The sequence below is a fragment of the Oncorhynchus kisutch genome, linkage group LG30, assembly GCF_002021735.2.
Source record: "Oncorhynchus kisutch isolate 150728-3 linkage group LG30, Okis_V2, whole genome shotgun sequence".
NCBI lineage: Eukaryota > Metazoa > Chordata > Actinopteri > Salmoniformes > Salmonidae > Oncorhynchus > Oncorhynchus kisutch.
The window spans coordinates 946,052-1,058,993 of NC_034203.2; the positions used below are offsets into that span (position 1 = coordinate 946,052).

Genomic DNA, 112,942 nt, shown 5'->3' on the forward strand with positions numbered 1-112,942 from the left:
AAAAAGCATTCTGCTAGCTTACGACAACTACAAATAAATTGATATCTAGTCCAGTGATGTCAAAATGGACATGTAAGCTACCGTGGTAGCTAGTTCAAAATTGGCTAACGGTTAACAAGATGGTACTACACCGGCTCTGACGCTCATCGGCTGTGGCAGGGCTTGCAAACCATTAGACCACAAAGGGAAGCATAGCTGAGAGCTGCCCAGTGACAACAAGCCTACCAGATGAGCTAAACTACTTCTATGCTCGCTTCGAGGCAAATAACACAATCATGCATGAGAGCACTAGCTGTTCCGAAAGACTGATCACGCTGTCCGCAGCTAATGTGAGTAACAGGTCAACATTCACTAAAGCCGCGGGGCCAGACGGATTACCAGGACGTGTACTGTGAGCATACGCTGACCAACTGGCAGGTGTCTTCACTGACATTTTCAAACTCCCTGTCAGAGTTTGTCATACCAACATGTTTCAAGCAGACCACCGTAGTGCCTATGTCCAAGAACACTAAGGTAACCTGCCTAAATGACTACTGACCTGTAGCACTCACGTCTGTAGATGTAGCAGTGTGATGTTGTTCCCCTAGATTATGCACCAAGTTGCACACAAGGACCAATTCAAATAGGCCAGGTCAACAGAGGATGTTAATAATTTGATAATAATGCAGTGTTATTTAAATTTAATTACAGCTGCATAGCTAATGTTATTTTTTTGGTGTACAGACACTTTTTCATATTGTACATGTGATTGTAAAAGTTTATTTTGGTTTGGTCCATCGCAGGTTCTGTATTTCCGTACCCCCTTATTGTTCTCTTTTTGCCTGACCTTTGGCCAGCAAGGTATGTTGTCCTTGGCTCTGCAATTGTTCAATATAAAACTGGTAATGTTACACACAAGGTGCTGGTATACAACCATTTTTGTATTAATGTGGGCAATATAAAGATTTATGTTAAGTTTCCCCGAGCTTGCTTACTAGGGTACCTATTGTGAGTACTTGGGACAGTGTTTGAGTGAGTTTCCATGTGCTTGTGCCTGAGAGCTGTGACTGCGCCAAGGGCTAAAATATTGTGTGTTCTCTTCGTGTGCAGGGCAAATAAAAAAAAATGCAATCAGCAGACCTCCAGTTGTGGCAGTGTCCTAATTAAAAGTGCAGAACGAACCACCCTCATAGACATGACGTGCTTTGAAAGGCTGGTCATGGCTCACATCACCATTATCCCAGAAACCCTAGACCCACTCCAATTAGCGTACTAACAGATCCACAGATGATGCAACCTCTTGCACTCCACACTGCCCTTTCTCACCTGGACAAAAGGAACACCTATGTGAGAATGCTATTCATTGACTACAGCTCAGCGTTCAACACCATAGTGCCCTCAAAGCTCATCAATAAACTAAGGACCCTGGGACTAAACACCTCCCTCTGCAACTGGATCCTGGACTTCCTGACGGGCCACTCCCAGGTGGTAAGGGTAGGCAACAACACATCCGCCACGGTGATCCTCAACACTGGCCCCTTGGGTGAATTCTCAGTCTCCTCCTGTACTACCTGTTCACTTATGTCTGCACGGCCAGGCACGACTCCAACATTAAGTTTGCCGATGACACAACAGTGGTAGTAGGCCTGATCACCGACAACGATGAGACAGGTTATAGGGAGGTCGTTAAGAGATCTGGTCGTGTGGTGCCAGGGCAACTACCTCTCCCTCAGCGTGATCAAGACAAAGGAGACGATTGTGGGCCTCAGGAAAAGGAGGACCGAACACACCCCCATTCTCATCGACGGGGCTGCAGTGGTGCAGGTTGAGAGCTTCAAAGTTCCTTGGTGTCCAACAAACTAATATGGTCCAAGCACACCAAGACTTCAGCCACCCTAGTCATAGACTGTTCTCTCTGCTACTGCATGGCAAGTTGTACCGGAGCACCAAGTCTACGTCCAAGAGGCTTCTAAACGGCTTCTACCCCCAAGCCATAAGACTCCGGAAGATCTAATCAAATGGCTACCCAGACTATTTGCATTGATTCTGTTGGAAAGGGGAGAAATTGTGTTTTACAATGATATTGACATTACAGTTGATCTGGAAGTATTAAGTTTTTGGGGAGCTAAAATAAGAGCAATTGTACGGACCAAGGCGATGTACGAGTTTACGTTACTTGTTGCTTTTATCTGTATTTTTTAACTTCATTGTTGGTTAGGGGATCGTAAGGTCTACACCTGGTGTATTCAGCGCATGCGACTAATACAATTTGATTTGAATTTAGGTTGCTGTTCCTTAGCAACGATAGCAAATGGTGTCAGTTGTAAAGTTACGTTTTTGTTTATGTAGTTGGCAAACTAGCTAGCTAATACATTTCTCTACGGAGATTAATAATATGCATAGGCTAATGGCTAACTAGAGTGGCAATAGCAGTGTTGGGGAAGCTACTGTAGGAAAAAAGTTTACCAAGCTTCTGTACCAATTCACACGGGAAGAAGTTAAGCTACACGTAATAAAATTAACATTATAATGTTACTTTGAAAAGGTAGTTTGTGAAAAATGATTTTTAAATCTGAACTGTCATAGACGGTTCACTTAGCTAGCATACGACAAAGTTTGGGTAGGGACGTCAAACATTCAACCTGCTGCACATGGATGCAGTCTAAAGCCCCTAGTTAAATTGTGTTTAGGAGCATTTAAAACTTAATTTACTATAATCTATTACTATAATCCAAAATTAAGATATTGAATTATTCTTCCATATCTAATGCATATTATGCTACTTTCCATGTGTGGACACTGACAGTATACTAATTACATTAAAAAAGTTATTTTTTACCTCAGTCTGGTGATGTTAGTATAGTATTTAAAAAAAAAACAGTACTACACCCTAAACGTTTGCCCCCAGTTCTATTGAGTTCAGCGTGAAATCGAAGTGATAAAAAAAAAGTGTTGCGTTACACTTACTGCGTTGGCAACCCCCTTCAATCAAAATGCAACTATTTTAAATGTTGCTAGCTGTCTTGTACAAATTGGCCTCTAACCAGTGATGTACCCATTATTACCAGATTCTGTGTGGTTTTTGAGCTGGGTTAGTTTTAACAGGACGTGCAACCTCATCGCCCCCCTTTCGCACAATTAATTTCAAGGTGATAATCAATGAGTGACTGACAAAAGTGTTGCGTTTCTGTTTTGGTGACACGCGATGCAACATTCCAAAATGTACACCATATAAACAAAAGTATGTGGACATCCCTTCAAATTAGTGGATTGAGCTATTTCAACCACACCCTTTTCTGACAGGTGTATAAAATAAAGCACACACCCATGCAATCTCCAGAGACAAACAATGGCAGTAGAATGGCCATACTGAAGAGCTCAGTGACTTTCAACGTGGCACCATCATAGGATGCCATCTTTCCAACAAGTCAGTTCGTCAGATTTCTGCCCTGCTAGAGCTGCCTCGGTCTACTGTAATTGCTGTTATTTTGAAGTCGAAACGTATAGGAGCAACAATGCTTCATGAAATGGGTTTCCATGGCCGGGCAGCCGCACACAAGCCTACGATCACTATGCGTAATGCCAAGCGTCGGCTGGAGTGGTGTAAAACTCGCCGCCATTGGACTCTGGAGCAGTAGAAACGCGTTCTCTGGATTGATGAATCATCTTTCACCATCTGGCAATCTCAGACAGACAAATCTGGGTTTGGTGAATGCCAGGAGAACGCTACCTGCCCCAATGCATAGTGCCAACTGTAAGGTTTGGTGGAGGAGGAATAATGGTCTGGGGATTTTTTTCCATAGTTCAGGCTAGGCCCCTTAGTTCCAGTGAATTGAGATCTTCACACTACAATTTCTTAAAATTTATTTCACCTTTATTTAACCAGGTAGGCCAGTTGAGAACAAGTTTACAACTGCGACCTGGCCAAGATAAAGCAGAGCAGTGCGACAAAAACAACACAGAGTTACACATGGGATAAACAAACGTACAGTCAATAACACAATAGAAAAATCTGTATACACTGTGCGCAAAGGAGGTAAGGCAATAAATAGGTCAATCGTAAGGTCAAAAGTAATTACAATTTAACAATTTACACTGGAGTGATTTATGTGCAGATGAGGATGTGCAAGTAGAAATACTGGTGTGCAAAAGAGCAGAAAAACTCAAACAAATATGGGGATGAGGTAGGTAGGTAGTTGGTTGGATGGGCTATTTACAGATGGGCTGTGTACAGTTGCAGCGATCGGTAAGCTGCTCTGACAGCTGATGCCTAAAGTTAGTGAGGGAGATATAAGTCACCAACTTCAGTGATTTTTGCAATTCGTTCCAGTCATTGGCAGCAGAGAACTGGAAGGAAAGGCGGCCAAATTAGGATTTGGCTTTGGGGATGACCAGTAAAATATACCTGCTGGAGCTCGTGGTATGGGTGGGTGTTGCTATGGTGACCAGTGAGCTGAGATAAGGGGGAGCTTTACCTAGCAAAGACTTATAGAGGACCTGGAGCCAGTGGGTTTGGTGACGAATATGTAGTGAGGACCAGCCAACGAGAGCATACATCATTGATATAAACAGAGAAAAGAGTCGGCCTGAGAATTGAACCCTGTGGCACCCACATAGAGACTGCCAGAGGTCTGGACAACAGGCCCTCCGATTTGACACACTGAACTCTGAGAAGTAGTTAGTGAACCAGGCGAGGCAGTCATTAGAGAAAACAAGGCTGTTGTGTCTGCCGATAAGAATACGGTGACTGACAGAGTTGAAAGCCTTGGCTAGGTCGATGAAGACAGCTGCACAGTACTGTCTTTTATCGATGGCGGTTATTATATCGTTTAGGACCATGAGCGTGGCTGAGGTGCACCCGTGACCAGCTTGGAAACAAGATTGCATAGCGGAGAAGGGACGGTGGGATTCTACATTTTGTTCACTTGGCTTTGGAAGACTTTAGAAAGGCAGGGCAGGATGGATATAGGTATGTAACAGTTTGGGTCTAGAGTGTCCCCCCTTTTGAAGAGCATATCCCAATTTAGGTCACCAAGCAGTACGAACTCTGACAATAGATGGGGGGCAATCAATTCACATATGGTGTCCAGGGCACCGCTGAGGGGGGTCTATAACAAGCGGCAACAGTGTGGGACTTATTTCTGGAGAGATGGATCTTTAAAAGTAGAAGCTCGAACTTTAAGGGCATAGACCTGAATAGTATGAAGGAACTCTGCAGGCTATCTCTACAGTAGATTGCAATTCTGCCCCCTTTAGCAGTTCTGTCCTAACGGAAAATGTAATTGGGGAGGAAATTTCAGAATTTTTGGTGGCCTTCCTAAGCCAGGATTCAGACACAGCTAGGACATTAGGGTTGGCGGAGTGTGTTAAAGCACTGAATAAAGCAAACTTAGGGGGAAGGCTTCTGATGTTAACATGCATGAACCCAAGGCTTTTACGGTTGCAGAAGTCAACAAATGAAAGTGCCTGGGGACACACAGGGCCTGGACAATGGCATAGCCTATGACATAGCCTAAAAGTAGGGAGGGGAGTTCCTCTTGCTGTTCTGTATGTAAGCATCATGGTCGGAAGATGGCGCCGACAGACATGGTAGCTCTGCTTCTAGCTCCTAAACAACTTTGGTGTATTTTGTTTTTTTTGTGTTATTTCTTGTTATTAGTCCCGAATGTTTTTTGTGTTATTACATACAGCCGGAAAGACGCCGCCAGTGGAGAAAAGGTTTTCACAGTTGACTTCTATTCTGACTCAGGAGGCGTGCAAACCATCCACCGCATCCAAGTATATTACTCGCTAATGTTCAGTCTCTGGACAATATCGTAGACGAGCTCAGGGCGAGAATCTCCCTCCAGTGAGACATCAGGGACTGTAACATACTGTTTCACGGAATCATGGTTCTCTCCGGATATACTGTCTCTGTCCATACAGCCAGTTAGGTTCTCAGTACATCACACAGACAAATAAAGAACTCTCCGGGAAGAAGAAAGGTGGTGGTGTATGTTTCATGATCAACTACTAATAGTGTAATTGTGATAACGTACAGAAACTCAAGTCCTTTTGTTCACCCGACCTAGAATTCCTCACAATCAAATGCCGACCATATTACCTCCCAAGAGAATTCTCTTCGGTTATAGTTACAGCCATGTATATTCCCCCTCAAGCCTACACCTACGGCCCTCAAGGAACTACACTGGACTTTATGCAAACTGGAAACCACCTATCCTGAGGCCACATTTATTGTAGATGGGAATTTTAACAAAGCAAATTTGAGGGAAACTAAAAGTTTGCTAAAAGGCACCTAAAGACTCTCAGACGACTAGAAGATTCTCTGGTCTGATGGAACCAAGATTGAACTCTTTGTCCTGAATGCCAAGCGTCACGTCTGGACGAAACCTGGCACCATCCCTACAGTGAAGCATGATGGTGGTAGAATCATGCTGTTGGGATGTGTTTCAGCGGCGGTGACTGGGAGACTAGTCAGGATTGAGGCAAAGATGAACGGAGTACAGAAAGATCCTTGATGAAAACCTGCTCCAGAGCTCTCAAACTGGGGTCGAAGGTTTACCTTCCAACAGAACAACGACCCTAAGCACACAGCCTAGACAACGCAAGAGTGGCTTCGGGGCAAGTCTCTGAATGTCCTTGAGTAGCCCAGCCAGAGCCCGGACTTAAACCTGATCGAACATCTCTGGAGAGACCTGAAAATAGTTGTGCAGAGCTTGAGAGGATATGCAGAGAAGAATGGGAGAAAAGCAGGCGTGCCAAGCTTATAGCGTCATACCCAAGAAGACTCGAGGCTGTAGTCGCTGCCATAGGTGCTTCAACAAAGTACAGAATAAAGGGTCTGAATACTTTTGAAATTAGCAAAAAATTCTAACAACCTGTTTTTGCTTTGTTATTATGGGCTATTGTGTGTATATTAATGAGGGGGGAAACGATTTAATCAATTTTAGAGTAATGCTGTAACCTAACAAATTGTTGAAAAAGTCAAGGGTTCTGAATAATTTCCGAAGGCATTGTAGATCTAGGAGGATGAGAAAGGGAGTGATTCAGCTTTGGCAGTGCGGAGAGCCTCCGTGATAGGGAGAAACTCCACAAATACAGGTGTGCCAAGCTGTAATCGCTGTCAAAGGAGCTTCAACAAAGTACTAAGTAAAGGGTCTGAATACTCATATAAATGTTATATTTCAGTTTGGGATTTTTAACATATTAGCAAAATTTCTAAAAACATGTTTTTGCTTTGTCATTATGGCGTACTGTGTTTAGATTGTTGAGGGGAAAAAAACATTAGAATACATTTTAGAATAAGGCTGTAACCAAACAAAATGTGGAATAAGTCAAGGGGATATTTTCTGAAGGCACTGTAGTTAAACTGGGATATGACTAAAGAGTTAATCAAAGTGATTTTTTTCTTCAAATAGACAGGTAGTTTCCTTTCCATGGTAGCAAGATCTTATCTATTTTTGCTAACTTTCTATAAAAATGTATTTCTTTCAGGATTGTGCAAGGTTGGTAGAATCTTATAAAAAAGTATTCACAGCTGTAATGGCTGTCAACGGTGCTTCCACCAAGTATTAACTCTGTGGTGTGAAGACATACTCAATCAATACAACCTCTATTTGTATTTCTTAGTAATTTGGAAAATGTTTTTTCACTTAAAAAATGTGGAGTAAGTTGTGTAGATCTATAGGATAAATGTAACCCTTTACAGATTTTAGAGTTAACCCTTTACACTGATACGGGTTGTAAATGGCAGATTAGTACACTGATACGTGCTTAAATTGGAACGAAGTGACTGTACAGTAACATGAAATATATGACGCCAGAGCTCATGGTCTTCACTTCACAGCTCTATATGGGAGGGGAAAAAAAGCTCTATATGGGAGACCCATAGGGCGGCGCACAATTGGCTCATCATCGTCCGGGTTTAGCCCAACCTCACATTCAATTCGCGCATTTCCCAAACATAACAAATACAAATATATATTAACACACCACACATACTGTGCCTTCTGTTTACTGAGTTTTTATCTTCACCATGTTGAATTAGTGCTTGTGTGTTCCAATTAGTTATATTTGAAGATGTATAGAAAAGCAATATTTTTGTATAACCATGGAGTAGTCTTTGTGTATTTGAACAAAATGGTTATCAATATGTAGTTTATCGATGACGAGAGCTACTCGTTTCCCTTTTAATCTATTTTCTTTGAAAATTGGATACAGAACTTTACGCCGTTCTGCAATTTCCTTCGGGAACTGATCATTCATGCCAATCTTGGTCCCAGCATGTATTTTACCCAGGTTTTTAACCATTATTTTATGGAAGCAAACTTGGCAACGATTGGCTGTTCATACCTCTGCCCTCTCTTTCAGAAGCGGTGTACGCGTTCGAGTTGGATTTTGTTGATAGCTTCGCGTGGGACCTGCAGCGCTGTAAGGAGGAACTCTCTAACTCCAGATTCGGGAACTTCTCCTTCCTTCTCTTGGATACTGTTAGCAATTGGATATGTAGACGGACGAGTCGGTCAAGGATCGATTCAGACAAGGTGGTAAATTGTATGACAAGCTACAGTTTATTCAGAGTGAAGATATCTAGAACAGCGTAATTACGGCTCTCCCGCTGGTTCGTACGGAAGCGCAGACGAAGAAGAGGCCGTTACAATCAGTACACCACTATTATATAGAAAAGAAAGTAGGTTGATTCTGGAAGATCGGATCTTTGGATTGGTTCAGCTGGGGTGTAGTCTGTAGTCTTCCGCCATTGGCTCAGTAGTCTGTCCGTCATCGTAGAATCCTCTTCGGGCATTCAACGTTCAGAGACAACGGAGATCATGTGTGTGTGCGCTGGTTTTGGCCATTAGTGTAATGCGGGAGCTATCCTGTAGGGGACCCCACAGGCTCAACTCTGAGTTGTAGCCCCCCCTTAACAATAGTTTGGTCACCTACATAAGAATTAGCATTTCTCTACAAACCCTCTCTTCACGTCTCACCAGAGACGTGATACAACCTAACTGGATCCAGACACAAAGAGAAACTTCTCCCAAGGGGACTATGAAATAAGGCACGGTATTAAACAGAAATAGATATGTATTACATCATGTTCTCCATTCAATCCCACTATGTACTAAGTTGGCTACCAGCCACCTAGGAACTTACAACCCTCATTTAACAGAGCGGAGAACAACAGCTCAAAATAAAAGTAAATGCTTGTCTACATAAGCCAACTTTTTTCCCGCAGGAAAAAGTTGTGATTCCCTCTCTTCACATCTCCAAAGAGATGTGACTTAAACTAGGCAAGTCAGGCGGAATGATCCACTTGCATAACACATACATACATCCCCATAAGGCAACAGCAGATATAATGTAAATCTAATAGGCACTCTCCTCCTCATCCTCGAATTCAAGTAGGTCTTTATCCAGCAGAGGAAACATCTGGGAAGGGGAGGAAGGGTCAATGGCTTTAGAGATAACCCTAGTGGCAAGGGAACGGATGCATGGAATGCAACAGCATCCACAGAGAACTAAAATGGCAGCGAACACCGAAATGGATACCAAAATGGAGGACACCAGGGTTTTATATTTACCAAACGCACTCATCCAGGAGTCCCACATCGAGGTATCCATCCCAGAATGAGATTTCATTTTACCATTGAGCGTCCTCAAACCTTCTAGGGCCATGGTCAAGCTACCATCGGAGGCTGCGTTATTAGGGATGAAAGTGCAACACCTTTCTCCGCCAGTAGCATATCTACTGCAATGCGATTCTGGAATGTCATAAGAGAAGTTGCAGCCAGGCTCTCATGCTCCATACCGTTATCACGCACCTGGCTCCTGTTATCTAACAACAACAACAAAAAACGCTTGTTCTCGCAACCCCACGCTCTGAATGTGCCCTCCCTTCTGTATTTTTCCAGCATGAGAAAGTCCCCTGGTCCTGACACTTTTAACAATGTTTCAAGTCAGCTATGTTGCATAACACTTGCATACATCAACACAAGCCAACAGCAGATAATATTCAATCATATATATGGTAATGGCTATAATGTAAAACACAGGAACCAATAATCCCTCTTTTTCACACCCCCCAGGGTGTGAACAAAAATTTAGCAATGAATCATATAACAGTCACAGAGTTTAAAATACCTTCATGTCAAAAGAGAACAGCTCATTCAAAAACAGAACAAAAAAATGGTGTGAAATTTAAGTCCCCCTTTTGACACCCACAAGGGTGTCACTTAGCAAAAACAGGATAACACTTTATTGTTTATTGACATGTAAGATACCGGATAAAACTTTGGTCATGGAAAACAGAGTAAAACAAAGCAAAGCATTATTATAAACCATCTGGTCCTCTCAGCTACTCCTATCCTGCACCAGTTGGGCTTCATGCCACCCAGGGACTCAAAACCTTCACAACAGGGAGAACAAACATACTGGAAAGAAAACCCATCATAAAGATGTATAACAAGGAACTGTGGTGGTGTAAGATTTATTCTACTACCTCGCCCACAGCATACCATGGGTCATCCTCAGTCAGTCTCATCCTCCCCTGAAAGCATGCTTCAGTATCAGCATCTCCAACTGGAGCATCACGCAAAGGCATCATCATGCCTGAAGCCTTCACCACATCTGTAACAGACTTCTTGAAACACGGTATGATGCAAGCAGCACACCACATCAATAACAAAAATAAGGGTCAGAAATCCAGTAACCACCATTCTAGTGTACTTACCAAAATCAGGCTCCCACTCAAGAGAACAGGCCAGACTCCTCCACCCCCGCCATGGTCCTCATCTCAGCAGATAGTGCATCAAGCCCACTAAGGGCCTTAGATATACTACTATCTGGACTGGTGTTATTAGGAATATACGTGCAACATTGTTCACCGAACATCTTGCATACGCCCCCCTGACTGGCAAGAAGCATATCCAAAGCAAGTCTATTCTGTCTGGCAACCCTAGATGTGGCCTCAAACTGTTCAGACATACCAGTGAGTGCATCACGGGGGTAATTAACAAAACGCTGTTGATCATAGTAGATGTAATGAATCCATGCAGTCTGTCTTGCATCCACTATGGCTGGACCTATAATCCCTGCCCAAGGCCTGAAGCTCATGAGGAACCCCCACCGGCACTCCCAACAGGTTAGTGTGTATGTCAACTACATCCTCTGTCCATGGAGCACTACTTCTATGTCTCCCATGGGATGGAATGTTTTCCGGTCCCCTGGATACAGAACCCAACAACTGTTCAGCAGTAACATCAACAATGGTCAGTGGAATTATCAAACTGGTCAGAGCACACGTACCTTGCCAGTCTCCTCTAAGAATGAGTCTCAGCACTCTTTTGGGTCCACAGATCCACCACACATCAGCCAGACCACTAGTTTGGTTTAGGCCTGTAACTGGCCAAGTGGAATTAATGGTTATGTTACTACTGCAATCAGCTTCAGGCAATCTCCCATAATCAATGCCATTACCTGTACCCGTGATGCAACTGTAATTGCCCCCATATGCCTCAACACCCCAAGGGGCCCGATGAGGAGGTACTGTAGGAAACACAAGGCTCAAAGAGGAACAGAGAGTTGAATTGGCCTCAACCAGGTAAAAACCTCTCAGAATACACAACCACCCCTCTCCTTCTCCTATAGCAAATGGGTGTGTAGCCAGAACAGGTCTATCATGACCAATGTTTCATGTAACTCATGTAGTCCTTTCTTTTCAGGGGTCTTAACTGTACCTCATAAGAAAGCCACAAATTGTCCCTACCAATAACACCAGTCTCAGTGCCTAATTGATCAATAGCTGAATAGTCTAACATTAATTACCTGAATGGGATTTTTAACACAGTGGTGGCAGGTTCGGTCCAGGGGTGGTAGAGGAGTGTGTCTGGCCCTGGTTCATCTGGGACCTCTGGTTTTGGCAGCACCTTAATAGAAAACACACCCATCGTGTCTGTCCCGGTCCTTTGTAGTCCGAGGGTGTAAGTGCCTGCATCAGAGAGCTTAATAGTTTTGATGGTTAGCAAGATTTCATCACCTTTACAAAGTTCAACAGTGCTCCCAGGTTTTCCCATATCATGAAAAACCTATCCACCTTTGTGGGATCCCCTATGCTATAAGGATACCCTCTCTTCCAATCCCAGAACTGTCCCAAGTCGGTTATCCTGTAATCCCCATACGGACACCCTCCCAATTTAATATAATTTCATTTATAATTTTCGTCCACTTGTTCTGTAGACATACAGTCAGCATTCCACGGGTCAGAACCTGGAATCCGCTGGTACATCACCATCTATTTCCATCGATTTCTCCAGAGTCCTGGAAATAAGGCCTCATACACAGGGAGTTAGACAACAGCCCCATAAAACTAAAAGTCACACAGGTGAATGTAGCCCATAATACAGTGATCATAATATTTTCCCCATTTTCTAAACATACTATCAAACCCAATTAATCAGAGAAGTATCCACCCCAGTGTTTTCTGTCAACCCGTGAGCCAGGGTGGTCAAACCAGCTGAGGCTTCAGGTACTGATTCATCCGGAGCTGTGTTATTTGGGATGTCACCCACGATAAGACAGCTCAGACAAACAGCTTCCATGTGAAGCCCCACCCTTTCCCCGAGAACACATCACTTAGCAAGAGCCAGACACATCTTCACTTCTATGAACAAAAACAGGGGTGACAGGACAGGGAGGATTTTCTTCATTCGAGAGATGGCCCCCGGAATTCTGTTAATTCCAGTTCTCCTCTCGAACACTGTTTATTGTTCGATAGTGTCAGTGTGTCTTACCCTCCCGCCGTGCGATATGAATCCGGGTAGCTCTTTCAGCTAGCTGTCACCAGGAGACCTTGGTATGGTCCCCCCAACAAGCCTCTGGGACTGGATTGAGTGACTTCACCTGCAGTTCACCTATAATGCATAAAATGCTGGACATACAGGCTTGGTTAACAAACAGTTTCTCATGTTTTATCTGATTCTATCTTTAACTTCTATGCCCATTTGTTAACTATATATTTTTTTAAATATTAGTTTCTTATCCAATAGGCATCCTACCATCCTACCCTAGACCACAATTTACCTATCCCCCTTTTGATACCTGGCTCTGCCCAGGTAACAACCTTACCTACTCTAAATAATGACTTATGTAAGATTAGTATATTATCCTTCTGTTCTGACATTATCATGTAGGAGCGCCCCTTTAATTTTCCACATGTCCAATTCTCCCTTTTGTCTCCACTCAGTGACTGTTATCTACACACTCCGTTATCTTTGCTCGTCCTGGCTCCCTTCTAAAACTTCTCCTCTCTGCTCTCCAACCGTCAAGGTCTCTGCAGTGCGGGGGAGGGCTCATCTGTCTGCCTTTTCCCATGTTTCCACATTTTAACTAAATGTCTCACTGTTTGGCTTTATCTAAACTCATGGATTTTTAGAAAAACATGTCTATGGTGGCAATTTCTAAAGTCTTTATATAGGTTAAGTAAACTCCACTATAATTAAGTTACCTTAAAAAAAAAAAATTCAAAAATTTTTTTATTCTATTTTTTAATTTTTTTAAACAGTATTACCCATGACCACAAATGTATTATTCAAATGGCACCCCCTTGTGGCTGATCAGACCACCCGAGAGAGCCATGAAATCCGGTCACGGGTTACACCATCCCCCCACATTCGTGTTCCATACCATATTAGACATATTAAAGAACCCTTTATCCTTAAAATAAAATAAAAATTACTTGTGTAATCAAAACTCATAAAATAAAAAACTCATAAAGGTTCCATATGTGAGCGTGCCTCTTTAAAATATCATGTCTCTGGGAACATGGAAATCCCCTTAACCCAAACATTTACTACAAAAACAAAACCTAATAATTATGATAATCCCCTCAAACTCAAATAATTTGTCTCGATGTTTCATGTCTTATTCGTGTTTCTCCAAATTTTCTCCCAAAAATACTTCTTAAATACCCAGCCATTAGACAGACACACACAACTGTGATAAATGTGCACTGTCCCTTTAACATAAAAACCTCAGCCTGCAATCCACTCTGCGGGCCTTTCATAGTTCTCCATAATGAAAACAGATTCTAATGTTAGTATACCTTGACCTCCTGTTTAATTTCAATGATGTTATCTGAACAATCAAACCAAAATCAATACCCGGGAAGTACTTGTGTAAATGAATTAAAATAACTAAATAATTTGGTTAGAACACCACTCCCGTCTTACATCGACCACACCCTTCGCCCCGTACCTAGTGTACAGCTTATCTATTACTCAGTGGCTCAATTAATGTTTAACGTAAGTATGTTCAGATGTTGATTATGTAATTCTACAACATTAGTATAGTTCAAACCTCATAATATAAATCCGCAAAAATAATTTTGCGTTAATAGAGTTTAACACTCTTTCCAACAGTCATGCACCCCCCTCAATATTCTATGATATAACTCTCATCAGCAAGCCTGCGACTTTTTCAACATTCTCACCGGTTCCGGCTCCAACTGAAACACCTCATGTACCACACTCGCTTTGTCCCCGACCTCATTCATATCGATATTAGTCCCCGACTGAATATCAAGCGTGTTTCATGCACAGGATTTGATTCTTACAAATCTTCATTTACGCCAGTAAGCAGACCAGTGGGAGACGCAATGGCCCCGCCTTCTGTTCATTCTCTGTTTGGTCCCTTGGTTCTTAAATACATGGCTTTTATTTCTTTCAACTTCCTTGTCTCTGGCCTCCTGCTACGTCCCTCTCAACTCACATTCCATTGTTTTCAGCTGGGCCCCTGTTGGCGGCCACCCCCCTAGATAACCTGCTTGTGTCCATCTTAACTTCAATCCCTCCCAAACTTTCTTTATAGGCGTCCATCGTTCCTTTCCCCCTGATCTATATTCAATTTTTTGTTCTAGGAACTCATTAAACCTCAGCTTTGGAGTATTGGGAGTCGCCATTGTGAATTTGCTTTAAACGTAATTTAATTTAATTCAATCGGAATTTAATCGTAGTTTTAATCGAAATTCTCTCCTTCTATCTGAATATAGTTAGCATATACTTCGCCCGACGTTGATTAGTACCCACGATGTATTCGAAGAGACACTATTGCTCGTGCTCTGCCTTATCTCAGAGCTTCTCCTTCGTATATTCAGGTTGAGAAAAACCGCATGGGTTTGTATAGCATTATGGAGCGCACAACCAAGGGATCTATTCGACTATTTAGTCTCAATATTTAAATATTATATTCAGATATTATTTCAATTATACATCAGTCATTTCATTCCTGATTATACATTTATACATGTACCTATTAACATAGGTACATAGGTACAATATAGAAGTTTCGGATTTATCCAATATCCCTTATTATAATTCTCTCTCTCTCCCTCTATCTAACCACCAACAATCTTAATGGAAACAATTACAACCACATTGCATTTTAACATAACATAACATAAACAGTTACAAATAGACAAAACAAGACAAAACAGCACGTTATATCTCTGACCCCTGAAAGCCGATCCTTATCAGTGAATTTCTATCAGACTGAGCCGTACCGGACCACAGGATAAAATTACAATTTATCCCCCTCGGCGCCAGATTTGAAAAATAGTAATTAGCTATCCCCTACTGATCTCTATTCCTGATCCCTATCGAGCTGACCCCTATCAGAATTATTACACATGTCCGACCCCTATCGGTGAATCTCTATCAGACTGAGCCGTACCGGGTCACGGGATAAAATGACAATTTATCCCCTCGGTGCCAGATTTGAAGAATAGTAATTAGCTATCCCCTACTGATCTCTATTCCCGACCCCTATCGGAACTATCACACATGTCCGACCCCTATCGGTGAATCTCTATCAGACTGAGCCGTACCGGGTCACGGGATAAAATTACAATTTATCCCCTCGGTGCCAGATTTGAAGAATAGTAATTAGCTATCCCCTACTGATCTCTATTCCCGACCCCTATCGGAACTATCACACATGTCCGACCCCTATCGGTGAATCTCTATCAGACTGAGCCGTACCGGGTCACAGGATAAAATTACAATTTATCCCCTCGGTGCCAGATTTGAAGAATAGTAATTAGCTATCCCCTACTGATCTCTATTCCCGACCCCTATCGGAACTATCACACATGTCCGACCCCTATCGGTGAATCTCTATCAGACTGAGCCGTACCGGGTCACGGGATAAAATTACAATTTATCCCCTCGGTGCCAGATTTGAAGAATAGTAATTAGCTATCCCCTACTGATCTCTATTCCCGACCCCTATCGGAACTATCAAAGACAAAACAGTGATCACTCATCATTGAAAGCTAGCAGACTGTGCTGACCGGACTGATATCTCATCAATGATTTAAATCACACCGGCCGTCGCCGGTTCGTTACTACATATGTTCACATACACTGTTATTTCGACTCGTCAGCAAATTATAAATTTACACAAGAATTCATACTTACTCGGAAAAACTGATAAAAATTTGGACAGACTATTCGACAATATGCAAAGTTTGATTTAACAGGCTTTTGCTTACCTTGTTTTTTTTATGGTGCACCTTGAAATCAGTTTTCCGAGTTGAGCAGAATTGTTGCCCTCCCCCGAAAGTCTTCACCCGTCTTTCTTATTTATTTAATGAATCGTCCTTTCCCTAACTCGCCTTCTCCACACCCAAATCAACTCACTTCGACTGGATCGTTAGTAAACCATCCTCTGCTACCATTTCTGTTAGCAATTGGATATGTAGACGGACGAGTCGGTCAAGGATCGATTCAGACAAGGTGGTAAATTGTATGACAAGCTACAGTTTATTCAGAGTGAAGATATCTAGAACAGCGTAATTACGGCTCTCCCGCTGGTTCGTACGGAAGCGCAGACGAAGAAGAGGCCGTTACAATCAGTACACCACTATTATATAGAAAAGAAAGTAGGTTGATTCTGGAAGATCGGATCTTTGGATTGGTTCAGCTGGGGTGTAGTCTGTAGTCTTCCGCCATTGGCTCAGTAGTCTGTCCGTCATCGTAGAATCCTCTTCGGGCATTCAACGTTCAGAGACAACGGAGATCATGTGTGTGTGCGCTGGTTTTGGCCATTAGTGTAATGCGGGAGCTATCCTGTAGGGGACCCCACAGGCTCAACTCTGAGTTGTAGCCCCCCCTTAACAATAGTTTGGTCACCTACATAAGAATTAGCATTTCTCTACAATACCTGTAAGTACCAGCTACCCTCTCATGGATCTAGTCTGAATGTCAGGGAAGTCTTCTCTAAGAACGTTGTTCTCCTTTTTAAATTCATTCACTTCGGTTTCATCTTATTGACTGTCCCTTTTAGCTTGTGTTTCCTTCTCCAATGTCGCAGCTTTTTCATCTCGAGGCTTGCCTTCAACTCTTTTATATCCTTACTGACTAATTCAAGTATACCACAATTTGTCATTTATTGATTTTATCAGATTGGTTTGACCTTTACCATTCCCGGTGGTGAAAATATTAAATTGTCTGTGTCTGTAGAAGAGTCATGTTTTCATTTCCCCTGTCTTACTCTCCGTCATGTTTGGGTGTTACTTGTTTTCGCAATATTTGTCGATAAATGTCTCTAGTCTTAAAATGTGTTTTGTGTTATTATTCAGATTGAAGGTTATCACCCACCAGATTGTGTAGTGCTATTATTTAGTCTAACAGATTGTGTAGTGCTATTATTTAGTCTAACTTGCCGATATTGAATATTATGTTTTTATCTTGAGGTGCTCTACATAACTTCGTTCAGTCCGCCATTACCAGTCTCTGTAACGGTCTGAGTGTAGTGGGTGAGGAGTCAGGCGCAGAGAGTTCAGGGGAGTGCTATTTTAATGCACTGAGAAACGCTGAACATAAGCCAACCCTCACAAAAACACAGGGCGTACTGAACAAACAAATGCCCCAAACAGGGGGACTTAAACTGTCCAGGGAAAACCCACAAAATGGGAAAACACAAAACCCATAGACGTGCACACAAGTACACCAAAACAGACGATCACAATAATTAATCCCGCACAAGGAACCCTGCGGGCCGGCTGACTAATAAAGCCTTACTACCTAACTCAAAACAAGTGCACACAATCAACACATAAGGAGGGGGAGGAAATAATCAGTAGCAGCTAGTAGGCCGGCGACGACGACCGCCGAGCGCCACCCGAATGGGAAGGGGAGTCGTGACAGTACCCCCACCCCTTGACGCGTGGCTCCCGCAGCGCGCCGACACCGGCCTCGAGGTCGACCCGGAGGACGAGGCGCAGGGCGATCCGGATGGAGGCGATGGAAATCCCTCAACATTGACGGATCCAAAATGTCCCTGGTGGGTACCCAGCACCTCTCCTCCGGACCGTACCCCTCCCAGTCCACGAGGTATTGCAGGCCCCTCACCCGGCGTCTCAAGTCCAGAATGGCCCGTATCGTATACGCCGGGGACCCCTCGATGTCCAGAGGGATAGGAGGCACCTCAAGCACCTCACCGTCCTGTAGGGGACCAGCTACCACCGGCCTGAGGAGAGACACATGAAACGAGGGGTTAATACGATAATAGGAAGGGAGTTGTAATCGATAACACACCTCGTTTATTCTCCTCAGGACTTTGAACGGCCCTACACACTGCGGCCCAAGCTTCCGGCAGGGCACGCGGAGGGGCAGGTTTCGGGTCGAGAGCCAGACCCTGTCCCCTGGTACAAACACGGGGGCCTCTCTGCGGTGGCGGTCAGCACTCCTTTTCTGCCGTCCACTAGCCTGTTGAAGGGATTCCTGCACGGCCCTCCAGGTTTCTTTGGAGCGCTGCACCCATTCCTCCACCGCAGGAGCCTCGGTCTGGCTCGGATGCCACGGTGCCAGGACCGGCTGGTACCCCAACACACACTGAAAGGGGGACACATTAGTAGAGGAGTGGCGTAATGAGTTCTGGGCCATTTCCGCCCAGGGGATGTATCTCGCCCACTCCCCTGGCCGGTCCTGGCAGTACGACCGCAGAAACCTACCCACCTCCTGGTTTACTCTCTCCACCTGCCCATTACTTTCGGGGTGATAACCGGAGGTCAGGCTGACCGAGACCCCCAGATGTTCCATGAACGCCCTCCATACTCTGGACGTGAACTGGGGACCCCGATCAGAAACGATGTCCTCCGGCACCCCGTAGTGCCGGAAGACGTGGGTGAATAATGCCTCCGCAGTCTGTAGGGCTGTTGGGATACCGGGCAACGGGAGGAGACAGCAGGACTTAGAGAACCGATCCACAATCACCAGAACCGTGGTGTTGCCCTGAGACGGGGGAAGGTCGATCAGGAAATCTACGGATAGATGTGACCATGGCCGTTGTGGAACGGGGAGGGGTTGTAAATTCCCTCTAGGAAGGTGCCTAGGAGCCTTACTCTGGGCGCATACCGAACAGGAGGAGACATAAACCTTAACGTCCCTAGCCAAGGTAGGCCACCAATACCTCCCCCGAAGGCTCCCTACTGTCCTCCTCACCCCAGGGTGACCCGAGGAGGGCAGGACGTGAGCCCACCGAATCAGTTGGTACCGAACAACAGGCGGCACGTACCTCCGCCCCGCCGGACACTGAGGAGGCGCTGGTTCAGCCCATAACGCCCGCTCGATGTCCGAGTCCACCTCCCATACCACCGGTGCCATCAGCTTTGAGGCCGGAAGGATGGGAGTAGGTTCGGTGGACCTATCCTCCGTGTCGTAAAAACGGGACAGTGCGTCTGCCTTCACGTTCTGGGAGCCCGGTCTATATGATAAAGTGAACCGGAATCGAGTGAAAAACATGGCCCACCTTGCCTGCCGCGGGTTCAGTCTCCTAGCTGCCCGAATATACTCCAGATTTTGGTAGTCGGTCCAGATGAGAAAGGGGTGCTTAGCCCCCTCAAGCCAGTGTCTCCACACCTTCAGAGCCCTGACCACCGCTAACAACTCCCGGTCCCCCACATCATAGTTACGCTCCGCTGGGCTGAGCTTACTCGAGAAGAAAGCGCAGAGGCGGAGTTTTGGTGGCGTACCCGAGCGCTGTGATAGCACGGCACCCACCCCAGCCTCGGACGCGTCCACCTCCACTATGAATGCTAGAGAGGGGTCCGGATGCGCCAACATGGGTGCATCCGTGAACAGCGCCTTCAACCTGTTGAAAGCTCTGTCCGCCTCTGCTGACCATCGCAACCGCACCGGGCCCCCCTTTAGCAGTGAGGTAATTGGAGCCGCTACCTGGCCAAAACCCTGGATAAACCTCCGGTAGTAGTTGGCAAAACCCAAAAATCGCTGCACCTCTTTTACCGTGGTTGGAGTTGGCCAATTACGCACGGCCTTACTGCGGTCACCCTCCATCTCCACCCCCGAGGTGGAAATGCGATAACCCAGAAAGGAGACGGCTCGTTTGGAGAACACACACTTCTCAGCCTTGATGTATAGGTCATGCTCCAGCAGTCTACCAAGCACCTTGCGTACCAGAGACACATGCGCGGCGTGAGTGGCTGAGTAGATCAGAATGTCATCGATATAAATAACCACTCCCTGCCCGTGCAGGTCCCTGAGAATATCGTCTACAAAGGATTGAAAAATGGCTGGAGCATTTTTTAACCCATACGGCATGACGCAGTACTCATAGTGGCCCGATGTGGTACTAAATGCGGTTTTCCACTCGTCTCCCCTCCGAATACGCACCAGGCTATACGAGCTCCTGAGATCCAATTTTGTGAAGAACTGCGCTCCCTGAAAGGATTCCACTGCCGTAGCAATGAGAGGTAGTGGGTAGCTGAACCCCACTGTGATGGCATTTAGACCTCTATAATCAATACACGGACGCAATCCTCCCTCCTTTTTCTTCACAAAAAAGAAACTCGAGGAGACGGGTGAAATGGAGGACCGAATGTACCCCTGTCCCAGAGACTCCTTGATATATGTCTCCATTGCCAACGTCTCCTCTTGGGACAATGGGTACATGTGACTCTTGGGAAGCGCAGCGTTTACCTGGAGATCTATCGCACAATCCCTTCCCGGTCGATGTGGTGGTAATTTAGTCGCCTTCTTTTTACTAAAAGCGATTGCCAAATCGGCATACTCGGGGGGAATGCACACCGTGGGACCCTGGTCTGGACTCTCCACCGAGGTGGCACCGACGGAAACTCCCAGACACCTTCCAGAACACTCCTCTGACCACGCCTGGAGAACCCCGTCTCCACAGAATTTTAGGATTGTGCCGGGCCAGCCAGGGAATCCCTAACACCACTGGAAACGCAGGCGAATCAATAATATAGAGACTGATACGCTCCCTATGATTCCCCTGCGTTACCATGTCCAGTGGGATCGTGGTCTCCCTGACCACCCCTGACCCTAATGGCCGGCTATCTAGGGAGTGCACGGGAAAGGGAGAATCTATCGGCACAAGCGGAACACCTAATTTAATAGCAAGTCCTCGATCCATAAAGTTCCCAGCTGCGCCTGAATCGACTAGCGCCCTATGCTGGGAAGAGGGGGGAAAATTAAGAAAAAAAATCAAGACAAACATGTGACCAACAGGGGGTTCTGGGTGAGTTTGGTGCTGACTCACCTGGGGTGATCGAGAAATGTTCCGCCTGCCATCTCGACTCCCAGACGGACCCCCCCAGCACCGATCGGCCGTGTGTCCTCTCCGACCACAGTTGGTGCAGAGGGAGCCTCCTCCTCCGGTATCCCTCGGCAAAGCCCCTCCCAACTCCATCGGAACAGGAGTGGAGGTGCTGGGTGGTGGAACACACAGGACCCTCTCCGAACGCCCGCGGGCAGCCAGCAGATTGTCCAGTCGGATGGACATGTCAATTAGCTCATCCAAGGAAAGAGCGGTGTCCCGACACGCTAGCTCCCTGCGGATGTCCTCCCGGAGACTACACCTGTAGTGGTCGATAAGGGCCCTGTCGTTCCACCCGGATCCTGCTGCCAAGGTACGGAACTCCAACGCGTAATCCTGGGCGCTCCTTTTCTCCTACCGTAGATGGAATAGTCGTTCTCCCGCCGCTCGGCCATCTGGAGGATGGTCAAACACGGCACGGAAGCGGCGAGAAAACTCGGGGTAGTGCTCCTTAGCTGAGTCTGGGCCATTCCAAACTGCATTTGCCCACTCCAAAGCACGACCCGTGAGGCAGGAGATGAGGACATTCACCCTCTCCGCTCCCGAGGGAGTAGGTCTGACAGTGGCCAGGTACAGTTCTAGCTGGAGTAAGAACCCCTGGCACCCTGCTGCCGCTCCATCATAGACCCTCGGGAGCGTAAGACGGAGGGTGCTGGAGTCTGGAGATGGGGAGTCCTGAGGAGGGGGCCGAAGGTGGAGAGAGGAGACCGCTTCTCTCCCATCGGTCCATTCTCTGCATCACCAGATCCATCGCCGTTCCGATCCGATGGAGAACGGTGGTGTGATGTAGAACCCTCTCTTCCATCGATGGGAGGGGAGTGGCTGTTGCTCCTGCTGACTCCATTCCAGTGGTGCGGGATTCTGTAACGGTCTGAGTGTAGTGGGTGAGGAGTCAGGCGCAGGAAGCAGAGAGTTCAGGGGAGTGCTATTTTAATGCACTGAGAAACGCTGAACATAAGCCAACCCTCACAAAAACACAGGGCATACTGAACAAACAAATGCCCCAAACAGGGGGACTTAAACTGTCCAGGGAAAACCCACAAAATGGGAAAACACAAAACCCATAGACGTGCACACAAGTACACCAAAACAGACGATCACAATAATTAATCCCGCACAAGGAACCCTGCGGGCCGGCTGACTAATAAAGCCTTACTACCTAACTCAAAACAGGTGCACACAATCAACACATAAGGAGGGGGAGGAAATAATCAGTAGCAGCTAGTAGGCCGGCGACGACGACCGCCGAGCGCCACCCGAACGGGAAGGGGAGTGTCCTTCGGTCGGAGTCGTGACAGTCTCAGTCAGGCACAATCATGTCCAACATTTTTTGGCAACCTTGATAAAACGAGTAAAAAAGACTAAAATAAATAATACAAATACTGAGGAATATTGTATGCATTTTTTTAAATAGGACAATTATATAATTTTATTCTAATACAATTGCTCCTAAATTATTGGTACACTCTACCCAGTACCAGTACATGTTTGCTGAAAACCTGGTTGCCTCTGCCAGGAAGCTGAAACTGCAGTTTATAGTGATCGTCCGTCACTCCACCTGCAAGAGACATCGAGAAACCCTGCCCACCAAGTGCATACATACCCGATATACCAGGGATCATCAACTAAATTCCGATTTTTTTATTGAGAGAATGAACACAGGGTCGGAACATCATTCTGAATCATTTGTAGACTGCAAATTGACCGCAAGTACCCCAAACAAATATAATATTTGACTAAAGCATAATAATTTCAAACCTTAAAATTTCATACGATCATAACCTCTCTATTATGCGTGGGAATATCTTGGAACAGATGTTCAAAATCAAAATCACTTGGAGCTGATTTACTGGTGTTTTTAGTCTTTTATGTCCAACATTATTCTGTTTTGGGGCTCAAGGACGTTGGGGGGAGGGGTACAAATAAAATATTAAATCACAGGCCGCCAGTTGGGGACACCTGACATGTATATTACTACTATTTGTATGCAGTTACGATTATCACAATGTGTAAGCATTAAATAAGCCCCTAAATCAACAAGACAATCCTCTTTATTTTACACCAAACTGAAGAGTGTAACGTTGACTTTGAAAAGGTTAAAGACTTGACTTCCAGGATCCGGTTAAAGTAAAAGTTTTAATACAGAGCTTTGGGGTAGACATGGTCATGTGAGAATGCAAAGGCTAATGCAATGGGCGGCAGGGTAGCCTAGTCCTTTTACGGCTGCTGTCCCTGTACAGGGACCAAATCAGCGGAAATTTCAGAGCGCCAACTAATAGTACTCGATACAACTCAAACTTTCATTAAAACACACATGCAGGGTACTCAATTAAAGCTACACTCGTTGTGAATCTATCCATCATGTCAGATTTGTAAAATGCTTATCGGTGAAAGCATGAGAAGCTATTATCTGATAGCATGCAACCCCCGAAATACCCAAAGGGGACGTAAACAGAAATAATTAGCGTAGCCGGCGCTACACAAAACACAGAAATAAAATATAAAACATTCATTACCTTTGACGAGCTTCTTTGTTGGCACTCCTATATGTCCCATAAACATCACAATTGGGTATTTTGTTCGATTAAATCCGTCCATGTATACCCAAAATTTCCATTTATGAAGCCCGTCTGATCCAGGAAAAAGCACCTTTTCAAAACGCAACAGCGGTTTTTTTAATTAAAAAAGTTGCCTATAAACTTTGACAAAACACTTCAAACTACCTTTGTAAACTAACTTTAGGTATTAATAAACGTTAATAATCGATCAAATTGATCACGGGGCGATCTGTATTCGATAGCAACAAGTCTTGAAATCATCGTCCATATTCTCCCTTTCATAACTTCCTTCGGTGGACCCCAAGACAGGAAGTGCCTATTCCTCATCCCACCAAGGATAAACTACAACTGAATTGCCAGTACTGGCGACATCGTGTGGAAGCTGTAGGCATTGTAAACGGGGCTCTATCTATTTTCCCTTGCCATAGACAATACAGAGACTGGCGGATGGATATTTTTTTTGTGTTTTTGGTGAACAGTTTTCCTTGGGATTTTGCCTCCTGAACACGTTCTGTTATAGCCACAGACATGATTTAACCAGTTTTAGAGACTTCAGAGTGTTTTCTATCCACACATACTAATCATATGCATTTACTATATTCCTTGCATGAGTAGCAGGACGTTGAAATTTTGTGCGATTTTTAACAAAAATCTGCGGAAATTCGCAGCCTCCCTAACAGGTTGAGCGTTGGACTAGTAACTGGAAGTTTGCAAGTTCACACCCCCGAGCTGACAAGGTACAAATCTGTCGTTCTGCCCCTGAACAACCCACTGTTCCTAGGCCGTCATTGAAAATAAGAATTTGTTCTTAACTGACTTGCCTAGTTAAATAAAGGTAAAAAAAAATTTTTTATGCTCTTCATTATAATATCATGATTATTCAGTGTCTTCCTGTCATAAAACACGAGTTTATTGTCAGTGTCTAGATTCTGGTAACTGTTGTGTCCATGACGTTAATTGACAGGGAGCTGATACACTGAATAATGAAGACAGCGAGACTTTGGCTACTTTATGTGGGCCATGATATTCTGTACAGAACGATGGTCTTCTGTCTGTCATAAGTGTCGTTTTTGATCTGATAAACAGGGGTGATGGAAAAACACTAGAAAAATTATTGTACTTCAGTACAGAAAGTTCTACCTTTTTAGATACAGTATGTGTAAGCATTTTAAGCAGGTTAGGCTATTCCTGTTATGATTATAAGCAGAGGTATGTAAGGATATGGCATCTGGCCTGGGTTCTCCTCCGTCTTTAAGTTCCCTGCTGTGCTGTGAATTAGTGCATTAGAATGGAGCTCTAACGAGAGCACAGGCTGAGACATGCAGGGAATACACATAACAGAGACACAAGACAATGTTGTGTTTGTCTTTTGCAGCCTATAATAATTATGACCAGATAGGTTTATGGTCCTAAAATGTTTGTCTCTGTATTTCCTACTTTATTTACAGTCATAAATATTCATTTATAATGCAAATTATATTTTTATTTAATGTTGCTATTCATTTTTATTTAGTTAGTACTCATCCCAACTTGGCAACTCCAAGCATGATTTAAGATCAAAATAAATGTGAAATGCAGTATACAGTATACCAGTTCAGCAACCTGCTGTATCCGTTTATGAGTTGATTAGAGACTGAGTGAAGTTTGATCTTGAAAATGGCACCGATCTGTGTTGTTTATTTTTGCCTCTGTTGTCTCCTGTGATAATAATTGTGGAGATTATGTTGTTCGTCCTTACGAAACAGCAGAGAGGAACATTTGAATTAATTGTCCAGTTGAATTAATTTCATAATTTGGTTTTACTTTAGTTTTCTCTCTTTTTGTTGTTTGTGTGTGAAAAGCAAGAACATTTACCTCAGAGTATAGGTGATTGGTTGACCTGGCTTGACAAAATAGTTTGAGTTGTTGATTGTTAATGGAGTTGTTGATGATGTTATGAACAAGTGGTTTCCCTTTCAGATTGATGCATCATGGATACACACTCTGCATAAATTGACAGACAGCCTCTCAGTTAATTTCAATCTATTCAGGGGATGGGGGAAGTAGAGTTAAAATATTTTGTTTAATCCAATTCATTTAGTTAAGATTGTCACTTCTATTTAATGGCTGAAGTGAGTTAGAGTATCACGGCCAGCCAGATGAGCAGCCCTGAACACGGCTTCTTGTTAGATCTACAGTGCCTTGCGAAAGTATTCGGCCCCCTTGAACTTTGCGACCTTTTGCCACATTTCAGGCTTCAAACATAAAGATATAAAACTGTATTTTTTTGTGAAGAATCAACAACAAGTGGGACACAATCATGAAGTGGAACGACATTTATTGGATATTTCAAACTTTTTAACAAATCAAAAACGGAAAAATTGGGCGTGCAAAATGATTCAGCCCCCTTAAGTTAATACTTTGTAGCGCCACCTTTTGCTGCGATTACAGCTGTAAGTCGCTTGGGGTATGTCTCTATCAGTTTTGCACATCGAGAGACTGAATTTTTTTCCCATTCCTCCTTGCAAAACAGCTCGAGCTCAGTGAGGTTGGATGGAGAGCAGTTTTCAGTTCTTTCCACAGATTCTCGATTGGATTCAGGTCTGGACTTTGACTTGGCCATTCTAACACCTGGATATGTTTATTTTTGAACCATTCCATTGTAGATTTTGCTTTATGTTTTGGATCATTGTCTTGTTGGAAGACTAATCTCCGTCCCAGTCTCAGGTCTTTTGCAGACTCCATCAGGTTTTCTTCCAGAATGGTCCTGTATTTGGCTCCATCCATCTTCCCATCAATTTTAACCATCTTCCCTGTCCCTGCTGAAGAAAAGCAGGCCCAAACCATGATGCTGCCACCACCATGTTTGACAGTGGGGATGGTGTGTTCAGGGTGATGAGCTGTGTTGCTTTTACGCCAAACATAAGGTTTTTGCATTGTTGCCAAAAAGTTCAATTTTGGTTTCATCTAACCAGAGCACCTTCTTCCACATGTTTGGTGTGTCTCCCAGGTGGCTTGTGGCAAACTTTAAACAACACTTTTTATGGATATCTTTAAGAAATGGCTTTCTTCTTGCCACTCTTCCATAAAGGCCAGATTTGTGCAATATACGACTGATTGTTGTCCTATGGACAGAGTCTCCCACCTCAGCTGTAGAGCTCTGCAGTTCATCCAGAGTGATCATGGGCCTCTTGGCTGCATCTCTGATCAGTCTTCTCCTTGTATGAGCTGAAAGTTTAGAGGGACGGCCAGGTCTTGGTAGATTTGCAGTGGTCTGATACTCCTTCCATTTCAATATTATCGCTTGCACAGTGCTCCTTGGGATGTTTAAAGCTTGGGAAATCTTCTTGTATCCAAATCCGGCTTTAAACTTCTTCACAACAGTATCTCGGACCTGCCTGGTGTGTTCCTTGTTCTTCATGATGCTCTCTGCGCTTTTAACGGACCTCTGAGACTATCACAGTGCAGGTGCATTTATACGGAGACTTGATTATACACAGGTGGATTGTATTTATCATCATTAGTCATTTAGGTCAACATTGGATCATTCAGAGATCCTCACTGAACTTCTGGAGAGAGTTTGCTGCACTGAAAGTAAAGGGGCTGAATAATTTTGCACGCCCAATTTTTCAGTTTTTGATTTGTTAAAAAAGTTTGAAATATCCAATAAATGTCGTTCCACTTCATGATTGTGTCCCACTTGTTGTTGATTCTTCACAAAAAAATACAGTTTTATATCTTTATGTTTGAAGCCTGAAATGTGGCAAAAGGTCGCAAAGTTCAAGGGGGCCGAATACTTTCGCAAGGCACTGTAATTCATCTGGTTCAGTCTGTTTTAGTCCCAGGCATCAGCTCATTCTGAACAGCTGGGAGATATAGATCTCAGTTTAATCATGATTTATCTGTTACCGTAGTTACCGCCACACACATCACTTTAATAGTGTTTAATGTTGTATGACAGATTTGAGTGCAAAGGAAGAACATAATGAATATTAAGGAGATGTTCCGAAAATGAATGAGGAGGTAGATTGACTGGAAAACCCAAGTCCCTTGATTAGCTGGTTCATCCTCACATTGTCAAATTGTCACCATGGGAATTAAAGAACGATACAACCTTAAAAGGATCCGCCTTCACAAAGAACGAAGTACAGTGGGAGGGGTTATGTTTCTTTGGTGGCACTGTTGTGCTGCAATGTCTTATTGCATTCATATAAATACAGTGTATGTGTCGTGTCATTCTCATCTGAAAGGAGTGTAAGTTGTGATTGTTTTTGACAGACCATTTAGCAATGTCCTATGCTATGAGGAGTCTGGTGGAGGATGATAACAGATACCTCAAGTCCTTCCGGTTGTTCCTGGAATGCTCCTCTGAACATCAGTGCATGCAGGACTTCATCCACGTCATCCTGCCTGACATATTAGCCAGGTAACAAGGATGTAGCTAAGACTCTGGGGTGTTTTATGATAGTAGCTACCTGTCCCGATAGCACAATATCCTGCCTTTGTCTTCCCCAGCATTGGAGAGGGAAAAGCCAATCTTAATGTGATGGGAGTCGGAAGTGGAGCAGGTGAGAAAGATACAAGCTGTTACAAGGGATTAAAGTACTATAGATAAACAATTCAAATATTTGTTTAACGACATTTATTTACCTAAGAGCATACCAAGTAAAGTAATTTACCTGTTTTATTCTAGGCAGATTACTTCCACCAAATTCTGCATATCATAACTGAAGACAATCTATTTTTTGGTTCGCACAATGTCTGTTACTTATTATTAACATTATTTATAAGATAACATGACTTTATGTCCTGCGGTTCTAACTCTTTCTGTTTGAATCTAGAAGAAAAGCCTTCCTTTAGGGGCCTCAAACTCAACTCTGGACCTCGAAGCCAGTTCCACTGAATTATTTCATTGTTCCCCTCTAATCAGGGATTGATTTAGACCTGGGACACCACATGTGTGCAATTAATGATCAGATACAACCAGCAGGCTCTGGACCTCATAGGGTAAGAGTTGAGTGCCCCTGCTTTAGGGTCTGGTTCCAGCTCTTCATAGGTTGTCTGTGTGTTTCTGATGTTCCCACATTAACAGGTGAGGTTGACCTGGAGATGTTCTCAGAGCTGCGCCTGAAGCATCTTGCCGTAACCGTGGACAATCAGGTGGTGGAGCCCAGCGCGCAGCAGTTACACCTTTATAAGGGTATGGTTAGAGTTAGACAGTAGTACAATACAACTATAAGGGTAAAGTAGACTGTAATGCAAGGGTTTACCAGTACCACAATTTAAAGGGTTTAACGTTATTACAATTACGGGACTGCAGACTCCAATGGAAAGGTTTAAGACAACTATAAGTGTATATTTTTGACACGAGAATTAGGTTCTCAATGTTTATACCCCAATTGAATGACTGTGCAACCAGGATTTGTAAGATACTGGTTGGAATGAAAACAGACGGAGGCCCAGTCCACAATAGTCAATGTTTATTCGCGGGAACGTTCTGGCGTGCACTGTACAAAGACCTTCATTTTATAGTGACATACATACTTCCACACAAAACATTAGTTATCATACGCCCACACTGTCCTGCTACCCAGCCGACATAGGGAGAGACCCTGGGAAGTCCTCAGTGCCGAGACCCTGGGAAGTTCTCAGTGCCCCAGCCAAGGTCGGCCCCGAATCTTGCTCAGACAGTCCGTTATCAAGATACTAGATATATTGTCACCAAAACATTAATTCTAACTACGAACTACACTCTCAAATATAATTCTACTGACTAAATAACACACAGCATTAAAATAGTCTAATGATTTTAATCAATTTCATACAATCATATGGTTTCAGAGGGTACTATTCTAATCATATAATTATATTAACAATTTTCAATTTCTGTATGATTGTCTAATACATTCAATGGAATATCCAAACAACTTAATTTTACAGTCACTTTTTATGTTGATTGACTTCATGAGTGTTGTAGAAAAGGCCCATGGAGTTGGTGGAATAATCCTAATTCATTGCCATTTACTCAGCTGGGCCAGGGGCGCTGTAACTGCTTTCTTCCGTCGAAAGAGAGTCGGACCAAAATGCAGCGTGGTTAGTTCGATACATCTTTAATGAAGACAAAACACGACAATACAAAAACAACAAACGGAACGTGAAAACCTATACAGCCTATCTGGTGACAACTAACACAAAGACAGGAACAATCACCCACAAACCCACAGTGAAACCCAGGCTACCTAAATATGGTTCCCAATCAGAGACAACGAGAATCACCTGAATCTGATTGAGAACCGCCTCAGGCAGCCATAGACTATGCCAGACAACCCTACTCAACCACAATCCCAATACCTACTAAAACCCCAATACAAAAACACACCACAAAATAAACCCATGTCACACCCTGGCCTGACCAAATAAAGAAAGAAAACACAAAATACTAAGACCAAGGCGTGACAGGCGCTTTAATTAGGTCAGGTGGAAATGTCCACCAGATCTCAACTCCATAAAAGGAGGAAATTGCCATCGCCTGATCTCGCTGCTTTCTCTTCCTTAACTCCATCTGATCCAGAAGTTCTGTGCGTCCATGAATCCACGTAAGTCGACCGACTTTTACCTTTCATCTGAATTATCTGTGGCGATCGGGAGAGTGGGCCATTCAGTTACTGTTAATAGTTATTACCGCGGAGCGCGGCTTGGAGCGCAGCTTCAAACATATTGTGTAATGTGAATTGTCAATGATCACGGCCCTACGGATCCTCATAGGCCAATTATGCAATCGATATGGTTCATGTGTATTGAAATGAATTACATGTACACATGAAGACAATTGAAAGAGTGAAATGAGAAACGTCATTGTTTGCTAACTGATTGACTTTGATCATGGGGATTATAGATTGTATAACCATTCCCTGTTTGTATTCTTTCATGATTTATGATATATAGTTACGAGCCTAAATGACTCACGGATGATTACTATTGACTTCTTAATGAACTGGACTGTTGAATTCCCTAAATGATGTTAATAATGAATGATATGATTTGATCTTTGATTATGAATTTGATTGGATACATGTTATTTGTTTCCTTTGTGATGCAGCACAGACTACTCAGTAAATATACCACTTTATGGGAAGAATTGACTCCACTGGAAGGAAGAAGGGAGGAGGAGAGAGCAGCTGAGGGAAAGGTCTTGGAACAAAGGAAATATCCAGGAGCTAAGCCTAAAGCAACAAAGGCTTCATCCTCAACCACCAGCAGCACCAGAAGAACCAGGCAAGCACCTGGTTATCTTAAGGATTATGTGGTCGAGTTTCCGACATCAAAGGGCAAGCCCACCAGAGCACAAAGTGTTGATGGATCAACTATACGTTTCAGCCATCAACCATCCCCTCTGAGCCAAGGACCGGAAACTGCTTTGGAGCAGGAAAGTGGTCTACATGAAGAACCTATGGAGGAGGTAACTCCCACCGCACAGGTCGACCAGCTTCCAGAGGCAGGCTCCGCTCACCCCTTAACTAATGGGAAATCGTCGAAGCACTAGACGGCGTGGGAGTTCGACCAGTGGATACCCCTTTGGAAGTGGCCATCGCAGCCGCCATTCACTAGCCCTCAGCGATTCACAGACCGCTGTCCTACAAGAGAGGATGAAACTATTAGCTTTGGAAGAAATTGAGCGTCAGATTGAGGAGGAACGACAGGCTGATGAACGATGTCACCAATTGGATGTGCAGGCCCGTAGAGCTCTACAGGAACGGAAATTCATTGCCAAGGACCTGGCACAGCAGCGACGGCACCGTCAAGCCAGAAGGGAATTGGAGGAGGCACGGATGGTCTCATCCTTCCTGGAGAGGAACGAACAGGGAGTTGACCTGCCCACCCCGTCACATGGACCTGAACTGTCTGCCTTTCTTTACTAATCTGCACCTCTAGTACAGCATGGCACACAGTCCCCGGAGGCTCCGGGGTCAACAGCCAACACGGAGCACGGGAGACAGGCCGCTCCGCCAACACCCTCTATGCCAGTGACACAAGTTAGCATTCCTCCATCTGGACAAAGCATCACTCCTTCACCTTTACGCCAATTACCAACCAAGGTAAATCGTTCCTTTCGTCCAGGGCCAGTCCAGTACTCAAACAACAGGTCGGAGGGCTCTCGCCCAATTCCGGCTGCCACAAATGGTGGGTCTGGGACAGTAGGGGACCGTCCCAATGAGGCCACAGTGGGCTCATCAGAAGTCCCGGGTTTATCCTTCACGCAACCAGAAGAGGGAGCCAACATTATGAAACTTCTAGTAGCCTCAGCCTATGGAATTCCCAGACCCAAACTGCCATACTTTGAAAATGGAAAGGAGAGTGAATTTGTCCTTTTGGAAATGGCATTGGAGAGTCTACTGGGTATTCGCAGTCATCTGTCAGAACGCTACAAATACCAAGTACTAATGGATCATTTGCGGTTTCCCAGTGCATACAGGCTGGCCCAATCATTTATGCACTCCGCAACACCATACACTGCTGCTCTCCAGGTCCTGAAGGCGAGATATGGTGAGCCACGTTAGCTAGTCCAGAATGAACTAAACAACATCCTGAACACGTCTCCAATTAAAATGGGAGACCATGCTGCCTTCCAAGAATTGTCCCTGGCTGTCCAATCCCTGACCTGGACAGGCTTCTTAGCAAACTTCCAGTGTACCTCAGAGACAGTTTCATTGAACATTGTTTGAATAAGGGCATCCTGAAAGAGGGCTCGACAAGCACCTATGCTCTGAGACCTGGCCGCATGGTTGGAGGTGAAGGCAAAGGCGAAGAGCATCGCTCACCAGGCCACAATCTCAGCCATAGCCACCGGGGGAAGGAAGGAGTTTGAATGCCAGGAGGGACAGAAAAGGCCAAATCCCACTACCATGTACTTAAATAGTGAGGCCGGGGAGGAACCCGGGAAGAAGACCCCTCTCAAGAGCAAGAACATCAAATTCCAGCCTTACTGCCCATATTGCAATAGTAAGGGGCACTTCCTTGGCTCATGCCCCAGAGTAAAAAAGCTCACTCAAACTCAATTGAAGGCCTGGATCACTTCAGGCGAGCGATGCTACAAGTGTGCCCGTAGCCATAAGGCGGAGACCTGCACATTGAGGAAACCCTGCAACCGCTGTAAAGAAATCCATCTCACCGTGTTGCATGATCTAATTCCCCAAGCACAGAAGGAGCAGAGTATGCTCATGGTAGGAGCTGCAAAGGAGCTGTACCTCGACCAGCAGAACCAGTCTCCAAGGGTCATGTTGAAGGTGGTCAAGGTCACTCTGCAAAGTAAAGGGAGAAGCATTGATACATTCGCCGTTCTAGATGATGGGTCAGAAAGAACAATCATTCTCACGGCGGCCGCCCGCCAGCTTAACCTGGAAGGGACCCCCGAGACCCTTAATCTCAGAACGGTGCGACATGATGTTATCCAAATGAAAGGCTCTGCTGTAACCTTTAGCATTTCACCTTGAGGAAACAGGGACGTGGCCTATAACATCACCAATGCCTTCACGGCAGATGGCTTGAATCTCGCAGAGCACTCCTGCCCTGTAAGTGTTCTACAGAAACAATATCCTCATCTACGGGGATTGCCTCTTCCTAACCTGGCCAGAGTAGCGCCACTTATCCTGATTGGGTCAGACCACCCACATCTCGTCACCCCGACTGAGCCTATACGAGCTGGACCAGAAGGAGGGCCCATTGCTGTCCATACATCCTTGGGTTGGGCTGTGCAAGGTCCATCCCATCTACTTCTCTCCACCCAAGCTGTACAGTCACAGCAAGTCCTCTTCACCAGAAGCAATCCAGATGCAGCCACTGACCTCCTTCGGAATGTTGAGATGCTCTGGAAGATGGACACCTTCTCCAACCGGAAGCTACAGGAGGTCTCTCGCTCGAAACATGACTCCTATGCATTAGACCTGCTGGAGAAGAGCACCACCACCACTGAAATGGATGGCGTTCGCAGGTATGCAACCCCACTGCTACGGGTGCCCAACCATCCTCCTCTGGCAACCACGATACGGGCTGTACTCCCACTACTGCGTGGAACGGAGCGACGCCTGGTGAAGAATCCTGAGCTTGCAGAATTTCATAAGAGAGATTCATAACTTTGTGAAGGCAGGCTACGTCACTGAAGTGACAGCTCATGAAGAGGGAAACGCACTCCTTGAATCCTGGTATCTCCCTCACCATGTTATCCAGCAACATGGTGGGAAGTATAGACTTGTCTTCAACTGTTCATTCCAAGCTGCTGGTCAAAGCCTGAATGACTGTCTACTCCCCGGACCAACCTTAGGTCCTTCCTTGCTCGGTGTCCTTCTCCGGTTCCGGCAGCACTCTACAGCCATCAGTGGAGATCATCAGATTCGTTTACTGCCTTCCGACACCACACTGCTCCGGGTTCATATGGCGAGATATGGAACGAGATGCAGAGCCCACAATCTATGAATGGCAGGTACTCCCATTTGTCACCACCTGCAGTCCTTGCTGTGCCATATACGCTCTGCAGAAACACGCACGGGAGCATCCAGACAGTGACCCAGAAGTATTGGATTCAGTGGAAAATGCCTTCTATGTGGATAACTGCTTACAGAGCATCCCATTACACGGCTGAAGCGAAAGCACTCCTTGATAAAGTACGGAATCTCCTGTCCAAAGGGGGATTTGAGGTCCGACAGTGGGCTAGTAACAGAGCGGAGGTTATCCAGCACCTCCCGCCACAAGCTAGGTCCAGTAGCAGTGAACTATGGCTAACGCAGTCTGGTGCTAACCCAGAAGAGCCCACTCTAGGACTGAGGTGGAGCTGCATACCGGATACCCTGGGGTATAAGCACCGCTCATCCCCGAGTACCGAAACCCCCACTGTGCGCACCATCTATCGGACCCTGGCCAGTCAATACGATCCCCTTGGGTATATCCTGCCATACACAACACGGGCCAAAGTCTTAGTCCAGGACCTGTGGCAGACCAAGAGGGACTGGGATGAACCAATCCACCCGGCTGACCTAGTGGAACAATGGATCTGTTGGGAAACGGAGTTAACGGAGCTCTCTGATGTCCAAATGCCAAGATGTTATTTACCATCCTGTGCTGACCAACCGGGATCATGCCTGGAACTGCATGTGTTCTGTGACGCTTCAGAGCGATTTACCCCCTGCTCGCTTGCGCCTCCTTAAACCACCCTTCTGGTCAACAGGAATAGATTGCTTTGGCCCCTTGATGATCAAGTTAGGTCGTCGTATGGAAAAGCGCTGGGGCATTCTATTCAAGTGTTTGACAACCAGATGTGTCCACCTAGACCTACTGGAGAGTTTGGATACGGAAGCCTTCCTCATGGCCCTACGGCGGTTTATCTCCCGACAGGGGAAACCCTATGAGATCCTGGCTGACAGAGGTACGAACTTCAAGGCAGGAGAAGCCGGGTTGGAGGAAGCCTTCCAAGCCATGGAACCCAGCCTCCAGGATCAGCTGATGGACCAACAAATCTCATTCAAATTGAACCCCCCAGGCACTCCTCATTTTGGAGGAACATGGGAGCGAGAGATCAAATCTGTAAAGACAGCCTTACGAGTCGTACTAGGGGACCAAACTGTCACTGAAACTGTCTTGAGGACCGTCCTGATAGAGGTGGAAGGGATTCGGAACTCCAAACCCTTGGGATATCTCTCTGCAGACATTGCTGACCCCGATCCGGTTACACCGAATATGCTCTTGATGGGACGCTGAGATGCGTCACTTCCTCAAGCAATGTATGCTGATACCAACCTCGTAGGCAGACGCCGGTGGCGACATAGCCAAATCTTAGCTGACCATTTTTGGGCCCGATTCATTCGGGATTACCTACCAAGTCTACAGCACAGAGGGAAATGGCGGAGAGAAATGGCCAGCCTGGAAACTGGCCAAGTAGTAATGATGGTGGACCCTCAGCTGCCTCGAGCCTCCTGGCCGGTGGGCCGTATAACTAAGACCATGCCTGGGACCGATGGTCGTGTTAGATCCGTGGAGATCCAGGTGAAGAACCGGACATATATCCGGCCAGTTGCCCGACTAATTCCTCTCCCTGAGATGACAGAGGACGGGGAGCAATGAGCCTTTTGAGTGTGGAATTTAAAAAATTTCCGGGGTGGCTATAGAAAAGGCACATGGAGTTGGTGGAATAATCCTTTAATTCATTGCCATTTACTCAGCTGGGCCAGGGGCGCTTTAATTAGGTCAGGTGGAAATGTCCAACAGATCTCAACTCCATAAAAGGAGGAAATTGCCATCGCCTGATCTCGCTGCTTTCTCTTCCTTAACTCCATCTGATCCAGAAGTTCTGTGCGTCCATGAATCCACGTAAGTCGACCGACTTTTACCTTTCATCTGAATTATCTGTGGCGATCGGGAGAGTGGGCCATTCAGTTACTGTTAATAGTTATTACCGCGGAGCGCGGCTTGGAGCGCAGCTTCAAACATATTGTGTAATGTGAATTGTCAATGATCACGGCCCTACGGATCCTCATAGGCCAATTATGCAATCGATATGGTTCATGTGTATTGAAATGAATTATATGTACACATGAAGACAATTGAAAGAGTGAAATGAGAAACGTTATTGTTTGCTAACTGATTGACTTTGATCATGGGGATTATAGATTGTATAACCATTCCCTGTTTGTATTCTTTCATGATTTATGATAAATAGTTACGAGCCTAAATGACTCACGGATGATTACTATTGACTTCTTATTGAACTAGACTCTTGAATTCCCTAAATTATGTTAATAATGAATGATATGATTTGATCTTTGATTATGAATTTGATTGGATACATGTTATTTGTTTCCTTTGTGATGCAGCAAAGACTACTCTAAATGTAAATATACCACTTTATGGTTAAAGGAATTCCTGCCTCAGTCTCATCCATTCCTCTGTCACCTGACACGTGACCACCTGTTCACCTTCACTGTCAGTCATCCTTCCTGTCCAGCTACCCACACAGATTCCACAATCTTTCAAGTGTACAAAACATTTCCATGAGATAGACTGACCAGGTGAATGATCCCTTCACTTGTTAAATCCACTTCAATCAGTGTAGATGAATGGGAGGAGGCAGATTAAAGAAGGATTTTCACACCTTGAGACAATTTTTTTTCCAAATCAAATTGTATTTGTCACAATGCTTGTGCTTCTCGTTCCGACAATGCAGTAATAACCGAGTAATCTAACCTAACAATTCAACAACTACTACCTTATACACACAAGTGTAAGGGGATAAAGAATATGGACATAAAGATATATGAATGAGTGATGGTACAGAACGGCATAGGCAAGATGCAGTAGATGGTATCGAGTACAGTATATACATATGAGATGAGTATGTAAACAAAGTGGCATAGTTAAAGTGGCCAGTGATACATGTATTACATAAAGATGCAGTAGATGATATAGAGTACAGTATATACGTATACATATGAGATGAATAATGTAGGGTATGTAAACATTATATTAAGTAGCATTGTTTATGTGGCTAGTGATATATTTTACATCATTTCCCATCAATTCCCATTATTAAAGTGGCTGGAGTTGAGTCAGTGTGTTGGCAGCAGCCACTCAATGTTAGTGGTGGCTGTTTAACAGTCTGATGGCCTTGAGATATAAGCTGTTTTTCAGTCTCTCGGTCCCTGCTTTGATGCACCTGTACTGACCTCACCTTCTGGATGATAGTGGGGTGAACAGGCAGTGGCTCGGGTGGTTTTTGTCCTTGATGATCTTTATGGCCTTCCTGTGACATCGGGTGGTGTAGGTGTCCTGGAGGGCAGGTAGTTTGCCCCCGGTGATGCGTTGTGCAGACATCACTACCCTCTTTAGAGCCTTACAGTTGTGGGCGGAGCAGTTGCCGTACCAGGCGGTGATACAGCCCGACAGGATGCTCTCGATTGTGCATCTGTAGAAGTTTGTGAGTGCTTTTGGCGACAAGCCAAATTTCTTTAGCCTCCTGAGGTTGAAGAGGCGCTACTGCGCCTTCTTCACAACGCTGTCTGTGTGGGTGGACCAATTCAGTTTGTCCGTGATGTGTACGCCGAGGAACTTAACTTACTACCCTCTCCACTACTGTCCCGTCGATGTGGATAGGGGGGTGCTCCCTCTGCTATTTCCTGAAGTTCACAATCATATTGGATTGTGGACCAGATTGGTCGGACCAGCGTGGAATCAGATTGGTCTGACCAGCGTTGAACAGACCTTTTTGTTTTAGTCTCTGTCTGTAGGCTGGAAGCAACAAAATGGAGTCGTGGTCAGCTTTTCCGAAAGGAGGGCGGGGGTGGGCCTTATATGCGTCGCGGAAGTTAGAATAACAATGATCCAGGGTTTTACCAGTCCTGGTTGCGCAATCGATATGCTGATAGAATTTAGGGAGTCTTGTTTTCAGATTAGCCCTGTTAAAATCCCCAGCTACAATGAATGCAGCCTCGATATGTGGTTTCCAGTTTACATAGAGTCAAATAAAGTTTGTTCAGGGCCATCGATGTGTCTGCTTGGGGGGGAATATATATACAGCTGTGATTATAATTGAAGAGAATTCTCTTGGTAGATAATGCGGTCAACGTTTGATTGTGAGGAATTCTAAGTCAGGTGAACAGAAGGACTTGAATTCCTGTATGTTGTTATGATCACACCACGTCTCGTTAATCATAAGGCATACCCCCCCGCCCCTCTTCTTACCAGAAAGATGCTTGTTCCTGTCGGCGCGATGCGTGAAGAAACCAGCTGGCTGCACCGACTCCGATAGTCTCTCGAGTGAGCCATGTTTCCGTGAAGCAAAGAACATTACAGTCTCTGATGTCTCTCTTGAATGCTACCCTTGCTCGGATTTCATCCACCTTGTTGTCAAGAGACTGGACATCGGCGAGTAGTATGCTAGGGAGTGGTGCGCGATGTGCCCGTCTCCAGAGCCTGACCAGAAGACCGCTTCGTTTGGCCTCTTTTATGGCGTTGTTGTTTTGGGTCGCCGGCTGGGATCCGATCCATTGTCCTGGGTGGAAGGCAGAACACAGGGTCCACTTCGGGAAAGTCATATTCCTGGTCGTAATGATGGTGAGTTGACGTTGCTCTTATATTCAGTAGTTCCTCCCGACTGTATGTAATGAAACCCAAGATTACTTGGGGTACCAATGTAAGAAATAACACGTAAAAAAAAATATACTGCATAGTTTCCTAGGAACGCGAAGCAAGGCGGCCATCTCTGTCGGCGCCGGAAACTCCCAATTGAGACATGGATTGTGTATGTGTGCCATTCAGAGGATGAATGGGCCAGACAAAATATTGAAGTGCCATGGTAGTAGGTGCCAGGCGCACCGGTTTGTGTGAAGAACTGCAACACTGCTGAGTTTGAGTTTTTGACGCTCAACAGTTCCCATGTGTATCAAGAATGGTCCACCTCCCAAAGGATATCCAGCCAACCTGACACAACTCTGGGAAGCATTTCAATTATTATTATTTTTAAACCTTTTATTTAATTAGGCAAGTCGGTTAAGAAAAAAAATCTTATTTGCAATGAAAGCCTAGGAACTGCCTTGTTCAGGGGCAGAACGACAGATTTTTACCATTTGTCATTTGATCTTGCAACCTTTCGGTTACTAGTCCAACACTCTAAGGTAACTCAGCTAAATGACTACCGCCCCGTAGCACTCACTTACGTCATCATGAAGTGCTTTGAGAGACTAGTCAAGGACCATATCACCTCCACCCTACCTGACACCCTAGACCCACTCCAATTTGCTTACCGCCGCAATAGATCCACCTACGACGCAATCACACTGCACACTGCCCTAACCCATCTGGACAAGAGGAATACCTATGTAAGAATGCTGTTCATCAACTACAGCTCAGCATTTAACACAATAGTACCCTCCAAACTTGTCATTAAGCTCGACCCCGCCCTGTGCAACTGGTTCCTGGACTTCCTGTATCTCCGCCCCCAGGTGGTGAGGGTAGGTAACAACATCTCCACCCCACTGATCCTCAACACTGGGGCCCCACAAGGGTGCGTTCTCATCCCTCTCCTCTACTCCCTGTTCACCCATGACTGCGTGGTCATGCACGTCTCCAACTCAAGCATCAAGTTTGCAGACGACACTACAGTGGTAGGCTTGATTACCAACAACGATGAGACGGCCTACAGGGAGGAGGTGAGGCTCCTCTGAGTGTGGTGTCAGGAAAATAACCTCACACTCAATGTCAACAAAACTAAGGAGATGATTGTGGACTTCAGGAAACAGCAGAGGGAACACCCCCCTATCCACATTGATGGAACAGTAGTGGAGAGGGTAGTAAGTTAAGTTCCTCGGCGTACACATCACAGACAAACTGAATTGGTCCACCCACACAGACAGCATCGTGAAGAAGGCGCAGCAGCGCCTCTTCAACCTCGGGAGGCTGAAAAAATTTGGCTTGTCACCAAAAACACTCACAAACCTTTACAGATGCACAATCAAGAGCATCCTGTCGGGCTGTATCACCGCCTGGTACGGCAACTGCTCCGCCCACAAACGTAAGGCTCCCCAGAGGGTAGTGAGGTCTGCACAACACATCACCGGGGGCAAACTACCTGCCCTCCAGGACACCTACACCACCTGATGTCACAGGAAGGCCAAAAAGATCATCAAGGACAACAACCACCCGAGCCACTGCCTGTTCACCCCGCTATCATCCAGAAGGCGAGGTCAGTACAGGTGCATCAAAGCCAGGACCGAGAGACTGAAAAACAGCTTCTCTCTCTCTCAAGGCCATCGGACTGTTAAACAGCCATCACTAACATTGAGTGGCTGCTGCCAACATACTGACTCAACTCTAGCCACTTTAATAATGTAAAAATTGATGTAATAAATGTATCACTAGCCACCTTAAACAATGCCACTTTATATAATGTTTACATACCTTACATTACTCATCTCATATGTATATACTGTACTCAATTCCATCTACTGCATCTTGCCTATGCCGTTCTGTACCATCACTCATCTATATATTTTTATTTACATATTCTTATTAATTATTCTTATTATTTTTTCTTTATCCATTATTTTTCCAGGTAAGTTGACTGAGAACACATTCACAGAATAGTTACAAGGGAGGAATGAGCCAATTGTAAACTGGGGATTATTAGGAGACTGTGATGGTTTGAGGGCCAGATTGGGAATTTAGCCAAGACACCGGGGTTTACACCCCTACTCTTGCGATAAGTGCCATGGGATCTTTAATGACCTCAGAGAGTCAGGACACCTGTTTAACGTCCCATCCAAAAGACAGCACCCTACACAGGGCAGTGTCACTGCCCTGGGGCATTGGGATATTGTTTTTAGACCAGAGGGAAGAGTGCCTCCTACTGGCCCTCCAACACCACTTCCAGCAGCATCTGGTTTCCCATCCAGGAACTGACCAGGACCAACCCTGCTAAGCTTCAGAAGCCAGCAATGGTATGCAGGGTGGTATGCTGCTGGTATGCTACTTGTGTGTGTATAAGGTAGTTGTTGTGAAATTGTTAGGTTAGATTACTTGTTAGATATTACTGCATGGTCGAAACTATAAGCACAAGCATTTCACTATACTCGCATTAACATCTGCTAACCATGTGTATGCGACAAATAAAATTTGATTTGATTTTATAACCACTAGGCTACCTGTCGCCCCGCATTGGAGTCAACATGGGCCAGCATCCTTGTGGCCCATGTTGACAAATTTATGCTGTTCTGAGGGCAAAAGCTGCAATTCAATATTACGAAGGTGTTCTTAATGTTTTGTGAATATCTTTATCTTGTGTAGTTTTGGTGTCCCAGAAACCAAATCTAGATTACATTAAATTCACCTGGAATAAGATGACTGCCACTGAGTTTGAGAAGGACTGGCGAGAGAAGAACTATACCAAGAAGATGGACTTCATACACATGATACAGGTTAGAACTAACCACATGGATTTGTGTAGTAGTGGATGCCTGGTGTGTGTGCTGCAGTACAGTGCATTGGGAAAGTATTCAGACCCCTTGACTTTTTTCTAATTTTGTTACGTTACAGCCTTATTCTAAAATGAATGAAATTATTTCCCCCCCCCTCATCAATATACACACTATACACCATAATGACAAAGCAAAAACTGTTTTTTTAGAAAACCGGAAATAACCATTTACATAAGTATTCAGACCATTTACTCAGTACTTTGTTGAAGCACCTTTGGCAGCGACTGCAGCCTTGAGTTTTCTTGGCTATGACGCTACAAGCTTGGCACAGCTGTATTTGGGGGAGTTTCTCCTGTTAATCCTTGCAGATCCTCTCAAGTTCTGTCAGGTTGGATGGGGTGTGTCGCTTCACAGCTATTTTCAGGTCTCTACAGAGATGTTCGATCGGGTTCAAGTCCGGGCTCTGGCTGGGCCACTCAAGGACGTTCAGAGACTTGTCTCGAAGCCATTCCTGCTTTGTCTTGGCTGTGTGCTTAGGGTCATTGTCCTGTTGGAAGGGGAACCTTCACCCTAGTCTGAGGTCCTGAGCACTCTGGAGCAGGTTTTCATCAAGGATCTCTCTGTATTTTGCTCTGTTCATCTTTCACCCAGTCCCTGCCGCTGAAAAACATGCTTCACCGTAGGGATGGTGCCAGGTTTTCTCCATACGTGACGCTTGGCATTCAGGCCAAAGAGTTCAATCTTGGTTTAATCAGACCAGATAATATTGTTTCTCATGGTCTGAGTCCTTTAGGTGCCTTTTGGCAAACTCCAAATGAGTTGTTATATGCCTTTTACTGAGGGGTGGCTTCCATCTGGCCACTCTACCATAAATGCCTGATTGGTGGAGTGCTACAGAGATGTTTGTCCTTCTGGAAGGTTCTCCCATCTCCACAGAGGAACTCTGGAGCTCTGTCAGAGTGATCTTTCTCCCTGACCAAGACCCTTCTCCCCTGATTGCTCAGTTTGGCTGGGCGGCCAGCTCGAGGAAGAGTCTTGGTCGTTCCAAACTTCTTCCATTTAAGAATGATGGAGGCCACTGTGTTCTTGGGGACCTTCAATGCAGCAGAAATATTTTGGTACCCTTCCCCAGATCTGTGCCTCGACACAATCCTGTCTTGGAGCTCTACGGACAATTCCTTCAACCTCATGGCTTGGTTTTTGCTCTGACATGCACTGTCAACTGTGGGACCTTATATAGACAGGTGTGTGCCAAATCATGTCATATCAATTGAATTTACCACAGGTGTACTCCAATCAAGTTGTAGAAACATGTCAAGTATGATCAATGGAAACAGGATGCACCGGAGCTCTCATAGCAAAGGGTCTGAATACTTATGTAAATAAAGTATTTCTGTTTTTTGTTTTTAAAACATTTGCAAACATTTCTAAAAATTGGTTTTTGCTGTAATGTAACAGAATGTGGAAAAAGTCAAGGGGTCTGAATACTTTCCGAATGTACTGTATGTACCATACATAGCTATTGCTATTAATTTGTATTGCATTATTAAGATCACATTCAGTCTTTTATGAGAATAATCAGATAGTTCCTCTGGGTTCCATCCAGATGTTGTATTATGTGAAGGATCCTTGTGCTACAGTGTCATTCTACCAGAGTCTCCTGGACAAGAAAGGAAAACTACTCATCATTCTGGTGTCTGGTGAGTGAAATAGGTTTATCAGAACCCATGCCTGCCAGACCTGTTATATGTTTTACTTATCGATTTGAATACATACTTGTCTAATAGGAATGTTTGTCTGGCAACAATACAGGGATTCCTGGCATACACAAAATCAAAAATACTGTGTTAACTGTTATACTTTTTCTGTAGATGAGAGTGGCTGGGGGAAGCATTGGAAGACCTTCAAGACCCAGCTGTGTAACACAGAGAGCAGTCACTCTGTCACTACAGGTGATATTAAAACCTACCTGGACTCTAAGACAGTGAGTTACCAGAGCTACGAGCTACCTTCTCAGATTGATATCACAGAGTGTTTCACTGAGGGGGACCAGAGAGGAGAGCTACTGCTAGACTTCCTGACTGAGGTGTTTAACTTCAGCGGCACGGCTCCTGCAGGGCTGAAGGCTAGAGCTCTGGAGCTGCTGAGACACCCAGACTGTAGTAAAGAGGTAGAGGGAAGGGTTATCTTCAATAACACCCTGGGCGTGCTGGTCGTTGACCCTCTACAGTAACTAGTTGTTAACCATTTACAATAACTTTAAATACTGTAGCAACAATGATTAATTGAGCGACATCAGAACCTGACATAACAGTTGCTTTTTGATTGACATCTTGTTTCAATTATATGTGAATGTATCCTGTATACACTCCAGAGTGTATACAGTTTTGTCATTACCTCTATCAGTTATGATAAGATATGATCCACCAGTCTACTGAATGACTGCAGATATCAGCATGTGTCTCATGTACTCTTAACAATAGGCTAATCAGTCTGTGGAAGTAGTTCATCAATATTTAACTGGCAGTAATAATTTAGCCAGTGTGGATTTTGATTCTGTCACAGTGATATCAAGAGAAGTGGAAGCAAACGATGACCAGTCTTACCTTTGTTCAGATGTGCTCTGTATAAAGTAAACTTGTAGTCCATGTACTTACTCTTTTATGTTTTATATATTGTTTGCACAACACATACAGTATTTGAAAAGGTGACCAAGCATACAATATATTGTTAATGAATTATAGTTTCTAATCAATCTGCTACTTGCATTGTAAGCTATTATTGTATGGTTTTGATACATAGGCCTGCAGGTGCAGAGCTTAGGTATTCTAATGAGATCCGCACCCAAAGAAATACCTAATTTGGTCGTTCCAGACTGGACCAAATCTGAACCAATCAGAGACGTCTATGTTTCATCAATTTGGACAGCAAAGTTCAGTACAGAAGAGCACAGTAGATTACAGTGCAGTGCCATAGAGTGTAGTAAAGTACCGTGGGGTACAGTACAGCACAATACAGAACATTATTCTGTACTAGGAGTGTGAACATGAACGAAATTGGGATTGTTAACGTTTAGAAACATACTGAGAAAATATGTTTATTTATTTTTCTCCATAAAATGTTTAGCACAAAACTACCACATCCCGATCATCATCATCATAAAGGGAAAAATATAAATTAAGCGAATACCTAATGCAACACTGCTGTAACATTAGTAGGAGGAGATAAGCATCTTTCAAATGATTTGCTACAGACATAAAGCACTCCGCACCTCATCTCCGTTAACAGTTGGAAAAATGGTGGAGAGTGAGACAGGGAAGCAACAGCAGCGACGTCCTGAATGGCAATACATTCAGAAGTTAAAGGAAAGGTTCACCCGTTTTGAAAGTTCTATTGTTTTTGTGCATCTGAGTGATGTTCTATTGATTTCCTGGGTCATTTCATGTTTTCACGTGTATCTGAGTTATTGGCATTCAAGTAGGCAGTAATCCAGCCAGTACGACTTAGAACCGTGATAAAGTCACTCTCACTAAATTGGAAGTTAAAAAGAATAGACATTTAGATTGTGAAAACATCTATCATAGGGGAGAGCGAGGTATGTTGTCACACTTTTCACACTGTCTAACATTTACTGGGGACAATACATCACAATGGTATGTCATACCAAATGAAAGATGGAAGTCTTGGGCACATATTTTGTATTCATTACATCATATCTTATTTCAGTATGGAGTTGTAGACCGTTAAATAGAAAGTGTGCACTTGTGACAATTTGCTCCATCAGCGGGTAAATTGTCACACTTAAGTTGGGTACGTTGTCACATTGTCACATTGTCACATCAACAAATAACACAAATAATTGTGAATATTGATTTTAATTTAAAATTCATCACCAAATTCAACTTCACAATGAAGTTGACTGCAAATACAAAGATGCCAAAGTCTTTGCCATTGTTACAAACAAGCTAAGGATAAAAAGCCTACCTACAGTGTAGGCTACATAGGCCTATATACTGTCTTTCAATGATATTTCATGTTCATTCAATTTAGTTTCATTGAACTATTTGGCTACTGTCCATTTTTTTGCCTCAATATACAGTGCCCTCTGTAATTGTAATTACTGGGACAGTGAAGCATTTTTTCTTCATTTTGGCTCTAAATTTAGAGTGGATGTGGATCTGGGCCGCCTTAGGCAGTATTACTTATGGCTAGGATGCGGGGATTGAGCTCGGACTGATTCCGGTGTGAGTTATCCAAATGCAGATCATTACACGGCTGCTTTATTTAACATTTATTTATTCCATATTTTCTCTTTGTTTTTTATTTAACTATTGTTTCTGTGATCAAAAAAATACAATTAACATTTTGTGTTAAGAGTCCTGTTTAAGTAGAATTTTAATATGAGTGGCGCAGCGGTCTAAGACACAGCACTGCATTGCAAATTGCGTTGCTACAGATGCTAGTTCGATACCCATGCCGGCCGCGACCGGGAGACCCATGAGGCGATGCACAATTGGCCCAGCGTCGTCCGAGTTATGGGGGTTTGGGATGTCCTTGTCCCATCACTCTGTTCCGAGCCAATCCAATCAGTTCCGGTGCCCCGGAAGAGGACCGCTCCTGGGCCAATTCCTCATTGCCAGCTGGGAATGTTACAGACGCACAAATGTCATACCCCCCAAAAATGCTAACCTCCGCTGTTATTGTAATGGTGAGATGTTAGCATGTCTTGGAAGTATGATACTTGTGCGTCTGTTACTTTCTCACTCATCGTTATTCACAATTTATTCAGGATTATCTGTAGTCATGGTAGCATCCATCAAACAACCCTCTTGCAGGTTGAGTTCAATAACTCCAGGCAGATGTATGGTGAGATGCCGGAGGAAGCTTTGAATAGGTCAGTAGCCTATGGAGTAATATGAGAATGCAATTGCTGAATTATGTAGATATTCTAAGCTAAGAGTTTTGATAACTTTCAAATGTAACAGGTCCATGTAGAATAGACAACCCATTCCATAATACCATAGTTCTGCTAATATAACAATGTGCAGCTTTCAGCTTCCATTGTCATTCCCAGCCGATACAGATACTGTGCCTATTGGCATTTTGTCTGGTGGTGAATGGGTTACCTTGGCAAACATGTCAGAGTTGTCATATTTTCCTGTGTGGTGTTCAGTATACAACCGGAGTTCCCTGATCCTGGTGCAGAATACACAAGGTTTCTCCCTCCCCATATTGACTGATACCATTCTATTAAATCATTTAAAAAAACAATAGAAGTACAAGTTGTGTGTAGTAAAACTTTAATGCCGTGTCAGGTCTCTCTCCATTTGGAGGCATCAGTATTAAGCTCGTCTGTCAGTCTGGACTTCATCACATCTTGCAAGTTTCCATGTGCTGTCTCTATACATGTTTCTGTGAACACCGTCACACTGTTCTATTACCAATGGCAGTTAGGATAGGTAATACAGTATCTGACAGAAAAACAGGTACTGTGTTGAAGTTTGAACAGGTCAGATAAAACCTACCCAATTATGGTCCCTCTATCAAACGACCGAGGCTGGCGTCTGGCAAAAGCATCTTTAGTACTCTTCATCTGTAGAAATAGATGAGAAATAAAGAGTTGAGGCAGAGTTCATCAGTGACACATGGAATGAAAAGGCTTTTGCAAATACTGGACAGTTCTGCTGTACTGTATTATTAGTAATCACCTTCAGATCCACATTGTGGATGTGTTGAGTCCCAGGTGTCTCTCCATTCAGCGAAGTCAGTATCAAGCCTGTCTGTCGGTCAGGATTCCATCACATCATCTTGCAAGTCTCCAGGTGCAGGCTCCATAAACGTATTGTGAACACATACAGTCATGGTTCTGTATCGTGAACACATACACAGTCACAGTTCTATTACCAATGGCAGTTAGACTAAACCTACCTAATTCTGACCTCCACATTGTGGACCATTGGTGAGCAGGCAAGAGTTAAGGCTAGAGGTAAGGTCTTTGGCAAGAGTTAAGGCTAGAGGTAAGGTCTTTGCCAGCGGCCCATTACTGGCCCCTCATCAAAGATACTGATCGGTCACACACAAACACACACACAGAGCACTGATTACATTATCAATGGTGCTTCTGATTAGCATGGTGGAACCAACCTCATCACTGTATTCAACTTTCTGTTTCACTTCAGATATCATGTGGTAAACGCAGCAATCAGACTGATTCCACCAGGCTAGGTTATGAAGGTGAATTGGGACAAAACTCGAAACTCCAACCTGATTCAAGTGTCCTCCCTGTTCCATTTATAGGAATGCTCACAGCGAGGGCATGTGTGTGTGATGCTGAGGGTCCCCTTGCTGGTCTTCTCTATGTTGCATGTTCAGCTACAAACAAGACATCTCTCGAACAACTGCAGCAGGCAATCCTCATAAACAATGTAATTCCTCATTAGGTGTTGTTGACTGAAAGAGCTTGTGACAGGATGATACAATAGACAGTGGTAAATTGCATTTTGTTATAAAGAATGGACGAGGCATTTTGATAATGCACTTCTCAACCAAAATTACTCTACTGCTTGAATCTGCTTGGCTGGGTAATTAACCTACTAGTTTATAAAACCAGGTATTTTTTATACAACTTTTTACATAACACACATTACTGTTGTTGATGAAGACGTGTGTCATCAGGGTAGTAACGCGGGTCAAGCTAATTCTATGCTTTACAGATGTAGACCAACTGCATCTCTAGACGCCGTTATGGTTTGTTGCTCCTACTTCACTGTATTAGTCAGACCCAGACGTGAGTTAGCTACCACCATAGCTGCATCCATTATTTAGTTTTGCCCAAGACAATACACTTTTATGACATACGAACAAACTTGCAAATCCGAGTTGTAGGCTAACAGCTAGCTAGCTAACGTTAGCTAGCCTGCCTTGCTTTACCTACAAAACCAGAAATAACGTTAACTGACTAACGTAAACTCGTACATCGCCTTGGTCCCTACAATTGCCCTTATTTTAGTTCCCCAAAAACGTAATACTTCCAGATAAACTGCAATGTCAATACCATTGCAATGCACGATTTCTCTCCTTTCCAACAAAATCAATTACAGGACCTAAACACTGCCCGTTTCTGCATAATTCAATCAATGAGCCCCGTCGGGTCTTCTTTTTTTAAATTTTTATGGCGGGTGGGGAAGCGAAACTAATGCGTGATAGTGAGAAGGACAGATGTCGTGTGGGAACTTATCGCCTCTAAAAAATGTAAATAAAACACTATAAAGAGTTTATATAATGTGTCATTACATACCTATTTGAAAGTTTGTGTCGAATTTGAATCGGGTTTTTAGGGCGGTGCTAAAGTGATCTTAGAAGTAAACTGCGGCTTTGAGAATGATGATGGCAAGCAATAAAGACGGAAAAAATGACTAGGTATCACCCCCTTTACCACCGTCACTGTCCATTTCTTGTTTTTAAACGATGAGAGAAGTGCTACACCTGGCGGAGAGAGATTGTAAGACAGAAATAGTTGCTTTATGCCTGCTGTACGTTACGATATGACACGTCTAGATGTAACGGAGGGTCCGTTTTTTCAACTTTTCTCCAATACTATAGGCCCATTACCATGCCTATCAACGCGTGAATAGAAACCTAGTTCACACCCCCGATTTTGACGTCAACACAGTCGCTACAGTCCCATTAGTTTTCTTTGTTGCCTTGTTTGAATGTCGCGGTTACGCACATTTGTACGGAATGGGGTGAGTTTACACTAGTTGGATATTCATTTCCCACAGAGCAAACAATGTATGTACTTACAGCATTCTTATAAAATAATTTGTCAAGTTTTTGCTTTGCGGACCTTAAAAAATTTGAATTCTGATTTCATTAAACACTTTTTTTATCCTGATTTTGTGACAGTTGTCTTCCTCTGACGAGGAGGAGTAGTAGGAAGGATCGGAGGACCAATGCGCAGCGTGGTAAGTGTTTATGATATTTATTATAACTCAGAACACTAAAGAATAAAACAACAAAGTGAATGAACGAAACCAAAACAGTTCTGTCTGGTGCAGACACAAAACAGAAAATAATCACCCAAGAAACACAAGTGGGAAAAGGCTACATAAGTATGATTCTCAATCAGAGACAACTAATGACACCTGCCTCTGATTGAGAACCATACCAGGCCAAACGCAAAACACAACATAGAAAAAGGAACATAGACAACCCACCCAACTCACGGCCTGACCATACTAAAACAAAGACATAACAAAAGGACTAAGGTCAGAACGTGACAGATTTTTTTGTTGTCAATATTAATTAATTAATTAATATATTAATTAATATAATTTTCAGCTTGATTTCATCCGATTCGATATGAGAAATGTAAGATGCCAGAGAAATGTTCAACACCTTATCATGGAGTGACTACACTTTTAGCCTCAACTGCCAAGGGGCACCGTAAGACTGGATGCCTTGGATGTTCCTGATAAGTAATGGAAGCCCTTGTCCAACACTGACGGTCAGAAGCAGTTCTTATAAAGGGCTTCTGTCTTTGTATTTTCAATGTTGCCTTTATTGGGCCTAACCCTTCAGTTGGGAGTTTCAACACAATGCAGCGGTATCAAAAATGCTCTTGATTTCTCTTTTGAAGGAGTCTTTTAAATCCTTATATTGCCTTAAACCACATAGGGCAAAATGCTAAACTTATCCTTCTTTCCTGATTTTCCACATATATTAAATGCAAAAGTGAAAACATTCTACTACTTAAGATGCACATGGATTACACCACTGCTTATTACAATGTTGTACGTGTAATATTAATATGTGTAAACGTACTGAATTGTAATTGGATGTATTTTACTGCCCTATCATACTGTGCTATGATTGGTTAAGACCACCCAAATAGTTAGGTGATCGGCAGTTTGATCCTGGTTGGCGATATGTGAACATGCCAGTTATAGCTAGCTAATAAAGAGCTACGTTAAGAAATATCCTGTAGTACTGCATTTTATTATTTTGTAAAAAGTGTGCAAAACAAGACAGTACGCTTACTAAAGAATATACATTTTGAATATACAGTCAAGCTTACACAAGTATAGCAGTATATGACGGGTGGAACTCCACCAAAAAAAACATTTACATAGAAAGAAACAACAAATGAAACAAGAAAGCAATTATTGGATCTTCTTTTTTTCAAAATCTTAGCATTTGCTTTTAAGAAATGTGTGTGTATGTTACATATCAGACAAATATAAGCACCCATCAAATTCTTCTTCTCCTTATTCTGTCTTGCTGTGTAAGAGAAAATGCAACTCTGTTTCTACCTCTCTCAGGGCAGAGTGCACACAGCCTGCATGTCCTCTCTGGGTAGCCAGGTCTGCCTGTGATGCCCGGTTTCTACAAGGTTATAAGTACCATAATGAACCTAGGGTATCTATGGCCAGGCTGTGTTCACTGAGTCTGTACATAGTCAAGTCAGTATTTTCCTCAGTTTTCTGTTAGTCACAGTGATCATACATCTGTTACAGAGTACTACTGCAGACCAGATACCATTCAAGTGTGCTTTGGGTACTCTCCAATAGGTGAAATTTTAATTCGATTTTTGTTTGGTTGGGCCGTCCTAAGTGCTGTCCTAAGACTTTATTAGTGAATTGAGCCCACCAATAGACTGAGGGGTCTTTTCTGCCGTCATCATACTCTTCCAGCCCGGTAGGTGGCTGTAAATGCACCAAATGTTGGCAAAGCCATCAACAGAAGAAGACCAAAAAGTTGCATGCTGGGAAGATGGGCGACACTGAGGATGCTAGCGTCGTTAGTAACGTGGACTGAGAGGACGGGGAACCAAGTCGTTCTTGCGGCAAATGACATCAATCGTGTTTCCAAGTGTAGATTCGTCCAAGCTACAAAGTCTCCGTCGGTCAGTGTGAATATACACCAACCCATGTCCACTGCAGCTGGGCAGGCAGAGCGAGTCAAATTGAATTCCTAGCAGTGTAGCTAGTTAGCGCAACTATAGTACCTTAGTTAGTTTGCAAACGACGGTATCATTGCATGGACGGCCACGACCATTAAGTTAGAGTATTATGCCATTATTAACTTTTAAGTGAAATGGTCAATATAGGTTGTCAAGGTTTTCACTGACGGGCTGGTTGTCACGCTTATGTTTGACAGCTAACACTGCTGCTAACGTTAATTCGTCACCGGATTAGATTGTTAGCTAACTAGTTAATTTACGTAACTAGCTAAATTATCTAACAGTCGGCGTGTCATCAAGTCCCCTAGAAGGCAAGGCCTTTATTGGGCTACCAAGCGAAATATCCCTTTGATATAACTTCGTTAATAACTAGCTAGCTACTACTGAGCTTTGTGGGAAATTATTGGGAGTGTCAATGTCAGATGAATTGTTATTGTTCCCTGCTAGATAGAACACCACCACCCATCTGGATATCCCTCTCCTGCGTTGACATCATGTAAGTATGTTCATCAAAGAGTGATTGTCATGACATTGTATCAATAGTTAGCAACTCTAGCTCGACACCTTCTTTATCCAGTGCTTTTTACATGAAGCCATACGATGGTAACGTAGCTAGCTGTAGCCGACCTAACTAATGGCCTCAGACAGCATCCCCGGATTTTGTGTTAAACGCTCTTCAACAAAGCTTTCTTAGTGTCCAACAAGCTTTCTCTGCCCTTAACCTGGTTCTGAACACCTCCAAAACAAAGGTAATGTGGTTTGGTAAGAAGAATACCCCTCTCCCCACAGGTGTGATTACTACCTCTGAGGGTTTAGATCTTGAGGTAGTCACCTCATACAAGTACTTGGGAGTATGGCTTGACGGTACACTGTTCTTCTCTCAGCACATATCAAATCTGTAGGCTAAAGTTAAATCTAGACTTGGTTTACTCTATTGTAATCTCTCCTCTTTCACCCCGGCTGCCAAACTAACCCTGATTCAGATGACCATCCTACCCATGCTAGATTATGGAGATGTAATTTATAGATCGGAAGGTAAGGGTGCTCTTGAACGGCTAGATGTTCTTTACCATTCGGCCATCAGATTTGCCACCAATGCTCCTTATAGGACACATCACTGCACTCCATACTACTCTGTAAACTAGCCATCTCTGTATACCCGTCGCAAGACCCATTGGTTGTTGCTTATTTATAAAACCCTCTAAGGCCTCACTCCCCCCCCATCTGAGATATTTACTGCAGCCCTCATCTTCCATATACAACACCCGTTCTGCCAGTCACATTCTGTTAAAGGTCCCCAAAGCACACACATCCCCGGATCGCTCGTCGTTTTAGTTCGCTGCAGCTAGCGACTGGAACGAGCTGCAACAAACACTGGACAGTTTTATCTCCATCTCTTCATTCAAAGACTCAATCATGGACGCTCTTACTGACAGTTGTCTGCTTTGCATGATGTATTGTTGTCTTTACCTTCTTGACCTTTGTGCTGTTGTCTTTGCCCAACTATATTTGTACCCTGTTTTGTGCTGCTGCCATGTTGTTCTGCTGCCATGTTGTGTTTCTACATGCTGTGTTGTCATGTTGTGTTGCTACATGCGGTGTTGTCATGTGTTGCTGCCATGCTATGTTTTCGTCTTAGGTCTCTCTTTATGTAATGTTGTCTCTCTTGTCGTGATGTATGTTTTGTCCTATATTTTTATTTAATTTATTTGTATTTTTAATCCCAGCCCCCATCCCCACAGGAGGCCTTTTGGTAGGCCATCATTGTAAATAAGATTTTTGTTCATAACTGACTTGCCTAGTTAAATAAAATAAATAAGGTAGCTGAAAATGTTCCTGGCCCTAGTGAGTGTGTGTGTGTGTGTAGTGAACAACAATAATGGAATCGGTAGTTCTCCTTCAAAATAAAAGTCCCCCATTTGAAACTGATGCAAACAGAGACAAATAGTGAAAACATGCCACAATTGTACTAGTTAATGCTAAACAAAGTTGGAATTAGGCTTGGGCGGTAACCGGGGTATTTGGAAAAAGCCACAGGATGGCTTTTCAATGCTGTTGAATTGAGGTCGACCGATTATGATTTTTCAACACCAATACCGATTATTGGAGGACACCAAAAGCCGATACCGATTAATCGTACGATTTTTACAAATGTATTTGTAATAATGGCAATTACAACAATACTGAATGAATACTAATTTTAACTTAATATAATACATCAATAAAATCAATTTAGCCTCAAATAAATAATGAAACATGTTCAATTTGGTTTAAATAATGCAAAAACAAAGTGTTGGAGAAGAAAGTAAAAGTGCAATACGTGCCATGTAAGAAAGCTAACGTTTAAGTTACTTGCTCAGAACATTAGAACATTTGAAAGCTGGTGGTTCCTTTTAACATGAGTCTTCAATATTGCCAGGTAAGAAGTTTTTGGTTGTAGTTATTATAGGAATTATAGGACTATTTCTCTCTATACCATTTGTATTTCATATACCTTTGACTGTTGGCTGTTCTTATAGGCACTTTCGTATTGCCAGTGTAACAGTATAGCTTCCGTACCTCTCCTCGCTCCTACCTGGGCTCGAACCAGAAACACAACGACAACAGCCACCCTCGAAGCAGCGTTACTCATGCAGAGCAAGGGGAACAACTACTCAGAGCTAGTGACTTTTGAACCGCTATTAGCGCACACCCCGCTAACTAGCTAGCCATTTCAAATCACATCGTTGCACCAGCATAATCTTGGGAGTTGATAGGCTTGAAGTCATAAACGGCAGAGCTGCTGGCAAAACGCACAAAAGTGCTGTTTGAATGAATGCTTATGAGCCTGCTGGTGCCTACCATCGCTCAGTCAGACTGCTCTATCAAATCATAGACTTAATTATAACATAATAACACACAGAAATGCGAGCCTTAGGTCATTAATATGGTCAAATCCGGAAACTATCATCTCAAAAACAAGACGTTTATTCTTTCAGTAAAATACGGAACTGTTCCGGGTGGCATCCATCAGTCAAAATATTCCTGTTACATTGCACAACCTTCAGTGTTCTGTCATAATTACGTAAAATTCTGGCAAATTAGTTCGCAATGAGCCAGGCGGCCCAAACTGTGGCATATACCCTGACTCTGCGTGCAATGAATGCAAGAGAAGTGACACAATTTCACCTGGTTAATATTGCCTGCTAGAAGAAAAATATTAACACATACCTATTTAAGCGAGGTGCTGGCTAGCGGAGTAGACAACTTGAAAATAAAATAAAACGAGAGGCTGCCTGGCTGCCTAAAGACCCTTGCGCCCTTCGGTCTCAACATAGACTTTGATCTGAAGCTATTCTTGTGATTATTGGGACTTTGCCATTGTAATTGTTTGTAAGCTTGTGTAGTCAAATGAATGTATGATCGTATGCTATCCATTTGTTGTTTGTATGCTGTTCTTTGTATGACATGTTAATATTTGATAATTAACTAATGATATTAGGCCACTCTTGGCCATGATTACAGACACCTGTGTCTTTTGACACTACATAAACGAGTCATGTTTGTGATTATACCCTGATGAAGACGGCTTGGCTGTCAACGTTGGTAATTACATTTTTGCATCTGAGCTCCTAGAGTGTGCGGCTCTTATTTTTATTTTCTAATATTTCCTGCTAACCTGGATTTCTTTTAGCTAAATATGCAGGTTTAAAAATATATACTTCTGTGTATTGATTTTAAGAAAGGCATTGGTGTTTATGGTTAGGTACACAATAAAGCAACGACAGTCCTTTTTCGCGAATGCGCACTGCATCGATTATATGCACCGCAGGACACGCTAGATAAACTAGTAATATCATCAACCATGTGTAGTTATAACTAGTGATTATGATTAAGTTTAATGCTAGCTAGCAATTTACCTTAGCTTCTTACTGCGTTTGCGTAACAGGCGGGCTCCTCGTGAAGCAGGTGGTTAGAGCGTTGGACTAGTTAACCTTAAGGTTGCAAGATTGAATCCCTGAGCTGACAAGGTAAAAATCTGTCGTTCTGCCCCTGAACAAGGCAGTTAACCCACCGTTCCTAGGCCGTCATTGAAAATAAGAATGTGTTCTTAACTGACTTGCCTAGTTAAATAAAGATGAAATATATAATTTTTTTTAAATGGCAAAATCGTCGTCCAAAATTACCGATTTCAGATTGTTATATGAACCTGAAATCGGCCCTAATTAATCGTCCATTCCGATTAATCGGTCGACCTGTGAAGTTTTTTAATACATTTGAATATTTTTTGCAAACGTTTTATTAAGCAAATACCTGCAGTCAACTTGTGCAATATGTTAGGTGATGAAGGACATTGCGTTCTTAATTTCACTTGTTATTATTCTGAACAAAAATATAAATGCAACATGCAACAATTTCAAAGATTTTACCTAGTTACAGTTCAAAAGTGACTCGTTTCAGGAAAGTAGGCATACAGTGGGGCAAAAAAGTATTTAGTCAGCCACCAGTTGTGCAAGTTTTCCCACTTAAAAAGATGAGAGAGGCCTGTAATTTTCATCATAGGTACACTTCAACTACTAAAAAATCCAGAAAATCACATTGTAGGATTTTTAATTAATTAATTTGCGAATAATGGTGGAAAATAAGTATTTGCACAATTGGTGGCTGACTCAGTACTTTTTTGCCCCACTGTATGTCTCGGGTCACTACTTCTTCTCGACATGTAAACATTTGTGTCTTAATAACTAACTTGTATGCCATCTGTAAACATTAATACAATTGTTAAATTACGAGCCTAGTTGGTTAAGCCACAGAAAAAGACAGCAACCTTTCCGCTAGCCATGATTATCTGAGAATGAGTGGGCTGGACATGCAGAGAGATTGGAGTGGTCTGCCATATAGCACGCTTCTGTCTATTTGAGCTGGTCAGTATGGGCTGGTAATACTGTCGAACGCAGCTTTAAAAAATAAAATAATGTATTGCGTAGTAAAACTGCATAAGTGCTGCTCTCCACTTTCTGGAGGACTGAGTTTAGTGGAATTCGAGTATGATAGCTAAGTAGATGGAGAAAACACCTGTCTCCCGATTTATATCTTCAAACTAATGGTAATCATGGCATCCGAGACAGGAGATGCGTACATCTATGATGTATATGGGTAAGAAAGTGGTTTAATTTCAAGTTACTGTACTGTTAGCTAGCTAACGTTAGCTGGCTGGCTCGCTAGCTAACGTTACGTGTATGATTTTATTATTCGTATCTCAGAGCTATGGGTCTCAACCACAAAATACACATTTGTTATCAATAGCTATTTCAAATCTAAAGTTAAAGTAAATCTTCAATATTTTGGATAATATCCTTTTTACCCAGAGTCAGACGAACTCATAACATTTTTGTCTCTGCATGCAGTTTGAAGGAAGTTGAAGGTAGCATAACGTTAGCTTCGCACAATGCTGGATGTCTATGGGTATCTACTAGCCAGCTCCTCCAAAAAGCAGGTTAATAGACCTAACTCCTCCAAAGCTGGGTGGTTAGCACTTTGTACTCTTAAGTATTCTTTACAAGTCTATATGAAATTATTATATTTTTATTTAAATTTGTTTGTTTGAAGAAAAAAACAATTCCGAACTATTTATCTCATCCGCTGTGATGGTGGGCTGGCTCAAGAATAGGCTGTGCATGAGTGTCAACACAGCTTCACAGTTTCAAACGTGTTTGCTAGATATCAAGTAAGCAAAGTGTGAGAAGACATCAACGATAAACCCTACAGAAGAAGAGTACATCAACAGACGCATTGCTCGTCCAAAGCAATATTTTTTACCTGTGAAGATCGTTAACACTGCTGGGAGTATTTTCAAGATACTGTTACTAGCTAGCTTACGTAGCTAAGTGTGATAAGACTTGTTTTACATCGATGGACTACCATCACCTGTCCAATATCAAGAATGGTTTGTGGGTGTGCTCCAAAAACGTGCAATTAAAAACCAAGGAAGTGGTTGGCTATAATCTTTAACAAACTTCCATTGAATGATCCGGACCGATTGAAACTATGGCTAGTTACCCTGAATGTAGCTAACACTCCGACCAAGGACCTCAGAAAGTTAGTAGTGTTAGAGTTGCGTAAATTCAAATCTGGTATCAGGATAAATATGACAATGAGTCACCGATTGTATACTATGTATTTTTTATTAGCTAAGCAATAACTGGCAAATGCAACTTTCGTATATACGGGCTCACTGGAATACCACGCAGGGCAGAACAGGGAACCGACAGGATGTACGTAAACAGTTGTTCTTATACTGTGATAGGCCAACAGATGGGTTGGAACAATGTCTATCACAGTAGAGGCTGAGCGTGGTTTAGACTTGCTCAGCCTATCGCAGGCACTCAGGCGGGTCCCTGCCTCTTGACGCTTCTTGGAGTCCTCCCTCCGTCGATGTATAGATTCCTACTGTTCTGGTATCACCCAGAGAGAATAAAGTAGACGGCACGGGTCAAAATGTTGATTTATGACCCTGTGTCCATGATGACGTATACAGGTCCAAATATGGGCCTCCGGCCAGGACATCCTGTTCCTGTGGTCACGTGTTAGAGGGAGTGTTATTTTATATCTATATTGCATCCTTTGAAGTTGTCATGCTGATTGATGTCTAGGGACCTGCTTGAACTGGGGGGGTTCTGTGTTTGATCTTTTGAAAGAGTATGGCCCCACACCCCCCCAGTTTTATTGTCCTTATGGTTGCTATCTATGAAGCAGGAGTGTGTGTGTTAGAAACAAGGTGTGTGTGTGTTAGAAACAAGGTCGCTTGGCATTGTGTCCATTTCAAGCTTTCAACAACAATTAAACAGCTATCTAAATAATGTTTCTCAGCCTAGTTTCCTATTTAGTTCTCTTTATATGTACAGGCACAGAGCTTCCAGATGGCTCCAGCCTAAGGATTTTCAGTGCATGTACACCTGGGGAGATTAGAACCCCAAAGAAAATATCCTAAAGGTAATTTCAGGTTTATCATGACAGCCTGGAGATTATTACCCATGTAAGTGGGGAGCAAAGAGCGGATTTACCCAACTCTGTACAAACCCCGACACGGGGTATGATAACTCTGATGCATACGTCTAATGATTATTGTCGATGTTTACAACTGAGGGAGTTGACAGTAGGTCAATGAGATGTATAAAGGCAAATTGACATAATGGACCTCAAAGACCAACAGCCTACTTTATAATATAGAATGCAGGGGTGTGTACTGAACATGTACCCTTTATAAAACAAAATGGTCTACTATTTTATAGTCTTTCCTACAATGGTATGTTATAAACATTGTAGGCCTCCAACTGCAGGCCTCCAATGTTTTTACATAAAACACTAATGATGCATGTTTAAATATTAGTACAATTTGGTAATTAATTCTAACATGTCTTTTAAAATGTTTGTACTAAATATTTTGGAATTAAATCCATGGTTTTAAAACAGTATCTCACCCTTTAACGATAGGAAAATGTCCTTTCCATCCATCACCCGGTCTGTCGCGAACAACAACAAAAAGAAGACACGGAAAATCAGGGTGCGTGCATGTGATGGAGCAGCAGGAGTGTGTGTGCATTTCAAAAACAAAGGGTGTGTGTGTGTTCAACAGGGGCCCAAGCATGTAGCCCCATTCTATCTGTAGAGAATCGTTTGAAACCAAGGTGTGCACTATCATGCATACGGCATGTCAAGATATCTGCCGACCGCCCGGGGTTAAACATTGATATCTCTAATCAGCGCCCGGTGCGCCCCACCCCAGGTTGTAGACAAAATGTCTCGACATCCCCTCCTGTTGTTTGAATTCACTGCCTTTGTTCTCTAAACCTAATATACAGGGTGTTACACACATGATATCTCCCGAAAAAAAGGTGTCAAGAGGTGCCATAAAACCTAGCGGTCAAACAGAGAAATGTTTCCAATTTTTTTAGAGGCATATCATTCGGATAGCATCGAACAACTCAATTTATGACTTACCCTCGAGAGCTTCCATCGTTACAAGAATACACGAGCTGTATGAAAGCTAGAGGGCTTTGAAAGCAGGGGTGTTGAAACATAAACGGGCTGTTCCTCTCACAGAGACCACAGTAAATCACAACTACTTTGGGGTTACTGCGAACCACATCAATGAAATCTGGAAACTGCATTCACACGCTCTGGTGGTAATGAAGACCGATGCACTATGCTGAAATGTGCGCCCGGCATTTCATGGATATAGCAAAGCAGTGGAATATTGAAAACGAAGTAACCACAGTTTGCACGGAACATGATTGCAGCTGCGAGACATCTGGCTTTTGTGCGCAGTGCATGACAGGTGTTAAGTCTCCAAAGGTCCATCGGTGTTCCTACAGAACAGCGAGTTCGACAATACCCGGCATTTCAAACACAGCGCACCAAACGCTGCAGATCTATAGGACAACAGCAAATGTGCTAAAGGAGTCACTCACACAAGATGTTACAACAAGATGGAATTCCACTCTAGAAATTGTAAAGCATGTCCACAGAAACCAACAACCACTGAGAGATGCTCTGGGCCAACAGAAAACGAATATCACCATGCCAACCACAGCTGACCTGGAGAAACTGCAGAAGCACTACTGAAGCCCTGCAGGTAATATTCTTTCTCACTATTAGTGTTATAATAAGGTGTGTGTGTGTGTGTGTGCGAGGGAGAGAAAAGTGTGTGTGTGTGTTTTAAATGTAAATGTATTTTACCTTTTATTTAACTAGGCAAGTCAGTTAAGAACAAATTCTTATTTTCAATGACTGCCAAGGAACAGTGGGTTAACTGCCTGTTCAGGGGCAGAACGACAGATTTGTACCTTGTCAGCTCGGGGATTTGAACTTGCAACCTTTCGGTTACTAGTCCAACGCTCTAACCACTAGGCTACCCTGTGTGAGAGAGAGCGAGAGAGAGAGAGAGAGAGAATAACATGTCTCTTACAATTGAAGTGATTTTGAATTCTCTTTCAGTGCCGGTACTTGACTTTACTTCTGGGAAGAGAGTAGTACTTTTCCTGTTCGGTGGTGTTGCCTGCTCTGTCATCTCCTTCAGGTGATGGAAATGACACTGCCTACATGGTAAGATTCAAGCTGACATTCACAACAGACCTGGAGAAACACCAACCTCACATGGCTGGAGATTGCCACAGCACTCGACCGAAGGTTTTAAGGACCTGAAGTGCCTTCCTAGACCTGAGAGGGGTGAAGTGTGGGCTTTGGTCAGCAACTTGCTGAAGGAAGAGAGGCCTGCACAGCAACTTGATAAAGCAACAGTCAGTGCTGCTAAAGAAGAAAGCTGCTTCTGAGTTCTTCTGACTCTGATGAATAGGAGGAGTCCATGGAGAAATGTATGGAATGTTACAAAGCAGAGCCCAGCATCATCATGGAGGACTGTCCACTACAGTGGGGGTCACAGCATGCAGGGCCTGCATTGCAGGAAGGTACCTGGCATCTCCTGCTATGTCAGTACCTTGTGAGAGCTGGGCGTATCCATCCTGCCAAAGACGAGAGCAGTTTTATCATCTGAAAATGTCAACAGGCTTGTTTGTCTTTGCAACTGGCTCAATGAAAATAAATAGGATGACTGAAGTGTATGGTCACAGGTTTATGTTCTGTTGAATTCATGACGTTGGACAAGTTTATGGTCTTTGTATCCATAGAGCCAGTTTTTTTTCTTTTGAGAATTTATTAGGGAGCATTTGTAGGCCTACTGGGAGCATTAGTAAGTTACAGTACTTTTGTGTTGCTTAACTTGTTTATGGTGAATATGCCATTAAAAACATTCTGATACAGAACCTTTTTTGTGATTCAGGCCTACATGTCTATAACTCAATACACAGCTTTTTTTATTTTTTATGGAAAAATCTTTATTTAGCACCAAATTTGAGCAAATAAAAAATGTGCGATTTACCTGCACAATTTAATGCGATTGAATTATTTTTATCATTTGGCAGCCCTAATTACTTAATTTAGCTAACATATCTTTGCCTCGATTCGGCACTCGTCCAGCTCATCATGGCATTTGCGGTGCTTTATGATAGCCACATTAGCAGCTAATTAGCGTTTCATTTTGAGGGGTAAATACAGGTGAATATACTGATAAGTCACGTTGTCGGAGAGAGATTTACACGGTTATCAAAACCCCTTGCCAGGGTAAACCTACACGTAACACAGCCCTTATTTTACGTATCCATTTGGACCAGCAGGTATGGGCTGCTTCTTCCTTCCAGTTCATTTTTGGGGACAAAGAAGGTATCTATTACTCCATGATTGATGAGCGCAGAAAAGTCCTCTGGGTTTGTTACACAATCTGGGTGCGCTGCCTTCTACGCCGTAGATATCAAGGGCCCTAATCGATGACAGTAACAAGTCCCACTGTGCAGCACAAGCAGTTGTACCATCAATCCCCCTTAGACCGGCTCCCGCTGATTCAGCCCCCCTCTGTGCTCGCTCAGCGTCCAACTACACAAGTACTCTTCAGTAAATTCTGGCTTAGATAAATATGGATCTGAATAAAACTATTCTTCTACCACAAAGTCCGACATTATTCATTAACTGTGATGATGATGGTTTGCCAATAAGCAAGTTAGCTACTAGAGTACGCAACAGCTGGCTGCATCCTGGGAGTTGTTTACGAAACCACACCAAGTCTCCGCAGAAGAGAGCGCAGGCAGAACCCAAAGTAGTTCGTAAATGAGGAAGTTGATAGAATCTCGTTTCTTACGATTATCAGTCAAATTAACTAATTTATTATATATTAATTACTACAATGTATTCAGATCCCTTTAGTTACGCTACAGCCTTATTCGAAAATGGATTGTTGTTTTTCCCACCTCATCAATCTGCACAATCTATGCATTTTATTTTTGCAAACTTAATTTAAACAACTGCCTTGTATGACGCTACAAGCTTGACACCTGTATTTGTGGAGTTTCTCCCATTCTCTGCAGATCCTCAAGCTCTGTCAGGTTGGATGGAGAGCGTGCTGCACAGCTATCTTCAGGTCACTCCAGAGATGTTTGATCCGGTTCAAGTCTGTGCTTTGGCTGGGCCACTCAAGCTCATTCAGAGACTTGTCCCAAAGGCTCTCCTGCGTGGTCTTGGCTGTCTTGGCTGTGTGCTTGGTTGTTGTCCTGTTGGAAGGTGAAACTTCGCCCAAATCTGAGGTCGTGAGCGCTCTAGAGCAGGTTTTCATCAAGGATCTCTCTGTACTTTTCTCTGTTCATCTTTGCCTCAATCCGGACTAGTCTTCCAGTCCCAGCAGCTGAGAAACATCCCGACAGCATGATGCTGCTGGCACCATCCCTTTCAACATAGGTATGGTGCCAGATTTCCTCCAGATGTGACATTTGGCACTCAGGCCAAAGAGTTCAATCTTGATTTCAACCGACCAGAAAATCTTGTTTTTCATGGTCTGAGAGTCCTTGAGGTGCCTTTTGGCAAACTCCAAGCCGGCTGTCGTGGCTTCCGTCTGGCCACTATACCATAAATGCCTGATTGGGGGAGTGCTGCAAAGATGGTTGTCCTTCTGGAAGGTTCTCCCATCTTCACAGAGAACCTTGTAGTGCTGTCAGAGTGAATATCGGGTTCTTAGTCACCTCCCTGACCTTCTCCCCCGATTGCTCAGTTTGACTGGGCGGCCAGCTCTAGGAAGAGTGTTGGTGGTTCCAAACTTCTTCCATTTTTAAGAATAATGGAAGCCACTGTGTTCTTGGAGACCTTCAATGCTGCAGAAATCCCCTAGATCTGTGTCTTGGCACAATCCTGTCTCGGAGCTCTACAGACCATTCATTCATTCTCATGGCTTGGTTTTTGCTCTGACATGCACTATCAAATGTGGGACCTTATATACTGTAGACAGGTGTGTGCCTTTCCAAATCATGTCCAATCAATTGAATTTACCATAGGTGGACTCCAATGTATAAATGAGCAAAAAATCCTAAAAACCTGCTTTTGCTTTTTTGTTATTGGGTGTTTTGTGTAGATTGAAAACAATTTTTTTATTGACTCAATTTTAGAATAAGGCTGTAACGTAACAAAATGTGGAAAAAGTCAAGGGGTCTGAATACTTTCCGAATGCGCTATAGGTATAGCTTTAAGACTATAAATTATTAACCACCCAGCTTTGGACTAGTTGGGTCTATTTCCCTTCTTTTGAGAGGAGCTGGATAGTAGATACCCATAGATTTCCAGAAATTGCATTAAGTTAATGATATACTACCTTTAAACTGCACACAGACCAGAAAATTGTATACATGAGTTGGTCTGACTGGTTAAGTAGGAAATTACCCAAAATACTCAAGCATCCCAATGTCACCCCTAGTGTGTACATGTATTTTGTGACCCTCCAGGGATTTTCACACATTCTAAACTGGAGTGTTTTATTTAGCCTATTCGTTCCATCTTCTCTCCTCTCTCTGTCCCTTCCTTTCTCCCTGTAGGTGTAGTGTGCAGTGCCCCAGCGGTGGACTAGCCCATGTACTATGCTGTGGCTGCACTCCGGCCCGGGCCTCCTGAGCTGTGGCAGCATCATCATCCCCTCGCCCCTCTGCCCACGACACGCCTGCCGCCCTAGTGTCCTTGCCCTCGCTGGCATGTACGCTACCCGCCTGTACAGCTCAGGAGGTGGGGGAGGAGGAGGGGGAAAGCCAGGGCACTGGCCGGGCCTGGGGGGTAGAGGGATGCCCATGCTGGAGAACCACCACCCCTACCACGTGCACACTCCAACCCCCAGCTACCCGCCCCTCTACCAGGGGCGCCCTGACCCTCACCGGGGGCCCCACTTCCACAGTCACCACCACCAGCAGCACTACCACCCGCACCTGCCCCCCCCTCCTCCGCCTCCCCCCATCCCTCTGTACGCCCACCTGCACCACCACGCCACTGTTGGCGCCGCTGGCAACAAGAAGAAGACGTGGAACTTCATCCACGAGAAGATGAGCTACGACACCTTCTTCACCATGAAGAGGCTGATAGAGCGCTCGCATCGGGGCGATGAGGTGCTGCGCTGGGTGACGCAGAACCCGGGCAAGATCTCGCACAACCACTACCCCATCGCCCTGCAGAAGATCGGCCAGCTACTACAGGCCGGGGCTGCAGGAGGAGGCGGTGGTGACACGGAGGCAGCCCTGGTTCCCAGAGCCGGTGGAGGAGCTGAGAACGAAGGCAGACAGATCCTGGAGCACCAGGATTTCCAGACACTGTGCAACGCCATCGTGAGCGACTGTGTCAAGTTCGACAACTTCAGCATCGTCAACTGCCTGTACGCTGTGGCTGCACTAGGTGAGGCTAGGTGGTTGCATGGAGGCAGTTTGAAAGTAATATTGCTAGTGCAGGTTAATCATTGTTTTTATGCATTTGATATTATGAATGAGACATGAACATAGTGAAATGGCAATTTACTACTTTCATTTCTAATTACTGGTTTATAAAAAATAAAGTCAGTTAAGAACAAATTCTTATTTTCAATGACGGCCTAGGAACAGTGGGTTAACTGCCTGTTCAGGGGCAGAACGACAGATTTTGTACCTTGTCAGCTCGGGGATTTGAACTTGCAACCTTATACGTGTTTTCAATTGTTTTCTTATGGATATGAAAGGAATTATTGTACATAACCCTGAATGCAATATTCTGATATATAAAACGGACTATATTCCTTCTAAAGAAATTAAGTAAACTAAAAACTCCCTGAACTTCCCATCTCCTCCTCTAGGCCTTCCCAGCGACTCGCAGGTGGTGCAGGTGCTGGAGGCAGAGTCACAGTCACGGCTGGACCAGTTCAACCAGAAGGATGTCTCCATGGTGTTCAGCTCCAGCATGAAGCTGCACCCCAGCAGCCAGCACCCCCTGACCGAGGCCTGCCTCGCAGGCTTGGAGAAGAACCTGGAGCGGGAGCGCCACCCGCAGACCCTCTTTCTGCTACTCTCCTACTACCGGCTCAAGTGGCACTCGCTGCAACCCACCGAAACTACGACGGCCGGGAACGTCGCCAATGTACGCCCCAACCCAGAGCAGCTTCTGGCCAACAGGTAGGTTTGGTATGATGGTTAGCTACCCGTTTAGGGTAATATAGACAAATGTATACAGCTTTACATGTTATATTGGGTTATCTTGTTTGTAAGAGGTCCATTCATAATTCATGACTAGCCATCCAAGTAGAGGCAATGCAGGGTTGTGAAGTACAACTGGGTTGCTTTCGATAGGAAATCAATGGAGACAATGTTAGAGACATGCCATTTTTGTTTACTGATCACGACACAGGTCTAGCGTGATGAGTTCCCGAGTGTCATTTTAATCATTTCAATGTTGGTTATCACTACCAGTATCACTACTTACACACCATCATCTGCTCATCTATCACTCCAGTGTTAATCTGCTAAATTATAATTACTTTGCTACTATGGCCTATTTATTGCCATACCTCCTCATGCCATTTGCACACACTGTATATAGACTTTTTTTTTTTTTTCTATTGTATTGACTGACTGTAGGCTTGGTTATTCCATGTAACTCTTGTTGTTTCTGTCGCACTGCTTTGCATTATCTTGGCCAGGTCGCAGTTGTAAATGACAACTTGTTCTCAACTAGCTTACCTGGTTAAATAAAGGTTAAATAAAAAAATTAAATACAAATTATTGTGATAAAGCAGTTATCGCGATACTTGGCGATATCGCGATAATGGCTTTAATCGTCATACTTGGTCAAATCTTGATAACCGCTTTTATCACAATAATTTACTTTGTATCATGATTCCAAATTCCACCATTGTCAGTTTTGACTAGGTGATATACAGCTAAGACCGGAAGCGACTTTTTCGCAGCAGGTTATGAGAATTAGGTTACGGTTAGGGCTAGTTAAAATGCTCTCTTAACCAGCTACGAAAATTCACTTCCACTTGTAGCTGTACTCCATTTAGTAACAACCACCATTGTCCCGCTCTACCTACCAACAGGAAGATCCTGCGACTGGTCAAACACACACTGGCTAGCGTAAGTGGTGTGCGCGACCAGGAGATGGCGCTGCTGGATGAGATGCTGGCTGTGTGTGCACGTGAAGCTAGCAACAAGAGCCTAGAGCTCATCTTCAGCTCGCACCTCTTCTACCAGAACAGGCAGGAGAGGTTTGTGTGCAGCCTGGCTGGTGAGTTTTCCTTTCCTCCCTTCTCCTCCTCTGCCATTATCTGGCAGCTGTTTAATCTGTCGATTTCTACATACAGTATATCACAAAAGTGAGTACACCCCTCACATTTTTGTAAATATGAGTATATCTTTTCATGTGACAACACTGAAGGAATTACACTTTGCTACAATGTAAAGTAGTGAGTGTTCAGCTTGTATAGCAGTGTAAATGTGCTGTCCCCTCAAAATAACTCAACACACAGCCATTAATGTCTAAACCGCTGGCAACAAAAGTGAAAATGTCCAAATTGGGCCCAAAGTGTCAATATTTTGTGTGGCCACCATCATTTTCCAGCACTGCCTTAACCTTCTTGGGCATGGAGTTAACCAGAGCTTCACAGGTTGCCACTGGAGTCCTCTTCCACTCCTCCATGACGACATCACGGAGATGGTGGATGTTAGAGACCTTGCACTCCTCCACCTTCCGTTTGAGGATGCCCCACAGATGCTCAATAGGGTTTAGGTCTGGAGACATGCTTGGCCAGTCCATCACCCTTACCCGCAGCTTCTTTAGCAAGGCAGTGGTCGTCTTGGAGGTGTGTTTGGGGTCATTATCATGTTGGAATACTGCTCTGCGGCCCAGTCTCCGAAAGGGAGGGGATCATGCTCTGCTTCAGTATGTAACAGTACATGTTGGCATTCATGGTTCCCTCAATGAACTGTAGCTCCCCAGTGCCGGCAGCACTCATGCAGCCCCAGACCATGACACTCCCACCACCATGTTTGACTGTAGGCAAGACACACTTGTCTTTGTACTCCTCACCTGGTTGCCGCCACACACGCTTGACACCATCTGAACCAAATAAGTTTCTTGGTCTCATCAGACCGCAGGACATGGTTCAAGTAATCCATGTCCTTAGTCTGCTTGTCTTCAGCAAACTGTTTGTGGGCTTTCTTGTGCATCGTCTTTAGAAGAGGCTTCCTTCTGGGATGACAGCCATGCAGACCAATTTGATGCAGTGTACGGCGTATTGTCTGAGCACTGACAGGCTGACCCTTCACCCTCTGCAGCAATGCTGGCAGGACTCATACGTCTATTTCCCAAAGACAACCTCTGGATATGACGCTGAGCACATGCATTCAACTTCTTTGGTCGACCATGGCGAGGCCTGTTCTGAGTGGAACCTGTCCAGTTAAACCGCTGTATGGTCTTGGCCACCGTGCTGCAGCTTTCAGGGTCTTGGCAATATTCTTGTAGCCCAGGCCATCTTTATGTAGAGCAACAATTCTTTTTTTCAGATCCTCAGAGTTCTTTGCCATGAGGTGCCATGTTGAAATTCCAGTGACCAGTCAGTATAAGGGAGTGTGAGAGCGATGACACCAAATGTAACACACCTGCTCCCCATTCACACCTGAGACCTTGTAACACTAATGAGTCACATGACACCGGGGAGGGAAAATGGCTAATTGGGCCCAATTTGGACATTTTCACTTAGGGGTGTATTCACTTTTGTTGCCAGCGGTTTAGACATTAATCGCTGTGTGTTGAGTTATTTTGAGGGGACAGCAAATGTACACTGTTATACAAGCTGTACACTAACAACTTTACATTGTAGCAAAGTGTCATTTCTTCAGTGTTGTCACATGAAAAGATATACTCAAATTTACAAAAATGTGAGGGGTGTACTCACTTTTGTGATATACTGTATATATTATTCTATAAAGTCTGCTCTTTTCTCAATAGAGCAACTGCCTGAAAAAGTGGACAGCATAACCCCATTCACCATGGCCCTCATTGCCAAATACATTGCCCGCCACCGGCTCAGAGAGGTTCGACTTCTTGACACCATCGCTGATTTTCTTGTCAAAAAGGGTGAATACCTGGACAGCAAGGTAAGGAGGACCACTCATCTCTAGAAAATCTCTGTCATACATTTAAACCACTGAGCAACTCCGGTGTTGTGACTGTGGGCATACTCTATCTGTTTATTGCTGCTTATTATTGGGCATACTGTTTTTTTTATGAATGGCTATTATTATACCTGAAATGTTGGTTATTTACAAGGGATGGGGGTTTGAAATAATTTCACTATTTGAATAGTAACATACATTTTTGTCCGATATCCGGATACGTGCTAAATGCATGTTGTTTTTTTAACTTGTGTTTTTAACCTGAGCACTGCTGCGTGAGGGAGAGACTGCCGAGGGGCCACTGCCGAGGGGCCGGTGTGTGCGGGAGAGAGAGACGCAGTAGCCACGGCAACTATAACCAAGGCTAGCTAAATTGTAGCAGTCACAATGTTATTTATCATCCCATATAACAGTGCCTGTCTTGACTGGAGTTGCCCAGAGAAGCTAAGCTTTGTTTTCTACTGTGTTATTGACTTGTTAATTGTTTACTCCATGTGTAACTCTGTGTTGTCTGCTCACACTGCTATGCTTTATCTTGGCCAGGTCGCAGTTGCAAATGAGAACTTGTTCTCAACTAGCCTACCTGGTTAAATAAAGGTGAAAAAAAAAAGCTAGCTAGGCTAATTGAGGCTACATGCTGCTTTCTCCCCAACCCCATTCAGATAAAACAACAGCTTATCTGTTGGTTGCTCATTGTAGCCTACTCCTTCTCATTTCGCAAATGTTTAATTCCCTCATTTTATTCCATCTTTCATTGCATTAGTGAACTTTCACTCCACTTGCTACACACTCAGCCTCTTTAATGATTTCATTGGCCAACATGAACAATCTACAGATGTGAAGGCTGCCTTTTTATGGGGCGCACATCATAGAAACTACATAGTCATTTTATTAAAGGAATCATTTGAATATCATTTGTATGTCATCAATGCAGAACTATAGATTTCTTACATACTCATTATTATTATTATTATTATTATTGTGGGGCTTGCGAAACAAGAGTCCCCACTTAAATCTTATACAATACTACTTATTATTATTTTACATTCAACTCATTCAACTAACACCGTTTAAGCTAGAAATGCAGTTCAAATTTTAAAACGTTGAGTTTTAAAATTGTTGAGTTTTTTTGCCCATCTTCATTCACCTTCATGGGACTTTTTTCAACATTCTAAATTGCCCCCATTGTGACATCACTTCCAACATTCCATTTCCTGTAAATGCAACTATGCAACTTTTGACACAAATCGGCTACTTCGACCACTTCGCCAACAACTTCGACAAGTTAGAACATCTACTTCTCTGCTTTTCAAATCTGTTTGCGAAGCAAAAATATCTGCTACGCATCTAACGATACTGCTGTTTACAGTAACACATTTCTTTTACCAACTTTTTCCAAATGCTGTTTTTGACCACCCCCAACAAGTCAGAAACGTAGGGCATATACAATCTTCCGCTACTTCTTTGCTTTTCAAATCTGAAAACAGATTAGGAATAGCTCCTAGCAATCAATAGATAGAGCTGCTTTAGTTACTCATCAACTGCTTTCTTTTATAGATGCACCAAGTCATATCAGAAACTAGCAGATTCATTACTTACCAACAACAGCTGCAAATTTCAATAAAATTACATAAAGTTTGAAGTTTACTTTCCTTGCTTTGCCCAACAACACTATCATGAATCTAGCAAAAAAGTTTTGTGGGTCAGAGTGCAGTATTCATTTAGCTTCATTGCACAAATGTTTGTTAGCATGTTCCTCAGTGGCTTTAGCCGTGGAGGGAGCAGGCCTGCCAAGGCAACTGTTTGCCTAGCAACACATGCCTCGGAGGGAGAAAACTCTTTTTAGCTTGACAAATTCCCATGATTTGTGAATCTGTTTAAAAAATCGATCAGCTCAAGCGCATGCCCCATTCTCTAAATAACTGGCTATTTTGCCTGTCTGTAAAGAAAAGGGTGGGCTGTACGTTGATCCTGCTGCTCTGATTGGATACAACGAAGGTGTCTACTGAACTACTGAACACAACCACACAACTACTGACCACGATTATTGACCACAACCAAACAACTACTGACCACAGAACTACTGACAACAACAATACAACTGCTGACCACAACTACACAACTGACCACAAACACACAATTATTGACCACAGTTACAGACCACAACCACACAACTGACCACAATTACTGACCACAACCACATACCGACAGACCATAAATCCTGATCACACCGCTACTGACCTAACCTACTGACTACGACTACTGACCACACAACTGATCACGAATACAACTACGGACCACTACGAACCACAACCACCCATCTACTGACCACAAACACACAACGACTGACCGCTAATGACCATGCCTACTGACTACAACTACTGACAACAACCACACACTACTGAACCACTCAACTACTGAGCAGAATGACACAACTACCTACCACAATCACTTACCATTAAACTACTGACCACTGTCAACAACTACTGTCCACAACCACACGACTACTGACCACAACCATTGACAACAACCACATACTACTAACTACAACTATTGACCATGACTACTGACCACACAACTAATGAACAAAACAACTACTGACCACAACCACATGACTACTGACCTCACAACTACTGACAACAACCACACAACTACTGACCCACACAACTGATCACAAACACAACTACTGACCACAACCACACAACTACTGACCGCACCACAACTACTGACCACAACCACACAACTACTGACTAATATTCCTGAAGAAATGTCCATTTGGATATTTGACACATCCCTATTATTTACACACATTGTGGGCTCGTACTTCTGACACCTTGTAAAGAGTGGACGCTACTCCATAGTAAAAGCTATAAATTATGCTTTATTGACATTTCTCAAAGCATAGAATTAACAATACATTATTTCCCCATTCCACACTAGGCTCTGCTGCCTCCTAGCTGCTGCACAGCTATTTTCAGGTCACTCCAGAGATGTTCGATCGGGTTCAAGTCCGTGCTTTGGCTGGGCCACTCGAGGACATTCAGAGATTTGTCCCAGAGCAGAATGCTGTGGTATCCATGCTGGTTTAGTGTGCCTTGAATTCCAAATAAATCACTGACAGTGTCACCAGCAAAGCACCCCCACACCATCACACCACCTCCATGCTTCACGCTGGGAACCACACATGCGGAGATCACCCGTTCACCTACTCTGGGTCTCACGAAGACACGGCGGTTGGAACCAAAAATCTCACATTTGGACTCCTCAGACCAAAGGACAGATTTCCACCAGTTTAATGTCTAGTGCTCATGTTTCTTGGCCCAAGCAGGTGTTGTGGAAATGAATACTGAGAGAGACTTTTGTAATTTCTTCAACAATCATCTTTATTTAATAGCGATTAATTACTGCAATAATGATACTAGTCAACCCGAGCAGCCTAACCCTTACATACAATTCAGAGTTATTATGTAGCTGACACTAAAGATGCTTAGTCATGGCTGGGTCCACCCCTCCCTGGCATCCAAACACATTAGAAAAGAAGTAAAGAATTCCACAAATTAAGTTTTAACAAGGCTCACCTGTTAATTGAAATGCATTCCAGGTGACTCATGAAGTTGGTTGAGAGAATGCCAAGAGTGTGAAAAGCTGTCATCAAGGCAAAGGTTGGCTATTTTGAAGAATCTCTAGATTTGTTTAACAGTTTTTTTTGTTTGCTACTACGTATGTTATTTAATAGTTTTGATGTCTTCACAATTATTCTACAATGTAGAAAATAGAGGGAAAAAGGGAGGGGGGGGGGGAACTGGAATGAGTAGATGTGTCCAGATTTTTGACTAGTTCTGTATATACACTACCATTCAAAAGTTTGGGCTCTCTTAGAAATGTCCTTGTTTTTGAAAGAAAAGCAAAAAAAATTGTTCATTAAAATTAACATCAAATTGATCAGAAATACAGTGTAGCCATAGTTAATGTTGTAACCATTATCAGCAACCATCACTCCTGTGTTCCAATGGCGCGTTGTGTTAGCTAATCCAAGTATATAATTTTAAAAGGCTAATTGATCATTTTGGCTCTAACCAGAACAGAAAGAGTGGGAGGCCCTGGTGCAGAACTGAGAAAGAGGACAAGTACATTAGAATGTCTAGTTTGAGAAAGAGACGCCTCACGAGTCCTCAACTGGCAGCTTCAATTAAATTTTACCTGCAAAACACCAGTCTCAAGAAAAAGCCCTATCTCAGACTTGGCCAATAAAAAGAAAAGATTAAGATGGGCAAAAGAACAGACACTAGACAGAGGAAGATTGGAAAAAAGTGTTATGGTCAAACGAAGTTTGAGGTGTTCCGATCACAAAGAAGAACATTCGTGAGACGCAAAAAAATGCAAATATGCTGGAGGAATGCTTGACGCCATCTGTCAAGCATGGAGGCAATGTGATGGTCTGGGGGTGCTTTGGTGGTGGTAAAGTGGGAGATTTGTACAGGGTAAAAGGTAGCCTTTCTTCTTCAAGATATCACTCCACTTGGCCATGCCATACCCTCTGGACGGTGCTTAATTGGAGCCAATTTCCTCCTACAACAGGACAATGACCCAATGCACAGCTCCAAACTATGCAAAAACTATTTAGGGAAGAAGCAGTCCGCTGGTATTCTGTCTATAATGGAGTGGCCAGTACAGTCACCGGATCTCAACCCTATTTAGCTGTTGTGGGAGGAGCAGCTTGACCGTATGGTATGTAAGCAGTGCCCATCTAGCCAATCCAACTTGTGGGAGGTGCTTCAGGAAGCATGGGGTGAAATCTTTTCAGATTACCTTGACAACTAGAATGCCAAAGATCTGCAAGGCTGTAATTGGAGGATTCTTTGACAAAAGCAAAGTTTGAAGGACACTATTATTTCAATTAAAAATCATTATTTATAACCTTGTCAACATCTTGACTGTATTTCCTATTCATTTTGCAACTCATTTCATGTATGTTTTCATGGAAAACAAGGACATTTCTAAGTGACCCCAAACTTTTGAATGGTTGTGTTGTGTGTGTGTGTGTGTGTATCTATCTATAAAAATATGAATTGTTTTATATATTTTCCTTTTATTTTTCCCTAACCCTAACCCTACCACCCCTCCCCTGTTTGGAGTAAACTAATGGACAACACCACTTAGGCTTCTACAACCAGTTTATATATACTATATACATTTTACAGACACAATAGTTATCTTTTGTTTGTTTTTAGTCCCATCCTTCAGCTACTTTCTACAACTCCCCTCTATCAATAAAGACCATCCTTTTTTGATTACTATTTGCCATATATTTTGCTGTGATGTTTCACAAACTTTCTGAACCTTTCTATTCTCAGTTTTTACAGATTGTAAATTAAAGATGCATTGATTTGCTAAGAATATTATTATATTATTGATCGATTGACTGACTTTTTAAAATCATCCAGCACTGCTATTTGCCGAGTTAGCTCCTGGTAAATGTTGCAATTTTTCCAGACCTTCCCGAACCTGCAACCAAAAACTAGCTACATACGGACAGCACCAAAACAAATGATCTAATGATTGTCTCTTCGCAGCAAAAATTGATACTTGGTAATATCACGATAAAGGCTTTTCTCTTTTCCCCACAGGTTATCCAGAAGCTGGTGTTCCCCTTCAGCCGGATGAACTACCTGCCGTCCAACAAGGTCCAGTTCTTCTCCAAGCTGGAGGTGGTGCTGGAGCTTAAGGCCCTGAGCTCCCCGTTAGCCACCGTCAACATCCTCATGTCCCTGTTCCAGCTGGGCCACTTTCCCGGCCTGGTGCTGCACAGGGTCTTCTCCACTGCCTTCATCAGCAACGTCACCAGTGAGTGGCACACACACGCGCATAAAGTGATCATGCAACATCAAAGAACAGCTGTGTTTCATATCTTTTGACTTACCCCTTTCAGTAGACACAATAAACCTCAAGCTGACCACTAATGAACACGCACATAAATGTACTGATGCATGAAGTGGAATAGTACCCCCACATACCCCAACTCAATCCCATTCAGTTGTATGTGATTCATTTTAATGATCGGGCATTTTAGACAGTTACTCTCGCTCATGTCTTTGTTTCTGTGGATCTTCTTCCCCCATTTGTAGACAGTCCTTATGCTCTCATCGTGCTTCGCTACTTGTCTCTGTTGGACGCAGCGGTTGAACTGGAGTACCAGGACTACACCGGTCCACGGCTCCAGGACACGCACAAGGTGCTCATGTTTGACCATGCGCTGACCGCTGATGAGGTCAACCGCAAATACAGGTACGGTGCAGTCCTAGAGTGATTTGTTAACCAATTGTTAGTTGGTGCATGGTCATCTATTTTCTTTATTGAATTATGTCTGCCCTTTCATTGCAAATCCAAGTATCTGGTTGACATGAGTGTATTTGTGTGTGTTTTTCAGCTACAAGGGTCTTGTAGCTGAAGCCCTCAGACAATTGGTTGGAGAGCATGGCTACAAGCAAGATGAAGTCCTGGCCCCTGGGTATTACACAGGTACATTGAACAAACACCAGATTGTGTGTTAAACCCAACAGCCACTGTAAGATAGAGACCTGCACGGGTCAGTTTTTTTTGAGCCGCACCTGCGCCACGCCGGCCTTTATCAATTCCAAACACCACCCGACACCAGGACAGATTTTTCTCAACAACCCGACCCACCCAAATAGAATTGTTCTGAGAGCTGATCGGTGACACACCAAATAACACTTTATTTAATTGTTTTAGATTAGGCTAGTAGGCTATTTTTCCTCTCCCTGCATTAATACATTTGTCTACATGTAGAATCAATATTGGGATAAAGGAAACCATGGCATGAACTAAGAACAATATATTTTTATTTTCACAATGAGATGCGGCACATTGACAACTTGAATCGCTCTGGGGGGAAAAGCTTGTTCTAATTAGCTTCCTTAACGAATTAAATCCTATAGCCAACAACAAAACAACACATTAACATTTAATATGATAATCAAATAGTTTAATTGAAACTTAAGTAAACAATTCCCAGAATAGAATATAGGCTGCAAAAATACATTTATTTTGTAGGCTATAGCCTTATTCAAACCTTTACCAGCCGCACTTGAACTTTTAGTTAACCCTTATTTTACCAACTAAGTTGACTGAAAACACATTCTCATTTGCAGCAACGACCAGGGGAGAGGATGGGAATGAATGAGCCAATTGGAAGCTGGGGATGATTAAGTGGTCATGATAGTATGAGGGCCAGATTGGGAATTTAGCCAGGACACTGGGGTTAATACCCCTACTCTTACGATAAGTACCATGGGCTCTTTAGTGACCACAGAGAGTCAGGACATCTGTTTAACTTCACATCTGAAAGACTGCACCCCAAACAGGGTAATTTCCCCAATCACTACCCTGGGGATATGTTTTTAGACCTACTGGCCCTCCAACACCACTTCCAGCAGCATCTGGTCTCCCATCCAGGGACCAACCATGCTTAGCTTCAGAGGCAAGCCAGCAGTGGGATGCAGGGTGTTATGTTGCTGGCAAATAAACTTGATGTGGCCTGCAAATAGGCTACCTATGGTCTAAATGAACAAAAGCCTGAATTTACATAATTCACTGATAATAAACTGAATTAGCCTATAGTAAACGAATACGGGCTTGCACTTTTTGCAGGCTGTGTATCCATCTACTGGGTTATTGTCCTTGCCCACAATGACTCCAAAATCCTTCCAAACCAGCGATTTCACTCACGTACCACCTGTTTCCACTATGGTGTATTTCATAACCTTTCTATTTCTCCAATTACGTTAGCCATTTTCACGTGAGCTACGCTAGCCAGGAAAAGTAGGCCAAGCTTGGCAACGTATTCTCACGTGGGGGGGGATGAAACATGTTTTCAGCACCACACAAATAATGGACAGTTCTCTGATTCACTGTGTACATCGCTTGTGCCCTACAGTATACAGCTCCGGAAAAAATGTAAGAACACTGCAAAATTATCCACTTCTCCGGTTTTACTATTTATAGTTATGTGTTTGGGTAAAATTTAATTTTTTTGTTTTATTATATAAACTACTGACAACATTTCTCCCAAATTCCGAATAGAAATATTGTCATTTAGAGCATTTATTTGCAGAAAATGACAACTGGTCAAAATAACAAAAAAGATGCAATGTTGCCAGGTCAATCAAGGTGTGGATGGAGGACCACCAGATCAAGACCCTGTCATGGCCAGCCCAATCTCCAGACCTGAACCCCATTGAAAACCTCTGGAATGTGATCAAGAGGAAGATGGATGGTCTCAAGCCATCAAACAAAGCCCAGCTGCTTGAATTATTGCGCCAGGAGTGGCATAAAGTCACCTAACATCAATGTGAAAGACTGGTGGAGAGCATGCCAAGACTCATAAAAGCTGGGTATTGAAAATCAGGGTTATTCCATCAAATATTGATTTCTGAACTCTTCCTAAGTTAACATTAGTATTGTGTTTAAAAATGAATAGGAACTTATTTTCTTATTTTTCATTATTCGAGGTCTGACAACACTATCTTTTTTGTTATTTTGACCAGTTGTCATTTTCTGCAAATAAATGCTCTAAATGACAATATTTCTATTTGAAATTCGGGAGAAATGTTGTCAGTAGTTTATAGAATAAAAAAGAAATGTTATTTTTACCCAAACACATAACTATAAATAGTCAAACCAGAGAAACTGATCATTTTTGCAGTGGTCTCTTCATTTTTTCCAGAGCTCTATGTCTGCCTCAACTCTCGCATGATGTTGTGAATTCCATTCTGTAACACATCAAGCTCCTGGGTTTGTAGAACATTATCTTGTTTTCAAATGTTTCTGACCCGCAATATAATTGTTCAAACTGCGAGCCGACACGCGGGCTGAAAGAATGTTTTCATTCTCACCCACCAGCAGAGTTTTTTTGCAGGTCAACCGCGGGGAACCGCGGATATCCAACCTGATGCAGGCTCTACTGTAAGATACCACACAATGGTGTATAATTATGTAGTACTTTAATCTCTTTGGGGTTGTAGAATTCTGGAAACTTTCACAAAATTCCCAGTTTTTCCTAAATTCAAAGTTTGAGGAATAAAGTTTCAACCCTAAATGTTGCAACCCTAATCCTCGATATCCCCATTCCTTTTTAGACTTCCTGCTGTGGATTGATAGCTCTGGCCGAGTTCTCCCTATCCGGACAGGGGCAGGGACCTCCCTAGGTATGGCCCCCAAAACCCCAGAAGGATCCGCAGCCGTGACAGCCCTCACTTCAGACTTTCAAAAGTTCTCCCCCTTCGCCCCACTAGAGGTAGGGAGGGACCAGCGACCCGTCGAGGGGGATGATGCGGTGAACTTTCTGCCCTACCACATGCAGCGAGGGGCAAACCCTTCCTCGGCCCAGAGGACGGGCCCTAACGGCGGGGGCCCTCTGGACTACAACCCTTACTACACGTCGGCCGATTACTACTACAGCCTGGCCAAGGAGCACTCTTTGGAGAGCCAAGACAGCTCCACGCTCAGCAGCCCTCCCTCAGACAGCCTGGCACATCCAGGGGCCTCCGGGGTAGGGGGATCTGCCACGGCTGCCCCCAATTCCCTCTTCCAATTCTCCATTGGAAAAATCCTGGAGGATGAGGGAGGGGTGCAGGTGGGGCCGGCGAGTCAGGGGCTCAACTGCGAGCTTCCTGCATTCTATGAGGCAAACGGGGACGTGAAGCCCACCTCACCACTTCAACACCCGGCTGATCGAGCTGGGGACCAGCAGCAGCTCAAGAGGTCAGTGCTGATGGGATTCCCAAATCTGTCCAGTCAGATTTCTAACCTTATACTACAACTAAATGCTTGATAATACATCAGTTACCGAATAACTTTAAGAAAGACTGTTTTGCTGGGAGGTCTGCCATCTTTCTACCGTCTTTTGCCACTTGTGTGAATAAGGAATTTATTTCTAAATGAGAAATAATTTGTTCATCGCTGTATACCACTTCCTTTCTTCTTTCAGAGTGGTTATGTCGGTGAATGACAAGTGGCACTACTGTCACAACTCTGAGGTGCTGGTGGGCTCCCGGGCCATGAGAGACCGTCACCTGCTGCTCCTGGGATACGTCATTCTGCAGGTGAGCCCATACCATTTAAACCATCTTAAAAACAACATATAAAAAAAAAATATATATATATATATATATATACAGTGCCTTGCGAAAGTATTCGGCCCCCTTGAACTTTGCGACCTTTTGCCACATTTCAGGCTTCAAACATAAAGATATAAAACTGTATTTTTTTGTGAAGAATCAACAACAAGTGGGACACAATCATGGATATCCAATATATTTATTGGATATTTCAAACTTTTTTAACAAATCAAAAACTGAAAAATTGGGCGCGCAAAATTATTCAGCCCCTTTACTTTCAGTGCAGCAAACTCACTCCAGAAGTTCAGTGAGGATCTATGAATGATCCAATGTTGACCTAAATGACTAATGATGATAAATAAAATCCACCTGTGTGTAATCAAGTCTCCATATAAATGCACCTGCACTGTGATAGTCTCAGAGGTCCGTTAAAAGCGCAGAGAGCATCATGAAGAACAAGGAACACACCAGGCAGGTCCGAGATACTGTTGTGAAGAAGTTTAAAGCCGGATTTGGATACAAAAAGATTTCCCAAGCTTTAAACATCCCAAGGAGCACTGTGCAAGCGATAATATTGAAATGGAAGGAGTATCAGACCACTGCAAATCTACCAAGACCTGGCCATCCCTCTAAACTTTCAGCTCATACAAGGAGAAGACTGATCAGAGATGCAGCCAAGAGGCCCATGATCACTCTGGATGAACTGCAGAGATCTACAGCTGAGGTGGGAGACTCTGTCCATAGGACAACAATCAGTCGTGTATTGCACAAATCTGGCCTTTATGGAAGAGTGGCAAGAAGAAAGCCATTTCTTAAAGATATCCATAAAAAGTGTTGTTTAAAGTTTGCCACAAGCCACCTGGGAGACGCACCAAACATGTGGAAGAAGGTGCTCTGGTCAGATGAAACCAAAATTGAACTTTTTGGCAACAATGCAAAAACCTTATGTTTGGCGTAAAAGCAACACAGCCCATCACCCTGAACACACCATCCCCACTGTCAAACATGGTGGTGGCAGCATCATGGTTTGGGCCTGCTTTTCTTCAGCAGGGACAGGGAAGATGGTTAAAATTGATGGGAAGATGGATGGAGCCAAATACAGGACCATTCTGGAAGAAAACCTGATGGAGTCTGCAAAAGACCTGAGACTGGGACGGAGATTTGTCTTCCAACAAGACAATGATCCAAAACATAAAGCAAAATCTACAATGGAATGGTTCAAAAATAAACATATCCAGGTGTTAGAATGGCCAAGTCAAAGTCCAGACCTGAATCCAATCGAGAATCTGTGGAAAGAACTGAAAACTGCTGTTCACAAATGCTCTCCATCCAACCTCACTGAGCTCGAGCTGTTTTGCAAGGAGGAATGGGAAAAAAAATTCGGTCTCTCGATGTGCAAAACTGACAGAGACATACTTCAAGCGACTTACAGCTGTAATCGCAGCAAAAAGTGGCGCTACAAAGTATTAACTTAAGGGGGCTGAATAATTTAGCACGCCCAATTTTTCAGTTTTTGATTTGTTAAAAAAGTTTGAAATATCCAATAAATGTCGTTCCACTTCATGATTGTGTCCCACTTGTTGTTGATTCTTCACAAAAAAATACAGTTTTATATCTTTATGTTTGAAGCCTGAAATGTGGCAAAAGGTCGCAAAGTTCAAGGGGGCCGAATACTTTCGCAAGGCACTGTATATATATATATATATATATATGACCACATTTTAAACATCTTACAACCACATTTCAACCAAATGTCAGTATTCCTTTACCTCCATTACAATCATCCGATGACGCTTTTGAATTGGCAACTGCTACCAGGTAACTGGTCTACTAATGGTCCGCTTTGCCCAATAAGTATAAAACTAACAGTGTTACTGACATCCCTCCTTGTGTTCCTCTCTCCTCTTTTTCCTCACTCCCTCTGTTGTTCCTCTATTCCACAGCTGCCCTATCATGAACTGGAGAAGCTGAATGGTATAGAGGAGGTGAAGCAGTACCTCCACAAAAAGCTCCTGGAGGTCCCCTTATGACAACAAAAGACTTGAGTGTGTGTGTGCGCGAGTGTATGCCATTTTGGCGGCTTGGAATAGGACGGTTATTGGTGGGATTGGGAAAGGGGGCTTTGTTTGAGGTGGAAGACAAACCCTGGTCAAAGTCTAAAACGGAAGAGTTTCTGGCAACTTGCATTAATCAAAATGGTGCCAGCCTATTTGCAACCAGTTGATGGCATGTGTAGTGTCAGGTTGCCACACTTGTTGTCAATGCAATCTTGTCATTGTCACTTCACAACGGTTCAAATCTAATTTTATTGGTCACGTACACATAATTTGCTAATCAAATCCAAATCAAATCAAATTTATTTATATAGCCCTTCATACATCAGCTGATATCTCAAAGTGCTGTATAGAAACCCAGCCTAAAACCCCAAACAGCAAGCAATGCAGGTGTAGAAGCACGGTGGCTAGGAAAAACTCCCTAGAAAGGCCAAAACCTAGGAAGAAACCTAGAGAGGAACCAGGCTATGTGGGGTGGCCAGTCCTCTTCTGGCTGTGCCGGGTGGAGATTATAACAGAACATGGCCAAGATTTTCAAATGTTCATAAATGATCAGCATGTTCGAATAATAAGAAGGCAGAACAGTTGAAACTGGAGCAGCAGCACGGCCAGGTGGACTGGGGACAGCAAGGAGTCATTATGTCAGGTAATCCTGGGGCATGGTCCTAGGGCTCAGGTCCTCCGAGAGAGAGAAGGAGAGAATTAGAGAACGCACACTTAGATTCACACAGGACACCGAATAGGACAGGAGAAGTACTCCAGATATAACAAACTGACCCTAGCCCCCCGACACATAAACTACTGCAGCATAAATACTGGAGGCTGAGACAGGAGGGGTCAGGAGACATATATAGCTAATGTTATCGCAAGTGTAGCAAAATACTTATGTTCATAGCTTCAAAGTACAGTAATGCCTAAAAATACAAAAACAGTACACGCAAATCTAAAAGAAAGGAATTAAGAACTAAATAAATATTAGAACGAGCAATGTCAGTCCGAAACCCCCAAAAATTCACCATATATACAAAAGTATGAGTGGATTTGGCTATCTCAGCCCCACCTGTTGCTGAAAGGTGTATACAATTGAGCACACAGTCATGCAATCTCCATAGACAAACATTGGCAGTAGAATGGCTCAGTGTCTTTCAACGTGGCACCGTCATAGGATGACACCTTTCCAACAAGTCAGTTCGTCAAATTTCTGCCCTGCTAAAGCTGACCCAGTCAACTGTAAGTGCTGTTATTGTGAAGTGGAAATGTCTAGGAGCAACAATGGTTCAGCCGCAAATTGGTAGGTCACACAAGCTGATAGAACGAGACCGTTGAACAGCGTAGCGCGTAAAAATCATCTGTCTTTGGTTTCAACACTCACTACCGAGTTCCAAACTGCCTCTGGTAACAACGTCTGCACAAGAACTGTTCATCGGGTGCTTAATGAAATGGGTTTCCATGGCCGAGCAGCCACACACAAGCCTAAGATCACCATGCGCAATGCCAAGCGACTTTGGAGTAGGGGAAATCGTTCTCTGGAGTGATGAATCACGCTTCACCATCTGGCAGTCTGACAGACAAATCTGAGTTTGGCAGATGCCAGGAGAATGTTTACCTACCCCAAAACATAGTGCCAACTGTAAAGTTTGGTGGATGAGGAATAATGGTCTGGGGAGGTTTTTCATAGTTCGGGCTAGGCCCCTTAGTTCCGGTGGAGGGAAATGTTAATGCTGAAGCATATGACGACATTCAAGACGATTCTGTGCTTCCAATTTTGTGGCAACAGTTTGGGGAAGGCCGTTCCCTATTTTGACAATGCCCTCGTGCACAAAGCAAGGTTCATACAGAAATGGTTTGCTGAGATCGGTGTGGAAGAATTTGACTGGCCTATGCAGAGCCCTTACCTCAACCTCATCGAATACCTTTGGGATGAATTGGAACGCTGGCTGCAAGCCAGGCCTAATCGCCCAACATCAGTGTCCAGGGGGGACCAACTCCATATTAATGCCCATGATTTTGTAATGCAATGTTTAACAGGCAGGTGTCCATATACTTTTGGTCATGTCGTGTAGAAGCTGTTTTTCAGTCTCTCGGTCCCAGCTTTGATGCACCTGTACTGTCTCCGCCTTTTAGATGGTAGCGGTGTAAACAGGCCGTGGCTCGGGTGGCTGAGGTCCTGTGACACTGGTTGCTGTAGTCCTGGAGGGCAGGCAGTGTGCCCACGGTGATGCGTGGGCGCACAGCACCACCCTCAGGAAAGCCTTGTGGGTGCGGATGGTGCAGTTGCCGTACCAGGCGGTGATACAGCCCGACAGGATGCTCTCAATGGTAACATCTGTTGAAGTTAGTAGTTGTCTTAGGGGCCAAGCCAAATGTATTCAGCCTCGTGAGGTTGAAGAGGCGCTGTTGATCTACGGACTATTTCTAATATATCACAATAGCGTGACAAAATAGTTGTGTTCATTTTAGATTTTGACCAGCGTATTTCTATAGTTCTAGTTTTGATCATGGTTTGGTGTGAACGAGTGGGAAGTAAGTTGTTGTTATTATTATTATTATTATTATTATAATAATAGTCATACGGAGATGACAATGTTCTGGTGGTGTATGAAAAAATAAGTCCCTTTTTAAAATAAAAAAATAAATGTTTTATTGAACTGCAGTTGTAACGCATGTTGGGACTGTGTAATAGGTTCGCTACGGACGTCAGAACCGCAACAGTTCATTCGGATCAAATGTAACTGGGTGACATGGGGTTTATTGAGACTAACAAATGGGACCTCTTCATTGTGTTTTCTAATACTTGTGTGTGTCTGTAAATGAGGGATGAGGATGGATAAATTAAGTTAATGAAAAAAAAAGTGTTATATTTTTGTCTTCGCTAGAATGGCTTTTCCGTTGTCCAGAACTAAGCAATGCACGTTGGAGCATCTATTTTCTACTGGGTTTCTTTGTTTTGTCGTTGGTACTTATGACATTCAATGAATGACTTCATTCAGAGAGGAATTTGTGATTCCTTAAGTGAGTTTCCACCATTGCATTGACAATGGGGAATTGCCAGACACCAGTCTAGTTAAATTAGGTGTATTGCTATGAAATAGACAAGTGAATACAGTTAATCTGAAAACCTTTTTGTTTTCTCAGTGGCATTTGAAATGGAACCCTGACCTAGATTTTGCATGATTGAGGTAATGCGTTAAGTCATGCAGTGGTTTGCATGGACAAATTGGTGTTTGATACTGGACTTGCTGAAAATGACCCATTTTATTTCAAGTTGTCTCAAAGCAATACAAATATTTGTAGAGACAGTCCATTACCTTTTTACAGGACCCCAAAGACTTGGATTTTGTTAGGTTGGCAGAAATGGCTCATGGGATTTGTAATTGTGGTTTCGCCCCTGTATTACTAGGTGTTTTGTCTTTGCTCTCAGTTTATGTAGCCGATCAGGAAGAGAATAGGGTAATGCCAAGGATTTATATTTACACTAGATGACTGAGGGCACTGTGATGAAGTCACCGTGCCTCCATCTTGACACTCCCCAGGCAAAGCTAAATGCAATTATTTTAAGGACCAAGGATCATTTTACTATAAGACCCCTTGAAGTATGAAAAAAAAGTAAATTATTTGATAGAAGAAAGAAATGGGGCCTTACTACTTTTAGCCCATGCAAACACATTGTATAACATTCACTACATGAAACGGCTAGCCCCCACCCAAAAAAATTATCTAAAGGAAGTTTGTTCTGAAGTGTCTGTCCCTTATGTGAAAGATCAGGATTTCTTTTTTTTTCTTTTTATGTTTACATGTATCTAACCCCTTTCTTTTTTGGCAATATACATTTTTTTCAACTGGTACCAGGGGCCCTTCAGACAAAAGCAACCGACATGTACGTGTTCGTGAGAGTCATCTTTCCATAGAGGGTTCATAATAGTATGTAGGCCAAACTGTTCGGATGCCACAGACAATTGTGTGAGAAGATGGATTTTCAGGATGTCTTATGGTCTGACAAACACGGCGCAAGCTGTCTTTCACCGCAGATGTGGAAGTGGTGGATTGAGATACATCCAATGCATAAATAATGGGGATGTTTTTATGTTGTGGACACTGACCTTACAGGGTTTATATTAATGAGTGCAGTTGTAAGGATCCATGGGCTGTTCTGAATGCTTGTTGCAAGTCTACAAAACACTGTAAATGCATTATGCACAGGTGGTTGAGTTTATTTATTGGTATCACTCCTGGTACAGGGGATGTGTATTATATCTGGGGAAAGACAAGTTGAGTTTATGCATTTGTTTGTTTAAATATTGATATGTCTGTATAAAAACAAAAGCAACATGTCATTTTTGTTTTGTGAATTATGTACATTTTACATACAGTATGAGCAATGGAAAATTGCATGATTAGTTTTGAATTTTGACATTGATAAAACAGAATTTAAAGGTGGACTATGCAGAAATCACTGCCATTTCCCGGTTGCAAATATTCTAATAGTTTGCCTAACAAAACAAGCTAGTATAGTGTAGAGAATCATTGTACCATCTAAACGGCTGAGAAATATATTTTCAGCTGTTTGAAACTGCAAGCATAGAAAGATCTACCGCTTCTTAGACTTGCTTTCAGTGAGTGATGGATCTGTAACACACATGTGAATTTGGTCAGCTTGCCCAGAAAGGGATACTTTTGCAATGTCAAATACTGAAGCTTAATACATACAGGTACTACAAATTGTTTAGGGAAATCGACTACAGCCAAGGTTAGTGGGGAAAAGTATAGCTGTATTTTGTGGATCGTCCCTTCATAGAAATGTCTAACGCTGCGTTCATGCCCAAGTCGGAAGCTCTTAATTACCAGTGAAGTCGTGGATGCATGTAATTTCCTTAAGTGACAGAGATCCCACATGTGTGACAAGTCAGAGCTCAGGGATGATAAGACTAGTTTCCCACTATGTACATGTTCAAGTGCCACCTGCTCACTTGGTTATGGCTAGAAGTAGTGTACTATATGGAATAGGCTGTCATTTCGGTTGCAAACCTACCCCATCAGTAACAGAGCTGAGCATACTTCTTACATTAAAGCTCTATAAATAAACATCAACTAACGGTTGAAATCACACAAGAAGAATTCACAAGAAAAAAGTGCATTTTATTTTAGAGGGATTGACCAGATGTTTCAATGGAGGAAAAGCAGCAACAGTCCTCCCTCTGCACGGACTGTTAGACCCAAGGACAAAAAACAGCAAACTCCTCAATATTCCCCTCCCAGTCAAAAACTCTGTAGAAACCAGTCTTGTTCAAAAACATAAAAAAAGCCTCAACAGCTTTAATTAGAAATTTCCTTGTTCATAATAAACACCTAGAAAGGCATTGAACGCGTAACAGCCCCTGTAAAAGATCTCGTCCCAGTTGAATAAAAGTGCTCCAGGTCAACAGGGGGAGCATGACTTTTCCATTCGTCCCTTTATTTCGTCTCGTTTTCTCCAGTCTCATTTCTCCTTGTGAGAAAGAGGTGTGAGCGAATTGATGACGCCGCTGTAACTTGCGCCTGACTCGTGAGGAGGTGTGTCCCGCACAGCCCCTCCTATTTGGGGGGGTGGCTAATCTGAGTCCGAGTCACTGCTGTCCTCTGAGGAAGAGCTGCTGGAGCCCTCGGATGGGTCGTCGTCATTCTAGAGGATAGTAGAACATCTGGGTCAAATCCATTTTACTATTAGTGTGGTGATTGGACTATTCGATTGTACTAGGCTAAATCAATCAGATCTCTCAAAATGCAAACTCCGGTAAACTAAGCACACCTCAAATACTTTATATTTTGCTTATGTATTTGACCCAAGTCTACACTAAAGCATAGTGCCGTTCACCTCATCTTCGCTGTCGGAGCTGCCAGACGATTCTTCATCATCAGAGTCTGACGAGTCAGTCTTATCATCCTCGTCCGAGTCGGACGTATCCTGCTGGAGAGCAGGTAAAGGGTCTTTACCGCAAACTCACACGTTTACAGAATGGTGCACAGCATATACATTTATAACAGCACACGGAATACACAATTACAGGACAAACATGATAGGATAACAAATACCACGCACACAAACACCTTAAGATAAGTTAAACACACAAACTAAAAACATACTGACGTAAAAGCATGTAAGAGTAATCAGTGTCACACTCCAACTGCCGCAGACTGTTTGAGCCTTAATCACAGTAAGGACGACTAAAGCCCACAGAGGAATCCAGGTCTTGATGATCTACCTTAACTCAGGGTTTCCCAAACTCAGTACTGGGAGCCCCCTGGGTGCATGTTTTGGTTTTTGCCCTAGCACTACACAGCTGATTCAAATAATTATACTGTTTAGCGCCTGGGGGGCCCCTGGATCAAGTATGGGAACTAATTCTAAACCATTAAAATTGCAGGAGCCCACACACACAGCACAGGGTACCACAGTCTGACCACCACCCATGCAGCGGCCTCAAAGTCCGAGTGTTTGTATGTGAGTGAGTGAGTGTGACTAATGCTTCTCTGTGTGTGAGAGAGAAGCAGTCTGGCGAGAGCGGCGGAGTTACCTTGGCCCGGTACGCCATGGCCCGCTTGCCCCCTCCGACCTCTGCTGCGGCCCTGGCACCTACCACCTTCCCCTTCACTGTCGCCATCAAACACACCTTGGCTCCCTGGGCGCCCCGCGCCTTGGTGGTGCTCCGCCGTTTCTGCATGCGGGGGGGGATTAGGAGGAGGATGAATAGATGGAGGAAGGTGTGGAGGGAGAGAACAAAGAGGGAGAACAGGGCGGCAAAGATGGAGGGTGGGCAGCACACAAACACGGTTCAAGCTCAAAGCAATGATGATTAGTAGCTAGATGCTAATATGATTACGTTTTTACCCCCCATTCAAATGCAGTAACGTTAGATACCCGCTTGTGCATACAGATAGTCACTACGGCAGTCACATCAGGCTACAACGACAGAACAAGGCAATTTCATTTACTAATCTAAAGCAAATATATTTGGTGTCAGCTTTTAGTACTCCAGCTACAGAGAAGAGTAGCTATGGAATATGAAGGATGTGAATGGGGAATACAACTATAATAGCATTAGTGATAAGGGTTATAGCAGGAGTATGAAGTTCTACAGCTGCACCATCAAGAGCATCCTGTACTGGTTGCATCACTGCCTGGTATGGCAACTGCTCGGCCTCCGACGGCAAGGCACTACGGAGGGTAGTGCGTACAGGCCAGTACATCACTGGGGCCTAGCTTCCTGCCGTCCAGGACCTCTATACCAGGTGGTGTACCAGGTGGTGTCAGAGGAAGGCCCTAAACATTGTCAAACACAGCAAGCAGTACCGGAGCACCAAGTCTAGGTCCAAAAGGCGTCTTAACAGATTCTACCCCCAAGCCATAAGATTCCTGGGGCGGCCTAGTGGTTAGAACGTTGGGCCAGTAACCGAAAGGTCAGCTCGGGGATTCGATCCAGCAACAAGGTAGAAATCTGTCATTCTGCCCCTGAGCAAGGCAGTTAACCCACTGTTCCCCGGGCGCTGGAGACGTGGGTGTCGATTAAGACAGCCCCTCACACATCTCTGATTCAGAGTGGTTGGGTTAAATGCATAAGACGCATTTCAGTTAAAGGCATTGAGTTTCACAACTGACTAGGTATCCCCCAGTCCTGAACAGCTAATCAAAGGGTAACCCAGACTATTTGCATTGACCCCCCCCCTCCTCTTTTAGGCTGCTGCTACTCTATGCAGTCACTTTAACTCTACCTACATGTACATATTACCTCAATTACCTCAACCGGTGCCACAATTAGCAAGAAGGATCACATCGTGTCAGTGGATGGCTGGGTGCCAGCAGTGTTTTGCATGCGCAACAGCTTGGAGCACACATTTATCTCTCTCCTATTGAAAAAGCTACGGTCCGGTTGAAGTAAAACCTGAGGATTGATTATAAAAAAAAGAATTGTCATGTTTCTACAAACTTTACGGATACTATTTGGAATTTGTGTCTGCACCGTCGTGACCGCTCGAGCCTGTGGATTTCTGAACAAAACGCGCCAACCAAATGGAGGTATTTTGGATATAAAAATAATCTTTATGGAACAAAAGGAACATTTATTGTGTAACTGGGAGTCTCGTGAGTGCAAACATCCGAAGATCATCAAAGGTAAGCGATTCATTTTATTGCTTTTCTGACTTTTGTGACCAATCTACTTTGCTGCTAGCTGTTTGTAATGTTTTGTCTGCTGAGAGAGATGTCGTAACATAAACGCTTGGAGAGCTTTTGCTGTAAAGCTTTTTTGAAATCTGACACACCAGGTGGATTAACAACAAGCTAAGCTGTGTTTTGCTATATTGCACTTGTGATTTCATGAAAATTTAATATTTTTAGTAATTTTATTTGAATTTGGCGCTCTGCAATTCAGCGGATGTTGACAAATGATCCCGCTAACGGGATTTTAACACTTATTTTTCGTAACTGCATTGTTGGTTAAGGGCTTGTAGTAAGTAAGCATTTCACCTGTTGTGTTTGGCATATGTGACAAATACAATTTGAAGGGTTATAGCATGACTGTATGTTTGCCAGCAGCATACCACCCTGCATACCACTGCTCCTGGTCAGTCCCTGGATGGGAGAACAGATGCTGCTGGAAGTGGTGTTGGAGGGCCAGTAGGAGGCACTCTTTCCTCTGGTCTAAAAAATATACCAATGCCCCAGGGCAGTGATTGGGGACACCGCCCTGTGTAGGGTGCCATCTTTCGGATGGGACGTTAAACGGGTGTCCTGACTCTCTGAGGTCATTAAAGATCCCATGGCACTTATCGTAAGAGTAGGGGGTGTTAACCCCCGGTGTCCTGGCTAAATTCCCAATCTGGCCCTCAAAACCATCACAGGCACCTAATCATCCCCAGTTTACAACTGACTCATTCATCCCCCTCCTCTCCCCTGTAACTATTCCCAAGGTCGTTACTGTAAATGAGAATGTGTTCTCAGTCAACTTACCTGGTAAAATAACAGATGAATAAAAATGTCAAAAAATGTTTGGGGCACTGTATATGAAGTGCTATCTTGAATGAGGGTTGAGTGGGATGTCAAGAACATATTTGAGAGAGTGCAACTCACTGTGGTGGAAAACTCTTTATAAACAGCTCGCTCCTGGGGAGAGAGAGACTGAAGGGGAAAAGAGAAAGAAAGAGGGAAAAAAATAGTAAGGGGGAAGAAATGACTAAATAAATTATGTTAAGACTGATTTCTTCCAAAGGCTCTGATAACATTTGATCTATCAATTCAACTGTTTAATGATTTTAGAAGAATACAACACAGGTTATACGTTTGCGTCGTGTATCAATGTCGCCTTACGCAATCTGTCTCGTTCAGTTAGATTGTTTTATGTTTATTTGATTATTTTCAGGCAAGGCGACCTTGTGTCCACTGTTCAGAAAGTTGCCTAACAAATAGTCATTATTTGACCCAAAGATTACCCTCCCTTACCTTGACCCAAGCCTCCAGCTCGGCCTTGTACTCAATCTGCAGCTCCTCCACCAGCTTCTTGTACTTGTCCTTGTGGCTCTGGCTGAGTTTGTGCCAGCGCTTGCCGATCTCCACCATGCGCTCCTTCAGGCTGAAGTGGTTTAGCTCGCCGTTGGTCAGCAGCTCCTGGGAGAACATCTGGTAGCCGCTCCTGCAGAGAAAGAGGGAGAGAGCGACAGGGAGAATGGTTTAATTCAAGATTAATTACACCCACAGATCAGTAAATACAAACTAAGGGTGTGAACGTTTAAATGAAATGTAATACTTAACATTAAGAAAAAAAATATACTAAAACATAATTGTTTTTACATTTTTTAAATCACAGTACAGTTATCACAAAACGACCACTAACAGGTCCCACTCCTCATCCAAAGGGGAAATATTTAACAAAATAGGCCTACCTAACGCAACAATGCTGTAATATTAGTGGGGATATGCAGCATCTTTCAAATTATTTGCCACAAATACAAAGCACTACACACATCTTTAACAAAGCGCTGATTACAGAAATTATTGCAGTCGATATGCGGCCAAATTAAAAAGGACTGCCAAGCCCATTTGAGCCGCAACTCGCGCTACTGAAACAGGTGCGTCTCTCTCAGCAATATCATTGTTCACCATTACTCCGATTTCAACAGGGTGTTTATTCTCTTTATAGTGGAAGTTGAGACATACAGCTAGCAGCATTAGAAAGCAACAATTCTTCCCCTTTTAACCAGTAGATACCCACATTTGGTGCTTGTTTTATTTTGCCCTGTGTTTCATTTGTGAGTTTAAACTTAGTGGGCAGGATTTTGTTAAACATGAAACAAACTAGGCCCCTAGAATAATGAATACACAATTTGCCTCCATCATTTGCATATTTCAGTCTGGATCCTGTCTAAAGTTATGGGGGGTTATAACCTATTCTAAAAAAGGCACACTATAGCACTTTGCAAAACATCTTAAAATAAACTTAGACAAGACTAATGTATTATTCTAAACGCCATCATATTTCCCTACTTTAGTCAACCAGTCCATTTTGAATTTGTGGTAAAGCCGTTGTGGTTTGGCAAGGAATGTTGCTTCTGTACAGTTGGTTGTGTATCCCATCAGTTAGATAGATACGTTTTTATAGGCAGTAATTTCTCATGGGAGGCGCGCAGCATTCGTGTGTGTATAAGTAATGGTCGAATCGAAATTGAGTGAGACGTAAATGGAGGGAAAAGAGAATGTAGGGAGAAGAACTGTGATCACTTGGCTGTTTACTCTGTTGCGAGTCGCTAATCCACATAATGAAATGGAAAGAAGTCAACGTGAATTAACGGTTGTCTTCAGGATAAAATGTCAGTTTGTAACAAAACAAGCAAGTATAGTGTAGAGAATAATTGTTCCATCTAAACCACTGAAATATATTTTCCATAACCAAAAATATTGTATTTTTAGCTGTTTGAAGCTGGTGTACAAAACCAAAAGTAAAAGACATAAAAACTCAACTTTCAGAACGGGAAGCTTAGAAATGGCGCCCATAGAACAGAATTACCGCTTTTTGGACTTGCTTTCAATGAGAAGTGTGAATCTGGTCGCCCAAAAAGTGACATATTGCAGTTTAAATGTTGTCCATTTGTCGCATCCCTGATACAAACTGCAATCCATGAGCAAAGGAATGGCATAGGTCCATCTAAATACACTGAACAAAAATATAAAAACGCAAAGTAAAGTGTCCCATGTTTCATGAGCTAAAATTAAAGATCCCAGAAATGTTCCATATGCACAACAAGCTTATTTAATTTAACTAGGCAAGTCAGTTAAGAACAATTCTTATTTACAATGACGGGCTACCAAAAGGCAAAAGGCCTCCTGCGGGGACAGGGGATAAAAATAAATGCAAATATAAGACAATAAAAAAGCCACTCTAAAATGATCTGTTCTCAAGTTTGTGTGTGTGCAATTGGCATGCTGACTGCCGGAATGTGCACCAGATCTATTGCCAGAGAATTTAATATTAATTCAAGCCACCTCCAACATAATTTTACATAATTTGGAAATGCGTTCAACCGGCCTCTCAACCGCAGATTACGTGTACAGTATGGCGTTGTGTGGTCGAGCGGTGCCCCATGGTGGCGGTGGGGTTATGGTAAGGGCAGGCATAAGCTACAGACAACAAACACAATTGCATTTTTATCAATGGCAATTTCAATGCACAGAGATACCATGACGAGATCCCAAGGCCCATTGTCGTGCCATTCATCCGCCGCCATCACCTCATGTTACAGCATGAAAATAAATGGCCCCTTGTCACAAGGATCAGTACACAATTCCTGGAAGCTGAAAATATCACAGTTCTTCCATGGCCTGCATACCCACCAGACATGTCACCCATTGAGCATGTTTGGGATGCTCTGGATCGACAGTGTGTTCCAGTTCCCGCCAATATCCAGCAACTTCACATAGCCATTGAAGAGTAGTGGGACAACAATCCACAGGCCACAATCAACAGCCTGTTCAACTCTATGCGAAGGAGATGTGTCGCACTGCATGAGGCAAATGTTGGTCACTCCAACATTTTTAAGGTATCTGTGACCAACAGATGTATATCTGTATTCCCAGTCATTTGAAATCCATAAATTAAGGCCCCATTTATTATTTCAATTGACTGATTTCCTTCTATGAACTGTCACTCAATAAAGTCTTTGAAATTGTCGCATGTTGCGTTTTATTTTTGTCCAGTATACATATTTACAGTGCCTTCAGAAAGTATTCACACCCCTAAACATTTTCCACATTTGGTTGTGTTACAAAGTGGGATTAAAATGGATTTAATTGTCATTTTTGGTCAACAATCTACACAAAAGACTATGTAATGTCAAAGTGGAAGAAACATTTCAACACTAATATATTTTGATTAGTTACATGTTATACCCCGAGTCAATACACATTAGAATCAACATTGGCAGCGATTACAATCTGGGAGTCTTTCTGGGTAAATCTCTAAGAGCTTTCCACACCTGGATTGTGCAACCTTTCCCCAATGGTCAAGGTCTGTCAAATTGGTTGTTGATCATTGCTGGACAACCATTTTCAAGTCTTGTCATTTTCAAGCCATAGTTTAGACAAAAATCTGCTTGAAAAGCTAACTCGGAACATTCACTGTCTTCTTGGTAAGTAACCCCAGTGTAGATTTGGCCTTTTAAGTTATTGTCCTGTTAAGAAGTGAATTCATCTCAGTGTCTGGTGGAAAGCAGACTGAACCAAGTTTTCCTCTAGGATTTGGCCTGTGCTTAACTCCATTCCATTTATTTTTCATGCTGAAAAACTCCCATTCTTAACAGTTACAAGCATACCCATAACATAATTCAGCAACCACTATGCTTGAAAATATGGAGAATGGTAGTCAGTAATTCTTTGTACTAGATTTGCTGAATACATAACATTTTGTATTCAGGACAAAAAGTTAATTACTTTGCCACATTTGCAGGATTACTTTAGCGCCTTGTCATAAACAGGATGCATTTTTGGGAATGTTTATTCTGTACAGGCTTCCTTTTCACTGTCAGTTAGGTTAGTGTTGTGGAGTAACTACAATGTTGTTGACCCATCCTTCAACTCTGTAACTGTTTTAAAGTCACCTTTGACCTCATGGTGAAATCCCTGAGCGGTTTCCTTCCTCTCCGACAACTGAGTTAGGAAGGACGCCTGTATCTTTGCATTGACTAAGTTAATTGATACACCATCTAAAGTGAAATTAATACCATGCTCAAAGGGATATTCAATGTCTGCTTTTTTTCTTTGTACCCATTTACCAATAGGTGCCCATTTTTGCAAGGCATTGGAAACCCCTGTTCTTTGTGGTTGAATTGGTGCTTCCCTGCTCGACTGAGGGATCTTACAGATAATTGTATGTGTAGGGTACAGAGATTAAATAGTCATTCAAAAATCATGTTAAACACTATTATTGCACACAGAGTGAGTTCATGCAACTTATTTAGCATATTGTTACTCCTGAATTTATTTAGGCTTGCAATAACTTATTGACTCAAGGGTTGAATACTTATTAACTCTAGATATCAGCTTTTAATTTTGAATTAAAAATCTGTAAACATTTTGAAAAACATAATTCCATCTTGACATTATGGGGTATTGTGTGTAAGCCAGTGACCAAAAACTGAAAACGTTTTAAATTCAGGCTGTAACACCAAAATGTGGAAAAAGTCTAGGGGTGTGAATACTTTCTGAAGGCACTATAGAAATTGACAAAAGGACATACAAGGGACCTACACAAACAACAATTAGCAACACGCAAAAGTAGGTGAATCTAAGAGGTTCTAGACAAAGTGCCCGAATAAGGTGCTGAACGACATGAAAAAGGAGCAAAACAATGATACTGACAGGGTGTGGAAAAATAAGAAAAGAAGATAAGACATTTGGGGAAAAAGGGACTGAGCAAATAGACAGAGAAAATGAAAAAGAACAAGAACATGGGCCAGGATAAGCCAAGAAAAGAAACCATATGATAAAAAGACACCAGTAATAACAATAACACTCAAAAGAGTTGGCGTGTGGATACTCACACTGGTGGCTTCTTGGGCTCCCCTTCAAACTTTGGTTTCCTCTGGCCTGCTCCTGACTGGGGAATTCTAGACTCCAACAATTCCTTCTGTGGGAGAATAACTGTCATTACACCACGAGCACAGTCCACACACACACACACACACACACACCTGGGTGTACTGTACATGTCAAATACTTGGAATACGGGGGCTCCATTGTATCGGGCAAATTAAATCAAGTATTTGACCCAGGTCAGCAATAGGGTTAATGGTATGCCCATGAAAATTACACACCGGGACAGTTGAATGGATAATCAATAGAAATACACATTACATACTTTTTATTTTTTACCCCTTTTTCTCCCCAATTTCATGGTATCCAATTGGTAGTTACAGTCTTGTCTCATCGCTGCAACTCCCGTATGGACTCGGGAGAGGTGAAGGTCGAGAGCCACGCGTTCACCGAAACACGACCCAACCAAGCCACACCGCTTCTTGACACAATGCCTGCTTAACCCGGAAGCCAGCCACACCAAAGTGTTGGAGGAAACACTGTCCACTTGGCGACCGTGTCAGAGTGCATGCGCCCGGCCAGCCACAGGAGTCGCTAGAGTGCGATGGGACAAGGACGTCCCTGCCGGCCAAACCCTCCCCTAACCCGGGCGAAGCTGGGCTAATTGTGCACCGCCCCATGAGTCTCCAGGTCACGGCCAGCTGCGACAGACTCGAACCAGGATCTCTAGAGACACAGCTAGCAACTGCGATGCAGTGCCTTAAACCACTGTGCCACTTGGGAGGCCCTCACATTACATACTTCAACAGTGTGCAAACAGTGACATCCAGCAAACAAACACACAAATGTCAAGACTCTGGTACAATGGCAGAAAGCAGTAGAAACAAAGAAGAACAAGAAAAACTGAGATCACGCAAACGCATTCAGACGGGACGGATCCACCAACTCCACACTCCGTCGGGGGTAGCTTGGAGAAGGGTGTGCAACGAAGAGGGATAGTGGAGAGAGAGGAAAGAGAAAGGGCAGGGGGTGGGGAGGGCGACCAACATTTTGACATTTCTTCAGCACAACCGAAGAAGACAGCGGTCAAAACATCTGGTCACTGACCACGGGCCGGTACTGAACCTCGTATCGCTTCTGGTCATCGGCCGCCTTCTTGATCCACGGGATCTTCTCCTTCTTCTCCATGGCCTTCCAAGCAGACTCCATAGCACTCTGGGCCTTCTTGCGGTCACTCTAACCACAAGACACAGGACACAGAATTTTTAAACCTTAGGACTCTATGGATTAAAACGCATCCCTAGATGCAGTACGGCAGGGGTCTTCAACTGGCGGCCCGTAGGCCACTACAGGCCCACGAGCCAATTTGAATTGACCCATCAAGGTATACCGTGTTTAAAAAATGTTTTAAAGTTATGTTGTTGGAAAAGATAACTACTTCAATATAAATGTAAAACACTAAAACCAAATAGAAAACTATAAAAATGTATATGGACCTACAGTTTATTAAAAAATGGTTTTTATCTAGGGCTGTTTTGCAGACACAAAATGCTGCTCGCTCACCCTGTACTTGGCCAGGTAGTCTCCTATGACGCTCTGTTGCCACATCTCCTCGGCAGTCTTGGGCGTCTCAGGGATTTTGGTCCTCTTCTTGCCGCCACGCTTCTCTTTCGCCGTCAGGCCAGCGTGCACCCAGTGCTCCAGCTCAGCTTCGCGACAGCGCTCCTGAAGGAATGCGATAAGAGACAAACCTGGCGTCACATATACATTGTGTACCTAGTACACTTTTAAAACAGAGGAGGCTAGTGTGAGGAGAAATAGGAGGACGTGCTCATTGTAATAGATATCAAACAGTGTTTGAAACTGTTCCATTTTTCTATTACAATAAACCCGTCCTCCTATAGCTCCTTCCACCAGCATCCACTGCTTTAAAATGTAAACGATCCACCCTCACTGCATCTTAACAGCTCAAACATCCCCATGACCCAACATATGAACCGCTTAGTAAACCTTACTTCTGCCTGGCCAGGTGAAAAAAGCGTTCACTGTAACTTAGAAAGCTATATCCCAACTTGCCAAGTGGCTGATAGGTGGTGACATACCTGTTGTAGTTTTGTGAGACCCACCTTGGCGGAGGGGGACTTGGCTCCATGCGGGCTGCCAGCAGCCCCCATGCCCAGCCGCGAGCCCCCCAGCTTCTCCTCCGTCATCACGCGGTCCCTCTCCTCCTCTGGGAGACTCTGGGGAAACAGAACCGACAGAGGCTTTCATAGACTTCCACTTCTAAAACTCAGGTCAGCTAAGCATGTGTAGTGTGATATGTACAGTACTACAGATATGGTTATATTCAGTTCTACTTACCTCTAGAAACCTCTGTAGGTCAATTTCATACTGCTTCTTTTTCTGTTGCCAGAAACACCAACAGCGGGGTGAAAGAAAGAGCATTGCTCAGATTTGTGAATGACAAAAAAACAACTTTGTTATCATGACAGAAATCCTTTTAAACCTTCACAACACTTCTACAGCTATAAACAGGTATTTATCTATATTTTCTGCAAGGTTTCCCAGAAGCAGCATGACATGGCAGCAAAAAACAAACAATTGAAATCAATAGAGGCCAAAATACTTGAAGCAGCTATTAAAAAGAAGCAGAGGACCAAGTCCAGGACTTGTTGTTTCATTGCATTTCCTCATGAACGGAGCTGAACAAGACTGACCTGCTCACAGCGTTTCTGAAACATGTCCTTCTCCTTCTGCGTCATCACCTTCCACTGCTTACTGCACAGCACCATACGCTCCGTACTGGGAACATCCTTCATGTTCACCATCAGCTCGGCACAGTATAGGGAGTAACCGTTCCTGAAGACCGAAAACCATTAGCTCAGCGCCATAGAATTCAACTACACCACAGGTCTTTAAACCCCACAGAAACCAAGAGAAACCAGAAACCACTAACTTACTGTTTGCAAATAAATAAAGGATCTCCTATCCATAATCTCTGGATTAAAAGAAATAATGAGGGCAAAAATCCCTTTTGGTCTTTACAGAACTGCCTAGAGACCACAGGGGTCTGGCAGTGGTAGCGCTGCCGACACTGGACCACATATTTCCTGGCGACAGGGGGTTTGAGCGCCACCTCAGTCGCTTTTCTGTGCCCCTATACATTCCTCTACCCTCTCTCCACTTGCCCACTATTCTTTCATTCAAATAATGTGACTCCGATCAAGCAACTTACGGCGGTGGTTTGGTTGGCCTGCCGTCAAACTTGTCCTTGAGCTGCCGCTCAGCTTTGGTGAGGACGGACTTGACGTGCTCTTCAGCATCTGGATGGGCCTCTTGGTAGACCTTCATACTGCCCTGTAGTGAGAACCATAGATTCAATCAAACGTTTTGGTTGACAATGAGAAATTATGGACAATTTCTCCTCATCAAGACTTAATCTGTGAAATTGTAATTGATTGTGACTTTCCTAAAAGGGATTAAATAATATTTATTTAGAAATGTGCATGTTACTCTCTAAGCAGCGTATATCACACATGATGAAAATGTGCTGGTTTACTCTACCAGGAAAAGGTAGTAAAGGATTACCAAGTTGTGTCCTGACAAGGTGCTATTCTATTGAATATTTACTCTTGACCCTTCACCTCTAACCTCTTACCGCATAGTCTTTCTGCAGCTCCAGGGCCTTGCTGATCCATTTTAGTCTCTTCTTGTCTGAGAGCTGGGACCACTGTCTCCTCAGAGCCTCCTTCAGCTCCTTTTGGCTCACCTGGTAACCCCAGAGAAAGGAAAGGCATTCACCACAAAGGACTCCAACAGGGACATTTTCTTTTGAGGGTGAATTAATGGAAGCACAACACTCAACAGTTCCATTCAGCAAAATCCCAGACTTAGCTGAATGGGTCCTCTGCAAACACTCACATCAGGGTGGAGCTTCATGTAGGTCTTCTTCTCATGGTTGTACCACAGCTGCTGGGGCGTCTTGGGCTTCTCAGGAAGGTCCGACTTCTTTCTCTCCTCTATCAACTCCGGGTGGTCCTCTCTGGACGTGAACAAGAGCAAAGATATTAAGGCAGCTGTATATGGGTGGTATACCCTTTCAACAAACAGATAGAGGGGTGATCACCCACGTTTTTTTTTAAGGGAAATTAGTCAGCTTTGGAAAGTGTTGGTTATTATCCAGTAGAGGAAGTTAATTTGGCCACCGAACACTAAGTAACTTGTTAACCGGCTTGAAAGAGAAAATGCCACTCACTTGAATCGGGCCATATTCTTCTCAAATGACTCCTTCTCTCGCTGAAACTCTGTGATGTACTTTTGCTGTGGGGAACAGAGAGTAACCCTCAGTGAATTAGCTATTAACTGAAAAACTAACAGAGCTGCTACAATTGAAGTACAGAAAGCTATCAAATTTGAAGCAAGAAAAGAAAGTAATTATTTCAGGTAAGTGTATTCACATACCACTCTGTTTTCTATACAGTGATGTCATGTTTAGATGCGAGAGCTGCTTTGAATTAAATAAAGATGATCCCAAAGGCATAATGAAAGAGCAGGGTAGAGTTGACCATCACCTTTTTCTTGTCTGGGAGCTCCTTGTATTTCTTGGACAGAATCTTGGTGAGGTCAAGGTTGCTCATCTCCGGGTGGATCTTGGCATACTTAGCTCGCTTCTCCATAAAGAACCGGAAATACGGCGTAAGTGGTTTCTTTGGGAAGTCTGGGTGTGTCTAATAGGGTGGAAAACAGAATAATTGCCATTCATATGGTAGAAGGCGTGAGATTGGCAACAGTATCGTGAATGATCAAGTCTCCTCCTCCAAATAACCCTAGTATTTCATGGAATGTCATGAGTATAAGGTAAAATCTGATTCTTTACCTTCAATTTCTTCCCTTTGTAAGGGTTCTTCACAAACTCAATGACGTCAACTATGAGCTCTGTCATAGTCCTAAACTTCCGCACCTGAAGACAGTATCAAATAGATAAAAAACAGAAATTATGTTGTAAACATTTTCATAGTGCCATTTTGCCAGTAGATAGAGACGACAGACATTTCTTTCTGCAATTTCTGTGACACTCTTCCCTCCACACAGAAAATAGATTTTCTGATTTTGTGATTGGCTGAAATTGTGATTGGCTAACCTCAGTAGACACCTTTGCCCACTTCTGTTTGCACATGTCGCCAGTAAAGTCTCCGAAGCAGACCTTCTCCCAGTCAAAGTGGGACTCTGTGGTTTTGTATTTCATGGCATCACCATCAGGCAACAAGCTCTGAATCCTCTCCAAAAGAGTGAGGCAGTCCTCCTTACTCCATGCATCCACAACTAAAACAGACAAACTGACAACCATCAAGCAACATCAAAGGGCATGCCTTTCATTTGTTTTGACTGGCCCCTTTAGTAGACACAATAAACCTCAAGCTGACCCTGGAATAGATTTCAACAACTGACACATACCTAAGCAAATGTCAAACACATTGATCTTTCAAAGTCAACCAGAATTCAACACAATATTACAAGATAAAAACATACACCTACATGTAATTACATAAGCATGAAGGAAGGATACACAAAATTACAAAACTATTACTAGAAGAAATGATATAGCTTGTGGTTGATGAATGGTGGTTTGATTATTTGGCCTACCTGGCTCGGTTTTTATCTGAATGGTCTGGGAGGCAGAGGGCACACTGCTGCTGCCGTTCATGGTGCAGCGTCTGTGGGCAGCTCAACTGACCCGATTCCTAGAGATTCTGGAACCACAAAATCAAAGCGAACTTTATTTGTCACAGGTGCCGAATACGTGTAGACCTTGCCGTGAAATGCTTACTTACAAGCCTTTAAGCAAAAGTGTAGTTCAAGAAGAGTTAAGAAAATATTGACCAAATAAACTAAAGTAAAAAATAATTAAAAAGTAACACAAAATAACGAGGCTATATTACAGGGGGTACCGGTACAGAGTCAGTATGCGGGGTACAGGTTAGTTGAGGTAATTTGTACATGTAGGCAGATATTCCAATACGTAAAGATATTGATCTACACAAGATTTCTCAAATTCAAGAACTGACTTTTGACGTTCCAACCAAGGGTTCTTAATACGTTATACTATGGTTATGTCCACGACTAAATATGTTCAAAAACATTGACACGGAGAGGGTGCACGTTATGCCAATTATTCAGCTGACGAAGGTCAGACGTCTTTACTACAAGTAGGCTAACCAATAGGCCATGCACAGTTGCGATGGGGTGTTCCTAATGTTTGGTATAACAGGCGTCACTGTGCACACAAGTTTCCCCCTGGCAACTTCAGACTATAGGCATGCACTCTTAAAACGACCATGATGCGTTATAAGCACAACCAAATTAAGAAACTCTTTGCACTGTAACTGACAGCGAAGAGACCTGGGACTGAGTCCCTGTCAGTCTGCCATCCGAATTTGCTGCAAAGTTCTACTGCGTAGCCTAGGTGAACACCTTGCATAGTCATAGTGTAGAACCCCCGTATATAGCCTTGTTAAATGCTATTTTGTTACTTTTTTTTTTTAAAGATTTTTTATTTATTTTTTACTTTAGTTTATTTAGTAAATAAATGTCCTATATTGACCTGCCCTCCAAATTTGCATCACCGCTATTTTGCAGCCCATTATACACTAAAGCCAGACTAAACCTTCAGCAGCCCACTAAATTGTGTACCCATTACCTGTAAGCTACAGTGGGCAAGGGACTATAAAGTAGACTATAGCATATCAGCATTATAGACCTATCCAACGGCTGTGTGAGGAGTGAAGCAAGGATAATTCGCAAACGTGTCTGTGGGAAGAGAAGCAATTCAAGGACCACTCCTGAGTGGCAAATCTGGTGCGGTCCATGAGGAGATGCACTGCAGTACTTAGTATCTGGTGTGGCCACCAGCTGCATTGACTGTTACTTTTGACCCCCCTTTGTTCAGCGACACATTATTCCCTTTCTGTTAGTCACATGTCTGTGGAACTTGTTCAGTTTATGTCTCAGTTGTTGAATCTTATGTTCACACAAATATTTTCACAAGTTTACTGAAAATAAACGCAGTTGACAGTGAGAGAACATTTCTTTTTTTTGCTTATATATACTGCTCAAAAAAATAAAGGGAACACTAAAATAACACATCTTAGATCTGAATGAATTAAATATTCTTATTCAATACTTTTTTTCTTTACATAGTTGAATGTGCTGACAACAAAATCACAGAAATTATCAATGGAAATCAAATTTATCAACCCATGGAGGTCTGGATTTGGAGTCACACTCAAACTTAAAGTGGAAAACCACACTACAGGCTGATCCAACTTTGATGTAATGTCCTTAAAACAAGTCCAAATGAGGCTCAGTAGTGTGTGTGGTCTCCACGTGCCTGTATGACCTCCCTACAATGCCGGGGCATGCTCCTGATGAGGTGGCGGATGGTCTCCTGAGGGATCTCCTCCCAGACCTGGACTAAAGCATCCGTCAACTCCTGGACAGTCTGTGGTGCAACGTGGTGTTGGTGGATGGAGCGAGACATGATGTGGATTCAGGTCTGGGGAACGGGTGGGCCAGTCCATAGCATCAATGCCTTCCTCTTGCAGGAACTGCTGACATACTCCAGCCACATGAGGTCTAGCATTGTCTTGCATTAGGAGGAACCCAGGGCCAACCGCACCAACATATGGTCTCACAAGGGGTCTGAGGATCTCATCTCTGTAACCTAATGGCAGTCAGACTACCTCTGGCGAGCACATGGAGGGCTGGCGGCCCCCCCAAAGAAATGCCACCCCACACCATGACTGACCCACCGCCAAACCGGTCATGCTGGAGGATGTTGCTGACAGCAGAACGTTCTCCACGGCGTCTCCAGACTCTGTCACGTCTGTCACATGTGCGCAGTGTGAACCTGCTTTCATCTGTGAAGAGCACAGGGCGCCAGTGGCGAATTTGCCAATCTTGGTGTTCTCTGGCAAATGCCAAACGTCCTGCACGGTGTTGGGCTGTAAGCACAACCCCCACCTGTGGACTTCGGGCCCTCATACCACCGCCGTGGAGTCTGTTTCTGACCGTTTGAGCAGACACATGCACATTTGTGGCCTGCTGGAGGTCCTTTTGCAGGGCTCTGGCAGTGCTCCTCCTGCTCCTCCTTGCACAAAGGCGTAGGTAGCGGTCCTGCTGCTGCGTTGTTGCCCTCCTACGGCCTCCTCCACATCTCCTGATGTACTGGCCTGTCTCCTGGTAGCGCCTCCATGCTCTGGACACTACGCTGACAGACACAGCAAAACTTCTTGACACAGCTCGCATTGATGTGCCATCATGGATGAGCTGCACTACCTGAGCCCCTTGTGTGGGTTGTGGACTCCGTCTCATGCTACCACTAGAGTGAAAGCACCGCCAGCATTCAAAAGTGACCAAAACATCAGCCAGCAAGCATAGGAACTGAGAAGTGGTCTGTGGTCACCACCTGCAGAACCACTCCTTTATTGGGGGTGTCTTGCTAATTGCCTATAATTTCCACATGTTGTCTATTCCATTTGCACAACAGCATGTGAAATTTATTGTCAATCAGTGTTGCTTCCTAAGTGGACAGTTTGATTTCACAGAAGTGTGATTGACTTGGAGTTACATTGTGTTGTTTAAGTGTTCTCTTTATTTTTTTGAGCAGTGTATATATATGATCACTGGTGACCAATGATCATAGGTTACAGAAATAATCCCTGATCTGACATGACTTGGTTGGTAGCCTAGCATAAAATCTATTTTCACACATCTATCGGTGATGTCTTCGAGGATGGGAGGAATGAAGGCTGCATAGGTTATCCCAAAACAGGGGCATCGTCTCCGTTACAGGCTATGCATTCCTCTCAGCTATACCGCTAACTTAAGCTACTTGTTCATCGTATAGAGGCTAGTGTCTACTCTAGACCTGCAATAGGTTATAATAATGGAACGTAAAATTGCTAAGACAGGGCTTTACTATGCAAGCTGCACATCACAGGTGTTCCGGGGCAGCCGATGTGCCCGGGATGCACAATCCTTCGGCGCAATCCGTGCATTAGGCTACATTCACAAGATAATACGTTTAGGCCTATTGGGCTACTTCATTGGAATTGTACTAAAACACCATGTCATTACGCAGATTTGTAAATTAACCATCCATTTCGACATATTGGCTAGGCCTAGCTGTTAGACTCTCTATGCAAGGTGTTGGCATATGCAGGGGATTGAGGATAACATTGTAGTGAATTTGAAGGGAAGCCTGTAGGGACTGATGCACACAACTCCATGGCTTCACAGTCAGTGACAGTACCATTCATTTTCAAAGGAATAAACATGATTTAGAAAATTATCACAACAATATCAAAATCTCAATTTTACAATGTAGAAAATGTGTCAATTAAAAACAGTTTTATATTATTAAATTTAAACAAGTGGATCAGAAAATAGAGAACTTAATAGATTGAAACTAACATTATATTATTATATTTTAATAATCAGTGTATTAGATCATTAGACTAATAAGCGTTACATGGACCCTCGGCCCAAGTCCATCCTATATCATAAGAGAACAACATTGCTAGGGCAGTGCTGCTTCAGGCAGCCACTGCTTCAGGGCAGTGGCACACAATATAATTGTAGGACCGATCAATGTTTTGTTTCAACGTGTGATTTTTCAATAGCAGCAGAATTATTTTCTATTGCAGATATGAAAATAAGGTCCTTATGCTTCCAAAACTGTACCGCGAGCGTGTGTTAATGTGCAGACCAAGCTACAGTGCTCTTAACTCCCGTACAGAAGACACCCATGATCAAGGGCTAGGGACCGATTAGTTCCGCGGCCAGGCCATTTTTCTGCTTATTTTCCATCGGGCCCCTAACCGAAAGCCTAACTAACCGCGACTGGTTTGGTATATAGGTTAGCCTTGGTAGATAACCTAGGCGGAGGGAGCGTTTTAGAGAAGGGAATAGAATGTTGGAACAGCTTGAACATTCCATGGCGGCGGGCTGAATCGAACTGCCAGAAAGTGCGCGACTACCCCCGCCCGTATCCCCCAATCGGTGGCGCAGCTGTGCACCCGACCGAGGCGCCGCTTTCTCGGTGTATAGGCTAGTGTTATGGCCCGCTCATAAGGTCAAACTTCGGAACACACAACAGATCCTCCAAACTTATTCGAGAACATAGGCCTACATTGCACACAAAAAAACTTGCCACATGCATGAGTTTCCCATCTACCGTTACATTTTGGGAATATCTAAAACTATAAAAATATATAAAATGCTCATCATATACTGCATTCAAATATTTCGAGGGGCCGTGGCATTGCTAATGTAATGTACTTCTATTTTTGAGTCAAGGCTACTCATAGCCTTATAAATTTGTCTTGGGAACACCGACCGTTTTCTGCTTCCTACCCCAGTAATGGCGCCCTTATTCCGGCAGGAGTCAAAACGCAGCTTCCGCTGGCAAGAAAAGTATTCTCACCGAACACATTTTTGAAAATAATATTATATTATACCACGAAATGTTACATAAAAACACGCTCAGTCGACTTAATTTCTTATTAGCAGCCTGGATGTGTAGGACACGTGCAGTTTGGTAGTATAATTCGTTATTTTGTGAAAAGTCATTTTAATGGTATAATTTGGAGGAGATTGCACAATTAACTATCCATGTGGTTTTATAAGCTACCAAAAAGAGTAAGTGCACATTTCAGAAACGCTAATAAAGTGAGGATTTCCTGAAAAACAGATACGCGAGCGGGCGCATCTGTTTGCTCTTGCCCCAAAGCTCTCACTGCAGAGCCGCCATGAGTGTTACAAAGACTGGGGGAGACACGACTTGAAAATCGCTTATAACGTCGTCAAAACACAACTTTTCACTCACCTTTCGTGACAGTTAGAAACCAGCGTTGATACTAAAAATCAAGGTATTCGTGTTAATTATTTTAGGGCTGTTTAAGTGTCTATTTTTCAGCCGTAAACCCCAGGGAGTCAGGTTGAAACGGATCCGACAAAAGAAGCGTCTGTTTCGGTATGAAACTCCGCCCAACGCCGCAGGGGGAGGAACTCCAAGGGAAAACATGCGAGAAAAAAGGAGACAAAGACGGCAGTATTTCATAAGAAATAGTTTTATTGTGTGTGGTTCTGTAATATCTTTAATGAATAACGCATTTATTTTACACATTTTATCAATTTAAAATCTTTTCGTTTTTTGTTGACAATTCATGATTGTATATTATTCTTATAGTGATTATCAATAGTGTCTTATTTAAAATACTTAATTCTAACTAGACATTTATCTGCCACCCCCTTCATTTTAGCCAGAGTCCATGACTGCTAAACCGATTAGCCTATCCTCGGAATAACACCTCAGAACAAGCCACAATGGGACTTGAGAGATCCAAGGATGGATGGAAAGTTTCATTCAAGGCTCGAATTCGAAAGGCAAGGGAAAATAAATTAAACGTTCAAGGAGCCTATAGCCTTATAGCACTAGCAAGCCATATATTTGCATGCAGGTGTCCTGATAATATCCAAGGTCTTGTTTGCTAATGCCTATTCTGAAATGACAACTCTAGACCATGGACATACTTCACTTTTTCCTCAGTCCAGCCTTTCATGTAGGCTACCAACACCAATAGTGTGCAACTGCAGCCAGAAATTCAGGGCATCCTGCATGTGATCTAGAGTCCCATTGTGTCTCCTTTATGAACACCCCTCCCCCTTGGTTCCTGCATGAACGCCCCCCTTCGAGCACCCAGTGCAACTGCAGCATGCAATTCAGAGCATTCCTCTTGAGCATCCAATTGGTTCCTTCATGAGCCCCCCCATGTCGAGTATCCTATTGGTTCCTGCATAAACACCCACCTTGAGCACCCCATTGTTCCCCCCTCCCCACAAGCACAACATCTTCTCGCTTGTGTGACATTTTTGAATGTGGGTAAAGGGCAATAAAAGTGTCTAAGTTTTTTCACCGGTAGACAGTGTCCTTCGCTCCCACCTGCCCTCACCCTCGACATACGAGGGCGAGGACACTACCGGTCGCCCCTGCTTCATGTTAGCACAGCAGGTGGAAGGCTGCGACACCGTGTGCTAGCTTGCTAGTTAGCTAGCTAGCACACGATGTTGCCCCCGCCTCCCGGAGAAAACTCGACAGTCGGGGCACCACAGCTCAATAGTTAGCACGCGGTTTTGCCCTGTTCTGCTGTGTACCGGAGCACAGCAGTCCCTCCTTAGGACTAGCTGGCTAAACTAGAACACAGTGTCCTTCACTCCTGCCTGCCAAACACCTGCCATTGTTAACAGAACTGCGGAAAAACAGTGCCCAACCAGCGGGGGGGGAAGGACACCGTCTACCGGTTGCTCACACCTCCCACTAGCACTACAGGAGGGAGGCTGGGGCGACACCATGTGCTAAGATGCTAGTTAGCTAGCTAGCACACTGTGTCAGGCACAGATTTTTCCGGTACACAGCAGGCGGGAGCGAAGGACACTGCCTACTGGTTGTCCCCACCTCCTACTAGCATAGCATAGCAGGCGAGAGGCTTGGGCGACACCGTGTACTAACTAGCTTGATAGTAAGCGACACTGTGTGCTAGCTAGGTTGCTAGTTGACTAGCTAGCACACAGTGTCATCCCTGCCTCCCACCTGCTGTGTACCGGAGTCCTCCTTAGGACTAGCTGGCTAAGCTTTAACAGAACTGCGGGAAAACAGTTCCCGACAAGTGGGAACAAACGCTGTCTACCATTCTACAGCTAGCTAGCTACCGTTGTTGCCCCCACCCCTTCTTTTGTGGGGTTTATAGGCGACATCCAATGTTATTGTGAATTAATGCCACCTACTGTAGGACAGCTTACTGTAGGACAGCTGTGCTAACAAAAAAAATGACAAATAGAAGTATAAATATGCAGAAGCAGGAATGCCCACATGCTGGAACGCACAGAATTGCGGGCCCAATTGCACCCTCCTCACCAACACAGCCAACACTGCCACAGAATTAAATGAAACTGGTTGAATAGATGAGGAAAGGAGAAGGCCTTCACTGGAATCCCACATCATCTAGTTGAGACTGGAATGTAATAATAACCGTAGGCCGGTGGCATGTCATGTGAAAAAGCTGAGATAGTGAACATTGAACAATTTAATTGTAAAGGCCTATGTAGCAGGCTATGGTATTTCAGGCAATGTAATTAAAGGTTATGAACCTATTCCTAGAAACGTCAAACATTTATCCTGTTGCACAGGCCATATAGACACTAGTCTAGAGCGCCTGGTTAAATCGTGCGTTGAAGCATTTTTTACATCTCTAAATGGTTAAACTATTGAGAAGTATGTATTTTTTTTACTTTCCATGGTGTGAAAAGTATGTGCTACTACATTACACAAGCTGATGTTTTGACCACATGGAATTGGGGGGAATTACACATCCTTTTTCCCTCGGGTTATGATTGGTTTGTCAGAATCTCCCTAGGAGAGGTGGGTGTGGAGTCAGGCGCAGGAGAGCAAGAATTCCACGAAGGGCGTTTTATTACTGGTCCACCAACACAACAGCTACAATACCACAAAAGCAGCCACAAGAAAACAGGAACGCAGTATAGTAAAAAAACGGAGGAAACACACTCCTCTACTAAACTAACGTGCGGGAAAAACAGTCCCGAAAAATAAACTTGCTTAACAGTAAAAAAACGCAACCCAAACCAACGACAGTAAGACAAACAATCCCGCACAAAACCTAGCGGGTAGGGCGAGATTAAATACCCCACTGATAAGCTAAACTAGACACAGGTGAACACAAGACAAACAAAACCAAACGAAAAAGAAAAGGGATCGGCGGCAGCTAGTAGGCCGGCAATGACGAGCGCCGAGCGCCACCCGAACAGGGAGAGGAGCCACCTTCGGTGGAAGTCGTGACATAGTTATGTTAGTGTAAAAGTTTATAGTCAAAACAATGACACAGGATCAATTGCTTAAAACATAAAAGTCACTGGCCAGTGTCCACACACCAATACACGTAAATATCAGCCAACTGTTGTCATTGTTGATATCCTATGGCGGGTCGTAATTCGTTGGTTAATTAACAGAAAAAGTGGTTTATTCTCATTTCCTTGATGGCAGCCTCCCGAAATCACCATCCACCATTCCAAACTATAGATAGAAGCCTTCTACAAATGTTAATCTAACCAACCGTGAATAGGTTATTCCAAGCTAAATATTGTAGATTTAAACAGCGCTACACCCCAACCGTTCGCCCCCGTTCTATTGATTTCAGCAGAGGCTCCTTGCCCATACAGAGACACGTGCCCCCTCAGATTTGTCTTGTTCAAATGGTTTTTTTAAAGACGATTTTTGTTGTTGTTGTTTCTCTGTAATACTACTAGCCACCTAGCAACTTTACGAAGTTGGCTTTAGCTACTCCAGATAGGGTCCCAATTTCCCAACCTCATAATTAGCTACCAAGAAGCCAGCTCAGGCTATCAATCAAGTTAGAGTAGCTAGCATGTCTAACTATCTTAGCTGGCATACCTGCTGGCAAGGTTGTTAGACTTCAGAAAAGCAAGTATTTACTAGATATACTCAAGACTCACAGTCCTTTCAATGCAGAGAAGCATATTTAGTTTCTTTAAATAACCCCCCCCCCCCCCCCCCCCAGAACGCCATCCTCACGTACTTTGTGCCTCCTCACATTTTTGGGCTGCATGATGCCCTTGGATGTCAGCATGATATTGATGGAAGTAATTAACAAAAAAAACACTTACCTCGTTGGCGACCCACTTGAATCAAAATGTAACACTTCAAAACGCAACAATTATAAAGATATTCCTGAGTTACAGTTCATATAAAGAAATGAGTAAATTTAAATTAATTCATTAGGCCCTAATCTATGGATTTCACATGACTGGGAATACATACACATATGTTGGTGTGGATCAGAAAACGAGTCTATATCTGGTGTGACCACCATTTGTCTCACACATCTCCTTCGCATAGAGTTGATCAGGCTGTTGATTGTGGCCTGTGGAATGTTGTCCCACTTCTCTTCAATGGCTGTGCGAAGTTGCTGGATATTGACGGGAACTGGAACACGCTCTTGTACACGTCCATTCAGAACATCCCAAACATGCTCAATGGGTGACATGTCTGGTGAGTATGCAGGCCATGGAAGAATTTGAACATTTTCAGCTTCCAGGAATTGTGTACAGATCCTTGTGACATGGGGCCATGCATTTTCATGCTGAAACATGAGGTGATGGCGGCAGATGAATGGCACAACAAAGGGCCTTAGGATCTCGTCACGGTATTTCTGTGCATTCAAATTGCCATTGATAAAATGCAATTGTGTTTGTTGTCCGTAGCTTATGCCTGCCCATACCATAACCTCACCGCCACCATGGGACACTGTTCACAACGTTGACGTCAGCAAACCGCTCGCCCACACAACGCCATACACCCTGTCCGCCATCTGCCTGGTACAGTTGAAACCAGGATTCATCCTTTGAGAGCACACTTCTCCAGTGTGCCAGTGGCCATCGAAGGTGAGCATATGCCCAATGAAGTTGGTTAGGATGCTGAACTGCAGTCTTGTCAAGACCCTGGTGAGGACAACGAGCACATAGATGAGCTTCCCTGAGACGGTTTCTGACAGTTTGTGCAGAACTTCTTCGGTTGTGCAAACCCACCGTTTCTTTCCAAATGTGGAGGTCCTGCGCTGGCGTGGTTACATGTGGTCTGCGGTTGTGAGGTCGGTTGGACGTACTACTAAATTCTCTAAAACAACATTGGAAGCAGATATGGTAAAGAAACTCTCTGGGAACAGTTCTGGTGGACATTCCTGCAGTCAGCATGCCAATTGCACACTCTCTCAATACTTGAGACATATTTGGCATTATGTTCTGTGTCAAACACATATTTTAGAGTGGCCTTTTATTGTCGCCAGCACGAGGTGCACCTGTGTAATGATCATGCTGTTTAACCAGCTTCTTGCTATGCCCCACCTGTCAGGTGGATGGATTATCTTGGCAAAGGAGAAATGCTCACTAACAGGGATGTAAACACATTTGTGCACACAATTTCAGAGAAATAAGCTTTTTGTGCGTTTTGACAATTTCTGGGATCTTTTATTTCAGCTCATGAAACATGGGACCAACACTTTACATGTTGCATTTAGATTTTTGTTCAGTATAGCTATCTGTCTACTACAAATTTTAATCAGTGACGTACACATTATTCCCAGATTCCGTTTTTTTTGAGCTGTGGTCATTTCAAATCGATTAGTGATTTATTGCCACTTGACAAAGTGTGTGCAGTTTGTTTATAAGGTGCTTGTTTAAAAAAATATCTAAGTAATACTATGACTATTGTTGCACATGTATGTGTAGATAGTACATTTCATGTCTATGTTTTCAATTATCACAAACTGTTTCATCATATTGGACACTTTAAAACTGTGTTTTGTTATTGGGCTATTTATCAATATTTCTTGTCAACAGGAAGCAGCGACAGCATAATTTTCAACTTAAGTTTTAAGAATATACCAGAAATCACCATGCCTACGTACTCCGTTTATCGTCATCCAGTTTAATTTGCACTCATAATACACTGCTCAAAAAAATAAAGGGAACACTTAAACAACACAATGTAACTCCAAGTCAATCACACTGTGAAATGAAACTGTCCACTTAGGAAGCAACACTGATTGACAATACATTTCACATGTTGTTGTGCAAATGGAATAGACAACAGGTGGAAATTATAGGCAATTAGCAAGACACCCCCAATAAAGGAGTGGTTCTGCAGGTGGGGACCACAGACCACTTCTCAGTTCCTATGCTTCCTGGCTGATGTTTTGGTCACTTTTGAATGCTGGCGGTGCTTTCACTCTAGTGGTAGCATGAGACGGAGTCTACAACCCACACAAGTGGCTCAGGTAGTGCAGCTCATCCAGGATGGCACATCAATGCGAGCTGTGGCAAGAAGGTTTGCTGTGTCTGTCAGCGTAGTGTCCAGAGCATGGAGGCGCTACCAGGAGACAGGCCAGTACATCAGGAGATGTGGAGGAGGCCGTAGGAGGGCAACAACCCAGCAGCAGGACCGCTACCTCCGCCTTTGTGCAAGGAGGAGCACTGCCAGAGCCCTGCAAAATTACCTCCAGCAGGCCACAAATGTGCATGTGTCTGCTCAAACGGCCAGAAACAGACTCCATGAGGGTGGTAATGAGGGCCCGATGTCCCCAGGTGGGGGTTGTGCTTACAGCCCAACACCGTGCAGGACGTTTGGCATTTGCCAGAGAACACCAAGATTGGCAAATTCGCCACTGGCGCCCTGTGCTCTTCACAGATGAAAGCAGGTTTACACTGAGCACGTGACAGAGTCTGGAGACGCTGTGGAGAACGTTCTGCTGCTTGCAACATCCTCCAGCATGACCGGTTTGGCGGTGGGTCAGTCATGGTGTGGGGTGGCATTTCTTTGGGGGGCCGCACAGCCCTCCATGTGCTCGCCAGAGGTAGCCTGACTGCCATTAGGTACCGAGATGAGATCCTCAGACCCCTTGTGAGACCATATGCTGGTGCGGTTGGCCCTGGGTTCCTCCTAATGCAAGACAATGCTAGA

The 112,942-nt window shown here is 43.5% G+C and overlaps 3 protein-coding genes and 1 long non-coding RNA gene across 17 annotated transcripts; 2 read left to right on the forward strand and 2 right to left on the reverse strand.

The window, feature by feature from the left end:
* The first annotated feature begins 28,430 nt into the window (after window positions 1-28,430).
* LOC109875241 (histamine N-methyltransferase-like) lies at window positions 28,431-44,696 on the forward strand. Its single transcript, XM_020467508.2, has 6 exons — window positions 28,431-28,569; window positions 28,659-28,711; window positions 29,236-29,343; window positions 41,967-42,097; window positions 43,704-43,797; window positions 43,969-44,696. The coding sequence occupies exons 1-6, from the start codon at window positions 28,433-28,435 to the stop codon at window positions 44,328-44,330; spliced, it is 885 nt and encodes a 294-aa protein (XP_020323097.1). The 5' UTR covers window positions 28,431-28,432; the 3' UTR covers window positions 44,331-44,696.
* Window positions 44,697-47,380: 2,684 nt separating this feature from the next.
* LOC109875351 (uncharacterized) lies at window positions 47,381-49,570 on the reverse strand. Its single transcript, XR_002252817.2, has 4 exons — window positions 48,362-49,570; window positions 47,806-47,963; window positions 47,623-47,690; window positions 47,381-47,509 (listed from the first exon to the last, which is right to left on the reverse strand). It is a non-coding gene; the product is annotated as an uncharacterized LOC109875351 (long non-coding RNA).
* Window positions 49,571-51,845: 2,275 nt separating this feature from the next.
* LOC109875109 (FAST kinase domain-containing protein 3, mitochondrial-like) lies at window positions 51,846-85,613 on the forward strand. 3 transcript variants are annotated; one of them, XM_020467300.2, is made up of 12 exons: window positions 51,846-52,001; window positions 52,506-52,554; window positions 64,505-65,345; window positions 65,776-66,091; window positions 67,015-67,202; window positions 68,925-69,073; window positions 74,719-74,935; window positions 75,217-75,376; window positions 75,519-75,610; window positions 78,247-78,871; window positions 79,098-79,212; window positions 81,171-85,613. In XM_020467300.2, exons 3-12 carry the CDS (start codon window positions 64,547-64,549, stop codon window positions 81,255-81,257), a joined length of 2,748 nt encoding a protein of 915 aa, XP_020322889.2. In that variant the 5' UTR covers window positions 51,846-52,001; window positions 52,506-52,554; window positions 64,505-64,546; the 3' UTR covers window positions 81,258-85,613. The 3 variants fall into 3 exon arrangements, with proteins under 3 accessions (XP_020322889.2, XP_020322890.2, XP_020322888.2); XM_020467301.2 differs by having other exon boundaries at window positions 52,510-52,554; XM_020467299.2 differs by having other exon boundaries at window positions 51,846-52,554.
* On the reverse strand, window positions 85,477-106,415 carry LOC109874525 (nucleolar transcription factor 1-like). Of its 12 annotated transcripts, none has more exons than XM_031809724.1 (20): window positions 106,220-106,415; window positions 100,978-101,084; window positions 100,475-100,656; window positions 100,211-100,294; window positions 99,906-100,061; window positions 99,590-99,654; window positions 99,256-99,376; window positions 98,993-99,103; window positions 98,570-98,691; window positions 98,052-98,193; window positions 97,696-97,737; window positions 97,461-97,574; window positions 96,898-97,059; window positions 96,460-96,570; window positions 95,343-95,428; window positions 90,754-90,943; window positions 90,385-90,432; window positions 87,833-87,973; window positions 87,133-87,222; window positions 85,477-86,940 (listed from the first exon to the last, which is right to left on the reverse strand). In XM_031809724.1, exons 2-20 carry the CDS (start codon window positions 101,036-101,038, stop codon window positions 86,869-86,871), a joined length of 2,100 nt encoding a protein of 699 aa, XP_031665584.1. In that variant the 5' UTR covers window positions 101,039-101,084; window positions 106,220-106,415; the 3' UTR covers window positions 85,477-86,868. The 12 variants fall into 12 exon arrangements, with proteins under 12 accessions (XP_031665584.1, XP_031665583.1, XP_031665582.1 ...); XM_031809723.1 differs by having other exon boundaries at window positions 87,133-87,225; XM_031809722.1 differs by having other exon boundaries at window positions 96,442-96,570.
* Between the last annotated feature and the right edge of the window lie 6,527 nt (window positions 106,416-112,942).

Excerpts from the sequence above, each read along its gene's own strand:
- LOC109875241 (XM_020467508.2), top strand. The coding sequence starts at position 28,433 with ATGTCCTATGCTATGAGGAGTCTGGTGGAGGATGATAACAGATACCTC. Across the intron at positions 28,712-29,235 it reads GGGAGTCGGAAGTGGAGCAG|GTGAGGTTGACCTGGAGATG; the intron begins GTGAGAAAGATA and ends CCACATTAACAG. Across the intron at positions 43,798-43,968 it reads ACTCATCATTCTGGTGTCTG|ATGAGAGTGGCTGGGGGAAG; the intron begins GTGAGTGAAATA and ends CTTTTTCTGTAG.
- LOC109875109 (XM_020467299.2), top strand. The coding sequence starts at position 64,547 with ATGCTGTGGCTGCACTCCGGCCCGGGCCTCCTGAGCTGTGGCAGCATC. Across the intron at positions 65,346-65,775 it reads GTACGCTGTGGCTGCACTAG|GCCTTCCCAGCGACTCGCAG; the intron begins GTGAGGCTAGGT and ends CTCCTCCTCTAG. Across the intron at positions 75,377-75,518 it reads GAGGTCAACCGCAAATACAG|CTACAAGGGTCTTGTAGCTG; the intron begins GTACGGTGCAGT and ends TGTGTTTTTCAG.
- LOC109874525 (XM_020466462.2), bottom strand. The coding sequence starts at position 101,038 with ATGAACGGCAGCAGCAGTGTGCCCTCTGCCTCCCAGACCATTCAGATA. Across the intron at positions 87,974-90,384 it reads ATAAAGAGTTTTCCACCACA|AAACGGCGGAGCACCACCAA; the intron begins GTGAGTTGCACT and ends CCCCGCATGCAG. Across the intron at positions 87,226-87,832 it reads CCATGGCGTACCGGGCCAAG|CAGGATACGTCCGACTCGGA; the intron begins GTAACTCCGCCG and ends CCTGCTCTCCAG.